The 140666-nt window shown below is 37.6% G+C and overlaps 7 protein-coding genes, 2 long non-coding RNA genes, 1 other non-coding gene and 5 pseudogenes across 20 annotated transcripts; 3 read left to right on the top strand and 12 right to left on the bottom strand.

Annotated features, from left to right (window-relative positions):
• Window positions 1–2909: 2909 nt before the first annotated feature.
• Window positions 2910–3814, bottom strand: LOC148736892 (uncharacterized; annotated as a pseudogene).
• Window positions 3815–3870: 56 nt separating this feature from the next.
• LOC148736891 (uncharacterized) lies at window positions 3871–15303 on the bottom strand (annotated as a pseudogene). Its single transcript, XR_015996767.1, has 18 exons — window positions 15005–15303; window positions 12854–13771; window positions 11664–12378; window positions 10723–10930; window positions 10112–10219; window positions 9469–9556; window positions 8406–8496; window positions 8266–8315; window positions 7823–7952; window positions 7614–7717; window positions 6934–7036; window positions 6692–6842; window positions 6531–6612; window positions 6355–6421; window positions 6117–6205; window positions 5702–5822; window positions 4803–4844; window positions 3871–4681 (listed from the first exon to the last, which is right to left on the bottom strand). The product of XR_015996767.1 is annotated as an uncharacterized LOC148736891 (transcript).
• A 4350-nt stretch (window positions 15304–19653) lies between these two features.
• LOC148736890 (uncharacterized) lies at window positions 19654–21352 on the bottom strand (annotated as a pseudogene).
• A 132-nt stretch (window positions 21353–21484) lies between these two features.
• Window positions 21485–22727, bottom strand: LOC148736889 (uncharacterized). Its single transcript, XR_015996314.1, has 2 exons — window positions 22684–22727; window positions 21485–22580 (listed from the first exon to the last, which is right to left on the bottom strand). It is a non-coding gene; the product is annotated as an uncharacterized LOC148736889 (long non-coding RNA).
• A 421-nt stretch (window positions 22728–23148) lies between these two features.
• On the bottom strand, window positions 23149–29650 carry LOC148736888 (adhesion G protein-coupled receptor L4-like; the record flags this gene model as incomplete). The annotated part of the gene is made up of 15 exons (XM_088749201.1): window positions 23149–23332; window positions 23489–23571; window positions 23698–23764; window positions 24207–24288; window positions 24399–24549; window positions 24654–24756; window positions 25013–25116; window positions 25206–25332; window positions 26464–26513; window positions 26608–26698; window positions 26996–27083; window positions 27438–27542; window positions 28301–28508; window positions 29039–29098; window positions 29195–29650. Coding segments are annotated over 15 exons (1959 nt in total), but the record flags the coding sequence as incomplete, so codon positions are not given.
• A 199-nt stretch (window positions 29651–29849) lies between these two features.
• Window positions 29850–29922, bottom strand: Trnai-aau (transfer RNA isoleucine (anticodon AAU)). The gene has a single exon. It is a non-coding gene; the product is annotated as a tRNA-Ile (tRNA).
• A 2985-nt stretch (window positions 29923–32907) lies between these two features.
• Window positions 32908–34695, top strand: LOC148736886 (uncharacterized). The gene is made up of 2 exons (XR_015996313.1): window positions 32908–34113; window positions 34593–34695. It is a non-coding gene; the product is annotated as an uncharacterized LOC148736886 (long non-coding RNA).
• Window positions 34696–45201: 10506 nt separating this feature from the next.
• On the bottom strand, window positions 45202–57273 carry LOC148736885 (adhesion G protein-coupled receptor L4-like). The gene is made up of 19 exons (XM_088747820.1): window positions 56987–57273; window positions 54851–55768; window positions 53808–53956; window positions 53659–53718; window positions 52715–52922; window positions 52101–52208; window positions 51458–51545; window positions 50400–50490; window positions 50258–50307; window positions 49808–49937; window positions 49599–49702; window positions 48894–48996; window positions 48654–48804; window positions 48493–48574; window positions 48317–48383; window positions 48078–48166; window positions 47661–47781; window positions 46766–46807; window positions 45202–46646 (listed from the first exon to the last, which is right to left on the bottom strand). Exons 1-19 carry the CDS (start codon window positions 57042–57044, stop codon window positions 46494–46496), a joined length of 2772 nt encoding a protein of 923 aa, XP_088603946.1. The 5' UTR covers window positions 57045–57273; the 3' UTR covers window positions 45202–46493.
• A 4445-nt stretch (window positions 57274–61718) lies between these two features.
• Window positions 61719–63639, bottom strand: LOC148736884 (uncharacterized; annotated as a pseudogene).
• LOC111335124 (adhesion G protein-coupled receptor L3-like) lies at window positions 63565–76488 on the bottom strand. Its single transcript, XM_088747816.1, has 20 exons — window positions 76367–76488; window positions 74949–75044; window positions 71762–72661; window positions 71193–71407; window positions 71037–71096; window positions 70328–70535; window positions 69486–69590; window positions 69043–69130; window positions 68654–68744; window positions 68510–68559; window positions 67216–67342; window positions 67023–67126; window positions 66666–66768; window positions 66411–66561; window positions 66219–66300; window positions 65710–65776; window positions 65501–65583; window positions 65224–65344; window positions 64696–64737; window positions 63565–64592 (listed from the first exon to the last, which is right to left on the bottom strand). The coding sequence occupies exons 2-20, from the start codon at window positions 75019–75021 to the stop codon at window positions 64425–64427; spliced, it is 2838 nt and encodes a 945-aa protein (XP_088603942.1). The 5' UTR covers window positions 75022–75044; window positions 76367–76488; the 3' UTR covers window positions 63565–64424.
• A 2425-nt stretch (window positions 76489–78913) lies between these two features.
• Window positions 78914–90221, bottom strand: LOC148736883 (adhesion G protein-coupled receptor D1-like). 3 transcript variants are annotated; one of them, XM_088747817.1, is made up of 20 exons: window positions 89924–90221; window positions 88569–88871; window positions 87400–87503; window positions 87140–87199; window positions 86045–86252; window positions 84910–85017; window positions 84334–84421; window positions 83850–83940; window positions 83711–83760; window positions 83226–83348; window positions 83010–83136; window positions 82817–82920; window positions 82339–82441; window positions 82069–82219; window positions 81247–81328; window positions 80833–80899; window positions 80581–80663; window positions 80227–80347; window positions 79886–79927; window positions 78914–79764 (listed from the first exon to the last, which is right to left on the bottom strand). In XM_088747817.1, exons 1-20 carry the CDS (start codon window positions 89979–89981, stop codon window positions 79627–79629), a joined length of 2211 nt encoding a protein of 736 aa, XP_088603943.1. In that variant the 5' UTR covers window positions 89982–90221; the 3' UTR covers window positions 78914–79626. The 3 variants fall into 3 exon arrangements, with proteins under 3 accessions (XP_088603943.1, XP_088603944.1, XP_088603945.1); XM_088747818.1 differs by having other exon boundaries at window positions 87400–87500; XM_088747819.1 differs by lacking the exon at window positions 89924–90221 and having other exon boundaries at window positions 87400–88333; window positions 88569–88707.
• A 2440-nt stretch (window positions 90222–92661) lies between these two features.
• On the bottom strand, window positions 92662–110575 carry LOC148736882 (adhesion G protein-coupled receptor L4-like). 4 transcript variants are annotated; one of them, XM_088747812.1, is made up of 19 exons: window positions 110175–110564; window positions 102699–103907; window positions 101715–101860; window positions 101563–101622; window positions 100768–100975; window positions 100052–100159; window positions 99780–99867; window positions 99553–99643; window positions 99420–99469; window positions 97589–97715; window positions 97392–97495; window positions 96527–96629; window positions 96269–96419; window positions 96091–96172; window positions 95723–95789; window positions 95527–95609; window positions 95211–95331; window positions 94784–94825; window positions 92662–94676 (listed from the first exon to the last, which is right to left on the bottom strand). In XM_088747812.1, the coding sequence occupies exons 1-19, from the start codon at window positions 110239–110241 to the stop codon at window positions 94527–94529; spliced, it is 3057 nt and encodes a 1018-aa protein (XP_088603938.1). In that variant the 5' UTR covers window positions 110242–110564; the 3' UTR covers window positions 92662–94526. The 4 variants fall into 4 exon arrangements, 3 of the variants coding, with proteins under 3 accessions (XP_088603938.1, XP_088603939.1, XP_088603941.1); XM_088747813.1 differs by lacking the exon at window positions 110175–110564 and adding an exon at window positions 104754–105766; XM_088747815.1 differs by lacking the exon at window positions 102699–103907 and having other exon boundaries at window positions 110175–110566.
• Window positions 110576–112490: 1915 nt separating this feature from the next.
• Window positions 112491–126189, bottom strand: LOC111345299 (adhesion G protein-coupled receptor L4). 4 transcript variants are annotated; one of them, XR_015996097.1, is made up of 20 exons: window positions 125757–126109; window positions 123535–124626; window positions 122555–122700; window positions 122403–122462; window positions 121607–121814; window positions 120892–120999; window positions 120618–120705; window positions 120391–120481; window positions 120258–120307; window positions 118372–118498; window positions 118173–118276; window positions 117307–117409; window positions 117049–117199; window positions 116871–116952; window positions 116502–116568; window positions 116306–116388; window positions 115963–116083; window positions 115537–115578; window positions 114549–115428; window positions 112491–114470 (listed from the first exon to the last, which is right to left on the bottom strand). XR_015996097.1 is itself a non-coding variant. In XM_088747208.1 (19 exons), exons 1-19 carry the CDS (start codon window positions 125812–125814, stop codon window positions 115279–115281), a joined length of 2931 nt encoding a protein of 976 aa, XP_088603334.1. In that variant the 5' UTR covers window positions 125815–126109; the 3' UTR covers window positions 112491–115278. The 4 variants fall into 4 exon arrangements, 2 of the variants coding, with proteins under 2 accessions (XP_088603334.1, XP_088603335.1); XM_088747208.1 differs by having other exon boundaries at window positions 112491–115428; XR_015996098.1 differs by lacking the exons at window positions 112491–114470; window positions 114549–115428; window positions 115537–115578; window positions 116871–116952 and having other exon boundaries at window positions 116031–116083; window positions 125757–126188.
• Window positions 126190–128507: 2318 nt separating this feature from the next.
• LOC111345298 (uncharacterized) lies at window positions 128508–129797 on the top strand. The gene has a single exon (XM_022952574.2). It carries the CDS (start codon window positions 128578–128580, stop codon window positions 129532–129534), a length of 957 nt encoding a protein of 318 aa, XP_022808309.1. The 5' UTR covers window positions 128508–128577; the 3' UTR covers window positions 129535–129797.
• Window positions 129798–130475: 678 nt separating this feature from the next.
• Window positions 130476–135074, top strand: LOC148736881 (uncharacterized; annotated as a pseudogene). Its single transcript, XR_015996100.1, has 8 exons — window positions 130476–130908; window positions 131012–131280; window positions 131479–131542; window positions 131726–131848; window positions 132227–132653; window positions 132905–133065; window positions 133274–133593; window positions 133962–135074. The product of XR_015996100.1 is annotated as an uncharacterized LOC148736881 (transcript).
• The last annotated feature ends 5592 nt before the right edge of the window (window positions 135075–140666 follow it).

Here is a 140666-nt window from a genome sequence, read left to right as displayed (position 1 = left end):
ATGTCATAGGTCAAATTAATTAAGACGATGATGAAGGGGAGGAAAAAAACAAATAAAACGAAGCAATAGTCAATACTTGAACAAGTAGACCTAAAAAAAAATCAGTAATATTGAGTACTACTGTAGAACCAAAATACCCCAGGACATGACGTGATAGACATGCAACTTTGTGTTGATGTTGGAAACTTTCACAACAAACAGGTAAAGATAAATTCCCTCCACCAGCATCCAACAGAAAGCAGCCATCAGGAAATACTACATAAGAGCTGCCACTCTGACACAGACAGCCTGTAATAGCAAAGGGGTAAAGACCAAAAATAAATTTGTCTTTTTCAAGTTTCTTTCAAGGATGATGTATTTGAATGAATTCCACGAATAGGGGAGAGCCTCTAACTGTATTTTCTGTAGCGTTTTTTTTAGCCAGAAAGATCATTTGTCCAGCTCCAAGGGAAAGAGAAAGACTAAGTAGTATTTGAGATAGAGGTTGTCGTTGTCGGACATCTCTATTGAAAATGAAATAAAATATTAAAGTTAATATGAATTCAGACGCTAAGCAAAGCAAGAGAAAAAGCTCCACGGGAACCAATAAAAACGCAAAGGAAGGGCGATGCCAAAGAAATCTAATAATAATCATTAAAAGAATGAGCAACAAACCAACGCATGAACACCGTAAATCAAACGCACTATGAATAATGACTCATGAATTTTGCAACATACGGAGTGTACAAAGTTCCAAGAAAATCATAAAGAACATCGTCCACAATTTATTGCTGTTTTTATCTCTAAAAATGTTTTAAAGCGACTGAAAGTGAAGTACGGTGGAAAGTCTCTTCATATGCTTCAAACCTTTGAATGATCTGATCTCTCTTTGCGTGTACAGACCTGATTTATCTAGCATCGTCAAATGGATCAAATAATATAGATCGCAGAGTGTTTAGAAACAGTACTTACGTAAAGAAAAAATTCAACGCTATCGTCAAAAGCATTCCGATGACAGTCCTTGCAGTAAATGGCTTGAACCCGGCGGTAACATGTGAAGGTGTAGTCTGATCGTCTGGGTGAGCAGAAATTGTGATGCAGAACATCGAGGAACGCGCCCTTTCGACTTGCCGACAAACGATACCGCTTTGGTTACGTTACGTTGACGACACATTCACCGCCGTTCGACACGACGAAATTGACGCATTCCACAACCACCTTAACGAACAAAACACTGACATACAGTTTACCAGAGAAGTCGAAGAAAATGGCAAACTTCCTTTTCTAGACTGCCTGGTAAGCCACAACGACAACTCATTACAAACGACAGTTTGCAGGAAACCGACACACACCGACAGATTACTAGACGAGTCATCCTACAACTCCACATCACACAAAGCCACAACTATCAGAACTCTAACACGACGCGCACAACTAGTATGTGACTCGACAGACAGCTTATCCGACGTGAACAAATACCTTCACCGTGTTTTTACGAAGAACAACTACTACAACGACTTCATCCGACGAAACACTCACCGACCCACTACCACTATCGAAACAAACGACACCGCAACCCCTACGACTACAGCAACCATACCGTACATAAAAGGCATGTCTGAAAACATCTCGCGCATCTTACTACCCTTCAATATCCGCGTCGCCCACAAACCCATCACCACACTACGCCAGTTACTAACCAACGTTAAAGACAAAGACGAACCGAGGAACAGACAGGGAACGATTTATAAGATCAATTGTTCCGACTGCCAAGCCTCCTACATCGGTGAGACTGGCAGAAACCTCACAACAAGACTGACTGAACACAGACGGGCGACGAGGAAAGGTGATGTCAGCAATCACATTGCTGAACACCATCGACTTACCAACCACAACATTGACTGGGACTCTGCGCAATGCCTAACCTACAGCACTGACTATTTTCAACGACTGACTCTGGAAAGCCGGTTTACTAACTTAGAACAGACTCCCCTAAACAGATATCAACAACTACCCACCCCATACGAACGACTCATTCACGACATAAACATCACAAACGAACGAAAAAGGACGACCTAACTTTACCGTCAGATCGAAACAGACTAATCACGACCGACTTACGTCACTTGAGTCTTACAGCCAATAACATCACGGCAAAACCTACCGATCATTTCACACGAACTGAAATAAGAACATTCTACTGACAACAATCATTCACTTGACTCTGATGGTGACTTCCGCACAGGTTGTCGAAACGTCAGTCACTACCACCGACAACAGTCCTTCTCAGGACTACACTCACCCGGACGATCAGACTACACCTTCACAGTTAAGTCCTTAGTGGAGAGCTGTGGCAAAATTTGAAATAAACAACAGATCAATTGACACAATACACTTATTACTACTCAGGATGCAAAATACAACAAAAAGAAAAAAAAAATACTTCTGGGCCACCGCTAAAATCGACTAAGACAGCAAAATGAGTCAAATGACTGCTTCTACAAACTGCGTCTTCTGCGTTTCTCATCGATGAATCTGTATGACAACCGTTCCCTGAGAACTCATCTAGACTGAAATTTTTAAAAAAAATTCGGAGTTTCAAACTTCAATTAGAGTGTCAACTCCCTTGGAATTGATATTTAACGACTAAAGTTAGCAGTTAAGCGATTTCTGTCTTGAAAAATACTATAGTTGTAGTCGGGCATGATAACAAATAAAAATTTTCGTTGCCACTGACTAAAGAACTTTGTGTGAGGACGTTTCGGTTAAAATACTATAACCTTCTTCAGCAATGAAATGGCTACGAAAGCAAACGAATGCTTTAAAAAGAGTCGCAGAAATGTCACGGGATTGCCAAGGGCCTTGTAAATGTCAGGAATGTAAATGTGTTCATTAATGGCATTCGGTTCACAAATTGAATGCCACGCTTCTCAAAATAATCTTTTCGACCATTGGGAACAGCGCTCAATGATCTTGACGTCCTCAAGGTCAAAATCATGATTGTATTTCATACAGTGTTGGGTTAATAAAGAATTTCTATCTCCCGTGAAAATCGCTCTCTTGTGTTCCCTAATCCTGGATCTTAAGGCTCTTAATGTTTGACCAACATAAACTTTGTCACAATCTTTACAACTGATTTTATAGATCATTCCTTTCAATAAGTCTTTACTAAATTTGTCTCTAGGTTTTTTTAAAAAAGGAGCCAACGGTCGTTACGGGTTTGTGAGCAGCATTGATATTGGATTGATTTAAAGTTATTGCAATTTTTTTCTGAAATTCCTTGAAGATATGGCAGGGTGACAAAGCCTCTGTTGGTTTCAGACTGATTTGTAGACCCAGTGGTGCTTTGGCAGCTTCTAATAAATTGCTCGGTGTAACCATTGATCTTCAGAGTGTCGACCACGTGTTGTATTTCGGATAATCTGTCTGCGTCGGTAGAAGGGATGTTCTTTGCTCTGTCTAGAAGGGTTCTAGCTACTGAGTGTTTGTGTTGAGAAGGGTGGTGAGAGTTGAATTGAAGGTATTTATCAGTGTGTGTGGTTTTCCTGTAGACGCTAGTTTTTATAGTTCCATCGGGATTCCTGGTTGTCATGGTGTCCAGATATGCGATGGATCCGTCTTTTTCTTCTCCCACTGTAAATTTGACGTGTTCATTAATTGAGTTAAGGTGGGAGCGGAACTCTGTAAGATGTTCACGAACGATGCAGACATGGCTATCGTCAACATATCTATACCACCACTTAGGAGGGTGGGGTGTGGCGACTAAAGCTCTCTCTTCGCTGTGTTCCATAACCAAATTTGCCAAAATTGCGCTCATAGGTGAGCCCATTGGGCAGCCAGATACTTGTTTTTAGAAAGTGCCATCATTAAGTACCATTAAGTACATTATTCAGTACTTAATGGGTGAAATACTGAGCCATCGCGTGTAAGAAGAGCAAATATTTAGCAATCAAGATTTCAAAAGAAAGAACTAAAAAATTAAAGTTAATAGTACTAATGATTTAAAAATCAAAGACTGCTAGAGATAAACAAAATAATGTTTAAGGACAAGCAAGTCCCAAAATGCACGAGACGAGGGCACACCACATTTAGAGTAGCCTTGAGCCCTTTGGAAATAAGTCATTAAAATAACAATTAAGCCCTTACCGCTAAGAGAAGGGATGACAACTGGCCTCTGATTAGATATTAACAATGAATGAACCATTTCTTTCGATTGGTTTGGATATTAACAATGAATGAAGCGTTTCCTTGGATTGGTTTAGTGAGAGTCTCCATGTTACTTTATATCAATGATTAAAGATAGAACGAAGCGTTTCTGCGTTTGATCAAATTTTGAAAAACCTCAAGGATTACTGACTTTGAAAAGCTGGCTTACATTGGTATAGACTGTTCATAAGTAGTGCCAACCATGACTGTCACACTGCAAAGGAATTACTCCGACAGCCAAAGAACCGAGCAAAACGACCTGACTTTGCCGACAGATTAAACTGACGATCGCATTAAACATTCGACGGCTAGTCTCAGCGTGTTAAGCTCGGTTATTTGAATATTATTTCAGTTCAAATTCGGGACAAGACTGTAACTCAGCTGCCCCCACATCGCCAACAAAACTCGGATTGATTTGTGAGCCCTTCGTTGTGGAGTTTCCAGTATATACAGATGGAAAAACAGTGTTCAGCTTTCTTTTAAATCGCTCTTGAATCTGTTGATGACAAGCGAAAAAAAATGTCAATTGTGTAGTATTGATATCTTCAATGTAGTAACTTTTATTTATTTAACTCTATTTATCCGAAAAATCTATATCTTTTGAAATTTCATCTCACCTGGCTGTTTCGCACGCAGTGTAGAGCAAAAATCAGGAACCCCTGAAACAGAAAAATGCTCTAAAAAATCATGGAGGTTTTTCTTTACAATTTATGAAGAGTCGAGAGTGATGTTAATTTAAAGCTTAAACACAACTTAAAATTATACTGCATTTACAACGGCAAAACATTTTTACTAAAACTAGGTTAAGCTTAAAAAGAATTAGCAAAGGAGAATTGAAAAACTGGGTTTTTTTTAACAGTTTTCATAGTAATTACAATTGGTTAATCTGAACGTTGACAAATGTTATGTCAAGCCACCTCGAGAAAAAGGAAAACAAAACAAAAAATCCAAACTGGTCTAATAATTTAAGAACCACTCACCCTAAATATCATGAATCCGCCGAGAGTTGCACAATATCAATTTAGTAATTCATTTTCTTTTTTCCTAAAGGACCTTTTTGATAAACCTTTTCCCAAATATTATATAAAAAAAGACCTATTGCACTTTTTTTAGTAATATCGAGAAGTTTAAAATACGCCTAGACAACCGTTGTTCTCCCCCCTCCCTCCCCCCCCACCGTAAAGTGATGGATGATTGTGCATATTTGCTAGCCTCTTGCGGATTCTCGATATTGACGGTCAGTGGCCCCCAAGCTTTGGTGTAGATGTGGTAGTAGTATTAAAACGTTTATCAATTACAACAAATGACATAGAAATGGCAGAAGATTCTGTATCATAAATGATTATACAGAGTAATTACTGAATTCTTATTTCTTAGTTATGTTATTTTTCCTTTTTTAGGACCGATTCGATCTTGCCATAATTAAAATGTCAGACCATGACAACTGAGGGATTTGTAAATCTGTTCTTTCTAGCCTGATTAATTCAATTTCATAAATCACAAAGTTAGCGCTAACCTGTATCGAGTTGAGGATGGTAAAAATGTAAGTGAAAACTTTGTGCAATGGTGACAGAAAGCCAAACAGCCACGTGACACCCAGCAGGGGAATCATCACCATGCCCGCTTTAACGCCAAGTCTAAAAGATGAGAACAATTCTATCACGGTATGAGAGTAAGCCTTTTCTTTATCTTCTTCACATTTATTTATCAATTTTAGATAAGCCACAGATTCCGTATAATAAGGAAGTAAGCGAGTATCATGGAGGAAGGTAATACCAAGTAATTAAGGCTGGCTCCGTGGAAAACAGTGGATTTTGCTTCTCCACGATCCCCAATGATCCCAGAGGAGGAGCTGGAAAACTCAATGGGAAGTCTCAGTTAAGTTTGGTTAACTTTTTTTTTTTTTTTTGGTGTGATATTTCAAAACATACCTTATTTGCTTCCCGTAGTTGTCTTCCGCTAATGGTTCTACAAGTGTAGTAATCTCCCTTATGACTCGCACAAGTATCAAAATGTTGAGCTGAAAAAAAAATGCCTTAAAACTTTGTATTGGAAAATGGACGTCGATCAAAATAAACATGATAGTCAATTTTTCACGAGTGCGAGACAAAGATTTCCGAAAATGGGAATCAAAAACATTCATACGACATGAATTTTTCATAAACTTACTGATTCGATAAACGCCACAAATGTCACAAAAATCCAGATCAGCTTATTAGTCGAAGACAACCAGCAACTTGAGAAAAAGAAAGAAAAAAAGGAATCAAAGAAAATTTCCAGTTGATAAAACGGTACCTCAGTTCAAGCCATCTACAATCCCTAACAGTAGCTAATGATTTTCTTACTATTTGTCACTGGTGTAGCTTTGGAGTCCATCTTTGCCAGTTGCAGTGCCCAGTGAAATGCCCACCATGACGATAGGAAGGCCTTTAATTAGAGAGAAAGAATAATGCAGTGTATGTTGGAGAATCATAAACCGAACAAGGCGGTAAATATTCATAAATACCCCATGACATGACGTGATACATGTGCATCTTGGTGTTGATATTGTACACCTTTACAACAAACAGGTAGAGATAAATTCCCTCGACAAACATCCAACAGAAAGCGGCCATCAGGAAATACTGCATAAGAACTGCTGCTGTGATACAGGCAGCCTACAAGAAAGAGAGAAAAAACACAGAAGTACATTCTCCGGCTGTGGAAAAAAACCAATTTCGTCAGTGAATGTGGGAACATGCAACTTACCATATTTTCTGTGGCGTTTATCCCGGCGAGAAAGATCATTTGTCCAGCTCCGAGGGACGCAGAAAGACATAAACGTATTTGTGACAGAGGTTGACGAACATCCCTGACAAAGGAACAAAAATAAAGAAAAAAAAACCAAAGAGGAGAACAAGACAAATCAGTGATACTAATCAAAGCAAACTTGAAGTCAAGGGGAAAAAAACAAATATACAATAAACACAAAATCTACGAACAAATGAATTACATATTCAACATTCCCAATGTACGTAATTGGTTGCAAAGAAGCTGGAAGGAACGCTATTTTAAATGTCCGTTATAAATTAAAGGAATTGAAAGTAGATGAGCTATATTGTCACTGATAATGTGTGGTACTCGTCCCTCATCAATTTTTTTATAGATCGGCTACCCGAGCTTAGATCCCTTGTTCTTTTTTGCATCCATAAAAACGTAAAAAAAAAAAAAGAACTCGGCCAATATCCTGCCATCTTAGGCTCTTGCTTGGCCAGTAACGCACAAATATTTTACGGAATTAAGTCACTTATTAACCAGTCCAATAAGCACCAAGTTTTTCCAAATCCCAGTTGCCAATAGTGATTTTTTAAATCATTTTTTGCGCGTTTTGGCCTGCCTTATTGAATCAGCTTCAAAGTCATAACTGATTGTCTGGTACCAGTGCTTACGTGAGGAAAGAATACAGGATGATTGTCAAAAGCATCCCGATGATGGAAAGGCTTAATCCGACGTAAGTGATTGTCTCCAGAATAGTTTCGTCCTTCTTGGTGAGCTGTATTAGAAATTAGAAATAAAAAATAAAGAGTTAAACAATTGAACAAACGGATGAACTACTTGTAAGTACACTCGAAAATACAGACATAATTTTAAAAAATACCTTTGTGTCACCACTGTCAAAGTCAACTAAGACAGCAAAGTAAGTGAAATGATTGCATCTACAAACAGTTTCCGCTGAGTTGCTCTTCGATGAGTCTACTTGACAACCCTCGCCACTGAAACCGTCTGGACTTAAAAAAAAGTTAATGAATATGACAAATGAAAAAAAAATATGTTAAGTAAGGGATTGGAGTCTCCAACAAGCAGAGTGTTTAAAGGCCTATTTAAAGGAGAGCTTGGTTTTTTTAGGTACATTTGGACCGTCAAGATACTCCCACCTTATTCTTCATAGGTGAAATATATGATAAACATTAATTTCAGGTACAAAATATCTCTGGCAGTGACAGACAAACAGAAAAAAAAATCCATGGTATTAATTTAATTTTGGACGTTGAAGAAGGACTTTAATTTAAATTTAAATTACTCAATGTATATGCATTTTACCTCTTGCTATAGCCGCTCCAAAACACGCAACGCTTTTCTGCCTCCACGACCTGAAAATAGATTTTATTTCATTTGAATCAAGTCAACACAACAAAAAAAAGGACTGAAGTTATCTCTCAGTGCTCTAAAATACTAATTACCTCCAGGCTTCTGAACCTCAAGATGACATCTTGTTGTAATTTTTCCGGTTTAGGATCCATATCTGCGGTCATTATCCTGGTGTTCACAAACCTGTAACGAAAATTTTACTAAAAATAATCAATGCTAAGCTTATTAAGTATAAAATCTAAAAATAAAAAAAAAATTGAGTTTTTTTTTTTTTTTTAATAGGATTGTGCAGGCCTTTACAGACAACTAACGGTCTTTGATTAACTGAGTTTCAAGCCTTCGAGTTACCGTGGACATCCAAAAGTATTGGACTGTATCATTCAGCAGATAATAGGCTAAAAAAGAGTGTGAGGCTTTTTTAGATATTTCTCTTGGTTCCTAAGAAAATCTATTTTGAAGTTGTACAAAAGGTAATATCTCGCTGAGAAGTCACAGGAAAATGTTTGTAAAGGCCTCACACCCTTTTCCGCAATAACATCTGACAAATATTCAATCCAAGTTTCATCAAAAACATAACCTATTTAACAATCCGTGACTGTACTCTGTTCTGCTATAAGGCACGCGGAAGCGGCTAGAGCACGAAAGAAGTGTAGGGAGAAACACAAGACGTAGTCGAGTGCAAATTGAGATCCTGAACAAAAGTCACCCCTGCTAACGACCCTATCCCGGATCCGGCATTACACCTTTCAATATTTGGTACCAGCTATCCTAAACTGGCACTCCTTACGCCGTAGGTCGCTTTCTTTTTTTAAGACTCAGTATATTTTCCTGCTACAAATGTAACAAAGATGATTTCTCTAACCAAAGAGCAAAAAAAAAAGGAAATTTTGCCCATTTTGACGAGATATTGCTAAAAGTAACCTTAAATCAAACATCCCATATTCGTTATTAAAGGGAAGTCCCTTTATAACATGTTTGTCTCCACTGTGAAAAGTTAATAGTAAGAAAAATAATTTATTTCTAGTGCAATTGTCCTAAAATTTAGGAAACAAAGCTTTATTCGGATCGGCTGAATTCCCTACATCATGGAACATAACTCAAAGCAGACATGCTAAACTTGCACCAGTTTTCAAAAATTTCACGCATCAAGCTGACCTTGTTTTGTCAGTTTCATTCCCAACAGATTGATGTGTCAGCAGTAGTTCGTGAAGATCCTTGTACACACACCCTACGATCACTGACCCTGAAAAGGAAACAGAAAACAAAAAGATATGTGAAAATGAAATGCATCGGTATATGCCACAAAGCGAGCTCTTAATCTTGAGAGGTAATTTATGTTTAATGAAATTCGAGTTCGTTCGGGAATCTTGACCAAGATATTTTCGAAAATTAAAACAGACTGTAAATGTTCGACTCTCCTACATTAATGCTTAACTAACCAAACAGACCAATTGTTACTTTTACACTGGATATTGCATCATATGTCATATAATTAATTGACCCCAACACTTTGCTAGCAATTATTATCTTAGCTACCCATTTTGCTATTGTTATTTTTCTGCTTGATTTGGACATCATAAAAATACCAGAGCAGTTTGCGCGTTTCTTGTTCTTTCGTCCTAAATATTTATCCAAATGCAAACTAATACCAGAAGAATATCAATTTTCACCATTACTACCAAAAACAATTTTACCACCTAATGAGGAAAAACGTAAAACTACTATATCAATAAATCAGAAATCGAGAGCAAAATGATACTCCATGAGACAGACCGATAAACAGATGGTTAATACAAACCATTCTGGGCAAAATTTGCAGAAGATATATTGATGCTTGCTTGCCATTCTTCTTCCTTGAGAAAGAAGTCACTTGTATTTTGGCGGTAGCCTAATTGAATACCCACAGCTGCCGAAAGGAGCAGAAGATAAGTGACACAGTGATAACGTATGTGTAGGTGCGCGTTTTGTAAGAATTTAATAAAGATTTAAAGGTATATATTTAGACAGAATCGAATTAAGATTACCCATATGTAATTGGGTTTCATAAGATGCAGCAGAATATAACTGTTCTACAGATATCCTTAATTACTATACACCACTCAAGTGAAAAGTGGTTTTAACGCCCGCCAACTGGCTTTTTCGGAAGTGAATAGCAAGTGCTATTCACCCTTGAGCAAAAGAAGAGACCAAACTGCGCGTGCAGAGTTTGATTTCCGACCATTTTTTCGTCATCTGCGTGGAATATACGAGAAGATTGATTCCCCTTAGAGTCGATGAATAGTGATAGATATTGACCGCCACTTTGGAGAATAATTGTTAAGAATAAAAACAGCGAAAAATCATTAAGATGTAAAATATCCAAGTAACAAAAAAGCACAAATGTGAAATCGATCTCGGGTTCTAACTCACCCATTTTTTGGTCAGACATCTTTTTGGAAGGTCTTGCCTCACTCAAGTGGTACTTGCTGTACTTAAGAACAAATTTCTCGAAGGCGACTGCCACCCGAAAGATGGCTTCCGTTCTTTTCTTTATTTCTTCCTTACAAAGTTGGTCTATGATAGGTTTTGTTATATTCTGACACAGATCGGTGAAGTCCTCAAACAAAATCATTGCCTCCTGTAATTAGATAAATATTTCTCATTTATCATACATTAACTTCAAGTTTTTCAAAATCTGATAATGTTGTAAACTCAATGAAAATTGAATTTCTGCAGGAGGGTCGAATAAGGTAAACAGCCCTTAATAAGGAGCATTTCACGTTGGACTTGTTTTGTATAAACAGTGATGCAATTTTCAGTTCAGATTTCAGATCTCTCGCGAAAAAAAGCAAAAACAATAACAACAACAAAGAAAAACAAAACAACAAAGACCAAAAAAGCTACAAAGACAAATTCACGAGCAAGGACAAAAAAAAGAAAAAGCCGACAAAAACAACACGGGCAAAAAAAATAACAAACAAGAAAAATAAATAAAAGAAAGACAGAGCCTGGCAGACGTTAACTTCTATGTTTCTGTTTGTTTGTTTCCTTTTTTTTCCTTCCTTTTCTCGTTTTAGTATGCTATTTAACGTGGAAGAAGAAACATCGATGTCTTGTGCCTGCTTAGGACGCAGCATTCCTAGCTACTTAATAAAATGTATCTTGAGAAAAAAAATCGTTGTTTTGTCGAAAGAAACTCGAAAACTGTTTAAGTTTCAGATATCCTGACATTTCGGAGAGTAAGACGTCTTCACCAGATTCTTATAATTCTCTCAAACTCCTACGCGTTCACATTAAGATGGTCACTTTCACGATAATGTGGACGCTACCTAGTTAAATGATTAATATATTAAATGTATGGTGATAGATACCTTGAGGGAACTTTCTTTGCTAATGTCTATTCCGTACAGTTTAGAAACATATTCATTTCCCTTAGGTAAAAAAGACAACAACGTTAACTAACGCCATAGATTATGGAAATAATCAAAGCAAAAAAGATAAATTAAATTACGATACCTACCAGACTCTCGATTGTTACCAGCGGCAATGATGGACTTGTGCAAGTCAGAGATGACGATGACAATGACGATGAAGACGACGAGGACGAAAACGACGATGATGACAGGGATAGTGATGGTGATGATGATAATGACGAAGATGACGATAAAGCTGGTAACGACGATGAAATCGAAGGTAAGGATGATGACAAAGAGAAGGATGATGATACTGACAAGGACGATGGAGACGATGATAACGACGATGACAGTGGTGTTGACGATATTAACGACAATAACGATGATGGTAATGATGACGATGACGATGACGACAATGTCCAAAATGTTAATGGAAATAAATGAGATGATGATAATGACGTTGATGTTGGATTTTTTGGTGACAATGATGATAATGATGATGATGATGACGATGATGACGGTGACCGTGGTGAGAATGATGACGATAATGAGGAGGACGACGAAGACGATGATGATGATAACGATAATGAGAAAGTCGATGACAATGATAATAACGATGATGGTAAGAGAAATGAGAATGGTGATGGCGACCCATACGATGATTGCAAGTGAGCTGTATGTTAAAGCAAATTCTCATTATCGAAATGAAATCTAAAATAATATCAGAAAGCTCTCATGAAATGGAAGAAACTTGGGAATTTACTACCAATGGTAGCGCTGGGCTTCACGTTCGCCCTCTGGGTCCCCTGCGGAGGCGCTTGACTTTCGGATGTGCGCGTGAGTGGCCTGCGAGAAAAGACCACGGGGGCTATCGAGTTTTTAACTGAATTCAAGCTGAATTCGATCTGAATTCGATAGTTTAGTGCTGAATTTTGAGTTCACCTCACTATGCCTCGTGTAAGAGTAAACGGTTAACTTTATGGTTCGTCTTCACTCGTATTTTCTAAACGGTAAACTTTACGGTTAGACTTAACTCGCATTTACAATCAAGATATCTTATTTTCTTATAGGGGGCACTTAAAAACACTTACTCAAGGTCTGTTTATTGTTGAAATGGTACTCATTAAAAGTCTGGTAAGTTACTTTACCTTCTGTAGACAATGGTTGAGTTTTAATGACTTCAGTTGTTGTAGCTGAAGCAGTTACAATAACCTTTGGCGTAGATAAAGTCCTGTAATTGAAAATTGAGATGCACTTCTGCTCAGCCAGTGAATTGACTGGCTGGATTTCTGTCCTGTTACAGGAGCCAGTGTTGCACTTTTGTTTACACTCATTTGTGGTGCAAAACATATTGCATCCATCTACTCCCCGGCTGCACTTCTGATCACACTCTTTCCCGCAGCATTCCAGATTACATATTTTAGCATCGCAATGTTGCAAACATTTACCGCTACTCACGTAGCATTGTGCATCGCATATATCTATTCTTCCGTTGCATTTCTGTTCGGGTATATCCTGTATTGCACTTCCTGTAATGTGACATTCCTTAGCGTCACACGTCTGTTTACATTTAGTAGCAATACAATGCATGTTGCATTCTTTCACTGCACCATTGCATTTCTGATCACACTCTTTCCCGCTGCATTCTAGAATGCATCTTTTAGCGTCGCAATGCTGCTTACAATTACCGCTGCCCACGTAGCATTGTGCATGGCATCTTGCTACAACTCCGTTGCATTTCTGTTCTAGTGTATCATCGATTGATGCACTTACTGTCATGAGGCATACTTCAGCATCGCATGTCTGTTTACATTTACTCCCGTTGGAATACATAATGCATTCTTTTACGTTGTTCTTACACTTTTGATCACACTCTTTACTGTTGCACTCTAGGTTACAGCTCTCAGCGTCGCAGTCTTGGTTGCAATTCTTTCCGTTACAGTCAAGAGAACAGTTATAGTTGCCTTTATGGCACAGTTGGTCACACTTTTCTTCCTCCTTAAAACATTCCCGTGAACATGGGATTTCGCTGGAGTTGCAGATATCTTGGTCGAGTCTGGCATATCCTGGAAAAATAATATTTGAAAAAAAAATAACAAACAAACAACAACGATGATAAAGATAATCAGTGTCGCCGTCCTTTGTAAGTTTTTTTTCTCTTTCTTTTAAAGAGATACGACATTAAATCACCGTGGCTATGCTGTTTAAATTTAAAGGAATGTGTTGGCTGAAAGTCATTAATCATTAATTGACACCAGAGCCCTAAAATGGGATTCACAGGTATGCTTCAAAAGTGATGCTGCTGGGGTCGTTACAAATTTACCAGAAGAAATGAAAATCAGAAAGAGCAGCATAAAGATTTCAATTAACAGTTTTCATTTATTTCGACTTATTTGCCATGTATTAACAGCATCGAAAATTAACGATGGAAACATCAGCGTCTGATGGTACACGATGTTTTAATAAAGTCTGTAGACCTAAAGCTCAGAATGAATAATTTTTAACTCCACATTTGTACATTTACATAGCGCTTATATCCTTTTGCTGAAGGCGATTGTTTGTGACATCAATAGCAACGAAATCTTTACGAACCCCACGATAAAACATTGTCTTTTAAATACTGTTCCCATTGATACCAATGGCAGAAAGAAAGTATCTTCAATGTTCATGAAGCACTCCCTGGTCTGACTACAGTGTATCCTTCTCTGATTTACTGGAGAGGCACACTTTTTTTCTGTTTAACAGTGTCAATTGTTCAACTGTTATTTGCACAACGACAGGAGTTTGATAAGTCAACAAAGAAATAAAATCTGAGAAATCATTTAGAAGAAAAAAAGAACATTCCGTCTTTTCGCAGAGTCCTCAATTTATGAGGTTCTTTGAAATGTAGTTTAGATAAGTTTTCCAGTACACATGCGTTTATTTTGATCATTTTACAGAATCCATATCTTTGTTCTAATTCAACATGCTTGAAATAAATCTTTATTTACATGGCTGCGTAAGAGTCTTACCTTGAAAATCTACTTAAGTTGAATTGGGCTTATAGCTAACTTGAGTTATCTATACTGAGCTCAGTAATAATAGTAGACCGGTTTCTCAAATTATATCCTCGTAATACAGGAAGATGAGAACTTCAAAGGTTTTATTTCTCTTCCCGTCCTTATTTTCGTCCAAAGGCCGTCGTGAGGGCAAAATCTTCGAGTCCCGTTAGGGAACTCTGATGAAGTTATTCTTTTCGGAGTATGCTTGTGGTACTAAATGAACTAAATTTATGTTCATAAAAGAACTTTGGTACTCACCCAACAAAGTTATTGATACTAGAGCGGTTCCCCATATCTGACATGCTTTCGTAAACATCTCTCTTCCCGTGTAGCTTACGTTACTGTCAGCATTACGTTCAACCAGTTCTGTTTTTGTTTTCCCCAATTTTTACAAGCTGAACCGTTAGTATAACGCTCCCTCTCACAGTATCAGTTCGGTAGGAATAAATTTTCTTTTTAAATCTTCTACTTGGATCGGTCTCCTGCTGAAAGGATAAGCTTTCCGCATGTGTTGTTTTGAGTCAAAATCAGCCTTCTTTTGCTAACTCATTATGCAGGGAATTAAATATAATGCAAATTTTTAACATCTCATCTTCGGTTAAATTCCATTTTAAGAAGCCCCTGCGCCTGTTTCAAGCAAATATGAAAAATAATCAATCAATATCAAGAGATACTTTTCCATTACGTTCCTCACTAATCTTTCAAAATAATAAAATGAAATAAAAATTTATCATAAAGTCAAGCTCGAGATAGTAAATTTTTGGTATCAATTACAACAGGAACTGCAAATGTCACTCTTGCTGTCAATTATTTACTGTGCTTCTGTTGTTTACTCAGCTGTTTAAGCAACAATGTCGGTCTCTTTAGAGCATTAGCATAACACGAACTGACACGGAAAAATATGATTTTACTTAAATCAAATTTCTAATTTTCAAATGATCCCCACAGCTCAAATAACTGCACTGGCAAATCTTTCTCTGCCATTTTTACCCTGGTCTTCTCTAGAAGTATTTGGATGTCACTTCCATCATTTTCTCTTGATGCATCACTCTGGAATTCCAAGGTATGCCGAGCAGAACCCTTGAGCAATGCCACTATGACCTTTAACTCAAGGTCATTTCACTCTAAAACCCACCCATGCGTTTTTGCGAAATTTATACAAGCTAGTTTCCTCATGTAATGGAAAATGAAAATGGCGGTTTTCACGCAGTAACCTCCGTCGACGTCGGTAATTGTCTTCAGATTAGTCTCTCGGAAAGTAAATAGACCAGCGGAAAAGAGCAGACCCTAAGAGTTTCACCTTTCTACATGGAAGAAAAAATAGTGGTTTCTCAGTACTCAGCGATAGTAACCTTAAAAAGTTGGTTTCAAACGCTGTTCAGAACCATAAAGAAGGTCACAAAACTATTTCATCGATGCGAAATATGAAAATTATTAGGATGCATGTTAATGTCCACATTTGCTCTCTAAGCTTTGCTTTTTGGCCAATTGTTTCTTTTTCGGACGATCTCTTAGCAGCGGAAATCATCAGCTGACATGCCAGGCGCCTGACGTTGTTTATTTACTGGGATGACTAGATATACTAAGTATTAAAACAAAAGAGAAGAAGAAGATAACGGAACAAAATTAATAAAAGAAAAAACAAACAAACAAAGCAAAAAAAGCAGAAAAATTAAAAAAAAGAGATAGCAGTCACAGAGAGGGTCTGATTGGACTGCTAAGCATCATATGACCTACATCCTCGTTCCCTATTTATCGGAAGAATAAAACACGATATTCGTCACTCTTCGTCTACATTACTATTTTTACAGTGCTGCAAATCGGACTTGTTTCGAAGAAGTTATAATTATTTCAATTTCTTCCCTTGAATCCAAAGTGATCGAAGGATTGTGACCCAAACGGTACTGTAATAAGCCGTGAACAGAGACAGCAGACAACGAGAATAAAAGCACGTGTAGTTTAATGGCGAACTGAAAACAGAAGATCAAAACAAGCCTGCCAAGACTGACGGGTAACATGCGTGACGCGTGACGGGCAATACGCCTTTTCCTTTAAAAAACGGAAAGTTATAACTAATAACATTCAGTTTCCACAGCAGTAACAGTGTCAAGAAGCAAAAAAAAAAAAACAAAAAAACAAAGAATGTCCCAATAGTGATCTTATGGTAACTGATCAATTAAACATCTCAACCAAGCAATGTTTCTAATGTGTGGCTCTTCGAAGGCCCATCAAGTCAGATATCATTGTTTCACTTCTCCAGGGTGCACTGGAAGGACTCTACAAATTAGGGTAAAGATTACCTGCTAAGTAAACAAAAACAATGTTTAGGGAGGCTTTCTAGTCAGAGTAACGAGCAGGAGGGCGGATTACTCTACTGCTTCGAGTAACAGTTCTTTGTGGGGAGCTTGGAGGGTCATGGACTGGAAAGGAGAGAGGAGACCGAGGAGTGAACATGCAAGGCGGAGGGGGTGTCCTGGATAGTACACATGACTGAAAAACAGGTAAGGGATGTGATGCCTTTGATGGAGTCTCTGGTGTTGAAAGGGGTGATGATTGGTGTGATTTGCTTGGTGTGTTCTCCAGTGCTGAGGAAGTGGTGTCGCTGTCACCCGGGTATAAGAGCAATAGAGATGGAGGTTCCACTTGTTTTGAATGAGGAGAAGGTTGTATTTCCACTCAATTGCGCCTGAGTTGTTTGGTGCCAGTCTGGATGTAGTGGGAGCGTGGACCAGCAGAGCCGGTTATCCGACCAGGAATCCATGCTTTGGATGACGAGGAGGTGGGAGGCTTGGCGTAAACATGGCTACCAGGAGGGAGTTCAGTTAGTAAAGGCCCGGCATGCTTGTCATATGCTTGTTTTTGGTTTAGTTTACGATGGATGTGCTCTGCCACCACATTGTGGCCGGGAGGGGGAAGGGGTTCGAAAGTGGTTATGATTTGTGGGAGATCAAATCGAAGAGTGCGTCCAAACAATCGTTGAGCCGGTGAAAACGTGTGTCCTGCCGGCGAAGTGTTGCGAACTGAAAGGAGGGCCAGATCCACATCAGCAGCGGTTAATAAAATATGTGTAGCTGATTTCACTGCTGCTTCCGCGCGACCATTGGATTGGGACCAATAAGGGGAGGAGGTGATATGATTAAAACCATAGTTTATTGCAAATGCCTTGAATAAATCGGAGGTGAATTGGGGTCCATTGTCAGTGATAAGAGTGCGGGGAACTCTATGACGTCCAAAATGCTGCTTGGTTGCTTGAATAACAGCTGAAGACTGAATGCTGGGAAGCTGATCAAGTTCATAGTATTCACTATAGTGGTCCACTGTAACTAAATATGCTGAGCCATTGAGCTCAAAAAGATCTTGTAAGACCTGCTGCCAAGGTAAGTTGGGAACAGAGTAGGGTTTTAATGGCTCCCGAGCATGCTGATGAGGGTACCGAGCACAAATAACGCAGGTTTTGCACATTTCCGTGATCTGATCATTTATACGAGGCCAATACACACAACTACGCGCATGACGAAGAGTGAACTCTGTTCCTCGATGAGCAGCATGAAGCTTGTGAAAAATCTTCTGGCGAGGAGCTAGAGGTATGATGACACGATCCTGTTTGAAAAACAACTTCTCGTGCTTAGTTAATTCATGACGAGTGGACCAGTACGGTTGCGCAAGGGCAGGGACAGCAGCCTTGTCATTTGGCCAACATGACTCAATGAAGGGGCGAGGAGCCGTGAGCTCTGGATCTGTGCTTGATGCAGCTCTGATCTCCTGTAGGGTAGCATCCTGAAAGCCAGACAGGTCGGGAGAGTTGAATCTTATCTCAGTACGGTACACGAACTCTTCATGCATCTGTTTGTGAGATGTCATAGGCAGAGGTGCTCGCGAGCGTGTGTCAGCTATGTGTAATGGCACACCACTGTGGTACTCTACACGAAACGAGTAGCGTTGTAGAGAAAGCATCATACTTTGTAGACGACGTGGTGCAAATGCCAGAGGTTTCTTAAAAATGGTTTCAAGAGGCTTATGATCACTCTGGACAGTTATATCAGCCTTGCCAAAAAGAATTTGATCAAACTTGTGGAATCCATGGACAATAGCTAGTGCCTCTTTCTCAATCTAAGCATAACGTTGTTCGGTGGGAGTGAGGGAGCTGGAGCTAAAAGCAACTGGTTGCCATTGGATGTCATTTGAGTTTGAAGACGAAGAGGTTGGCTGGAGTAAGGCAGCTCACAGGCCATAGTCGGAAGCATCAACCTGAAGTACTACGGGAGAGTGTACATCAAAATAACGAAGACATGGAGCTTTAGTAACTGAATCTTTTGCTTTAGTGAAAGCCTCTGTGTGCTGGTCAGCCCATAGGAAGGCCTGATTGAGGCGAGTAAGTTCACGTAGTGGACCAACTATTTCGCTGAGGTGAGGACAGAACTTGAAGAGGTAATTGATTGTCCCTATGAAGCGGCGGGTAACAGCTTTGTCTTCAGGACAAGGCATGTCAAGGATGACAGAGACAATCTACGCACTAGGCTTGAGACCCTCAGAAGTGAGGACATGACCCATGAACGGGAAAGCATCTGTTTTAAATTTAACTTTCTCTGGATTGAGTCTCAGGTTGTGTTCTGAAAGACGCTCTAAGAGTTCCAAAACAGTAGGGTCATGATCAACCAGAGCCGAGGCTAATGACGCGCCGCGACCAACTACACAAATATCATTTGCAATGTTAATTATTCACTCAATCCCACACAGAACATTCGTGAAGTCTCCGCTGGAACTCCTCAGGCGCGGAACTGATTCCGAAGGGGAGACGAATCCAACGGTAGTGGCCCCAGGGAGTATGCATTGTGGTCAGCCGAGAAGATTGGTCTGCTAATCTAATAGTTTGGAAAGCGTCCTTTAGGTCAAACGGGGAGAGGACTTTAGCCTGATGTAGACGATGAATGTTTTCCTTTAAGGTGGGAATGGGGCCTGATAATGGATTTTTTGATGGTTTGTGAAGGGTCTAGGAAAATACGGACTTTAGCAGGTTTTGTGGTTGAGGCTGGACGCTCACGAACCACCATATTGGAGATCCAAGGGGTTGGGTCATTCACACGCTTCAATTGGCCTGAGTCTACCAGTTTGTCTAATGCTTCCTTGATGATTGCAATCTTGGGAGTAGCATAACGGTGAGGTGCGGCTTGAGTGGGTCTTACGGTAGGGTCAAGAGTTAATGAATAGGGCTCTCCCAGTTCTCCTAGACCCTCAAAAAGGTAAGGATGGACTAATTTTATAGAACTAAATTTCAACTCACCAAGAGGTGGTAAAGTAAAACTTGGGGTCGCCTCGAGTTTCTAAATAGTGTCGACGTCCTACTTAAGAATTCCCATCCGTGTGCTGTCAGAGAGACCTAGTAGGGGAGCGTAGAAGGTCTGAGCTGTGATGACTTGAACCACTATGTCATAAGATTTGCTACGATGAGTGCAGTGTAAAGCAGTTTGCCCCTGTGTGGGGATGACATTCTTGGAATAATCAAGGAGACGGACTGTGGAAGGCTCGATCTTAGCTTCTGGCAGCTGCTGAAGATAACTGGTATGGATGGTGTTGTAGGAGCATCCGGTGTCAACTTGGAAGCGAAGTGGGTGGGGGCTGGAGGATGCTAAGTCTAGGTCTAGGTTAACAAATATACCTTTAGGTGTGGAGTGCACATGAAGGACCTCTTGAGTGATGACGTATGCAGATTGTGAGTTAACAGGATGGGCTTCCAGTGATTCTGATACGGTATTCGTTAAAGAGGAGGAGCGACAAACTTGCTGCCAGTGGCCCCTTTTGCCACAACTACGGCAAGTAGCATTTGCTGCAGGGTAGTCTCGCCTGGCTCAGTGCGTAGCCTTTCCACACCATTGAAAAGATGAGGAGGAAATCACGCCAGGCTGAACATGGGGTTGACGTCGGGGTAAGCGATGTGGTGTCTTATTGCCAGCAGAGGCGACTTTATGGACCGTTTCTTCCAGCTGGTGTTTGGTGATAGCGGATTCCGTGTTGAGTCCAGCCTCAAAATCACGAGCCTTAGAGATTACTTGAGTGAAAGTGAGTGTTGACATGTCTTCTCGAGAAATGACATCACTGCGAATTTTAATTAAAGTTTCGTTTAGACCAATGATGAAAATATCTCTTTGATGGCGATCATCTACTTGTGTGGAGAAACTGCATTTCTGATACTCGAGGTGAACGAGCGTGTGCCAGGCTTGAACGCTCATACCCAGTTCCTGTTTGAGTAAACGAAGAAAGTTATGAGTACTTTGAATAATAGGTTCTTCGCCGAGGTAGTGTTCTGAAAGCTGGGTCAACCATCACGCAGGATGCCGTTTGTCCCCATCTGCAATTCGAGCATCGATGGTAACGGTCAGGACGTCTCGTTCTGCTGGGGGAAACGCTAGTCTAAGAGCAGCCATAACTTTTGGCTGCCTCGCAGCAATCCAATACTCATTGCTGTCAACAAGTTTATTAGGATCCACGTAGTCTTCCATAATACGAAAGTCGCGAAAGTTCGGTATAAAAAAACTTGAACGCACGTCGACGATCATCAGACGTCGCATCAAAGACCGGTCTGTCCTTTCCGATGATGATGAGAGGTGAACGAATCGGACACCAACGCGAAGAAAAAAACACGTAAAACAAGTGAGGTCGAGATAGTCGAACGAAGGCGAGAGTTACGCCTTTCCTAACACCATGTAATAACCCGTGAACAGAGACAGCAGACAACGAAAATAAAAGCACGTGTAGTTTAATGGCGAACTGAAAACAGAAGATCAAAACAAGCCTGCCAAGACTGACGGGTAACATGCGTGACGTGTGACGGGCAACAGTACTACGTTTGTGCGATGGAACTGATCATTCAGAGAACTGTCCCTTTTTTGTGTTTTTTTTTTGGCAATTATTTCATTCGTTTATTTATTCAATCATTTATTCGTGAATAAATTTACTAGTCAGCTGTAACTACTATTGTTACAAAAGCAAATAGTTTTTGGTATTTTACAGGGAGTTTAACTCCTCAAAAATTAACAAAAGGTGACACCATCGTGCAAAATTAGTTAAAAAAAATTGCATAATAGAATTCAAAGACGAGACAATAAAATACGTATCATAATCAAAGTTAAACAGAGCACTGTTTGAAGACGTAATCAGCCTCGACATGATACGTCATGTGAATTTCCGCCACATTCCAACTAAAAAGTCTGGGGCAATCATAAGAGGAACAGATACACTAATATGTGAAGGACAGACCGTGAAGAATTCTAACCTTGATCAACAGCCAGCCTCTAAACCAGTTACTCACGAACAATTTAGCTCGGAACTAAGGCGAAGTTTCCCACATCATTACGATAGTAAAGAAATTACATACTTTTAATTGAAAAAAATTACCTTTCTTGCACTTAGCTTAAAAAAAAACCGTTAAAGGCTACCGACTTTGGCAAGTTACCTTATCATCGAATTAGATTCCTTGATCCAGATATCAGAAGTGACTAACATCTTATTAACAATTTATTTACCCAGCTAATGGTGCAGTCGCAACTACCGACATTTTATTAACAGATCGAAAATAAATAATGGCTATAGATTAACTACCATGCTCAGAATGATTGTATTAAACAGTGAGACAGTTGACTTTTGTACTCGCTCTGTCGAATCTATTCTTTCAAGTTGAGGGTTTTTCACTGAGCTCAAAATCATTGCAAGACTGCAATTCAGCTACCCACATATCACCAACATCGCCTGGATTAATCTGTGAGCTCTTCTTTGTGGAGTTTCCACTGTTTGTAGATGGAAAAATGGTGTTCACCTTTCTTTTGAATCGCTCTCGAATCTGCAGATAGACATGTAAAGTAAGAAAAAGAAATTCCAATGCATATTCAAGTTTGAAAACCACATTCTCTACACCATATGTGTGATTTTTCAAGTTAACTTACCTGGCTGTTTCGCAAACAGTGAAGAACGAAAATGAGGAGACCCTTGGACAAAAAAAATTGTTTTTCAGATAAATTGTGATTTGTGATATGACCGGAGATAACTGCATTAAAGTTTTATATCCATAGGTCTCAAAAAAAACAAAGAAATTAAATTACTTATGGAGTCGTGAGAATCTCATAAACAGGGGAATCGCTTTCTTTTTTTAACTTTAATTTAATTCTGTTCTGTCTGGTTCAAAATTACAAGTTTCATATTATCACAGTAAAATGTTTAGTTATAGCTAAGCGATAGAACGCATTTCCCGGGCCCTAATAAACGTGAAAAGAGCCGTACGGGATGTTGTCACAACACGAGGAAAGCTCATAAATCCCAAGCCAAACTCTATAACTTCATTAACCATCCGCTTGCAAACGGAATTGACCAATCAGACGATGCGTACTATGTTCACTATAGTATAAAGTGATCTAGACACTGAAAATGGATAGGTTCATGTATAAAATTATGAAATGATAATATTTAATACTCACCTGTGTAGAGTTGAGGATGTTAAAAATGTAGGAAAAAGCTATGTGTAATGGCGACAAAAGACCAAATAGCCACGTGACACCCAGAAGGGGAATCATCACCACGCATACTCTAATGCCAATTCTGAGGGACGAAAACATGCGGGTTAATAGAATGCATATCACCGCTAGAAACATTTGTGGTAACCTGATCAATTTCAACAAAACCTTGAGGCAGCCAGACGTAAACTATCAAAATTACATCAAAACAGTTCTGTTCAATATAAAAGCTCCATCTCACCGTATTTGTTGACTTTGCTTGTCTCCTGTTGGCTGCATACTGCTCATCTCCTTAATGACTCGTACGAGTATCACCAAGTTGATCTTGAAGCGAGAAAATTATTGAAAATTTTTGCATTAGGGTATGGGTGTTGCACATTTCAAGTCATATACTAAAATCACCGACGATGATATGAAGAGAAAAATTAATAACCCGTATCAGAAACTTACCACTTCAATTGTAATGACGAATGTGACAAATATCCAAATCAGGTTATTCTCTGAAGACATCCAACAACTAAAATGAAGAAAGGAAAATTGAAATAAAATTAAGGTAAAATTAAAAATGTGAACATACGAACTGCAGTTCTTAAGAATGTACAAAATGATATTGCATTTTTATGATTATGTGATGATAAGAATAGGGTAACGATCGGAAGGGAAGATTATGGAGAAAAAAGGGAATGTGGCAAAAAATAAATATATGGACTAAATAATAATTTGATTAAAAGTGTTTGGAAGATTGGTCATTTTAATTTCTCTTCCTCTTCTCTGCCCACCCTTGGTCAGAGTATCTGGAAAAATTGACAGTACTGACATCCTTTTGAGAAGGGGTTTGAGAATAGTTAGTAAGGATACCAAAGCAAATTAATAAAAAGAGCCAAAACTTCAGGAAACAAAATTAACAATGTAAGAGAAGAAATACAAGGTAAAAAGAGAAAGAAAGGTGCGCCTCTTACAATTTGTCACTGGTATAGCTTTGTATCCCTTCTTTCCCAGCAGCGATACACAGTGAAATGGCCACCGTAACCAGGGGCAAACCTATTGCACAATTTTACAGCAAAAAAGTGATTTAAAATGATTCATATTTTTAAAAACATAATTTACAACAGTGAATGTATCAGGTAGGTTTAGCCGCAAAAAGAAAGTACCCCATGACATGACGTGATACATGTGCATCTTGGTGTTGATGTTATAAACTTTTACAACAAACAGGTAGAGATAAATTCCCTCGACCAGCATCCAACAGAAAGCAGCCATCAGGAAATACTGCATAAGAGCTGCTACTGTGACACACACACCCTACACAAAGAGGAAACGAAAACAGCAACATATGTCGTTATTTTCATGTTTTGTTCGATGATATTATCTTTGAATATATTCTACAAAACAGAAAAGCTGCCCACCTTGTTTTCTGTGGCATTTATTCCGGTAAGAAATATTATTTGTCCAGCTCCTAAAGTCACGGCAAGGCTTAAGCGTATTTGAGACAGAGGTTGACGGACATCTCTGATAAAATAAAAAGTAATATACAGTACCAAAAAACAAAAACAAAGAAAAAAAAAACAAAACCACTTGGAAGGAAGCAAGAGAGATTAGTTACAGTACGCAAGTGAGCTTGAACAGTCAATGATAACGAGAGACGCCCACAACCTGCTGTGCAGATCTAGTTTCTAATTAACACCTAGGCCTTTCCAATCGTAGTCGGCGTGAAAAAGATGTATCTATTAATGTATTTTCCCGATCTTTTGATTACAATACTTACGTGAGGAAAAAATACAGAGTTATTGTCCATAGCATTCCGATAATAGAAAGGCTCAATCCTACGTACGTGATGATCTCCAGAATAGTTATGTCCTTGGTGGAGAGCTGTGGCGCAAATAAACATAAAAAAGAGGACGATACATTAATTGACCACACGGACCTATTACTTGAGAATAACTTAAGAAAAAGATTACCTTTGAACCACCGCTGAAGTCCACTAAGACAGCAAAATGAGTCAAATGACTGCAGCTGCAAACTGTCTCTTCGGAATTGCTATTCGATGGATCCACATAACAGCCCTTCTCTGAAAACCCGTCTGGACTAAGAAATTATGTTACAAATGAGAATGATGATCTTATACAAAAAAATCAAGGTTTCAAACATCAGTTAAGGTTTTCACTGCCTTTGTTTTGGTATTTCAGAGAAAAAAAACCATCAATATCTTTTCGGCGATACTAACTAACAAAAATGTATATCTTGGAGGAAGACAAGAAGAAACGTGTATTCCAAATAAAGATAGCGTTGGTAACAGAAACAAACAAATAACAACGTATAAAGCTTCCGAAAGTGTTCCCCCTGAAACTCGGTGGCAGTAAAAGCGTTAAGCTCAATGACAGCAAGAATATGGTAACCACCTTAACCAGATAAAGAGTTTAAGTCGATTAAAATTCTAGCCCAGGTCAAGAGAATTGATCGCTCAGACTTCACCTCAGATTATCAAAACGTCAAGAATCGTCACCGACAATGCAATCTGACATCATGAATTCGTGAATGAATTCTTTATTTATATTGCGCCTTTTCTACACAATATTGAAAGGCGCAGTACCCCGCATCAATTTGATAGACACTACACAAAGATAGACAACAACACCGGGCACTACGTGCCCTACTCTTTTCGAACAGTGTGTTGATTCTTTAACGTCCTACAAGATTTCTTATCACATACAAGGGCTTGGGAGACGGGACCTCTATTTATCCTCTCCGAGAAGACTAGAAAGTCTAACCATTTGCAGATATCATTACAAAGGCAGCACTTTCTTCTCAGTTATTTAAAGACCCTGAGTGGTCAGGCCGGATTTGAACTTACGACCTCCCGCACAACAGTCCGGCGTTCTACCAATTGAGCTAACCGGGATAAAATTACATTGCGAAAGATTCTTCGAGTGATAATTTCCAATACCTACACTCAACTTTGGACTGAAGAAATATATGATCTTAAAGCATGTTAAGGAAATAAATGTATTCAACAAATAAAGAAGCCTTGGCTGTGCTCTGTCCCATTGTAAAGAGAGCAGGAAGCGGCTAGAGCACGAGAGAAGTGTAGGGGGAAACGCAGTGGTAATTCTCGGTCATCATACAAACTGGTAAATAATGCGAAAACTTTAGCTACGAGCTTTGTATTCTGATGAAATATGCTCTTTCAACCAATCGTAAATCATAGAAATGCCTTACCTTATTTTGAAGCCACTCCAAAACACGCAATGCTTTATTTTGTCAACAACCTATAAAAATATTTTTATATTACGTTATTCTCTTAAAAGCCAACCAACACAACACAGACGATCTGAGATTATCTTTCGATGTTCATACTGCTACCTCCAGGTTTTTAAACCTCAAGATGACATCTTGCCGTAGTTGTTCGGGCTTGGGATTCATAGCTGCTGTCACTATCTTAGTGTTCACGTACCTGTAAATAAAATCAAATCCTTCTAAAAATTACTCATGTTGCTTTTACAGTAACCGTACCTCAGTATGCTGTAAAGCTTCGTGGCAATGCATTGTAGTACCCCTTAACTTTATATTGGAGAACTTCGTTTTCTAAAATATGTGGATAAAAAGTAAGTTCTTTTTGTGTTTTTTGAGAGTTTAAAGAGCAACCTGACAATTGGAAATTGTCTTCAGAAGCACTCAAAAAACGCGGGCCATTCAATATAAACATGTTAGGCGCGAAATAATCTTTGAATATTTTATCTTTTAATGTCACCTTGGACCATCAGTTTCTTTCCGGATGGATTTGTTTCTCAGCAGTAATTCATGGAGATCTTTGTACACACACCCAACAACCACTGACCCTAAAAACAAAAAAATTAGCCTGTGTTAAAATGTCCTCTGTATAACCCCATACCATGATATCAGTCCAGCTTTACACGTATTCCAAATCCGCCACGAGCCAGACGCAAGTGACTTACACATTTTTCGAGTTTTCCTCCAACGTCTCAACTAGGTCATTAACCTCAAACTTTCTGTGGGTTTAACAGTGCAATTAACGATGGGTTTCGACTTATCTGGACGTTAGTATCTTCTTAGCTATGTCATCATTTTCAGTTAAATTTTGCTTGTTGATTAACCGTAAAAGAATAAATATGGAGCAAAATCCAAAACAAGATATTGTATAATTTAGAGTTAAAAATTTGGTTAGCACAAACCATTCTCAGCAAAATCTTTTGCAGAAATATTAATACTAGCTTGCCATTCTTCCTCCTTGAGGAAGAAGTCAGTCCCATGGCGATAACCTTTTTTAATGGCCACAACTGTAAGAAGGAAGAAGGAGAAGCCTAAATGTTAGATGATGATTGGAATTGTGAGATAACATTAGCATATGTGGAAGTTTTATCATTATTATTATCATTATTATTATTATTATTATCATTATTAACATTTTTTAATATTATTTTATTTTGTACGCACATAAATTTAAAGAAAACGACAAAAATTTTTAGTTTAAAAGACATGTTTCGACAGAAACCTCTGTCATCTTCAGTTGATTAACAAAGCGTTACAAGTTGAATTTATAAGTACATGCTAATTAAGCTAGTAAGAACAGAAAACGTGACAATGTGAAAATTATAAGGATAGCCTTAGATTTACAAGATGTAATTGTTGATTCAAAGAAGGGTGTTCTCTTTGAATGTGAATAGCTATTTTTATCTTGAGTTGGAAACACGTAGAGGCGTGATCTAAGATCTGGAAAGCATTACAACACTACAAAAACTTAAACGCGATCCTGTTTATTTCACCCAAATTTAATATATACTGTTGTTCTGATATGTTAAGAATAGAGAAACAAACAGCACGAACCAAACCAAATAGTTAATAGGGCACTTTCTTCGATGCACCTACTCAAACTAACTTTTGAGATGAGAAACAGGCTAACTTACTGTGTTCTTACGGCTTCTATTTGTATGTATTTCTTTTGGCCAGGCAGTAGACAGAGCACTCAATTAGTCGATAGGTCAGTTAGTCAGTCACTAGTTAATCAATCAGAAAATCTCTGAATATCTCAACTCACCCATGTTTTGACTAGTGATCTTTGCAGATGGATTCGTTCCACTCAGATGGTATTTACCATAATTAAGAGCAAATTCCTCGAAGGCGACTGCCACCTCAAATATGGATCCTATTTTTGTTTCATCTTCTTTATTACTCAGTTGGCCTGCATGGGGTTTCGTGATGTTCAGAAGGTTATCGGTGAAGTGTTGAAATACACGCACAGCCTCCTGTGAGGACAAAAATACCGTTATTTATGTTACTATGAATTGAGGTACTTGGCAATATATTTACCTCAACAAAATCAGCTTGAAGTTACAGATCAAAACTTTGACGAAAGTAATAATGTTGGTAATGAGGACTACTCCCGGCTTGTATTGATAGTGTAATTGTTGGCGAGTAATGAGTGGCTTTTAGTGGAGACTCGCAGTCCCGTTGGCTCTCTTTTAAGAAATAAAAAGGCTTTTTGACAGATCAAGATCGAAATTAATCACCATCATCATTGTATTGAAGTGAAAGAGCTGCTCTTCTTCAGAAGACGTATCCCTGTCTACATTTTATTTCAATTTTCATTTAAAAAAAAACCATGTAGACAGGGATGCATTGAAATAAAATGTATGCTTCGGTCCATGTTTAAAAGACCTTTGAAGCATACGAATTGCTGCGTTCAGTTGGAGACGTCATTTTTGAAGCTATTGCATATTTAAAATCTAAATATTATATCAATCATGTGATAGATGAGCATTACGTGCAATCATACCTTCAAAGAATTGTTTCTCTTGATATCTATTTCAGTGAGTTTAGAAATAGAGTCATTTGCCTGTGGTGAAGAAACACGAGAAGGTTGGCGATTGGCAGAGGCTATGATAATTATAATTACAAAGAGAAAGAGGAATTACAATACTCATGTACCTACCAAATCTCTCAGTGCTTCCAATGTCAATGACGGAATATTCCAAGTTGATGATGGCGGAGATGACGATGGTGACGGAAATAACGATGCTGCTGCTGGCGATGATGATGTTGATGACAAAGAAACTGATAATCTTTTTGATACTGATTCTAATGATGGGTTAAATTTTAATTCTGCAGTTTCTGATGCTTCTACACCTAATGACGATACTGGTGCTGCTATCAATAAAGATGGTGATGATAAAGATACTGATGGTTTTGTTGATACTAATTCTGATGATTGGGCTGATTCTGATGATAGGGTTGATTCTGATTTTGCCGTTTCTGATGCTTCCACACTTAATGACAATGCTGAAGACGATGATAATGGTGATGGGAAAAGTAAAGGTAACAGTGACGCCGACGATAATTGCAAAAGAGCTGAATGTTGAGGAAAAAGCAAATTGTCAAAATGAAATGAAAGCGATAATTAGAAAGTTATCGTTAAGCACAAGGCATTTGGAGTAAGAACCATTAAAAATGCACTATCTTATATGAAGAATCGCGGACACTTCGTCGTAAAAAAATATTACGGTATATTCAGTATTCATATATGTGCACGATCCTTCGCAGTAAAGCACTATTTAAGCAATAGTGAAAATCAGACCTGAAAAAAATTCAGGCCTGTACGGGATTCGAACCACTGACCTCTGCGATATTAGTGCAGCGCTCTACCAATTGAGCTAACAAGCCAACTGGGAGCAGGTCATCAAATTAATTCGACATAAACCCGTAAGATGATAAATCAAACAACAAACATATGAAATACATATATATGAACTGCGGTTATGAAACGTATATGTGCACGATCCTTCGCAGTAAAGCACTATTTAAGCAATAGTATACCTGATTGATATACCTGATTGAATGCAGCAAATGTAACGATCAGTACGTAGGCGAGACAGGTCACCCAATTCACCACCGTGGCAATCAGCACTGTAGCGACATCAAGGGTGGACATAAAAACATACCCTCTGTACATACATACATACATACTTTATTGCATAGCTCCCCCCTGGGGGCTCTTCCGCCATACATGAATATAAGATATTAAGTCGTAAAAACGTCATAATAAGATAACATGATATTAAAAGAAAAAAAAAAAAAATATGCTTATATTTCAATACTAAAGTCACATGTTACGAATTAAGAATATTCTTAAAAATTTTCTTTTTAAAACCACTTAGGCTATCTGTGTCTCTGATAAATTTGGGTAAAAAATTATAACTTTTAGCCCCACGGAAGGCAAAAGCCCTTTGCCCAGCCGCGATCCTGCACTTGGGCAACGTAAGCTCGCTCTTCTGTCTGGTATCTCTTTGGTGAATTTCGGAACGTTGTTTAAATCGTTCACAGAGATAGTTAGGAGTCAAGTTGTTGATGCATTTATAAACCATGACTAAGTCATTAAAAAGTAGTTTTTTCTTTACGTTAAGCCATTTAAGAGACTTCAGTGCCTCTGTGATGTGATCGTACTTTTTCAAGCCAGTCACGATCCTGCAAGCGTAGTTCTGGACTAACTGAAGTTTTTTGATATTCTTATCACTTGTGTTGCTCCAAACCGTCGAACAATAAAAAAGTTTGCAAAAGACGAAAGCGTTTATGAGGTATATCAGAGTGCTTCGATCCAGTAAATGTTTTATCCTATTGACTCTCGTTAATTTAAACATACAGTCAGATACCGTTTTTGTGATGTGCTCATTAAAATTAAGATGGCAATCAATGTGCACTCCCAGGTCCTGTCAGACATTTTAAGAACTGTGGCGTCGACCATCTTAAACTTACGGTTATTGAAAAAGTTAGAAGTCAAAATCAAGAAATCAGAAAAGCAAGAGAAAATTATTGGATATTAAGACTCAATCCTACTATCAATAAGCTTACTACATGAATTATAACTACTTTAATTTAACTATTTTAGACACCATGACACGTTTCGCTGTTATCTATTCTATTTTTTGATATTATTACGTCATGACATGTTTACTGTTGACACGAATTTTAAATTTGAATATTGTTCATGTAATTAGTATGCTCCTGAGGAAGACCGAGACGGTCGAAACGTCGAGCTATTAAACCAACAAAGCTACATTGGAGCTGGCCTCTTGACCATTACATTTCTGCTCTTATTTACCTTACTTCAAGAGCCCACGATCGCTTCAGTGATCCTCCAGGTAGCGCGCTTGAGACTGATCAGCATTGTTTGTGGGACCCCTTACAACCTTCTACTTCTATATATATATATATATATATATATATAAGAAAAATATTGTAGTACACGAGGACGGACAACTTCGAGCTAAGAAAGACATATACTCAAATAACAAGTCTAAGAAAGTTTAATAAAATACGTTTCGGTCCGAGACTTTCATCAGTTGTAATACAATGACTTACAAATTCCTTAAATAGATTCATATAGGGCGTGATGACACATATAAACAAACACAGTTATTACTACGTGAAAAATTATCACAATAAAAAGAAATGGAAAAATTGTCGAATCCACTGAAAATGTTAAGGAACCAGCGTTGACTTGAAGGCTTGAATAAGCGCCAGGAATTTCACTCCAAAAAAAGAATAAACTATAATTAATGCGGATAATTTTTTCAAATTGGGCGGGCATCAAAGGTCCCAGTCTCAGCATTGATTAAGAATTTTAGTACAATTCTCGCCTTTCTAACTTCATCTGCTTCGGCATAGAAGAATTCTACTCATACATCAACCTTAATCTCCTAAACAAAGCACTAAACCTCGCATCTGAATTTGACAACATCACCGCCGACGAAAGGAACATTATTATTCATGCCAAAAGCTCAATTTTAATCCACAAGTCTTGAACCAGTTTGTTATAATCATATATATATATATATATATATATGCAGTTATATATATATATATATATATATATATATATATATATATATGTTCATCTATTTACTTTTTGCAAGGATAGGCCACTCCTTTCCAGGGGTCTAGTACGATGAATTATGCATCATCACTATGCCCAGAAATATATCCTCTTTTTGTGCCATTTTGCAGGTGTCTCTAGGCTAGAGTAAAGAATGACGCCGTGCTCCCATAATTGAGCTGTGTAACATAAATGTCTAGAAATATGCTTTCTCTAAATACCAAGTATATTTCTGCATATTGCCTATTTTATCCCTGAGTATCAAAAATATTTTTGACAAACAGCTTGAATTGACCACTGTTGTTTATTCGACTGAATTCATAAGAAAAATAAATCAGTGTAGCTACTTAGGACCAAAATAAAAGTTGAAAATGCAATAGAAAAACTACATTGAACCATTTTAAAAGAAGACTAGAGATATAGTTGTTTAGCTACTAGAATCGTTGAATTATGAGAGGTTTTGAAAAGCTGACTCCTCGTTGGTAAAGTACTACACCGGTTTCGTAGTAGAGGTCATGGTTTCGAATCCCGCACAGGCCTGGTAATTTTTTTTTTTTTCAGGCCCTACTGCCTAAGTAGTGTTTATAACTGCGAAGATCGTTCTCGTAGTAATTTCTTTAACCGCCGTTCACATATATGATTTTCATATGTTCACAAACGCTAACTACTATTCACTGGTTATCCCAGAGTTCGCATGTCATTTCAAGTGAAAAATTGGGCTTAAATTATACCATCACCATTTGCGTATTTGCGCAAAAACTTTACATATTTTAATAATAATAATAATAATAATAATTTTATTTATATAGCGCTAAAATCCAATAATTGTCCAAAGCGCTACCTAATAACAATATAAAATATAAAAATATGTAATATAAAATATCTACAATATACAATATAATTCAAATATAGCCTAAGTTATCTACTATATAAATCAAAAACATCTCAAAACAAAACGAATCTCATAACCTATATGCTAACTTAAATAAAAAAGTTTTAAGGGATTGCTTAAAAGTTGCCACTGAAGCACATTTCCTAATCTCTAGAGGTAAATCGTTCCACAATTTAGGTCCTGCAATAGAGAAAGCTCTGTCTCCATATGTTTTCAATCTACTTCTTGGAACCACTAAATATTCTTTACATGAAGAACGCAATGACCTAGAGTATGTTTTAAAATTCAAGAGGTCAGAAATATAGGAAGGTGCAAGGCCATGAAGGGCCTTGTATACCAATAAAAGGACTTTAAAAGTTATTCTAAACTCAACTGGTAACCAATGAAGATTAATTAAAATAGGAGATATATGAACATGCCTCGGTGTCAATGTGACAACACGAGCTGCAGCATTCTGAACTGCCTGTAGTCTAGCTAACAGATACTTAGGAAGGCCATGTAATAAGGAATTACAGTGATCAATTTTCGAACTAATAAATGCATGGACTAAGATTTTACATGTATCTTGGCTTAAGTACTTGCGGATTTTAGCAATATTTCTCAAATGATAGAATGATGATTTACAAATGTTCTTAATGTGCTCCTCAAAACTAAATATGCTATCAAACTGAACCCCTAAATTACGAACAGAGTCACGAGGTGCAATGCACTCAGAACCAACAGTAATGTGACCGATGTCAGGCATAGGATGGTATCTGGAACTGATGACTACAAGGTCCGTTTTGTCCTGGTTTAGTTTAAGATAGTTTCTTATCATCCATTCATCAATGTCCCTCACACAGCATTCCACTCTCAACTTCACTTGTTGGATGTCATTCAAGCTGGTAGATTTAAAGGTAATATATAATTGGGTGTCGTCAGCATATAGATGGTATGATAGTCCATGATCATTTATTATGTCCGCAATAGGTGATGTGTATAACAAATACAACAAAGGGCCCAGAACTGATCCCTGAGGGACACCACACTTCAATGCACGTTGTGAAGAATGACTATTCCCAACTTTAACAAACAGCTTACGTGAAGACAGGTATGATTTCAGCCACTTAAGGACAGTTCCTTGAAAACCAAAACAAGTAGACAGCCTTGTCACTAGAAGAGTATGGTCCACCGAATCAAACGCCGCCAACAGATCCAAAAGTACCAGTATGACCGACTCATTACGATCTAAAGCACAAAGAATGTCATTTTGAACCCTCAGTAGAGCCGTTTCAGTGGAGTGAAATGACTTGTATGCGGATTGAAACGTTTCCGAAAGACCATTAGATGTAATATAGTCTGTAAGCTGGACACATACCGCTTTTTCCACAAGCTTAGACACAAACTTCAAATTAGAAATAGGTCGAAAACTTTCATATTTAGTGAAATCAGCATTATGTTTCTTTAAAGTCGGTGTCATAGCTGCAATCTTCAAGACATCAGGCATAACTCCAGTAGATAAAGATGTATTCACTATGTTAGTCAACACAGGAGTTAGTAAATTGAAACATTCCTTCATTACCACTGCAGGCAGAGGATCAAGTACACAGGATTTATTAATAGATCTCAATGCAAGTCCCTTGATGTCTTCATAACTGACATTAATAAAGTCTGAAAACACAGAGTTACATTCCACGTAGTTACCTTATGAAAGACTCCTGAGTTAAATAAGACTAAAAGGTTGGAGCTTAGGAATACATTGCTAAATTAGCTCCTTGAAGCATATCCCTTAAAATCATTTGTATTGGCTTCGTAATGGAAGTCGCCTTTGTCAACTGTGATGAAGGGCAAACTTGTTTAATTAACACCATTCTAGTTCTAGCGCTCTCAGATGGTTTCAATCAATTTTTCTTTATCTGTTTTGCTTTTTTGTTATTTGCGAACACTATTTGGAGAGCCATAGGCTCGGCTCATCCGGGTATACTTATGATATATATTAAAGAATATAAATCTTTTGAAAAAAAATTTCGCACTCACTCAGGAGAGTTGTTGATAACACGAGAATTCCCCATAAATGGAAGCTTCTGGTCATCATCATTTTTTTTTTCCATTGTATGCGTTGAGCAACTGTCAACTGAAGCAAAGAAAAACTTTAGTCAAATTTGCTGTCGCTGAAGATCTTTCGAAATGTTCTTTCTCGGTATGAAAGGCTTGTGAGAATTATCTTTTCACAACTTTTCGAAAGATTAGTTGGAACCAGCTGCTTTGAGTGTAGACATATGCGGCAATTTGACCATTATGCAAATCGTTAACATCAGATTCTTCCAGTTAAAATGTACTCGCATTTCTCCTTTTAACACTCGTTTGACGTTTAGGGAAAACAAACATGATCAAAATGAAATTATCTTTCCGAGAAAGCGTTTCAGCATAACTTTTAGAACTCTCTCCATAGGGTTGCAAGCGACGTGTAATGACAGAGCAGAAAGTTGTTTTAATCGTTTTTTTTTTCTAAATGATGTAGCCTCAGGGTAGAGATATTAAGTTTCGTTAGTAGTCATGCTAGCAAAAATTCATCAATGATTATTGCCACTCTTTGTTTATTTAGCCAGTTTACAAAGATTTAAGTCCTTTCAGAGCGTAAGCATAACAGAAGTCACTTCGCGATAATAATAACTCCAATGAAAACGGGTGTATCAATGAAGATTTTTTCTCTTTACTAATATTAGCACATATACCGGCTTAGTGGTGCAAAGCCACAGACTGTGCCTGTTTTTTTTTTTCATACTCCACAAATTTTTCTAAATGATACACATTAATTTTTTCGTCAATATAAAATTGGGCATAGTAAGTCAAAAAACTTTGTTTGATTTGATCGTCTAAAACTAACGAGCTAATGCTTTCCTTTACTAGTAATGAGCGGGTTTCTTATCTTCACTTGAACACGCACATGATAGTTCACATGACATATGTTGATATATGTTTTCGTAATTGACCACTTGTTTCATTACCGTTGGTGTTTATAAAACTTTCCGGGAAAATTCCGAAAACAAGGCGTAAACATAAACTTCAAATAATAACGGTGCAGTTGGAGCATTTTTGTGAAAAAATGGTTGCCATCGTGAAAACAAAGAGCTCTATTGATGTTCCTATCGCTGTTTCGCACGAAAGTGTATTTTTGCTTTCTTAAAATAGACATTTACTTCACAAAAACCTTCGAAACACCGATATATTTTTGGTTCTTTTTTTCCATTCACTTCTTACTCATAATTGAATACGGTTTTGCGTAAACGCTGCAATTCAGACTACGTCTTCTACTGTAGCGAATATTAACGCATAATATCGAAATACTCATAGGAAAATAAAAACACTATCTGTTGCCAAGTTGAATCTAGTTGAACCAAACGCAACCTCTTAGCAAAATTGCTATAGCATTTGATTCGCCACAAATTTACCTTGCCAGTATCCCTGAAGAAGGCTTCGTTGATTGTTATCTTTTGGAAATCTTTCACAGGTCACACAGAAAGTGTTGTTTTGAGCTAGAAAGAGCTGTTTATTGCAATTGCAAGCATTTTATGCGGGAAATTGATTGTCATGCGAACTACTGAAGTCAGTTGTCTCCGCGAAAATAAGACGCAGTATGCCTTTTGTAGCCGTTTAAGATCTAAATAAAACAAATAAAACTGGTACGAAACTGTTCCAGAACAGATTTTCCAACTCTTTTAACATAATAACGTGGGATGCGTGATGACAAAGCGAAAACTATATTTTCTTCTTGATGATGTAGCCCGGGGCTAAAAGTAAAGATCTAAGTATTAATTACTGACTAGCATTCTTTGTTTATTTAGCCAGTTAACAGTGAATTCATTTTTAGGGCCCAAATGCGTTGCCTCGAGAGAATTACGCCATTAGACTAAAATGCTTGTAACAGATCTATCTGAGATCATCTTTTCCCTTTCATGAATTGACACACTTTAGGTGGTGTAGAGAAACATAACGCGACTGATTGTTTCACGCACAAGGGCTTTCGATTATACACATAGCTTTATGTCGTTGTCGTGAATAGTGGGGATAAGAGTTTAAGATATGTTATTTGATCAGCGGTTTTTTTTTTATAAAAACTACTCGAAATTTTATTCTCCTTCAGTTGTTATTTTCATAGCAATAATTTATCGCTACATTCACAATGACGAGGCACCATTGCTATACTTTGTGGATATGAATCATGCATATTATGGTGACAGTGGTAATCTGTTATGCTAAAACACGCACATGGTAGTTCAAAATAGTTTTCTGATTGGCTGTTTCGTTCAAAATTACAGGTTAATAACTATTAGCTAATAGAAAATGTTTCCGCATTAAGAAAACCTGTTTCAGACCCCAAGGTTTTTTGAAAATTTTAAAGTCAATATTCTGAAAAAAAGAGAGAAAGATGATCTTAGAATAATGACGGTGCAGTTAGCACATCTTGACTGAATAAAAGTTCCCATCGGGAATTCTAAGAGCTTCATCAATGTTTCCTGTCAAGCAAACTCAAATAAGTTCAAATGATTTCGGGAAAAAATATCGGAAATGCTTCAAAGCCTTGCTCACCTTGCATTTGTATAATGGTTAGGCGCACTGCTTCAACTGGCCAGAGGGTGTGTTATCTCGAAACTTTGCTATTTTGAGAAATAGAAGTATTTTTTCCGTGTTTTCATAGCCTTATCGAAATGCAATGACGGCAGACGAACCCGTGTTGCAGTTCTCACAGACTTTGAGAAGTCTCCCTGGCAACCCTCCCCTCAGTTGAAATTATTCCTGACAAATACACGCGAGTCTACAACAATACAAACATGTTTACATACTCACACTTAACCAGACCTATCGATCTTGAATGAAAAACAAAATGGGTTTTGGACAGCCATTAACAGCCAAGCTGAATGGCATGGACTAAAACTCGAAAGAGCAAAACGAAAAGAAACAAGCGAAACCACCGAAGCGACCAAACGGGAGCATCGAAATAAGCGAACCAAACGACAAAAACAAACTATGGGGACGACCAAACAATATACAAAACACAGTCAATAATAAAATGAATACGCAAGGGTGTTAGGCGTCAACCGTCATATTCGTCTCCTTTCGTTTATGGTCAACTCTTGATCTACGTCGCAAGGCAATTAAATTATCTCTTGACTGCCATCGGATTGGCGTGTGGGGTAGTGGGAACCCTAAAAATATTATTTGAATATATCAAAAAAGTTGAAATGGTAAATTGCCCACCGTTACGATTATAAAAGCTGAAGTTTCGAGCGTTAGCCCTTCGTCATTCGCTTCGTCATTACCCCCACCGACGCAGCCCCAAACAGTTTCTTTAGAAACTATCAGCCTTTACCTAAAAAAAATTAGTTCATTAAAAATCACGAATGTGGATCGATGCTGTCAATGAACACTTTTATCTGTTTCTTCCTCTCCTTTCCATATATGCTTTGGTATTTGATATGGCTAGCGTTCCGTCCCGGAAACTACATAGAAGTGTCAAATAGTAGTTTCAACTACTCGCATGGTGGAAAAAACAATAAAGTTTCGTCAGACAGCCGTAACGTTTGACGGCCATAAAATGCGAGAGAATATTTGATGTGAAATCTCCATTTTCTGCGACATTTCAACCTCTACGTGTCTCGATCGTTGTAGTGGTTTTGTTTTGGTCATAAAGGTGGTTTCGTTTTGTTTGTTTCGTCTTGGTCTTTAAGGTCCTTTCGTTGTGGTCGTTTCGCTTTCTCCGTTTTGGTCGTTTCGCTTGTTTCGATTCGGTCGCTTACCAGTTAAATTGGTGGAATCGGGGAGCTTTATACCTGTAACCTTTGGGTATGACTTTTACAATAAATACTTCGACTTAATTTATTAAATACCTTTTTGCTTTTCTTTACGATATGATGAACGTTAAAAGCGAAAATGAACCGAAATATTTCAAAGATTACTGTCTCATACCCTAATAAGACAACTGTGATTTTATTCATATTACTGACTGGAGAATATTTAACAATTAGTACATACTAAAACAGTGGATAGCGTTGAAGGCGCGCTCTGATTGGCTAGTCAAACTCCGAATATCCTTTGCTATTTACCTCCGAGCAACTCGGGAAGAAACTGGCGTGGCGGTTTGCGTCCGTGTCAAGCGAAGAAATCACTCAAAATGACGAAGCAGTCCCTGAAAACACAGAGAAAGCGACTAAATTTGGTTTGGCCGTGTTTAAAGATAATGGTAACCGGGATTTTATCGATATAAACCAATGAAAAAGGTTTTGTTTACAAATGCAAATTAATCTTGCTTAACCTCACTTGTTCACTTGAAAACCAAAGTTAAATGGTATTTTTCACAGAATGGTTTCAAATACAGAAAGAGTTTGCAACACCATTTGAAGAAAAGTCGCCACCAGAGCTAAACAAATGTCTTTAGAAATTTTATCTGTCAGCGAAAAAACGAAACGGCAGGTTTTACAACAAAAATTCACTTACCGCGATCCGAGCCGCGTTGGATCGTTACGCGCGGGAAAATGTTGGAATCGTTGCTGGAATGTATGAATTGAAATCAGTTTTTGGTGGAGTATATTATCTCACTGTTTTAGTATATACTAAAACAACTATTCACCTCAGGGTCGGTGGTTAGCGATGAATATTTACCTCGCCGCTTCGCGGCTCGGTAAATATCCACCACTAACCACCTCCACTTCTGTGAATAGCTGTTAATTAGTATATACTAAAACAGTGGATAGCGTTGAGGGCGCGCTCTGATTGGCTAGTTAAACTCCGAATATCCTTTGCTATTTACCTCCGAACAACTCGAGAAAAAGTGGCGTGCCGGTTTGCATCCGTGACAAGCGAAGAAATCACTCAAATAACAACGAAGCAGTCCCTGAAAACACAGAGAAAGCGACTACATTCGGTTTGGCTGTGTTTAAAGATAACGGTAACCGGGACTTTATTGATAAAAACCAATGAAAAAGGTTTTGTCTACAAATGCAAATTAATCTTGCGTAACCTCACTTGTTTACTTGAAAATCAAAGTTGAATGGTATTTTTTACAGAATGGTTTCAAATACAGAAAGAGTTTGCAACACCATTTGAAGAAATGTCGCCACCAGAGCTAAACAAAATGTCTTCAGAAATTTTATCTGTCAGCGAAAAAAGGAGACGGCAGTTTTCACAACAAAAAATCACTTACCGCAATCCGAGCCGCGTTGGATCGTTACGCGCGGGAAAATGTTGAAATGTTGGAATCGTATGAATTAAAATCAATTTTTGGTGGTGTATATTATCTCACTGTTTTAGTATATACTAAAACAACTATTCACCTCAGTGTCGGTGGTTAGCGGTGGATACTTACCTCGCCGCTTCGCGGCTCGGTAAATATCCATCACTAACCACCTCCACTTCGGTGAATAGTTCTTAATTATTCCACGAGCGCGCGTTGGATATGAGATGATAGATAACCAACGAGGTGCGTAGCGCCGAGTTGGCTATAATCATCTCATATCCAACAAGCGCGAGTGGAATAATTGTTTTATTAAAAACGTTGAATTAAATTATTAAATTTTATTAAATTTTTAGTTCCCTTTTAATTTTAAGCTGACACGTACGCTTACGATATTTGTAGATTATGGTATATTGGCTGATATACCACAATGGCTAAGCTTATAAAAAGTCTTGAATTGCATTATCCAATGATTTAGTTTTTAATAATTAATGTTATTTGGAAGCAACTCAGTATAACAAATGCATGATATGAATATTTACTAACATCTTACTATATTGTAGTTTCTCTTGAAGGGCAATCATATCTATCCCACGAATTGAACTAACCATTATGTAGCGGATTGACTACCCTTAAATGTAACAATGAATCATAACAACCGGCCTCCAAAATATTTCATTAGGATAAACTAACCCACTTTCCTGAAGAATTGTGCATGTTGTTGACACAAACGATGGGCTAAAATTAAAGTACTTGTTTTCCATCTAAAGAAGCTGCCTGCATCTATTTTAGTGCTTAGACAACGTTAACGGCTTATGACTCTAGAAAGTAGGTCTAAAATAAGTTAGACACGTTGACACAAATATCAATAATACCCTTTTCTAAAGAGTTTGTATATCGTTAACACCTTTTATAGGCTAGCGGTACTCAATCTCCAACAAGAGAAGCTATTAGCATCTAGTTGAGAACTTAGACAACGCTAAAGGCGGATGACTCTAGAAAGCTGGCTTAATATGGATTAGACTATCTGACGCAATTGTCAGGAACAACTGCCACTCTACAAACATTTACTCCAATTTTCAACCTGTCCTAATCCCGTTTCCTAAGTTGAGTGTTTTTTCCGTTCATATTAATGATAAGGCCCCAGTTCAACTGCCCTCGCATCTCCAACATCACTCAGATTAACCTGTGAGCTCTTCTTTGTAGAGTTTCCTTTGTTAACAGATAGAAAAACAGTGTTGACTTTTCTGTTGAACCGCTCTTTAGTCTGCAGATAGAAACAAATTAAACAAAAGAAAGCATCCCAACACACACGCACAACCGCATATATATTCAAGTTTTAAAATCTCATTACTCACATGTTTTCTTTCCATATCATGACTTACCTGGCTGTTTCGTACACAGTGAAGTGAAAAAATCAGGAAACCCTTAAATGAGGAAAAATTTTCCAGCTTAATCTCTTCTTTTCTTAATATACGATTGAATTTAGGCAAGTGAAAGGTGTTGGTTTTTTTTTTCTGTTTCAAATATCTCAGAGCTAGTGCAATGACGTAAATAGATTCTTTAATTATGAGTTGAAGTTGAAGTTCATTTATTTGTTTAAGCAGGCTGCTTAATTGGCAGCTGTGATAGCTGATGTGGACCTATTGTCCTAACCCACCCATCCCACCCCAGGGGAAGACATCCATCACACAGTAATCTCGTGTGTGGGAAATTAACGTCTCCTGCGCCAAACCCGCAGGAGAAGGGACCTCCATTTATTCGTCCCTATCCGAGAGGACTAGAATATCTAACCATTTATTGATGTTATAGAAAGGTAGCAAATTCTTCTCAATTATTTTAAGACCTTGAGTGTTGGTCCGGTCGGGGCTCGAACCCTCGACCTCCCGCACTACAGTCCAGCTCTCTATCCTTTGAGCTAACCGGGACGCGGTTAGAGTGGAGCAGAAACTATGTTTATGTTCTTTTTAGTTTTATACTCTTCTGTATTACTTACAATTACTGGAGCTACATTATCAACTTACATCATGAAAAGACATTATCCATATATGTAGTCTAGACACTCCATATAGATAAATTTATTCATGAAAGAAGAGGATTAAATACTTAACTGAGTAGAATTGAGGATGTTAAAAATGTAAGCGAAAGCTTTGTGTGATGGCGATAAAAGACCAAATAGCCACGTGACACCCAGCAAGGGAATCATCACAGCGCATGCTCTTATGCCAAGTCTAAAGTATGGCAAAAATTTAAGACATGGTATTTGTTAAAAGTTTATTAACTGCATCTCTTCCTCAAAGTATTTCTGGTCATCAGAAATAATCATACAACAACAAACATATGAAACATATGTATGAACTGCGGTTATGAAACGTATATGTGCACGATCCTTCGCAGTAAAGCACTATTTGAGCAATAGTGAAAATCAGACCTTAAAAAAATTTCAGGCCTGTACGGGATTCGAACCACTGACCTCTGCGATACTAGTGCAGCGCTCTACCAATTGAGCTAACAAGCCAACTGGGAGCAGGCCATCAAATTAATTCGATATAAACCCGTAGATGATAAATCAAACAACAACAATCATATCAAACATATGTATGAACTGCGGTTATGAAACGTATATGTGCACGATCCTTCGCAGTAAAGCACTATTTGAGCAATAGTTCAATTGGTAGAGCGCTGCACTGGTATCGCAGAGGTCAGTGGTTCGAATCCCGTACAGGCCTGAAATTTCTTTCAGGTCTGATGTTCACTATTGCTCAAATAGTGCTTTACTGCGAAGGATCGTGCACATATAAGAAATAATCATGTTTTACTAATATTAACTAACAAATGAGTGAGACAAATATTATTAAAAGGATGATTTAAAAATTTGATAAAATTCTAATAAGAGTCTCAGGCAGAAACTGTCTTTCTTTTTATCATAATTTTGAAGATCTATCTCACCGTATTTGCTGGATTTGCTTATCTCCTCTTGGCTGCATTCTGGTCATCTCCCTTACGACTGGAATGAGTATCAAAATGTTGACCTTAGAGGGGAAGGATATAAATATAATTTTGTATTGAAGTATATCTGTTGGGCACATCAAATGTTAAACTAAAATCCCAAAGAATAATGTCAAAAGAAAGTGATCCAAGCGTTAAACTAAAATCTCAAATAGTAATGTCAAAAGAAAGTGATGCAAATCAGAGACTTACAAATTCAATCGTAATCACAAATGTGACAAATATCCAAAATCAAACTGCTAGCTGAGGACATCCAACAGCTACAAAAACAAATGGGAAAAAGTGTTCTGATCTTGTAAACGTCCATTGATTTCTTGTTAGTAGTCGCTGCTGTCCATCACGACAACCGCACGACCTTTATCTGCTGGTAGGATGGTAACTGATGTATCCTTTGATAATCGTTTTAAGGTTTCGAGTTCATCTTTTGTCATGTTGCGATGACGCGAGTGTTTGCTGTTTTTCAGGATCGAAGTACTCTTGGCTCGAATTAAATTTGCTGACTCAAGTGGTAGATGTTTACAAGGCCCTTGGCAATCCCAAGTGACCTTTCTGCGGCTCTTTTTGAAGTACTCATTTGTTTTCGCAGCCATGTTATTGCTGAAGAAGGTTATAGTATTTTAACCGAAACGTCCTCACTCCAATTTTTTAGTAAGTGACAACAAATTTTTTTTTACTCGAAACATTAATCGTTTTGTTCATTTAGTTCCATATGAGGAGCTCTCTGTGCCTTAGAGAATTTCTTCCGAGCTCAGACTTAGGTCTGGGTGTAAACATCTGATTTATAGCTTGTAGATATTTACCAGAGACTTTTTTTTAAAACAGTTCACCAGGATAAAAAGACAAGGAATCAAAATAAACCTCATGCATGAATACAAGGACATACTTCTTGTAAAAATAAGAAATGGAGGGCAAGTGAGAATTCAAAAGACATTTAACAACAGAAATAAACAGATCAAGGTTGAAAATAATTCTCGCTGCTTTTGGATGTATCGATTCCAAAGAGGAAAAAACATCTCTTGCAAAGTATTTACAGGTAGGTACTTCATTGGTTTTATTGCTTTAACCTTTTGCACGAAAGAAACTCTCACTTGAGAAACATGTTCAGACTATTAAATGCAAGATGGTCCAATAAAAGGAGATTCCTAATTTGCAATGCTTCAGTTTTGATTGGATGTATTGTGAGTTTAATATTTTTGCTCCAATTTAGTAATTGTCAACCATAATGTTAAGTGCGGCAAAAAGAAGGCATCTACACTCTCACCAAAAAAAGATAGGGTAGTGTCATCAGCATAAAAATAGACATCTCCAATATGAATATGAACTTGAGTATTACCGATGAAGCAATGAGAGATTGCATGCATTTTAGAAAGAGAAATGAAACCGTGACGCATTACTCAGAAAAGGCCGTTATCAGTTTTGTTTTCCAATTGAGGGTGGTTCGTGTATTGCTAGTGTAAGTATCGAATCGATTTTGACGTATCTCTGCCTCTGCGACAAATTGCGGAATTCAGATATTACAAATTAACTTGAGTGCTATATTGGTGATGATGTACTGGGCGCTCTTCGATTTATCGTTGTGACGACATAACGCCAGGACGAAATTTACCATTCATTTTCTTTCATTTACCATCGATCTATCGATCATAAAAATGAGGCAGCGCGTTGTAGTTGCCGGAGGGACTTTTCTGGTAATGCATCTAAGCAAATATAGTAATGCAATTCTACCATAGAATTCTACAAATCAGGGATTATCTTCTCAATATTTTTAGATAACGAGTTCTATGTGAAACTTTTAATGGTTTTGACCATCGACCGTTAAAGGGTCAGAAAACTGAAGACGAGATAAACATGAGGAGGGGTTGGGAAGGGAAAGTGTGGGTCAATACGCGTGAGGACAGCTAAATGCAAAACCAGGCGTGCGGAACATATAACTCAGCAATACGTAACGTGGCAATAATGCACGTGATACACGGTTATCATTTAATGATATATCTGAACACAATTGAAAGGGTTTTTAGAGTACAGTCGCATATAATGCTGTCTCTGAGATTAGAGTCGAAGCACTCTTCGTGAGAAGGGAGACAGGAAAGTGAAGTCGAAGATGAAGAATATCGCGGTGCGTTAGGTTTTGATTTCTAAATTGTTGACCACCGATCGAACACTCCATGAGGACGATCTGCGACGTATTCATCAAAATGCTTTTTAGAAGACAGCAATATACGTGGCATCAGCAAGAGCGAAAAACCTACACGGCGAGTGCACCGAGCAACCGTCACACGCATTCAGCCCAGGGTGCATTGTGCACTATTCGCGTGAAACTCGAAGTGGTTTCCAGAACCTTCTTTGGAAAACGATAAGAAGAAGAAAAAAAAAGATCACATTACCTAATAAGACAATTGTTTTGTGCCAAACCTATTGAAAAGTACGTTTGAAACATTTTGATAGTTATCTCCAAAAAGTGTGGAGATTCACTTTAAATGTTCAATTATATTCATTCATTTTCTTTTTTTTTAATTGAAGTCTTTCCTGCAGCTGCTATTACTACAATAACAACAAACTGTCTAACAGGAGGCCCTAAGTTTACTTAGTACTTAATGGATCAAATACTGAGCCATCGCGTGTAAGAAGAGCAAATATTTGGCATTCAAGATTTTAAAAGAAAGAACTAAAAAATTAAAATTAATGATGTTAATGATTTAAAACTCAAAAGACTGCTAGAGATAAACAAAATACTGTTTAAAGACAAGCAAGTCCCAAAATGCACGAGACGAGGGCACACCACGTCTAGAGTAGCCTTGAGCCCTTTGGAAATAAGTCATTGAAATAACAATTAAGCCCTTACCGCTAAGAGAAGGGGTGACAACTGGCCTCTGATTAGATATTAACAATGAATGAACCATTTCTTTCGATTGGTTTGGATATGAACAATGAATGAACCGTTTCCTTGGATTGGTTTAGCGAGAGTCTCCATGTTACTTTATATCAATGATTAAAGATAGAACTAAGTGTTTCTGCGTTTGATCAATTTTTGAAAAACCTCAAGGATTACTGACTTTGAAAAGCTGGCTTACATTGGTATAGACTCTTCATAAGTAGTTAATTGCCAACCATGACTGTCACACTGCAAAGGAATTACTCCGACAACCAAAGAACCGAGCAAAACGACTTGACTTTGCCGACAGATTAAAACTGACGATCGCATTAAACATTCGACGGCTAGTCTCAGCCTGTTAAGCTCGGTTATTTGAATATTATTTCAGTTCAAACTCGGGGCAAGACTGTAACTCAGCTGCCCCCACATCGCCAACAAAACTTGGATTGATTTGTGAGCCCTTCGTTATGGAGTTTCTAGTATAAAAAGATGGAAAAACAGTGTTCAGCTTTCTTTTAAATCGCTCTTGAATCTGTTGATGACAAGCGAAAAAAATGTCAATTGTGTAATATTGATATCTTCAAGGTAGTAACTTTTATTTATTTAACTCTATTTATTCGAAAAATCTATATCTTTGAAACTTCATCTCACCTGGCTGTTTCGCACGCAGTGTAGAGCAAAAATCAGGAGCCCCTGAAACAGAAAAATGGTCTAAAAACTCATGGAGGTTCTTCTTTACAATGTATGAAGAGTTGAGAGTGATGTTAATTTAAAGCTTAAACACAACTTAAAATTATACTGCATTTACAACGGCAAAACATTTGTTAGTAAAACTAGGTTAAGCTTAAAAAGAAATTAGCAAAGGAGAATTAAAAAACTGGGTTTTTTTAACAGTTTTCATAGTAATTACAATTGGTTAATCTGAACGTTGACAAATGTTTTGTCAAGCCTCCTCGAGAAAAAACAAAACACAACAAAAAATCCAACCTGGTCTAATAATTTAAGAACCACTCACCGTAAATATCATGAATCCGCCGAGAGTTGCACAATATCAATTTAGTAATTCATTTTCTTTTTTCCTAAAGGACCTTTTTGATAAACCTTTTCCCAAATGTTATATAAAAAAAGTTCTATTGCACTTTTTTTTTAGTAATATCGTGAAGTTTAAAGTACACCTAGACAACCGTTGTTCTCGCCCCCCCCCCACCGTAAAGTGATGGAAGATTGTGCATATTTGGTAACTTCTTGCGGATTCTCGATATTGACGGTCAGTGGCCCCTAAGCTTTGGTGTAGATGTGGTAGTAGTATTAAAACGTTTATCAATTACAACAAATGGCATAGAAATGGCAGGAGATTCTGTATCATAAATGATTATACAGAGTAATTACTGATTTCTTATTTCTTATTCATGTTATTTTTCCTTTTTTAGGACCGATTCGATCTTGCCATAATTAAAATGTCAGACCATGACAACTGAGGGATTTGTAAATCTGTTCTTTCTAGCCTGATTATTTCAATGTCATACATCACAAAGTTAGCGCTAACCTGTATCGAGTTGAGGATGGTAAAAATGTAGGTGAAAACTTTGTGCAATGGTGACAGAAAGCCAAACAGCCACGTGACACCCAGCAGAGGAATCATCACCACGCCCGCTTTAACCCCAAGTCTAAAAGAGGAGAACAATTCTAACACGGTATGAGAGTTAGCCTTTTCTTTATCTTCTTCACATTTATTTATCAATTTTAGATAAGCCACAGATTCCGTATAATAAGGAAGTAAGCGAGTATCATGGAGGAAGGTAATACAAAGCAATTAAGGCTGGCTCCAGGGAAAACAGTGGATTTTGCTTCTCCACGATCCCCAATGATCCCAGAGGAGGAGCTGGAAAACTCAATGGGAAGTCTCAGTTAAGTTTGGAAAACTTTTTTTTTTTTTTTTGGTGTGTGACATTTCAAAACATACCTTATTTGCTTCCCGTAGTTGTCTTCCGCTAATGGTTCTACAAGTGTAGTGATCTCCCTTATGACTCGCACAAGTATCAAAATGTTGAGCTGAAAAAAAAAATGCGTTAAAACTTTGTATTGGAAAATGGAAGTCGATCAAAATAAACATAATAGTCAATTTTTCACGAGTGTGAGACAAAGATTTCCGAATATGCGAATCAAAAACATTCATACGACATGAATTTTTCATAAACTTACTGATTCGATAAACGCCACAAATGTCACAAAAATCCAGATCAGCTTATTAGTCGAAGACAACCAGCAACTTGAGAAAAGGAAAGAAAAAAAGGAAGCAGAGAAAACTTCCATCTGATGAAACGGTACCTCAGTTCAAACCATCTGCAATCCCTAGCAGAAGCTAATGAATTTCTTACTATTTCTCACTGGTGTAGCTTTCGAGTCCATCTTTTCCAGAAGCGATGCCCAGTGAAATGCCCACCATGAAGATAGGAAGGCCTTTAATTAGAGAGAAAGAATAATGCAGTGTATGTCGGGGAATCATAAACCAAATAAGGCGATAAATATTCATAAATACCCCATGACATGACGTGATACATGTGCATCTTGGTGTTGATGTTGTACACCTTTACAACAAACAGGTAGAGATAAATCCCCTCGACCAGCATCCAGCAGAAAGCGGCCATCAGGAAATACTGCATAAGAGCTGCCGCTGTGATACAGGCAGCCTAAAGAAAGAGAAAAAGAACACAGAAGTACATTCTCCGGCTGTCAAAAAAGACAATTTCGTCAGTGAATGTGGGAACATGCAACTTACCATATTTTCTGTGGCGTTTATCCCGGCCAGAAAGATCATTTGTACAGCTCCGAGGGACGCAGAAAGGCTTAAACGTATTTGTGACAGAGGTTGACGAACATCCCTGACAAAGGAACAAAAATTAAGAAAAAAAACAACAAAGAGGAGAACAAGACAAATCAGTGATACTAATCAAAAGCAAACTTGAAGTCAAGGGGAAAAAACCAACATACAATAAACACAAAATGTACGAACAAATGAATTACATTTTCAACATTCCCAATGTACGTATTTGGTTGCAAAGAAGTTGGAAGGAACGCTATTGCTATTTCCTAGTTACGTTTATTGTTTTAAATGTCCGTTATAAATTAAATGAATTGAAAGTAGATGAGCTATATTGTCACTGATAATGTGTGGTACTCGTCCCTCATCAAATTTTTTATAGATCGGCTACCCGAGCTTAGATCCCTTGTTCTTTTTTGCATCCATAAAAATGTAAAAAAAAAGACCTCGGCCAATATCCTGCCATCTTAGGCTCTTGCTTGGTCAGTAACGCACATATATTTTACGGAACTAAGTCACTTATTAAACCAATCCAATAACCACCAAGTTTTTTTCAAATCACAGCTGCAAATAGTGATTTTTTAAATCATGTTTTGCACGTTTTGGCCTGCCTTATTGAATCAGCTTCAAAGTCATAACTGATTGTCTGGTAACGGTGCTTACGTGAGGAAAGAATACAGGATGATTGTCAAAAGCATCCCGATGATGGAAAGGCTTAATCCTACGTAAGTGATTGTCTCCAGAATAGTTCCGTCCTTCTTGGTGAGCTGTATTAGAAATTAGAAACAAAAAATAAAGAGTTAATCAATTGACCAAACGGATGAACTACTTGTAAGTACACTCGAAAATACAGACATAATTTAAAAAAATACCTTTGTGTCACCATTGTTAAAGTCAACTAAGACAGCAAAGTAAGTCAAATGATTGCATCTACAAACTGTTTGCGCTGAGTTGCTCTTCGCTGAATCTACATGACAACCCTCGCCAGTGAACCCGTCTGGACTTAAAAAAAAAAGTTAATGAATATGACAAATGGAAAAAAAATATGTGAAGAAAGGGATTGGAATTTCAAACAAGCAGAGTGTTTAAAGGCCTATTTGAAGGAGGGCTTGGTTTTTTTTAGGTACACATTTGGACCATCAAGATACTCTCACCTTATTCTTCATAGGTAAAATATATGATAAACATTAATTTCAGGTACAAAATATCTCTGGAAGTGACAGACAAACAGAAAAAAAAAAGTCCATGGTATTAATTTAATTTTGGACGTTGAAGAAGAACTTTAATTTAAAATTAAATCACTCAATGTATATCCATTTTACCTCTTGCTATAGCCGCTCCAAAACACGCAACGCTTCTCTGCCTCCACGACCTGAAAATAGATTTTATTTCATCTGAATCAAGTCAACACAACATAAAAAAAAGGACTGAAGTTATCTCTCAGTGCTCTAAAATACTAATTACCTCCAGGCTTCTGAGCTTCAAGACGACATCCTGTTGTAGTTTTTCCGGCTTAGGATCCATATCTGCGGTCATTATCCTGGTGTTCACAAACCTGTATGGAACATTTTGCTAAAAATAATCAATGCTAAGCTTATTAAGTATAAACTCTAAAAATAAAAAAAATTGAGTTTTTTTTTTTTTAATAGGATTGTGTAGGCCTTTACAGACAACTAACGGTGTTTTATTAACTGAGTTACAAGCCTTCGAGTTACCGTGGATATCCAAAAGTACTGGACTGTATCATACAGCAGATAATAGGCTAAAAAAGAGGCTTTTTTAGATATTTCTCTTGGTTCCTAAGAAAATCTATTTTGAAGTTGTACAATAGGTAATATCTCGCTGAGAAGTCGCAGGAAAATGTTCGTAAAGGCCTCACACCCTTTTCCGCAATAACATCTGACAAATATTCAATCCAAGTTTTATCAAAAACATAACCTATTTAACAATCCGTGACTGTGCTCTGTTCTGCTATAAAGCACGCGGAAGCGGCTAGAGCACAAAAGAAGTGTAGGGAGAAACACAAGACGTAGTCGAGTGCAAATTGAGATCCTGAACAAAAGTCCGCGCAAAACGTAACCCCTGCTAACGACCCTATCCCAGATCCGGCATTTCATCTTTCAATATTTGGTACCAGCTATCCTAAACTGGCACTCCTTACGCCGTAGGTCGCTTTTTTTTTTAAGATGCAGTATATTTTCCTGCTACAAATGTAACAAAGATGATTTCTCTAACCAAAGAGCAAAAAAAAAGTTTTGCCCATTTTGACGAGTTATTGCTAAAAGTAACCTTAAATCAAGCATCCCATATTCGTTATTAAAGGGAAGTGCCTTTATAAAATGTTTGTCTCCACTGTGAAAAGTTAATAGTAAGAAAAATAATTTATTTCTAGCGCAATTGTCCTAAATTTAAGAAAAAAAGCTTTATTATGATCGGCTGAATTCTCTGCATCATGGAACATAACTCAAAGCAGACATGCTAAACTTGCACCAGTTCTCAAAAATCTCACGCATTAAGCTGACCTTGTATTGTCAGTTTCATTCCCAACAGATTGATGTGTCAGCAGTAGTTCGTGAAGATCCTTGTACACACACCCTACGATCACTGACCCTGAAAAGGAAACAGAATACAAAAAGATATGTGAAAATGAAATGCATCGGTATATGCCACAAAGCGAGCTCTTAATCTTGAGAGGTAATTTACGTTTAATGAGACTCGAGTTCGTTCGGGAATCTTGACCAAGATATTTTCGAAAATTAAAACAGACTGTAAATGTTCGACTCTCCTACATTAATGCTTAACTAACCAAGCAAACCAATTGTTACTTTTACACTGGATATTGCATTAAATGTCATATAATTAATTGACCCCAACACTCTGCTAGCAATTATTATCTTAGCTACCTATTTTGCTATTGTTATTTTTCTGCTTGATTTGGACATCATAAAAATACCAGAGCAGTTTGCGCGTTTCCTGTTCTTTCGTCCTAAATATTTATCCAAATGCAAACTAATACCAGAAGAATATCAATTTTCACCATTACTACCAAAAACAATTTTACCACCTATTGAGGGAAAACGTAAATCTACTATATCAATAAATCAGAAATCGAGAGCAAAATGATACTCCATGAGACAGACCGATAAACAGATGGTTAATACAAACCATTCTTGGCAAAATTTGCAGAAGATATATTGATGCTTGCTTCCCATCCTTCCTCCTTGAGAAAGAAGTCACTTGTATTTTGGCGGTAGCCTAATTGAATACCCACAGCTGCCGAAAGGAGCAGAAGATAAGTGACACAGTGATAACTTATGTGTAGGGGCGCGTTTTCTAAGAATTTAATAAAGATTTCAAGGTATATACTTGGACAGAATCGAATTAAGATTACCCATATGTAATTGGGTTTCATAAGATGCAGCAGAATATAACTGTTCTACAGATATCCTTAATTACTATACACCACTCAAGTAAAAAGTGGTTTTAACGGCCGCCAACTGGCTTTTTCGGAAGTGAATAGCAAGTGCTATTCACCCTTGAGCAAAAGAAGAGACCAAACTGCGCGTCCAAAGTTTGATTTCCGACCATTTTTTCGTTATCTGCGCGGAATATACTGGAAGATTAATTCCCCTTAGAGTCGGTGAATAGTGACAGATATTGACCGCCACTTTGGAAAATAAAATTTGTTATGAATAAAAACAGCGAAAAATCATTAAGATGCAAAATATCCAAGTAACAAAAAAGCACAAATGTGAAATGAATCTCGGGCTCTAACTCACCCATTTTTTGGTCAGTCATCTTTTTGGAAGGTCTTGCCTCACTCAAGTGGTACTTGCTGTACTTAAGAACAAATTTCTCGAAGGCGACTGCCACCCGAAAGATGGTTTCCGTTCTTTTCTTTATTTCTTCCTTACAAAGTTGGCCTATGATAGGTTTTGTTATATTCTGACACAGATCGGCGAAGTTTCCAAACAAAATCATTGACTCCTGTAATTAGATAAATATTTATCATTTATCATACATTAACTTCAAGTTTTTCAATATCTGATAATGTTGTAAACTCAATGAAAATTGAATTTCTGCAGGAGGGTCGAATAAGGTAAACAGCCCTTAATAAGCAGCATTTCACGTTGGACTTGTTTTGTATAAACAGTGATGCAAATTTGAGTTCAGATTTCAGATCTCTCGCGAAAAAAAGAAAAAACAATAACAACAACAAAGAAAAACAGAACAACAAAGACCAAAAAAGCTACAAAGACAAATTCACGAGCAAGGACAAAAAAAAAGAAAAAGCCGACAACAACAACACGGGGAAAAACATTAACAAACAAGAAAAATAAGAAAGACAGAGCCTGGCAGACATTAACTTCTATGTTTCTATTTGTTTGTTCGTTTCCTTTTTTTTTTTTCCTTCCTTTTCTCGTTTTAGTATGCTATTTAACGTGGAAGAAGAAACATCGATGTCTTTTGCCTGCTTAGGACGCAGCATTCCTAGCTAATTAATAAAGTGTATCTTGAGAAAAAAAATCGTTGTTTTGTCGAAAGAAACTCGAAAACTGTTTAAGTTTCAGATATCCTGACATTGCGGAGAGTAAGAGGTATTCACCAGATTCTTATAATTCTCTCAAACTCCTACGCGCTCACATTAAGATGGTCACTTTCACGATAATGTGCACGCTATCTAGTTAAATGATTAATATATTAAATGTATGGTGATAGATACCTTGAGGGAACTTTCTCTGCTAATGTCTATTCCGTACAGTTTAGAAACATATTCATTTCCCTTAGGTAAAAAAGACAACAACGTCAACATACGCCATAGATTATGGAAATAATAAAAGCAAAAAAGATAAATTAAATTACGATACCTACCAGACTCTCGATTGTTACCAGCGGCAATGATGGACTTGTGCAAGTTAGAGATGACGATGACAATGACGATGAAGACGACGAGGACGAAAACGACGATGATGACAGGGATAGTGATGTTGATGATGATAATGACGAAGATGACGATAAAGCTGGTAACGACAATGAAATCGAAGGTAAGGATGGTGACAAAGAGGAGGATGATGATACTGACAATGACGATGGAGACGAAGATGACGACGATGACAGTGGTGTTGACGATATTAACGACAAAAACGATGATGGTAATGATGACGATGACGATGACGATGACGACAATGACCAAAATGTTAATGGAAATAAATGAGATCATGATAATGACGTTGATGTTGGATTTTTTGGTGACAATGATGATAATGATGATGATGACGATGATGACGGTGACCGTGGTGATAATGATGACGACAATGGGGAGGACAACGAAGACGATGATGATGATAACGATAATGAGAAAGTCGATGACAATGATAGTAACGATGATGGTAAGAGAAATGAGAATGGTGATGGCGACCCATATGATGATTGCAAGTGAGCTGTATGTTAAAGCAAATTCTCATTATCGAAATGCAATCTAAAATGATATCAGAAAGCTCTCATGGAATATAAAAAACTTGGGAATTTACTATCAATGTTAGCGCTGGGCTTCACGTTCGCCCTCTGGGTCCCCTGCGGAGGCGCTTGACCTTCGGGTGTGCGCGTGAGTGGCCTTCGAGAAAAGACCACGAGGGCCACCGAGTTTTTAACTGAATTCAAGCTGAATTCGATCTGAATTCGATTGTTTAGTGCTGAATTTTGAGTTCACCTCACGGTGCATCGTGTAAGAGTAAACGGTTAACTTTACGGTTCGTATTCACTCGTATTTCTAAACGGTAAACTTTACGGTTAGACTTAACTCGCATTTACACTCAAGATATCTCATTTTCATATAGGGGGCACTTACAAACACTTACTCAAGGTCTGTTTATCGTTGAAATGGCACTCATGAAAAGTCTGGTAAGTTACTTTACCTTGTGTAGATGATGGTTGAGTGTTAATGACTTCAGTTGTTGTAGTTGAAGCCGTTACAATAACCTTTGGCGTAGATAAAGTCCTGTAATTGAAAATTGAGATGCACTTCTGCTCAGCCAGTGAATTGACTGGCTGGATTTCTGTCCTGTTACAGGAGCCAGTGTCGCACTTTTGGTTACACTCATTTGTGGTGCAAAACATATTGCATCCATCCACTCCCCAGTTGCACTTCTGATCACATTCTTTCCCGCAGCATTCCAGATTACATATTTTAGCATCGCAACGTTGCAAACATTTACCGCTACTCACGTAGCATTGTGCATCGCATATATCTATTCTTCCGTTGCATTTCTGTTCGGGTATATCCTGTATTGCACTTCCTGTAATGTGACATTCCTTAGCGTCACACGTCTGTTTACATTTACTGGCAATACAATGCATGTTGCATTCTTTCACTGCACCATTGCATTTCTGATCACACTCTTTCCCGCTGCATTCTAGATTGCATCTTTCAGCGTCGCAGTGCTGCTTACAATTACCGTTGCCCACGTAGCATTGTGCATGGCATCTTGCTACAACTCCGTTGCATTTCTGTTCTAGTGTATCATTCATTGATGCACTTACTGTCATGAGGCATACCTCAGCATCGCATGTCTGTTTACATTTACTCCCGTTGGAATACATAATGCATTCTTTTACGTTGTTCTTACACTTTTGATCACACTCTTTACTGTTGCACTCTAGGTTACAGCTCTCAGCGTCGCAATCTTGGTCGCAATTCTTTCCGTTACAGTCAAGAGAACAGTTATAGTTGCCTTTAGGGCACAGTTGGTCACACTTTTCTTCCTCCTTAAAACATTCCCGTGAACATGGGATTTCGCTGGAGTTGCAGATATCTTGGTCGAGTCTGGCATATCCTGGAAAAATAATATTTGAGAAAAAAAATAACAAACAAAGAAAAATGATGATAAAGATAATCAGTGTCGCCATCCTTTGTAAGTTTTTTTTTTCTTTCTTTTAAAGAGATACGACATTAAATCACCGTGGCTATGCTGTCTAAATTTAAAGAAATGTGTTGGCTGAAAGTCATTAATCATTAATTGACACCAGAGCCCTGAAATGGGATTCACAGGTACGCTTCAAAAGTGATGTTGCTGGGGTCGTTACAAATTTACCAGAAGAAATGAAAATCAGAAAGAACAGCATACAGCTTTTAATTAAAAGTTTTCACTTATTTCGACTTATTTGCCATGTATTAATGGAAACATCAGCGTATGATGGTACACGATTTTTTAATCAAGTCTGTAGACCTAAGGCTCAGAATGAATAATTTTTTCCTCCACATTTGGTCATTTACATAGCACTCATATCCTTTTGCTGAAGGCGATTGTTTGTGACATCAGTAGCAACGAAATCTTTACAAACCCGACGACAAAACATTGTCTTTGAAATACTGTTCTCATTGATACCAATGGCAGAAAGAAAGTATCTACAATGTTCATGAAGCACTCCCTGGTTTGACTACAGTGTATCCTTCTCTGATTTACTGGAGAGGCACATTTTTTTTCTGTTTAACAGTGTCAATTGTTCAACTGTCAATTGCGCAACGACAGGAGTTTGATAAATCAACAAAGTGATAAAAGCTGAGAATTCAGATAAAAGAAAAAAAGAAGAACATTCCGTCTTTTCGCAGAGTCCTCAGTTTATGAGGTTTTTTGAAATGTAGTTTAGATACGTTTTCCAGTACATATGCGTCTATTTTGATCATTCCACAGAATCCATATCTTTGTTCTAATTCAACAGGCTTGAAATAAATTTTTATTTACATGGCTGCGTAAGAGTCTTACCTTGAAAATCTACTTAAGTTGAATTTGGCTTATAGCTAACTTGAGTTATCTATACTGAGCTCAGTAATAATAATAGACCGGTTTCTCAAATTATATCCTCGTAATACAGGAAGATGAGAACTTCAAAGGTTTTATTTCTCTTCCCGTCCTTATTTCCGTCCAAAAGCCGTCGTGAGGGCAAAATCTTCGAGTCCCGTTAGGGAACTCTGATGAAGTTATTCTTTTCGGAGTATGCTTGTGTTACTAAATGAACTAAATTTATGTTCATAAAAGAACTTTGGTACTCACCCAACAAAGTTATTGATACTAGAACAGTTCCCCATATCTTACATGCTTTCGTAAACATCTCTCTTCCCGTGTAGCTTAAGTTTGTGTCAGCATTAAGTTCAACCAATTCTGTTTTTGTTTTTCCCAATTTTTATAAGCTGAACATTAGTATAACGCTCCCTCTCACAGTATCAGTTCGGTAGGAATTAATTTTTTTTTTTAAATCTTCTACTTAGATCGGTCTCCTGCTGAAAGGATAAGCTGTCCGCATGTGTTGTTTTGAGTCAAAATCAGCCTTCTTTTGCTAACTCATTATGCAGGGAATTGAATATAATGCAATTTTTTGACATCTTATCTTCGGTTAAATTCCCTTTTAAGAAGCCCCTGCACCTGTTTCAAGCAAATCTGATAAATAATCAATCAATATCAAGAGATACTTTTTCATTACGTTCCTCACTAATCTTACAAAATAATAAAATGAAATAAAAATTTATCATAAAGTCAAGCTCAAGATAGTAAATTTTTGGTATCAATTACAACAGGAACTGCAAATGTCACTCTTGCTGTCAACTATTCACTGTGAGTCTGTTGTTTACACAGCTATTTAAGCAACAGTGTCGGTCTTTTTAGAGCATTAACATAACACGAGCTGACACGGAAAAATATGAATATACTTAAGTCAAATTTCTAATTTTCAAATGATCCTCACAGCTCAAATAACTGCACTGGCTTATCTTTCTCTGCCATTTTGACCCTGGTCTTCTCTAGAAGTATTTTGATATCATTTCCATCATTTTCTCTGGATGCATCACTCTGGAATTCCAAGGTATGCCGAGCAGAACCCTTGAGCAATGCCACTACGACCTTTAACACAAAATGGGTTTGTCATCAAAACTATCTCAAGGTCATTTCACTCTAAAACCCACCCATTCGTTTTTGCGAAATTTTACTGGCTAGTTTCGTCATGTAATGCAAAATGAAAATGGCGGTTTTCACACAATAACCTCCGTCGACGTCGGTATTTGTCTTCAGATTAGTCTCGCGGAAAGTAAATAGACCAGCGGAAAAGAGCAGACCCTAAGAGTTTTCACCTTTCTATATGGAAGATGAAAGAATGGTTTTTTAGTACTCAGCGATAGTAACCTTAAAAAGCTGGTTTCAAACGCTGTTCAGAACCATAAAGAAGGTCACAGAACTATTTTATCGATGCCAAATATGAAAATTATTAGGATGCATGTTAATGTCCACATTTGCTCTCTAAGCTTTGCTTTTTGGCCAATTGTTTCTTTTTCGGACGATCTCTTAGCAGCGGAAATCATCAGCTGACATGCCAGGCGCCTGACATTGTTTATTTACTGGGATGACTAGATAGACTAGGTATTAAAACAAAAGAAAAGAAGAAGATAACGGAACAAAATTAATAAAAAAACAAAGAAACAAAAAAAGCAAAAAAGCAGAAAAAGCAAAAAAAAAAAAAAACAAATAGCAGTCACAGAGAGGGTCTGATTGGACTGCAAAGCATCTTATGACCTACATCCTCGCTCTCTATTTATCGGAGGAATAAAACACGATATTCGTCACTCTTCGTCTACATTACTATTTCACAGTGCTGCAAATCGGACTTGTTTCAGAGAAGTTATAATTAGTTCAGTTTCTTCCCTTGAATCCAAAGTGATCGAAGGATTGTGACCTAAACGGTACACCATGTAATAAGCCGTGAACAGAGACAGCAGAAAACGAGAATAAAAGTACGTGTAGTTTAATGGCGAACTGAAAACAGAAGATCAAAACAAGCCTGCCAAGACTGGCGGGTAACATGCGTGACGCGTGACGGGCAACACGCCTTTTCCTCTAAACAACGGAAAGTTATAACGAATAACATTCAGTTTCCACAGCAGTAACAGTGTCAAGAAGCAAGAAAAACAAAAAAAAAACAAAGAATGTCTCAATAGTGATCTTATGGTAATTGATCAATTAAACATCTCAACCAAGCAATGTTTCTAATGTGTGGTTCTTCGAAGGCCCATCAAGTCAGATATCATTGTTTCACTTCTCCAGGGTGCACTGGAAGGACTCTACAATTTAGGGTAAAGATCACCTGCAAAGTAAACAAAAACAATGTTTGGAGAGACTTTCTAGTCAGTAACGAGCAGGAGGGCGGAATACTCTACTGCTTCGAGTAACAGTTCTTTGTGGGGAGCTTGGAGGGTCATGGACTGGAAAGGAGAGAGGAGACCGAGGAGTGAACGTGCAAGGCGGAGGGGGTGTCCTGGATAGTACACATGACTGAAAAACAGGTAAGGGATGTGATGCCTTTGATGGAGTCTCTGGTGTTGAAAGGGGTGACGATTGGTTTGATTTGCTTGGTGTGCTCTCCAGTGCTGAGGAAGTGGTGTCGCTGTCATCCGGGTCTAAGAGTAATGGAGATGGAGGTTCCACTTGTTTTGAATGAAGAGAGGGTATCGGTGAAGTGGGAGTTAAGGAGTTCGGACGAAGTTTCTTCGGTAAAGTCAGGCTACGATCAGGAGTAGGGGAAAGGGAGCTTGGGTCCTGAGGTGGGGCAGGTTGAATCTGCACTCGATTGCGCCTAACTTGTTTGGTGCCAGTCTGGATGTAGTAGGAGCGTGGACCAGCAGAACCGGTTATCCGACCAGGAATCCATGCTTTGGATGACGAGGAGGTGGGAGGCTTGGCGTAAACATGGCTACCAGGAGGGAGTTCAGTTAGTAAAGGCCCGGCATGTTTGTCATATGCTTGTTTTTGCTTTAGTTTACGATGGATGTGCTCTGCCACCACATTGTGGCCGGGAGGGGGAAGGGGTTCGAAAGTGGATATGATTTGTGGGAGATAACTTCGAAGAGTGCGTCCAAACAATCGTTGAGCCGGTGAAAACGTGTGTCCTGTCGGCGAAGTGTTGCGAACTGAAAGGAAGGCCAGATCCACGTCAGCAGTGGTTACTAAAATATGTTTAGCTTATTTCACTGTTGCTTCGCGCGACCATTGGATTGGGACCATTAAGGGAAGGAGGTGATATGATTAAAACCATATTTCATTGCAAATGCCTTGAATAAATCGGAGGTGAATTGGGGTCCATTGTCAGTGATAAGAGTGTGGCGAACTCCATGACGTCCAAAATGCTGCTTGGTTGCTTAAATTACAGCTGAAGACTAAATGCTGGGAAGCTGATCAAGTTCATAGTATTCACTATAGTGGTCCACTGTAACTAAATATGCTAAGCCATTGAGCTCAAAAAGATCTTGTAAGACCAGCTGCCAAGGTAAGTTGGGAACAGAGTAGGGTTTTAATGGTTCCCGAGCATGCTGATGAGGGTACCGAGCACAAATAACGCAGGTTTTGCACATTTCCGTGATCTGATCATTTATACGAGGCCAATACACACATCTACGCGCATGACGAAGAGTGAACTCTGTTCCTCGATGAGCAGCATGAAGCTTGTGAGAAATCTTCTGGCGAGGAGCTAGAGGTATGATGACACGATCCTGTTTGAAAAACAAGTTCTCGCGCTTAGTTAATTCATGACGAGTGGACCAGTACGGTTGCGCAAGGGCAGGGACAGCAGCCTTGTCATTTGGCCAACCTGACTCAATGAAAGGGTGAAGAACCGTGAGCTCTGGATCTGTGCTTGATGCAGCTCTGATCTCCTGTAGGGTAGCATCCTGAAAGCCAGACAGGTTGGGAGAGTTGAATCTTATTTCAGTACGGTACACAAACTCTTCATGCATCTGTTTGTGAGATGTCATAGGCAGAGGTGCTCGCGAGAGTGTGTCAGCTATGTGTAATGGCACACCTCTGTGGTACTCTACACGAAACGAGTAGCGTTGGAGAGAAAGCATCATACTTTGTAGACGACGTGGTGCAGATGCCAGAGGTTTCTTAAAAATGGTTTCAAGAGGCTTATGATCACTCTGGACAGTTATATCAGCCTTGCCAAAAAGAAATTGATCAAACTTGTGGAATCCATGGACAATAGCTAGTGCCTCTTTCTCAATCTGAGCATAACGTTGTTCGGTGGGAGTGAGGGAGCTGGAGCTAAAAGCAACTGGTTGCCATTGGATGTCATTTGAGTTTGAAGACAAAGAGGTTGGCTGGAGTAAGGCAGCTCCCAGGCCATAGTCGGAAGCATCAACGAAGACATGGAGCTTTAGCAACTGAATCTTTTGCTTTAGTGAAAGCCTCTGTGTGCTGGTCAGCCCATAAGAAGGCCTGATTGAGGCGAGTAAGTTCACGTAGTGGACCAACTATTTCGCTGAGGTGAGGACAGAACTTGGAGAGGTAATTGATTGTCCCTATGAAGCGGCGGGTAACAGCTTTGTCTTTAGGTCAAGGCATGTCAAAGATGACAGAGACAATCTACGCACTAGGCTTGAGACCCTCAGAAATGAGGACATGACCCATGAACGGGACAGCATCTGTTTTAAATTTAACTTTCTCTGGATTGAGTCTCAGATTGTGTTCTGAAAGACGCTCTAAGAGTTCCAAAACAGTACGGTCATGATCAACCAGAGCCGAGGCTAATGATGCGCCGCGACCAACTACACAAATATCATCTGCAATGTTAATTACTCACTCAATGCCACACAGAAGATCGTGAAGTCTCCGCTGGAACTCCTCGGGCGCGGAACTGATTCCGAAAGGGAGACGAATCCAACGGTAGTGTCCCCAGGGAGTATGCATTGTGGTCAGCCTAGAAGATTGGTCTGCTAATCTAATAGTTTGGAAAGCGTCCTTTAGGTCAAACGGAGAGAAGACTTTTGCTTGATGTAGACGGTGAATGTTTTCCTTTAAGGTGGGAATGGGGCCTGATAATGGATTTTTTGATGGTTTGCGAAGGGTCTAGGCAAATACGGACTTTGGCAGGTTTTGTGGTTGAGGCTGGACGCTCACGAACCACCATATTGGAGATCCAAGGGGTTGGGTCATTCACACGCTTCAATTGGCCTGAGTCTACCAGTTTGTCTAATGCTCCCTTGATGATTGCAAGTTTGGGAGTAGCATAACGGTGAGGTGCGGCTTGAGTGGGTCTTACGGTAGGGTCAAGAGTTAATGAATAGGGCCCTCCCAGTTCTCCTAGACCCTCAAAAAGGTGAGGATGGACTAATTTTATAGAACTAAATTTCAACTCACCAAGAGGTGGTAAAGTAGAACTTGGGGTCGCCTCGAGTTTCTGAATAGTGTCGACGTCATACTTAACAATTCCCCTCCGTGTGCTGTCAGAGAGACCTAGTAGGGGAGCGTAATAGGTCTGAGCTGTGATGACTTGAACCACTATGTCATAAGATTTGCTACGATGAGTGCAGTGTAAAGCAGTTTGCCCCTGCGTGGGGATGACATTCTTGGAATAATCAAGCAGACGGATGTGAGAGGCTCGATCTTAGCTTCTGGCAGTTGCTGAAGATAACTGGTATGGATGGTGTTGTAGGAGCATCCGGTGTCAACTTGGAAGCGAAGTGGGTGGGGGCTGGAGGATGCTAAGTCTAGGTCTAGGTTAACAAATATACCTTTAGGTGTGGAGTGCACATGAAGGACCTCGTGAGTGATGACGCATGCAGATTGTGAGTTAACAGGATGGGCTTCCAGTGATTCTGATACGGTATTCGCTGAAGAGGAGGAGCGACAAACTTGCTGCCAGTGGCCCCTTTTGCCACAACGATGGCAAGTAGCATTTGCTGCAGGGTAGTCTCGCCTGGCTCAGTGCGTAGCCTTTCCACACCATTGACAAGATGAGGAGGAAATCACGCCAGGCTGAACATGGGGTTGACGTCGGGGTAAGCGATGTGGTGTCTTATTGCCAGCAGGGGCGACTTTATGGACCACTTCTTCCAGCTGGTGTTTGGTGATAGCGAATTCCGTGTTGAGTCCAGCCTCAAAATCACGAGCCTTAGAGATTACTTGAGTGAAAGTGAGTGTTGACATGTCTTCTCGAGAAATGACATCACTGCGAATTTTAATAAAAGTTTCGTTTAGACCAATGATGAAAATATCTCTTTGAAGGCGATCATCCACTTGTGTGAGAAATTGCATTTCTGATACTCGAGGTGAACGAGCGTGTGCCAGGCTTGAACGTTCATACCCGGTTCCTGTTTGAGTAAACGAAGAAAGTTATGAGTACTTTGAGTAATAGGTTCTTCGCCGAGGTAGTGTTCTGAAAGCTGGGTCAACCATCTCGCAGGATGCCCTTTGTCCCCATCTGCAATTTGAGCATCGATGGTAACGGTCAGGACGTCTCATTCTGCTGGGGGAAACGCTCGTCTAAGAGCAGCCATAACTTTTGGCCGCCTCGCAGCAATCCAATACTCATTGCTGTCAACAAGTTTAGTAGGATCCACGTAGTCTTCCATAATACAAACGTCGCGAAAGTTCGCTATAAAAAACTTGAACGCACATCGACGATCGTCAGACGTCGCATCAAAGACCGGTCTGTCCTTTCCGATGATGATGAGAGGTGAACGAATTGGACACCAATGCGAAGAAAAAAACACGTAAAACAAGTGAGGTTGAGATAATCGAACGAAGGCGAGAGTTACGCCTTTCCTAACACCATGTAATAAGCCGTGAACAGAGACAGCAGACAACGAGAATAAAAGCACGTGTAGTTTAATGGCGAACTGAAAACAGAAGATCAAAACAAGCCTGCCAAGACTGACGGGTAACATGCGTGACGTGTGACGGGCAACAGTACTACGTTTGAGCGATGGAACTGATCCTTCAGAGAACTGTCCCTTTTTTGTGTTTTTTCTTTTTTTTGCAACTATTTCATTCGTTTATTTATTCATTCATTTCTTCGTGAATAAATTTACTAGTCAGCTGTAACTACTATTGTTACAAAAGCAAATAGTTTTTGGTATTTTACAGGGAGTTTAACTCCTCAAAAATTAACAAAAGGTGACACCATCGTGCAAAATTAGTTAAAAAGAATTGAATAATAGAATTCAAAGACGAGACAATAAAATACGTATCATAATCAAAGTTAAACAGAGCACTGTTTGAAGACGTAATCAGCCTCGACATGATACGTCATGTGAATTTCCGCCACATTCCAACTAAAAAGTCTGGGGCAATCATAAGAGGAACAGATACACTAATATTCTGTTCTAAGGCGAAGTTTACCATATTATTACGATAGTAAAAAAATTACATACTTTTCATTGCAAAAAATTACCTTTCTTGCACTTAGCTTAAAAAAAAAACCGTTAAAGGCTACCGACTTTGGCAAGTTACCTTATCATCGAATTAGATTCCTTGATCCAGATCGATATCAGAAGTGACTAACATCTTATTAACGATTTATTTACCCAGCTAATGGTGCAGTCGCAACTACCGACATTTTATTAACAGATCGAAAATAAATAATCGCTATAGATTAACTACCGTGCTCAGAATGATTGTATTAAACAGTGAGACAGTTGACTTTTGTACTCGCGCTGTCGAATCTATTCTTTCAAGTTGAGGGTTTTTCACTGAGCTCAAAATCATTGCAAGACTGCAATTCAGCTACCCACATATCACCAACATCGCCTGGATTAATCTGTGAGCTCTTCTTTGTGGAGTTTCCACTGTTTATAGATGGAAAAATGGTGTTCACCTTTCTTTTGAATCGCTCTCGAATCTGCAGATAGACATGTAAAGTAAGAAAAAGAAATTCCAATGCATATTCAAGTTTAAAAACCACATTCTCTACACCATATGTGTGATTTTTCAAGTTAACTTACCTGGCTGTTTCGCAAACAGTGAAGAACGAAAATGAGGAAACCCTTGAACAAAAAAAATTGTTTTTCAGATAAATTGTGATTTGTGATATGACCGGAGATAACTGCATTAAAGTTTTATTTCCATAGGTCTAAAAAAAACCAAAGAAATTAAATTACTTCTGGAGTCGTGAGAATCTCATAAACAGGGGAATCGCTTTCTTTTTTTAACTTTAATTTAATTCTGTTCTGTCTGGTTCAAAATTACAAGTTTCATATTATCACAGTAAAATGTTTGGTTATAGCTAAGCGATAGAACGCATTTCCCGGGCCCTAATAAACGTGAAAAGAGCCGTACGGGATGTTGTCACAACGCGAGGAAAGCTCATAAATCCCAAGCCAAACTCTATAACTTCATTAACCATCCGCTTGCAAACGGAATTGACCAATCAGACGATGCGTACTATGTTCACTATAGTATAAAGTGATCTAGACACTGAAAATGGATAGGTTCATATATAAAATTATGAAATGATAATATTTAATACTCACCTGTGTAGAGTTCAGGATGTTAAAAATGTAGGAAAAAGCTATGTGTAATGGCGACAAAAAACCAAATAGCCACGTGACACCCAGAAGGGGAATCATCACCACGCATACTCTAATGCCAATTCTGAGGGACGAAAACATGCGGGTTAATAGAATGCATATCACCGCTAGAAACATTTGTGGTAACCTGATCAATTTCAACAAAACCTTGAGGCAGCTAGACGTAAACTATCAAAATTATATCAAAACAGTTCTGTTCAATATAAAAGCTCCATCTCACCGTATTTGTTGACTTTGCTTGTCTCCTGTTGGCTGCATACTGCTCATCTCCTTAATGACTCGTACGAGTATCACCAAGTTGATCTTGAAGCGAGAAAATTATTGAAAATTTTTGTATTAGGGTATGGGTGTTGCACATTTCAAGTCATATACTAAAATCACCAACGATGATATGAAGAAAAAAATTAATAACCCGTATCAGAAACTTACCACTTCAATTGTAATTACGAATGTGACAAATATCCAAATCAGGTTATTCTCTGAAGACATCCAACAGCTAAAATGAAGAAAGGAAAATTGAAATAAAATTAAGGTAAAATTAAAAATGTGAACATACGAACTCCAGTTCTTAAGAATGTACAAAATGATATTGCATTTTTATGATTATGTGATGATAAGAATAGGGTAACGATCGGAAGGGAAGATTATGGAGAAAAAAGGGAATGTGACAAAAAATAAATATATGGACTAAATAATAATTTGATTAAAAGTGTTTGGAAGATTGTTCATTTTAATTTCTCTTCCTCTTCTCTGCCCACGCTTGGTCAGAGTATCTGGAAAAATTGACAATACTGACATCCTTTTGAGAAGGGGTTTGAGAATAGTTAGTAAGGATACCAAAGCAAATTAATAAAAAGAGCCAAAACTTCAGGAAACAAAATTAACAATGTAAGAGAAGAAATACAAGGTAAAAAGAGAAAGAAAGGTGCGCCTCTTACAATTTGTCACTGGTATAGCTTTGTATCCCTTCTTTCCCAGCAGCGATACACAGTGAAATGGCCACCATAACCAGGGGCAAACCTATTACACAATTTTACAGCAAAAAAGTGATTTAAAATGATTCATATATTTAAAAACATAATTTACAACAGTGAATGTATCAGGTAAGTTTAGCCGTAAAAAGAAAGTACCCCATGACATGACGTGATACATGTGCATCTTGGTGTTGATGTTATAAACTTTTACAACAAACAGGTAGAGATAAATTCCCTCGACCAGCATCCAACAGAAAGCAGCCATCAGGAAATATTGCATAAGAGCTGCTACTGTGACACACACACCCTACACAAAGAGGAAACGAAAACAGCAACATATGTCGTTATTTTCATGTTTTGTTCGATTATATTATCTTTGAATATATTCTACAAAACAGAAAAGCTGCCAACCTTGTTTTCTGTGGCATTTATTCCGGTAAGAAATATTATTTGTCCAGCTCCTAAAGTCACGGCAAGGCTTAAGCGTATTTGAGACAGAGGTTGACGGACATCTCTGATAAAATAAAAAGTAATATACAGCACCAAAAAACAAAAACAAAGAAAAAAAAACAAAACCACGTGGAAGGAAGCAAGAGAGATTAGTTACAGTACGCAGGTGAGCTTTGAAAGTCAATGATAACGAGAGACGCCCACAACCTGCTGTGCAGATTTAGTTTCTAATTAACAACTAGGCCTTTCCAATTGTAGTCGGCGTGAAAAAATGTATCTATTAATGTATTTTCCCGATCTTTTGATTACAATACTTACGTGAGGAAAAAATACAGAGTTATTGTCCATAGCATTCCGATAATAGAAAGGCTCAATCCTACGTACGTGATGATCTCCAGAATAGTTATGTCCTTGGTGGAGAGCTGTGGCGCAAATAAACATAAAAAAGAGGATGATACATTAATTGACCACACGGACCTATTACTTGAAAATAACTTAAGAAAAAGATTACCTTTGTGCCACCCCTGAAGTCCACTAAGACAGCAAAATGAGTCAAATGACTGCAGCTGCAAACTGTCTCTTCGGAGTTGCTATTCGATGGATCCACAAAACAACCCTTCTCTGAAAACCCGTCTGGACTAAAAAATTATGTTACAGATGAGAATAATGATCTTATACAAAAAAATCGGGGTTTCAAACATCAGTTACGGTTTTGACTGCCTTTGTTTTGGTATTTCAGAGAAAAAAACCATCCGTATCTTCTCGGTGATACTAACTAACGAAAAGGTATATCTTGTAGGAAGACAAAAAGAAACGTGTATTCCAAATAAAGATAGCGTTGGTAGCAGAAACAAATAAGAAAAAACAACAACGTATAAAGCTTCCGGAAGTGTTCCCCTGAAAGTCGGTGGCAGTAAAAGCGTTAAGCTCAATGACAGCAAGAATATGGTAACCACCTTAACCAGATAAAGAGTTTTAGGTCGATTACAATTTTAGCCCAGGTCAAGAGAATTGATCGGTCAGACTTCACCTCAGATTATCAAAACGTCAAGAATCGTCACTGACAATGCAATCTGACATCATGAATTCCTGAATGAATTCCTTATTTATATTGCGCCTTTTCTATACGATATTCAAAGGCGCCGTACCCCCCCCCCTCCCCATAAATTTGATAGACACTACACAAAGATAGACAACAACAACAGGCACTACGTGTCCTACTCTTTTCGAACAGTGTGTGGGTTCTTTAACGTTTCCACACATTTTTTTTATCACATACAAGGGCTTGTGAGACGGGACCTCCATTTATCGTCCCTATCCGAGTTGACTAGAAAGTCTAACCATTTGCAGATATTATTATAAAGGCAGCACTTTCTTCTTAATTATTTAAAGACCCTGAGTGTTGGTCAGGCCGGATTTGAACTCACGACCTCCCGCACAACCTCCCGCACAACAGTCCGGCGCTCTACCAATTGAGCTAACCAGGATAACAATTACATTGCGAAAGATTGTTCGAGTGATAATTTCCAACTCTTACACTCAACTTTGGACTGAAGAAATATATGATATTAAAGCATGTTAAGGAAATAAATGTATTCAACAAATAAAGAAGCCTTGGCTGTGCTCTGTCCCTTGGTAAAGCAAGCAGGAAGCGGCTAGAGCACGAGAGAAGTGTAGGGGGAAACGCAGTAGTAATCCTCGGACATCATACAAATTGGTAGATGGTGCGAAAACTTTAGCTACGAGCTTTGTGTTCTGATGAAATATGCTCTTTCAACCAATCGTAAATCATATAAATGCTTTACCTTATTTTGAAGCCACTCCAAAACACGCAATGCTTTATTTTTTCAACAACCTATAAAAATATTTTTATATTACGTTATTCCCTTAAAAGCCAACTAACACAACACATACGATCCGAAATTATCTTTCGATGTTCATACTGCTACCTTTAGGTTTCTAAACCTCAAGATGACATCTTGCCGTAGTTGTTCAGGCTTGGGATCCATAGCTGCTGTCATTATCTTACTGTTCACGTACCTGTAAATAGAATTAAATCCTTCTAAAAATTACTCATGTTGTTTTTACAGTAAACGTACCTCAGTATGGTGTCAAGCTTCGTTGCAATGCATTGTGGTACCCCTTAACTTCATATTGGAGAACTCCGTTTTATAAAATATGTGGATGAAAAGTAAGTTCTTTTTGTGTTTTTTTTCAGAGTTTAAAGAGCAACCTAACCATTGCATATTGTCTTGAGACGCACTAAAAAAGGTGGGCCATTCAATATAAACACGTTAGGCAAGAACTAATTTTTGAATATTTTATCCTTTAACGTCACCTTGAACCATCAGTTTCTTTCCCGATGGATTTATTTCTCAGAAGTAATTCATGGAGATCTTTGTACACACATCCAACAACCACTGACCCTAAAAATAAAAAAATTAGCCAGTATAAAAATGTCCTCTGTATAACCCTATACCATGAGATTAGTCCAGCTTTACACGTATTCCAAATCCGCTACGAGCCAGACGCAAGTGATTTGCACATTTTTCGAGTTTTCCTCCAACGTCTCAACTAGGTCATTAAAGTCGAACTTTCTGCGGGTTTACCAGTGCAATTAACGATGGGTTTCGACTTATCTGGGCGTTTGTATTTTCTAAGCTATGTCACCATTTTCAGTTAAATTTTGCTTGTTGACTAACCGTAAAAGAATAAATAATAGAGCAAAATCCAAAACAAGATATTGTATAATTTAGAGTTAAAAATTTGGTTAGCACAAACCATTCTCAGCAAAATCTTTTGCAGAAATATTAATACTAGCTTGCCATTCTTCCTCCTTGAGGAAGAAGTCAGTCCCATGGCGATAACCTTTTTGAATGGCCACAACTGTAAGAAGGAAGAAGGAGAAGACTAAATGTTAGATGATGATTGGAATTGTGAGATAACATTAGCATATGTGGAAGTTTTATTATTATTATTATCATTATTAACATTTTTTAATATTATTTTATTTTGTACGCACATAAATTTAAAGAAAACGACAAAACTTTTGAGTTTAAAATACATGTTTCGACAGAAACCTCTGTCATCTTCAGTTGATTAACAAAGCGTTACAAGTTGAATTTATAAGTACATGCTAATTAAGCTAGTAACAACAGAAAACGTGACAATGTGAAAATTATAAGGATAGTTTTAGATTTACATGATGTAATTGTTGATTCAAAGAAGGTTGTTCTCTTTGAATATGAATAGCTACTTTTATCTTGAGTTAGAAACTCGTAGAGGCGTGATCTAAGATCTGGAAAGCATTACAACATTACAAAAACTTAAACGTGATCCGGATTTATTTGACCCAAATTTAATATATACTGTTCTTCTGGTATGTTAAGAAATAGAAACAAACAGCACGAACAAAACCAAATAATTAATCGACCACTTTCTTCGATGCACCTACTTCAACTAACCTTTGAGACGAGTAACAGGCTAACTTACTGTGTTCTTACGGCTTCCATTTGTATGTATTTCTTTCGGCCAGGCAGTAGACAGAGCATTCAATTAGTCGATAGGTCAGTTAGTCAGTCACTAGTTAATCAATCATAAAATATCTGAATATTTCAACTCACCCATGTTTTGACTAATGGTCTTTGCAGATGGATTCGTTCCACTCAGATGGTATTTACCATAATTAAGAGCAAATTCCTCGAAGGCGACTGCCACCTCAAAGATGGATCCGATTTTTGTTTCATCTTCTTTATTACTCAGTTGGCCTGCATGGGGTTTCGTGATGTTCAGAAGGTTATCGGTGAAGTGTTGAAATACACGCACAGCCTCCTGTGAGGACAAAAATACTCTTTAGTAATGTTATTATGAATTGAAGTACCTGGCAATACATTTACCCCAACAAAAGCAGCTGGAAGTTACAGATAAAAAATTCCACCAAGGTGATAATATTGGTAATTGATAGGGCTTGGATTGATAGGGTAATTGTTGGCAAGTAAAGAATGGCTCTCAGTTGAGACTCGCAGTCCCGTTGGCTCTCTTTTAAGAAAGAAAAAAAACTTTTTGACAGATCAAGATCGAAATTAATCACCATCATCATTATAGTGAAGTGAAAGAGCTGCCCTTCTTTAGAAGAGGTATCCCTGTCTACATTTTATTTCAATTTTCATTGACGCGCTTAAACTCCTATGTTTCGTTCTATGTTTAAAAGACCTTTGAAGCTTGCGAAATTGCTGCGTTTAGTTGCAGACGTAATTTTTTTAAAACTATTGTATATACAATTTCTAAAGATTATATAATCATGTGATAAATGAGCAATACATGCAATCATACCTTCAACGAATTGTTTCTCTTGATGTCTATTTCAGTGAGTTTAGAAATAGAATGATTTGCCTGTGATGAAGAAACACAAGAACGTTGGCGATTGCCAGAGGCTATGAAAATTATAATTACAAAGAGAAAGAGGAATTACAATACTCATGTACCTACCAAATTCTTCATTGCTTCCGATGTCAATGACGGAATTTTCCAATTTAATGATGGCGGAGATGACGATGGTGACGGAAATAACGATGCTGCTGCTGGCGATGATGATGTTGATGACAAAGAAACTGATAATGTTGTTGATGCTGATTCTGATGATGGATTAAGTTTTAATTCTGCAGTTTCTGATGCTTCTACACCTAATGACGATACTGCTGCTGCTATCAATAAAGAAGGTGATAATAAAGATATTGATGGTTTTGTTGATATTATTTCTGATGATGGGGTTGACTCTGATTTTGCTGTTTCTGATGCTTCTACACCTAATGACCATGCTGAAGACGATGGTAATGGTGATGGTAAAAGGAGAGGTAACCGTGACAACGACTATGATTGCAAAACAACTGGATGTTGAGGAGAAAGCAAGTTATTAAAATGAAATTAAAACCAAAATTGGAAATTTATCGTAAAGCATAAGAGTATGAACCATTAAAAAAAAGTTAATATGAAGAATCGCGAACACTCCAACACAAAAAAGTATTATATTTAAAATTCACTTAGTTAATTTTACTCACAACAGGTATAGGAGTTTCCTGTTCGTTGCACTGTTGGAATTTGAGTTGAGAAAACTTGATCTGTTGTAGAAAAGGCAGGTGTGATGATATTCGAGATGTATAGGTCTGAAGTGCTGCAGGAGCCATTTAGACATTTAGTGCACCTGCAATGTTTACCTATGTCACAGCGGGTATGAAAGACTCCCTTCGTGAAAGGCAATGAGTCGTACTTGGGCATGAGACTTCCACAGCATCCACCACTCCCACAACATGTGATCTCACCCTGAGGATTGTTAGGCCAGCTTCTTACCATGTGGCATGTGGGACTGTCGCACGTTTGTGTACAATCGATAGCGTTACAATGCATGCTGCACACTTCTACTCCATTGCTGCAATGCTGTTTTTTGCACTTTCCCCCGCTGCAGTTAAGTTTACATGTTTTAGCATTGCAAGTCTGTTCACAATCCCCTTCGCCACATTCCAGATCCATTTCACATATTTTTACTTCATCAGAGCATTCCTGTTTTTTGCACTTTCCTCCACTGCAGTTCAGTTTACATGTTTTAGCATTGCAAGTCTGTTCACAATCCCCTTCGCCACATTTCTGATCCATTTCACATATTTTTACTTTATCAGAGCATTCCTGTTTTTTGCACTTTCCTCCACTGCAGTTCAGTTTACATGTTTTAGCATTGCAAATTTGTTCACAGTCACCTTCGCTGCATTCCAGATCCATCTCGCATAATTGAACTGCATTGTTGCAATTCTGTTTGCACCCTGTCGTCTTGCATTTCATAAAACAAGAGTTATTGCCACTGTTGCACTGAAGTGAATTGCAAGGAGCATTATTATTATTATTATTATTATGACAATCCGATGTACATATATTTTGGTTGCATGCATCATCGCCCAACCCAAGGCCTGAAAAAAAAAATAAATACATAAAGTAACACCAATGATGATTACCAGTCATGACAATAACTATGACAAGAAGAGTCAGGCAAGACTTTCGCTGGTACAAAGATTTAGGCAATTGTTGAATATAACAAGCTTATAGTTTTCATGGAATTTACCGCTACAGCAAAGTGAGCACATAAACATGTTGTACTATATCTTATTAGACGTTCTGTTGTGTGGTATCGCTGCCGACCTGAATTATCATCACTCAGTGAGCATAATGAACTCGTGTCCTCATGCCGCCACAGAAACGAATCGATACTGCGCATGCATGCGTAATAACCGAACAACGCATTTAATTCTACCGCCACGCCTCTTATGCAAATTTGTGTAGTATATAAGCGATGGCTACGAATATTCTTATCAAGAAAATCCCCTGATGAGTGAACAATCACGAAACCGGCCCGTGGGGATGAAAGCGTAGTCTTCGATCGTTTTTTTGTAACGCAATATATATATATATATATATAGGCAAACTATTGTAGTACACGAGGACGGACAACTTCGAGCTAAGAAAGACATATACTCAAATAACAAGTCTAAGAAAGTTTAATAAAATACGTTTCGGTCCGAGACCTTCATCAGTTGTAATACAATGACTTACAAATTCCTTAAATAGATTTATAGGGGGCGTGATGACACATACAAATAAACACAGTAATTACTACGCAAAAAATTATCACAATAAAAAGAAATGGAAGAATTGTCGAATCCACTGAAAATGTTAAGGAACCAGCGTTGACTTGAAGGCTTGAATAAGCGCCAGGAATTTCACTCCACAAAAAGAATAAACTATAATTAATGCGGATAATTTTTTCAAATTGGGCGGGCATCAAAGGTCCCAGTCTCATTGTTGATTGGGAATTTTAGTACAATTCTCGCCTTTCTAGCTTCATCTGCTTCGACATAGAAGAATTCTATCTATACATCAACCTAGATCTCCTAAACAAAGCACTCAACTTCGCATCTGATTTTGACAACATCACCGCCGACGAAAGGAACATTATTATTCATGCCAAAAGCTCGATTTTAATCTACAAGTCTTGAACCAGTTTGTTATAATCATATATATATATATATATATATATATATATAGTCACACGTCACAAGTCACACTTTTTATATATATATATATATATATATATATATATATATATATATACATATATATATGTTTATCTATTTACTTTTTGCAAGGATAGGCCGCTCCTTTCCAGGGGTCTAGTACGATGAATTATGCATCATCACTATGCCCAGAAATATATCCTCTTTTTGTGCCATTTTGCAGGTGTCTCTAGGCTAGAGTAAAGAATGACGCCGTGCTCCCATAATTGAGCTGTGTAACATAAATGTTTAGAAATATGCTATCTCTAAATACCAAGTATATTTCTGCATATCGCCTATTTTATCCCTGAGTATCAAAAATATTTTTGACAAACAGCTTGAATTGACCACTGTTGTTTATTCGACTGAATTCATAAGAAAAATAAATCAATGTAGCTACTTAGGACCAAAATAAAAATTGAAAATGGAATAGAAAAAAATACGTTGTACCATTTTAAAATAAGACTAGAGATATAGTTGTTCAGCTACTAGAATCGTTGATTTATGAGAGGTTTTGAAAAGCTGACTCCTCGTTGGTAAAGCACTACACCGGTATCGCAGAGGTCATGGTTTCGAATCCCGCACAGGCCTGGAATTTTTTTTCAGGCCCTACTGCTTAAGTAGTGTTTATAACTGCGAAGATCGTTCTCGTAGTAATTTCTTTAACCGCAGTTCACATATATGATTTTCATATGTTCACAAACGCTAACCACTATTTACTGGTTATCCCAGAGTTCGCATGTCATTTCAAGTGAAAAATTGGGCTTAAATCATACCATCACCATTTGCGTATTTGCGCAAGAACTTTACATATTTTATGAAAGACTCGTGAGTTAAATAAGACTAAAAGGTTGGAGCTTAGGAATACATTGCTAAATTAGCTCCTTGAAGCATATCCCTTAAAATCATTTGTATTGGCTTCCTAATGGAAGTCGCCTTTGTCAACTGTGATGAAGGGCAAACTTGTTTAATTAACACCATTCTAGTTCTAGCGCTCTCAGGTGGTTTCAATCAATTTTTCTTTATCTGTTTTGCTTTTTTGTTATTTGCGAACACTATTCGGAGAGCCATAGGCTCGGCTCATCCGGGTATACTTATGATATATATTAAAGAATATAAATCTTTCGAAAACAACTTTCGTACTCACTCAGGAGAGTTGTTGATAACACGAGAATTCCCCATAAATGGCAGCTTCTGGTCATCATCATTTTTTTTTCCATTGTATGCGTTGAGCAACTGTCAACTGAACCAAAGAAAAACTTTAGTCAAATTTGCTGTCGCTGAAGATCTTTCAAAATGTTCTTTCTCGGTATGAAAGGCTTGTGAGAATTATCTTTTCACAACTTTTCGAAAGATTAGTTGGAGCCAGCTGCTTTGAGTGTAGGCATATGCGGCAATTTGACCATTATGCAAATCGTCAACATCAGATCTTTCCGGTTAAAATGTACTCGCATTTCTCCTTTTAACACCCGTTTGAAGTTTAGGGAAAACAAACATGATCAAAATGAAATTATCATTCCGAGAAAGTGTTCCAGCATAACTTTTAGAACTCTCTCCATAGGGTTGCACGCGACGTGTAATGACAGAGCAGAAAGTTGTTTTAATCTTTTTTTTTTTTTTTCTAAATGATGTAGCCTCAGGGTAAAGATATTAAGTTTCGTTAGTAGTCATGCTAACAAAAATTCATCAATGATCATTGCTACCCTTTGTTTATTTAGCCAGTTTACAAAGATTTAAGTCTTTTCAGAGCGTAAGCATAACAGAAGTCACTTCGCGATAATAATAACTCCATTGAAAACGGGTCTATCAATGAAGATTTTTTCTCTTTATTAATATTAGCACCTATATCGGCTTAGTGGTGCAAAGCCACAGACTGTGCCTGTTTTTTTTTCATACTCCACAAATTTTTCTAAATGATACACATTAATTTTTTCGTCAATAAAAAATTGGGCATAGTAAGTCAAAAAACTCTGTTTGATTTAATCGTCTAAAACTAACGGGCTAATGCTTTCCTTTACTAGTAATGAGCGGGTTTCTTATCTTCACTTGAACACGTACATGATAGTTCACATGACATATGTTGATATATGTTTTCGTAATTGACCACTTGTTTCATTACCGTTGGTGTTTCTAAAACTTTCCGGGAAAATTCTGAAAACAAGGAAAAAACATAAACTTCAAATAATAACGGTGAAGTTGGAGCATTTTTGTGAAAAAATGGTTGCCATCGTGAAAACAAAGAGCTCTATTGATGTTCCTATCGCTGTTTTGCACGAAAGTGTATTTTTTGCTTTCGTAAAAGAGACATTTACTTCGCAAAAACCTTCGAAACACCGATATATTTTTGGTTCTTCTTTTTCCGTTCACTTCTTGCTCATAATTGAATACGGTTTTGCGTAAACGCTGCAATTCAGACTACGTCTTCTACTGTAGCGAATATTAACGCATAATATCGAAATACTCATAGGAAAATAAAAACACTATCTGTTGCCAAGTTGAATCTAGTTGAACCAAACGCAACCTCTTAACAAAATTGCTATAGCATTTGATTCGCCACAAATTTACCTTGCCAGTATCCTTGAAGAAGGCTTCGTTGATTGTTATCTTTTGGAAATCTTTGACAGGTCACACAGCAAGTGTTGTTTTGAGCTAGAAACAGCTGTTTATTGCAATTGCAAGCATTTTATGCGGGAAATTGATTGTCATAGAAACGACTGACGTCAGTTGTCTCCGCGAAAATAAGACGCAGTATGCCTTTTGTAGCCGTTTAAAATTTAAGTAAAACAAATAAAACTGGTACGAAACTGTTCCAGAACAGATTTTCCAACTCTTTTAACATAATAACGTGGGATGCGTGATGACAAAGCGAAAACTATATTTTCTTCTTGATGATGTAGCCCGGGGCTAAAAGTAAAGATCTAAGTATTACTGACTAGCATTCTTTGTTTATTTAGCCAGTTAACAGTGAATTCATTTTTAGGGCCCAAATGCGTTGCCTCGAGAGAATTACGCCATTAGACTAAAATGCTTGTAACAGATCTATCTGAGATTACTTTTTCCCTTTCATGAATTGACACACTTTAGGGTGGTGTAGAGAAACATAACGCGACTGATTGTTTCACGCACAAGGGTTTTCGATTATGCACATAGCTTTATGTCGTTGTCATGAATAGTGGGGATAAGAGTTTAAGATATGTTGTTTGATTAGCGCTTTTTTTTATAAAAACTACTCGAAATTTTATTCTCCTTCAGTTGTTATTTTGATAACAATAATTTACCGCTACATTCACAATGACGAGGCACCATTACTATACTTTGTGGATAAGAATTATCCATATTATGGTGACAGTGGTAATCTGTTATGCTAAAACATGCACATGGTAGTTTAAAATAGTTTTCTGATTGGCTGTTTCCTTCAAAATGACGGGTTGATAACTATTAGCTAATAGAAAATGTTTTCGTATTAAAAAAACCTGTTTCAGACCCCAAGGTTTTTTTGAAAATTTTAAAGTCAATATTCTGGAAAAAAAGAGATAAAGATGATCTTAGAATAATGACCGTGCAGTAAGCACATCTTGACTGAATAAAAGTTCGGTTCTGTCCTCGTGTACCGGTTCACAAGAACCGATACAAAAGACCAAACAATACACAATAGCTAACCAACGACTCCTAAACAAAGAAAGAACAATGGTAATTCCCTTGTGAACCGGTACACCAGGACAGAACCAAAAGTTCCCATGGGGAATTCTTAGAGCTTCATCAATGTTTCCTGTCGAGCAAACTCAAACAAGTTCAAATGATTTCGGGGCAAAAATATCGGAAATGCTTCAAAGCCATGTTCACCTTGCATTTGTATAATGGTTAGGCGCACTGCTTCAACTGGCCAGAGGGTGTGTTATTTCGAAACCTTGCTATTTTGAGAAATAGACGTATTTTTCCGTGTTTTCCTCGGTTGAAATTATTCCTGACAAATACACGCGAATCTACAACAATACAAACATGTTTACATACTCACACTTAACCAGACCTATCGACCTCGAATAAAAAAAAAAAATAGGTTTTGGACAACCATTAACAGCCAAGCTGAATCGCATGGACTAAAACTCGAAACAGGAAAACGAAAAGAAACAAGCGAAACCACCGAAGCGACCAAACGGGAGGATCGAAATAAGCGAACGAAACGACAAAAAAAAAAAACTATCAGGACGACCGAAAAATATACAAAACACAGTCATTAATTAAATGAATACGCAAGGGTGTCAGGCGTCAATCGTCATATTCGTCTCCTTTCGTTTATGGTCAACTCTTGATCTACCTTGCAAGGCAATTAAATTATCTCTCGACTGCCATCGGCTTGGCGTGAAGGGTTATGGGAACCCTGAAAAATTATTTCAATGTATCAACAAAGTTGAAATGGTACATTGGCCACCGTTACGATTATAAAAGCTGACGTTTCGAGCGTTAGCTCTTCGTCATTCGCTTCGTCATTACCCCCACCGACGCAGCCCCAAACAGTTTCTTTAGAAACTATCAGCCTTTACCTAAGAAAAATTAGTTCATCAAAAATCACGAATGTGGATCGATGTTGTCAATGAATACTTTTATCTGTTTCTTCCTCTCCTTTCCATATATGCTTTGGTATTCGATATGGCTAGCGTTTCGTCCAGAAAACTACATAGAAGTGTCAAATAGTAGTTTCAACTACTCGCATGGGGGAAGAACAAATAAAGTTTCGTGAGATAGCCGTAATGTTTGAAGGCCTTAAAATGCGAGAGAATATTTGATGTGAAATATTTATTTTCCGCGACATTTCAACCTCTACGTTTGTCGATCGTTGTAGTGGTTTTATTTTGGTCAGAACGGTCGTTTCGTTTTGTTTGTTTCGTCTTGGTCCTTACGGTCCTTTCGTTGTGGTCGTTTCGCTTTTTCTGTTTTGGTCGTTTCGCTTGTTTCGATTCGGTCGCTTACCAGTTGAATTGGTGGAATCAGGGCGCCTTATACCTGTAACCTGTGGGTATCACTTTTACAATAAATACTTCGACTTAATTTACTAAATACCCTTTTGCTTTTCTTTACGATATGATGAAAGATAAAAGCGAAAATGAACCGAAATGTTTCAAAGATTAGTGTCTCATACCCTAATAAGACAACTGTGATTTTATTCATACTACTGACAGCAGAATATGTAATCTTATTTAGAGGCAACTGAGTATAACAAATGCATGATATGACATTTACTAACATCTTACTAGATTGTAGTTTCCCTTGAAGGGCAATCATATCTATCGCACGAATTGAACTAACCATTATGTAGCGGACTGACTACCCTTAAATGTAACAATGAATCATAACAACCGGCCTCCAAAATATTTCATTAGGATAAACTAACCCACTTTCCTGAAGAAATGTGCGTGTTGTTGACACATACGATGGGCTAAAATTAAAGTACTTGTTTTCCATCTAAAGAAGCTGCCTGCATCTATTTAAGAGCCTAGACAACGTTAATGGCTGATGACTCTAGAAAACTGGTCTAATTAGGGTTAGACACGTTGACACAAATATCAATAATACCCTTTTCTAAAGAGTTTGTATGTCGTTAACACCTTTGATAAGCTAGAGGTACTCGTTTTCCATCAAGAGAAGCTATTAGCATCTAGTTGAAAACTTAGACAACGCTAAAGGCGGATAACTCTAGAAAGCTGGCTTAATATGGATTAGACTATCTGACGCAATTTTCAGTAACAACTGCCGCTCTACAAACATTTAATCCAATTCTCAACCTCTCCTGATCCCGTTTCTTAAGTTAATTGTTTTTTCAGTTCATATTAATGATAAGGCCCCAGTTCAACTGCCCTCGCATCTCCAACATCACTCAGATTAGCCTGTGAGCTCTTCTTTGTGGAGTTTTCTTTGCTAACAGATGGAAAAACAGTGTTGACTTTTCTGTTGAATCGCTCTTTAATCTGCAGAGAGAGAAACAACTTAAACAAACGAAAACATCCAAACACACACACGTACAAACACATAGAAATTCAAGTTTGAAAGTCTTATTACCCACATGTTTTCTTCTTACATTAAACTTACCTGGCTGTTTCGCAGACAGTGAAGGGAAAAAATCAGGAAACCCTTAAATAAGAAAAAGATTTTTAAGATTAATCTCTTATTTCCTTACTATATGCGATTGTGATTTTTTTTCTTTGTCAAATATCTCAGAGCTAGTGCTATGACGTAAATAAAATCTTTAACTACGAGAATGACGCGGAAAATTTGTTTATTTTCTTTTTAATTTTATGCTCTCCTGTAATATTTACAAATACTGGAGCTACATTATAAACTCAGTTGATGAAAACACGTTATCTCTATACATTATATAGACACTCCATATGGATAATTTTATTAATGAACAAAGAGGATGAAGCACCCACCTGAGTAGAGTTGAGGATAGTAAAAATGTAAGCGAAAGCTTTGTGTAACGGCGATAAAAGACCAAATAGCCACGTGACACCCAGCAGGGGAATCATCACCGCGCATGCTCTTATGCTAAGTCTAAAGGACGGGAAAATTTTAAGACATGGTGTTCTTAAACGTTTATTAACTGCATCTCTTCCTCAAAAGTATTTCTGGTCATCAGAAATCATCATGCTTTACTAATTAATTAACAAATGAGGAGGTTAGGCAAATATAATTAAAAGGATGATTAAAAAATTTGATAAGATTCTGTTGCAATTTCTGGCAGAAAAAGTATTTCTTTTTATCCTAATTTTGAAGATCTTTCTCACCGTATTTGCTGAGTTTGCTTATCTCCTGTTGGCTGCATTTTGGTCATCTCCCTTATGACTCGAATGAGTATCAAAATGTTGACCTTAGAGGGGAAGGATATGAATATAAAATTGTATTGAAGTATGTCTGTTGGGCACATCAAACGTTAAACTAGAATCCCAAAGAATAATGTCAAAAGAAAGTGATCCAAACGTTAAACTAAAATCCCAAATAATAATGTCAAAAGAAAGTGATCCAAATCAGGAACTTACAACTTCAACCGTAATCACAAATGTGACAAATATCCAAATCAAGCTGTTAGCTGAGGACATCCAACAACTACAGAAACAAAGAGAAACAAAAAGAGAGACAGAGAGAAAAAAATAGGTACTACTGGATTTCAATTTCACAATATTCCCGATCACTTTTTTTAACCGAAGGTAACATCCGTACAATGAAAGAGACTCTAAGTTGAAGGCTGGCTTACAGGGACAAAGGTTATAGGTACGATATAGAGGGCACATTAATGCACTTAACGAAAAAAGGGTGAGAAAAGGCGAAATAAAGCGAATTGAGCCTCAAAACTTTAACGACTGAGATGGACAAAAGGAGAAGTGAATAGAAAAGAACTTTAAAAAAGCATTTTCCAAAAAAGAAGAGCAGTGAAAGCAAAATTTCCTTCTTACTATTTATCACTGGTATAGCTCAGCATTCTTTTTTTTCCAGCAGAGATGCTCAATGAAATGGCTACCATAACGACTGGAAAGCCTATAACGACATTATAAACCAAATACAGTGATTCAAAATGATGCACGAGTCAATAAAATGATTCACAACAATGTATGATAAAGGCCCTAGCAAACGGCTTCAACATCCATTCGATTTTGTTAAACGCTGTTGAAAGGTTCTTGAATGATGTTGAACGGTGTGTTGGGCAAACGGTTTGAACATTTCATTCAACAAAACTTAGCGAGTGGCCTGGTAATTAGCTTCAGGCCCCTGCTCTTTGCACGCCTGAGACACATGGAAAGGCGTCGTTTTGAAATGAAACAATAGATCGCTCGTACGGTTTACAACAAAGTTCGCTCGTTATTAGCGGTTTCTGTAGCTTTTGAAATTTTGAATGATGAGGATAGAAAACCCCGAAGGAGAAAGACAAGACAATGGATCGGAACAACATCGTGAAGGAATTAACGATCGAAGACACAGCGGAATATGAAAAGTGCGGGACCAAATGACTTCAACTCCGCGTTAACATTCCGAACATACCAGAGAACAATAGAAATGTTGATCTGATGTTAGAGCAAAGTTTAAAGGCTTTTAAACTCTTTCAACATCGATTCAACATCGTTTCGACACGTTTCAACATGGTGGAAAGAGGTTTCAACATGGTGGAAAGAGGGTGGCTAATGCTTTCAACACTGTCATTCAAAAAGATCGAAAGGATGTTGAAGCAAATGTTGAAGCCATTTCCTAGGGCCTTAAGTTCAATTTTAAAAGCAAAATACCCCATGAGATGACGTGATACATGTGCATCTTGGTGTTGATGTTATAAACTTTTACAACAAACAGGTAGAGATAAATTCCCTCCACCAGCATCCAGCAGAAAGCAGCCATCAAGAAATATTGCATTAGAGCTGCCACTGTGACACAAACAGCCTGCAAAAAAGAAAAAATAAACACAAATAAACAAAGGGAAGACAAGAACTGCAACTGCTATGTTGCTTTCGATAATGAATGATTTGAATTTACTCAACGAATGGTGAGAAACCGCCAACCTTGTTCTCCGTGGCGTTTATTCCAGCGAGGAAGATGATTTGTCCAGCTCCGAGAGACACCGCGAGATTTAAGCGTATTTGAGAAAGAGGTTGACGAACATCTCTGATAAAATTAAAAGATTTGTAAGGTACATTGTAACGAAAGAAAGCCTGAAGGAAAGCAAGAGAGTTTAGTTAAAACACACCAATAGCAAAGCCAAGTAAAACTAATCCGTAATTATTAGACTGATGCCCTTTCTCTTCTCTTTATTGATGTAAATGTAAAGTGCACAAGATAAAACGAACATTAGGGCGACTGAAGGTAGAAGAACTTGGACATTCGCTGATAACGAGTGATGCCCAAAATATACTGTTCGAAGTAAGAAAATCTCATCTATTCTTTGTATGAACACTAAGCATGCGTTGCTCTTGTTGATATGAAACATCTTCAAAGACATTTTATACCTTACTTTCATGATTGTTCTGTAACAGTACTTACGTGAGGAAAGAATACAGAATAACTGTCGAGAGCATTCCGATGATAGAGAGACTGAGTCCTACGTATGTGATGATCTCCAGAATTGCTATGTCCTTCTCGGAGAGCTGCGTCAAGAGAAAAAAAAAGGTGATAAATTGATTGAATTGAGCACACGGACCTACTTCTTGGAAGAAAATTAATAAAAGAAACCTACTTTTATGCCACCGCTGAAGTCAACTAAGACGGCAAAATGAGTCAAATGATTGCAGCCACAAACTGTTTCTTCAGAATTGTTATTCCGAGGCTCCACATGACAACCCTCCTCTGAAAACCCGTCTGGACTAAAAAAAACTAATATTGCATCATTGAAAATACGAATAATGATTTCAAGTAGAAAAACAAATTCTGTGAGGACTCAAACATCACTCACATTGTTTTGGTATTTCTTAGCAAAAAGCCATCAGCTTCCTCCCAGTGATATACAACGATGACAAGGTATACTTTAGAGGCAGATGAAACATTTTGCAAGAAAGATCTAGACTCTCGAAATGCCCTAATATCCCATCAGTTGTGAAAAAAACAACAACAAATCAAAACAAAAGCAAAAAAAAACCAAAGGAACGAAACAAATAACAAGGAAAAACAATAAAAGCTCGCACAGTTTCTACGAGGTATTCCTTTGGAACCCAGCAGTTGGATTATAAGATTTTGGACAGTGCAATATTTTGTCTGGTAAGAGAGAACTGGTGGTTCACACTTCACCTCAGATTAGCTAATCGTCAAGAATCATTACCGATAATGTAATCTGAAATTCAGGACTACCTTCATCGCAAATGGGCGTTTGACGAATAATTTTCTATTTTTATACTCAGTCATGAACTGAAAAAGAATAGAGAGTTCTAAAGTATTTTGTACCTCTTTTTGGAGCCACTCCAAAACATACAATATTTTTCTCCGTCAACGACCTGAAGATAAATGTTATACGTATTACTTGTAAATCGACCCAATAAAACACAGTTTTACGGAGGTTATCTTTTGGTGTCCATGCAGTTACCTTTAGGTTTCTGAACTTCAAGATGGCATTTCGTTGCAATTTTTCAGGTTTGGGATCCATGGCTACCGTTATTATCCTACTGTTAACATACCTGTAGAGAAAAAATGTTGTGAAAATTAACGGGTTTAATAATAGCTCAGAATGCTATCAAGCTATGCAAAACAAAGCACGAATTAACTCCATAATGAAATATTTTTTCTTCATGATTATATAATGAGAATGAAATTTTACTTCTCCTTTTTCGACCTAACCGTTCAAAAACTGTCTTAATGTGTTAAAAAATGGACTTAGGTCACATCCACTTTATGGAAAATAAACTTATTGTAGTCAGATTAAAGAAGTGCGAAACTAGAAATAAGACCGGTACCGTTTATTATGCTTCCCCTAAATTTTATTAGTTTAATTTCCTACGACATAGCCCATCACTCATTCCATTCAAGTTAAGTATGAATCAGTTCTCAAATGATTAATTGTTTACTGTCACCTTGAATGGCCAGTTTCATTCCCGATTGACTTTCCTCCCAGCAATAACTCATGGAGATCCTTGTAGACGCACCCAACAACCACTGACCCTAAACGGTGAAAAATCAGCCAATGTAAAAATGCCCTTGTAGCCCCGTAAGGGTTAGGCCAGTTATATACGTACTCCAAATCACTAGCCGGGCACGAGTGATTTGTAAACTTTTCAAATATTCCTCCAATATGCATCGTAAGTGGTTCAGCACGCTGGTTAACAAATCGAAATCTAGGTCTATTGTTTGTGTAAGAAATATACTTCAGTTTTCTCTGGGTTTCCCGGTGCAAAAAGTAATAGGTTTTTGACCCATCAGAGAGTTCGTAGCTTCTAAGCTGTTCTATTTCATAAATTTACAAAAAATACGCTGTTAATAAAAATAAATCTAAACTCTAAAAAACACAGGAGAGCACCCAGTTTGAATTTGCTATTGATAAACCAAATCTTTAAGCGTATCAAAAGTATTAAGATACATGTAAGATGCAAATAAAATCAAAACAAAATGCTACTTTCTGATTTACAGGTAAATATGAGTTGAACACAAACCATTCTCAGAAAAATCTTCAGATGAAATATTAATACTAGCTTGCCATTCTTCTTCGTTGAGGAAAAAGCCAGTCGCATTTTGGCGGTAGCCTCTTTGAATACCCATAACTATCGGAAGAAGAAGAAGATCAGCTGTAGCATATCTAGATCTTTCTTTTAATAATAATAATAATAATAATAATAATAATAACTATTATTATTATTATTATCATTATTATTCGTATGATGCACGATCCTCGCAGTAGAGAGCGCTATTTATGCAATAGCGAATATCAGACCTGAAAAAAATCAGTGCTGTACGGGACTCGAACCACTGACCTGTGCGATACTAGTGCAGCGCTCTACCTATTGAGCTAACAAGCCAACTAGGAGCAGGCCGTTAAGTTGATTCGTAATAAAGCCGTGATAATAAATCAGATACAATGAATATATGAAGTTCAAATATTTATTACGAATCAACTTAACTGCCTGCTCCTAGTTGGCTTGTTAGCTCAATTGGTAGAGCGCTGCACTAGTATCGCAGAGGTCAGTGGTTCGAATCCCGTGCAGGCCTGATTTTTTTTAGGTCTGATTTTCGCTTTTCCATAAATAGCGCTCTCTACTGCGAGGATCGTGCATCATACGTATCTACAACCACAGTTCAAAATATATGAACTTCATATATTCATTGTATCATTATTATTACTGTTATCATTACTATCAATAACGGTAAAATTTTTAGGTAGATTGGCAGTACTACACTGCGATTCGTTAAAAGAGACTCTGATTTGACCCAATGCAATTAAAATATACTATTGAATCCTATTGATATCATTAAAATATATAAAATATCAAGGGCATGAAATACTCAAACAGCAGAGAATGGGAAATACCTATTAACAGAGAGAATATTACTTTCCTTCAACGGAAATTTCATCCCTCAGTCTTGCAATTACTTGTATCAGCCAGAGAAAACAGAGACCGACAAGTTTAATGCGCTTAATATTACTTCTGTGGGCCTTTCAGAACGTCCCTTGTATTCATTTATTTAGGCTAAACAATAGATTGACCATTGAGCCGGTCAATTTGTCAGATACTCATTTAATAATCATGAAATTATAGAGAACGACAAAGGGAGGACGTGTTTTTAACTCACCCATTTTTTGGCTTATGATCTTCGCGGATGGCTTCGTTCTGCTCAAATGGTGTTTACCATAATTTAGAGCAAACTCCTCGAAGGCGATTGCCACTTCAAAAATGGATTTTCGTCTTTTTTCATCTTCTCTATTAAGTAGTTGACCTCTGTGGGGTTTTATGATGTTCAGAAAACGATCAGTGAAGACTTCAAATACGCGCATAGCTTCCTATAATGCCAAGAGATTGAATATGTTTAATTATATAAAACGAAGGTTTGGATAAGGGATTGCCACCCCTGAGAAAAGCCGCAATGGTAAGGAGTTTAGAGGTATTGCATAGTTTTGTAGGTGTATCTAACATCGCTAATCAGTTTCTGATACTTCACACGCTTTTTACGTTACTCTTTAGCGTTCATGAATTTTCTAGAAGAGGAGGAAAACCAAAACACGAAAAGAAAAACCGAAAATGAGTTGGCCTTGGTCAAGGCATTTCCTGCGGCTGAAAGCAAAAACCTGTCACCTGGAAGATTTATGATGTTTATATAACGGACAAAATGAGACATGGTTGATCTTTTTTACTAACCATTTAGCCAATTAATTCACTGAATTGTGCGTTGATGTGGAAGTTCTCTTCCTGCTTTTAAGTAGCTATCGAGTCCAGCATTCAGGGAGAAATTACATTTCTATCCGTGGCGATTTATCTCTATTCATCTGTGTTACTTTGATTTTTTCTACTTTACCATCCAAAATGTCAACGTAAGGAGATAGAAAAAACACATCTTAAGAATTCTTAAAGGCAAAAGAGCTTGTAATTAGGATTACTTCCAATTTGGACTGAGTGGAACCTATAGGCGAGGTAAGAGTAAATTTCAGCTGAGACTTACAAACTCGATTTAAAAAAAATTAACAGATTATACTTGACTTTTTTCACCGCCGTTCTTACATATAAGGGACTACTATTCCTTAGAAAAGGTATCCATATCTGGCACACTTTATTTCGAAGATTTTCTCCTTGACATGAATACTTATAAAGCTTTCCAACTACTTTAGTCACCTCTCTAAATATCGCGCATGCCATATTACTAAGTATCGATAAGGAATTAGCATGTTCATACCTTCAAAGAACTGTTTCTCTTGACATCTATCGTACTCAATTTAGAAACAGAATCATTTGCCTGTAGCAAAGAAAGAGAGGCGAACTTTGTGATGAGATTCCTCCACGTAAATGAATGTGAAATTTGCCTCGCCTCCAACTCGTGGCTTCGTAGCTAGTACCTGGGAGACACAGGTTCGAATCCTGTCGAAGCCTAAATTGCTAAATGCTAAACAGCATGATAGTGGTAGATACAAGGGTAAGAAAAATTACAATACACACCAGATTCTCAATTTCTTCTGATGTCGATGACGGAGATGTCTTAGTTGGCGATGGTGCTGACGAAGACGACCATGGTGACGGTGAGGATGGCGATAGCGCTGCTGCTGCCGATAATGATGAGGATGACGGTGATGAGGATGATGATGTCGATGAAGACAAAAAAAAAATGATAATAGGGAATTTAAGCAAACCACGACGGCGACGGCAACGAGAATGTGGAAAAACAATAGATCTAATTGGCAGAACAATAACCCGGCACGTGAGTTTTAAAACTTTGTACATTTCTTAGCCGTCCTTTACAAAACAACAACGTGAAATCACCAAAATTTGCATTTTCTGCGAACCGAAACCGCGGTGGCAAATTATTTTAATTTACATTTGGAACTAAACGCTACTTTTGAGCTACAGTTGAGCTAACCGCCTCCCGGTTAGCTCAATTGGTAGAGCGCCGGACTGTTGTGCGGGAGGTCGTGAGCTCAGATCCAGCCGGACCAACACTCAGGGTCTTTAATTAACTGAGAAGAAAGTGCTGCCTTTGTAATAATATTTGAAAATGGTTAGACTTTCTAGTGTTCTCGGATAGGGACGATAAATAGAGGTCCCGTCTCCTGCAGGGTTGGGGTAGGAGACGTTAATTTCCCACACACGAGATTACTGTGTGATGGAGGTCCTCCCCGGGGTGTGATGGGTGGGTAAAAAAGTGGTTAGGTGTCAATTGGAACGAAAGTTCTGTTCCTTTCTCCTACCATTCCTGTGGCGAATTAATTAAACTTCAACTTCAACTTAAACTTTTATGCGTTATGTTGAGTCTGAGGTCTGGCGCCCTATGAGACGGTAAACACATGCAGTCATTTTCTAAATTCTAACTAAAAGTAGAAACTTATTATTTAATCGACGTCTTCCGTGGCGTTGCCGTCGTGACTGCTTAAGTTCCCTATTGGTGAGAGAAAGGAAGGTGACGATGTTTTTAAAGGAGCTACATGTTGAAATAAAATTCTAGTGTTACAATGAAATTTAATTAAACTGAGATTGTAAAGCTACGATAAGGCGCGAGGAATTCGAAAAACAAGATATTGGGATATTGTATTTCATGCATAATATATCAAGTAATCAATCATGGTACAAAAAACAAAAAACCTTTCAGAATTGATTTTGTTAATGGTACTCACGGTAAGCCTGGGAATTTTCTGTTCCCTGCACTGTCGAACTTTGAGTTGTGAAAACTTGAATTGCTGTAGGCGTGGTATATGTAATAACATTTGATGGGTATATATCGGAAGTGGTGCATTGGTGTTTGGGACATTTGGTGCACGTGCGGAGTGTACCTTCGCCACAGCAGATATGAAAGGTTCCCAATGACATGAAACGTTTACAGCATGGACCAGTTCCGTAACAATTTAGCTTATTCTGAATTATTGCCTGAGCTCTAGTCCTGTGACATGTGGTGACGTCGCATGTCTGTGCACAGTGACCTGCGTTACAATACATATCACAAACGTTTGAACCTGCCTTGCAATGCTGTGTACAATTTCCCCCGCTGCATTCCAGACTACTGCGAGGCTGATGGATGTCACCAATTCTTAGTTTTATAAACACCTAATACTTCACAGCACCTTTCTAGAGAGACAAACTTTGTCACCCTGTATTTCATCTGCACGACAATATACCATTAACAAAGATTGTTTGCTTTCTTTTGTTTTGGTTTGGTTTGCTTTAGTTTCAAGAATATGCAGCATTTAGCTCATTAATGCACTTGGGTTCATTACCATGATAAATTATGTTTTTTCGTCAAGCTCAGAGACATCCGATATTCCCTCTTTGCAGATGGCCGTTCAATGGTAAGAGCGACTACAAGTTGTCATAACTACGCCATGTGGGATAGGCATCGAGGAATACTTTATCTTATTCTTGAGTATAAGGAATATTTCCAAACAACGTCGTTGGTTTGTCCCTTAATAATTCAACTGAATGCATGGAAAATACAACAGTGGTAATGTAAATATTTAAGATTAAGATGAAAAGTGGAAAGGACATAAAGGAACCCAACAGACCCTTCTCATAGAAGACTTAAAATGTTGTTAGTTATGCTACTATCTTCTGTAATTTGCCAGAAGTAATAGCTGGGAGAGCTTAGTGTTATCCTCCCATTAGCTTGTCCCAGAATTTGCATATCTTTAAATTTAAAATCTGGCTAAAAATTACAGCATCGTTATTTGCATGTTGGCGCGAGTTAAGTCGGGTTTTTAGTCTGTAGATTAATGTGCTTGCTTAACTCGCTCCTTGAAGTAAATCGCTTGAAATGCTATTTTCATTTTATTCCTGGCTTTCTTATAGAAGCTGATGAGGTCGGCTTTAACAAAAGGCATCCTAATCTAGAGCCATTCTAAGCTCTAGCGGTCTCAGTTTCCGCTTTATTACTTTTTTTCCAAGATTATACTGAGACCCATAGATTCTACTCCTAGGGGTATATTTGTAAGACACAATCTACGAAATTAAATCTTCTAAGAAGAATGTTGGTACTCACTCAACAGAGTTATTGATAACAGGAGTGTTCCCCAAATTTTACAATCAGCCATGATCATTTTTTCATCGATGTGGGGGTCAGGTTTTTTTTCAGCATCACACTCAACCAAAGGCAAACTTTTTACAAATTAGTATTAGCTGTAAATCAGCTCAAAATTCCCTTCCTAGCGTTGTAATTGTGAGGTTGTGGGCGTCCTCTATTTAGAGATAGTCTAAAAATCTGTCTTTCGTCGTGTTGTTTTGTGCCACAGCCAGTAGCTTATTGCTGGCATGTTATGCGGGTAATTGACTGTCATTCAAATTATTGACGTCGGGTCTTTCCCTCCAAATTTAGTCACAATAAGTACTTTACACCTGTTTTGAACTACAGTACAGACATAACACGTATGGAATAAGCAGATCAAGAAACTGTTTCATTGCAATTCTCATAACTCTTTCAATAGGCTAGCATGAGATAAACAATAACAAGGCGTAAAAATATTATTTTTGCAAGTATATAGTTCTAGGCTAAGGATATTAGCTAAGCATCGACGGAAGGCATTTATTTTAATTTCAATACCAGTTACTAATTGGACTCTTAATCATTTAGCGAGTCAACGACGATCAGCTTTGTCTCTTCAGAGTGCTAGCGTCAAACGTGTCGCCTCGAGACAATTACAGCTCAGTTTGAAACGGGTCTGCTATAGAAGCTTTTCTTTTATCAATATTGATACCCACCAGGTGGTGCAGAGATGTAGATGACCCCTGTTTATGCCATGCACCACACGACGCATATAATTCTTTTTTTCTTTCACTAGGTATGAGGGTTCTTTATTTTCACTACATTAACGTTTCGTTTCCGTTTCCTCATTCACAATGACGAATAGTCAATGCTATACTTTGTGAATCAGATTCACGCAGAATATGGTGGACAGCAATAATCAATTTGTTTTGTTTAAGCACGCACATCTTATAATTCACAATACTTTCCTGATTAGCTTTTTCCTCCATTATTGACGGTTTGGTATCTACTAGCATATACGAAATGCTTCGTAATCAACCGCCTGTTTCAGACTACCCTTAGGGTTTCTCAAAATTTTCAGGAAAATACATTCTGGAAAAAAAAGGAAAGAAAAATTAACTTAAAGTAATGACGGAGCAGTTTGAACAATTTTGTGAAACAAAGATTGCCATCGTGAATTCAGAAAGCTCTATCGATCTTCCTATGGTTTTTTACAAGTAAAGAATTGATGAAAGCGATTTCCTTTATAAAAACCTTCGAAACACCGATATTTTTTTTTCGCGCGTGATCACATAATAAAATGCCGTTTTGCATTAAGGATGCAGTACTTGGCCTTCGAGGGTAGTTTCTTTCAATTTCCTTCTCTTTTTTAGCGGGGCTCCCACGCGCGCTTCGCGTGGAATATTGTCAACCTCTTTTCTTTTGGATGTCACGTGACTGACCGAGCGTATCATTAATATTACGAACTTAGGAGCTCCGCTTTTAGGCTTGGCTAAATCTACATATTATCTCAAACCACGCATTAGTATTTTAACTATGGTATCCTTTGAAAAATTTGGTATAATTTTGAAACGCACACTGGTTATTAGCAAAAATGTGTTTTCGTACTGAACTCTTTAGCCCGCCGAAGTGCAAATAGTCGATCATAACATGTCAACATAAATGACTCCTAAAAAGTTTCTAGTGGCAAAAATTTATGGTTCTTGGATTTCTTTAATAACAACTGCATATAAATCAAGGCGGTAAAATTCATAAGATTGAGATTTTTCCTCTATTACTGCGAACGGCAAACGTGAAGTTGTGACGTTTCAATTCGAAGAGAGTTGTTTTGCAGTATGTCATTTACAGCAAATTGTTCGTCTTGCTCTCAAAGCGTAACTAACATACTCTTTTTAAATTAACCTACCGTATATAAAGGGGGAGGGGTGGGGAGGGGGTGAGGGTTGGGAGAGAGGTAAACCTCGTCTCTCCTATTTCTGCTCTAAAACCCCAAGAAATTGCACTCCCTTTTGATGATGTTTTAAGCCAGACTGATGCAAATTTGCAGCTGTTTCAGCCTAAAGTTCTGTTCTTTTATATAGTTATAGTAAACTAACCGCTTTCCTTTACCTTTATTGCGTTTTGAACGATCGCTTCTATTGCATTTTAGTGATGCGCTAATTTTAATTCAAAGCCATCGAAACATTTGCCACGATAAAGAGTGCTACGTACCTCAGGATGAGAAAAGATTAAGTTTGAAAAAAACCTGGCTGAAGGGTAAAAATCTATTTCATTCCTTTGTTTTTAGTTATTTGGTAAACTATTTATCTTCACCAAGTATTGTTTAATTTATTCATTATTAACAAGTTTTTGCTATGGCAATAGGAAGATGAGATGCTGTTTGCTGTTCGACCAGTAGTTTTTTGTTTTGTTGAGGTTTCTTAACACGTACAATCAAAGTGACTTCTTCCGTGTTATACAGTGGAATCCCGATTTCTCGAACCTCCAGGCTAGGGGAAACGCAAATTGGTTCGAGAAATCGGATGTGAAATTAAAAGTGAAGCAAATCCAAGCGAAACAAGGTTTGGTTCGAAATATGGGGAGGTTCGAGAAACCGAGGGTTCGAGAAATCGGGATTCCACTGTATAAGCAAAAACGATGTCGCGCAAGAAAAAAAAATTGAGAATGGAAAACATTAAGACATAGAATGCGTGTTAAAATCAATTCGAATACTAATTATATGCAAAGATGTACAACACTACATGTTACAAGGTTTACTAACATGTCCCGTATATTGTAGGTTAATATAAGTTAAACAGAAAAAATTAACCAATTTAATTAGCTAATGAATAAAATTATGTGAAAGACTCGCTGCTTTCAATATAAGCTTGCTGCTTAAACGTATGATAGGGTAAAATTATTTATTTTTCATCAAAATAAGGTAATTGCATCTTGCCAAGACCTTAAACAGCACTAAAGGCTGATGAATCTGAAGAGCTAGCTTACCATCGATTATATTAGTATCACACAAACGAATACTGTTTTTTGCGAATGATGATTGTCTCGTGAATAGCCGCAAGTACTATTCAACTAACCTTCTATAAATAGCTGTTACCTCCTTGTGGAGGATGTAGACAAATATCTAGCACCTCTTATTCTCAGCCTGCTTGATCCAGTTAATTAAGCTGAGCGTTTTTTCAGTTCAAATTCTATAGGAAAATTTGGGAAAATTCATCACCTGACGAGGAAATTCGGGGTTAAATTGCACGCGAAAACCAATACCGTAGGAATCGGGAAGCGATGAGCGCGATATGGGTTTTCGAGTGCAATTTAACGCGGAATTCACGAGTCAGGTGATGAATTTTCCTTGGATCGCATCATTGAATAAAAATAGGAAAACAAGAAAACAGCAATAATTTTATTTGTTTTTTATCCTGGGCGCGCGCTACAGAAAGCCATTTCGAAGTCAACTGTCAGAACTGTCATTGCGTTAGCGAATAGTAAGCAAGGTCAATGTGCACGTTTGAACCTCTGTAATCTTTTATTTGAACCTGGTTTTTATATTCGTTTTCAAACTTTTTAAACAAGCTTCACACCATCAAAGGATAATGATGGTATTTCGCTGAATTTATAGCCATTTATTTTTAACATCTCTTTTTCAAATTTCCAAATAATTTACTCGAGAAGGAAAATAATTTACACCTTTTACCTCAGGTGGCAAAACTGAAATGAAGTATGCAAGCGAAAGCACTGAGAGTTTAAAATCGCGATTGATCTAGGGTACGTACCTTGAAGAGTAAATACGTGTATTGATTGATATCTTATACCTTTAAAAACAAAGCAGTGTTTCATGAAAAGTCCAAAAACTTCGATCTTTTTATCTGTAAAAATTCAGTACAGACAACTGCCATTAGCAGTTATCGTTGGGATAAACATTTGACTGAAATTTGATGGAAATATTCACTGGAGAGTTGTTGAACGATACATAGGTGAACAGCTAACCTAGAGCTCTCGCTGTTAGACCATCACTGCCGTTATTCATAGCTTTTATGTTATTTATGTTATTTATTTATTTTCTGTTATTTATTTATTTTTTTATGTTATTTATGTTATTGTCATCTACTGATGGAAGTGCAAGGTTGATGACACAATGCAAATTTCTCGCAAAGGTAGTAGGTACGATTGAAAAGCCACCCAACTTGCTTGACATCCTTCGTTGTTTTACGAGAAGATTATGGCTGTAGGTGGGTATTGAACCCGGGTTGACGCGACCTGTTAGCTCGGAGATTGTTTTTTCTGGGCCAAGTTCACAACATTTTCTCGCTTTCGCGTTGTCGCGAGCGAAAGAGGTTTTTCGTGCCCCTTCAAGAGTTTCAAGTTCAGTTCAAAACAGGGAAGAACCTCAGGCTGACTTTGAAAAACGCTTTTTTGTTTTTGGCTCTTTAAAAGGTGACAATGGTTTTGAAAACGCTTTAAACTGACTTAGTAACAAGACTTTGTAACAATTTGACGATATTTGTTATGCTTACGTAGATGCGAAACAATATCACTTAGCATCGTTTTTAACTCGCAATTCCACGCTAAATATCTCGCTTCCTTAACCAATCAGAAAGCGAGATTGTATTCAATGATGCGATTCATTATAAGACTGCAGATTAACCGCCTTTACACCGCCGATATCACTCAGATTAACCTGTGAGCTCTTCCTTGTGGAGTTACCATTTTTTGTAAGTGGAAAAACGGTGCTCACTTTTCTTTTGAACCGCTCTCTAATCTGCAAATAGACGAGGAAAGTAATCAGAAAAAAAGCACTTAAATGTTTATTCAAGCTTTCAATCAAATTATCCATACTACATGTCTTTTTTCCCATATCGAACTTACCTGGCTGTTTCGCGCACAGTGAAGAGCGAAAATCAGGAAACCCTGAAAAAAGGAGGATCGTTATCAAGATCATAATATGCAATTGAACTTTACTACATTAAAATTTTTTCCTCAAATATCTTAGATAATTCCAATTCGATCTGAACAGTGGACAAGAATAGCCACCCAGTGGATGTCCATTGCTAAATCATTTACTTATTTATTTAGATATGTAAATAACTTTAAAGTTATGAGAATGAAAAAACAAAAAAGAAAGAATGTTACCCGTTTATTGACTTTTTTTTTCCTTTTTTGCTTTATCCTCTGAGGCTTATTTTTTCATAATTCTTTGGCTAATGTTATCTGACCATGGCGACAATATTTAAACATGAAGTAATAAAGACAATCGGATGACTCTAAATATGATATAAGAGGATTGAAAACTAACCTGAGAAGAGTTGAGGATGGTGAAAATGTAAACGAAAGCTTTGTGTAACGGTGATAGGAGACCAAATAACCACGTGACACCCAGTAAGGGAATCATCACCACGCATGCCCTAATGCCAATTCTGAAGGCGGATAGAAAGGTAAAATATGGGGTTTTTAAAATTAAATTCCATTTTTCCTCAAAATAATTACTGACATCAACTAACAACTGAGGAAGATGGGTGAATATCATTAAAAATCTAATTCAGAATTTGATTTTGTTAAAATCTCAGACTGAAACTGTCTTTTTTTATCATACTGTTAAAACTCTATCTCACCGAATTTGATGAATTTGCTTGTCTCCTATTGGCTGCATTCTGGTCATCTCCCTTATCACTCGTGCGAGAATCAAAATGTTGATCTGAAGGAGAGGATTTAAATATAGTTTTGTATTTATTGTTGCTGTTGAACACAAATTCTTAAACCAGAATCACAAATACCAATGCCAAAAGAAAATAAATATCCGAAACTTACAAGTTCAATAATAATCACAAATGCAACAAATATCCAGATCAAATTTTTAGTTGAGGATATCCAACAGCTAAAGAAAAAAAGACAAAGGAAAAAGAGAGACAGTACTGCTGGATTGCAGGTTCACAATTTTCCCAACCACTCATGCGTCTGAAAGTGATATTCACACATAGAAACTGTGGGTCGGAGGCTAGCCTAAAGGGACGAAGAAAATATGATAAGGAAATATAGGTCAAATTAGTTAAGACGATAATGAAGAGGGGAAAAATAAACAAATAAAACGAAGCAATAGTCAATACTTGAACAAGTAGACCTAAAAAAAAAAACAGGAATATTGAGGAGAAAGAAACTGAACATTTTATGCCTCTTACTATTCATCACTGGTATAGTTTTGTATCCCATCCTTTTTAGCAGCGATGCTCAATGAAATGGCTACCATAATGACTGGCAAACCTATTATGAAATTTTTACGTTAATAATTATGATACAGTCTGGTGTCAAAATAATCTCCAACAATGTTTGACCAGTACTACTGTAGAACCAAAATACCCCATGACATGATGTGATACATTTGCATCTTTGTGTTGAGGTTGTAAACTTTCACAACAAACAGGTAGAGATAAATTCCCTCGACGAGCATCCAACAGAAAGCAGCCATCAGGAAATACTGCATAAGAGCTGCCACTGTGACACAAACAGCCTGCAATAGCAAAGGGGTAAAGACCAAAGAATTAATTTGTCTTTTTCAAGTTTCCTTCAAGAATGATGTATTTGAATGAATTCCGCTAATGGTGGGGAGCCTCTTACCGTATTTTCTGTAGCGTTTATTCCAGCCAGAAAGATAATTTGTCCAGCTCCAAGGGAAACAGAAAGACTAAGTCGTATTTGAGACAGAGGTTGTCGGACATCTCTTTTGAAAATGAAATAAAATATCAATGTTAATGTGAATTCAGACGCTAAGCAAAGCACGAGAAAAAGCTCGAGGAACCAATAGAAACGCAAAGGAAGGGCAATGCTAAGCAATCTAGTAATCATTAAAAGAATGAGCAACAAACCAACGAATGAACACTGTAAATCAAACGTACTATGAATAATGACTCGTGCTCGGCTGAATAATGTCAATTTCACAGGGTGTCAATGAACGAACTTTATCTATTCATATTTCTATTTACTTTCGGGCTAGTTTATATTTATAAAATTCATGTCTAACATATTATATAATCATGCCTACATATATATATTTATATTTTTTTCTTAAATTTAGATGTTCTTAAGTTTCTCCAATACTTGTATATAGATAATTCTAGTATTTCTTAGCTTATCGAGCGTTTTTAACATGAGCCTCTGGCTCGGAAGATTGCGCAAGCACCTCCCACGTTTTGGACATTAAATAAAGCATTACATTACATTACAATGACTCATGAATTTTGCTACATACAGAGTGTACAAAGTTCCAAGGAAATTGCAAAGAACATCGTCCATAATTTATTGTTGTTTTTATCTCTAAAATTTTTTTCAAGCGACTGAAAGAAAAGTGCGGTTGACAGTCTCTTCATATGCTTCAAACCTTTGTGTGATCTGATCTTTTTTTGCACGTACAGACCTGATTTATCTAACATAGTCAAATTGATCCAATAATATAGATCGCAGGGTGTTTAGAAACAGTACTTACGTAAAGAAAAAATACAAAGCTATCGTCAAAAGCATTCCGATGACAGAAAGGCTTAATCCTGCATAGCTGATGATCTCCAGAATAGTTAAGTCCTTAATGGAGAGCTGTAGCAAAAGTTGAAACGAACAACAGATCAATTGACACAACACACTTATTACTACTCAGGATGCAAAATACAACAAAAAGAAAAAAATTACCTCTGGGCCATCGCTAAAATCGACTAAGACAGCAAAATGAGTCAAATGATTGCATCTGCAAACTGTCTCTTCTGCGTTGCTCATCGATGAATCTATATGACAACCGTTCCCTGAGAACCCATCTAGACTGAAATTTTGAATAAAAACTCGGAGTTTCAAACTTCAATTAGAGTGTCAACTCCCTTGGAATTGATATTTAATGAATAAAGTTAGCAGTTAAGCGATTCTTGTCTTTAAAAATACTATAGTTGTAGTCAGGCATGATAATAAATAAAAATTTTGTTGTCACTGACTAAAAAACTTTGTGTGAAGACGTTTCGCTTAAAATACTATAACCTTCTTCAGCAATGAAATTGCTACGAAAGCAAATGAGTGCTTTAAAAAGAGCCGCAGAAACGTCACTTAGGATTGCCTAGGGCCTTGTAAATGCCAGGAATGTAAATGTGTTCATTAATGGCATTCGGTTCACAAATTGAGTGCACGCTTCTAAAACTAATTTTTGCGACCATTGGGAACAGCGGTCAATGATCTTGACGTCCTCAAGGTCAAAATCATGATTGTACTTTATACAATGTTGGATTAATAGATAATTTCTATCTCCCGTAAAAAATCGCTCTCCTGTGTTCTCTAATCCTGGATCTTAAGACTCTTGATGTTTGACCGATATAAACTTTGTCACAATCTTTACAACTGATTTAATAGATCACTCCTGTCGATACGTCTTTACTAAATTTGTCTTTAGGTTCTTTCAAAAAGGAGCCAACGGTCGTTACGGGTTTCTGAGCAACATTGATATTGAATTGATTTAAAGCTCTTGCAATTTTTTTTTAAAATTCCTTGAAGTTATGGCAGGGTGACAAAACCTCTGTTGGTTTGAGGCTGATTTGTAGACCCAGTAGTGCTTTGGCAGCCTCTAATTAACAAATGGTAAACACCACAGCGTACACTATTGAGTTATGGATGCACTTGGGAGGTTTGCTAAGCACTCAAGAAGCTAGAGTCGCTCTCGGCTATCTCCTCGAGCAACTCTTACGCTTTTTTCGTGCTTAGCAACCTGCCGCGTGCATCCATAACTCAATAGTGTACGCTGTGGGGTTTACCATTTGTTTTATAACATAACATTTATGAATTGTAGCTATAGAGTTCCCTTTTATTTAACAAGTCCTACGTGACCAGAAAAAAACAAGCGCGCGCGGAAAAATAGTCTTTGAATTTGCTCACGTCAGCAGCGTACACCCATGGGCAAATGGAGGACGCTAAATTGACTAATCAGAGCGCGCGCTTTACTTTGGTTATGTTATAATTATAGTTCTATCGGGATTTCTGGCTGTCATGGTGTCCAGAAATGCGATGGATCCGTCTTTCTCTTCCTCCACTGTAAATCTGATAGGTTGATCAACTGAGTTAAGGTGGGAGTGGAACTCTGTAAGATGTTCACTAACAATGCAGAGATGCCTATCGTCAACATATCTATACCAACAATTAGGAGGGTGGGGTGCGGTTACTAAAGCTATCTCTCCGACGTGTTCCATAGCCAAATGCCCCATTGGGCAGCCATATATGTGTTTGTAGAGAGTGCCATCTACGATAAAGTAGTTGTTAGCGATTTTTGTCTCTTTATTATTTTCTCCAGTTCTTGAGAACTTAATGATCAGACTCCACCTTTAGTTGTCCAAAACATTAGTTATTGTCACTGAAAATGTCCTGAGAAATTCAGGCTTACTCACACTCTGAATAACCGTTCAACTGATAATTTTCAAATTGTCTACTTAAATTTAACCCTAGATAGCAAATAATTCAGAAAAAAAATGGATTATGGCTATGTTTTTACCTGTTGCTGAGGCCACTCCAAAACATGCAATGCTTCTCTCCGTCATCGACCTAAAAATATATTTTATTTCTTTTGAATCAACCCATCAAAACAAGGACGGACTGAACTAAACATTCAGCGTTCTTGCTGTTACCTCCAGGTTTTTGAATTTCAAGATGACATCCTGTTGTAATTTTTCAGGTTTAGGATCCATAGCTGCTGTCATTATCCTGGTGTTCACATACCTGTAAAGAAAATTGTGTTCCAAGAATCACTCAGATTATTTATTAGCTATATGCGCTCATCGGATTTTGAATGAACTTTGGAAAATGACGCACTGACTATGAAACGTTTTGAGATTATCCTAACCGTAAATATCACCTTAAATTGTCATTTTCATTCCCGATGAGTTGATTTGTCTGGAGTAATTCATGAAGTTCTTTGTAGACGCACCCTATTACCACTGATCCTGATGAGTAAAGGAAGAAAAAAAACAAACAAGCAGACAAACTTCTCAGATTAGATAGAGTTATTCAAATTGTGAAACATTGAACCCCCCAAAAAGAAAGGTTACGCTGGTCAATAAACCATTTTTAGAAGTTATGAAAGGCAAATTAAAGGCAAAGAAGGATAACTTTAAAGGTAAAACAAACCATTTTCCGCGAGATTTGCAGAGGAAATATTAATGCTGGCTTGCCATTCTTTCCCCTCGAGAGCGAAGTCGGTCGAATTTTGGCGGTAACCTTTCTGAATACTCAAAACTGTCGGAAGAAGGAGAAAAATAGTTGGCGATTACTTGGATTTAGAAAATTAAAGGAACATAATGCAAGCAGTTGCGTTTCTCAATAAACTTGAATGTGTACATTATCATTGTGTTTTAAGAACTAGTAATTAATACCCCACAATACACCAGCAAAACATGTTTTAGTTAAACTAAATGAAAATCAGAAACTGAGAACTGAAAACCTAAATTTTCCATGGGATTCGAGTAATCGCTAACTTATGACCGTGTTTAAGAAAACAACTTTATAAAAAAAAAACACATCCGATTAGGCTTTGGTGTAAACGAGGCATGAAAACAAAAGAAACTGTGCCACAGAAACTAATCAAATATAGGAAAGATCATTTATTTAAATTTCTCTAAATATTCAACTTGCGGAAATAAAACCGATATGTTAACACTTTTTAAAATTAGGTTTCTAACGCTATTCGTAGATCAAAGAACGATGATAGATTTCTACCCCCTTACGCTCCTTAAAAGTGATATGTACTAGTAAGACTCAGGTAGCAGTGAAACCATTCGTTCAGTGAATATATTGGTGATTGGCAAATTGTAATGAACCTTAATGAAGGTCGTATTTTAACCTACCCATATTCTGGCGTATGATCTTTTTTGAAGGCTCCGTTCCACTCAGATGGTATTTACCGTAATTAAGAGCAAATTCCTCGAAGGCAACGGCCACTCTAAAGACGGATTCTCTTATTGTTTTAATCTCTCCTATACCGAGTTCGTCTTTACTGGATTCCGAAATGTTCATATACTTATCAGTGAAGTCTTCAAACAAAGTTATCGCCTCCTGCAAAAGAATACTCTTCATCAACATTACATAGAATTCAAGTGTATTAGCTTCCAAAAGAGTAAAAAAAAAGGGGAAAAATTGTGTAAAAGATTACATTCCCTCAAGTTCTCTCTCTAGAAAAAAAATATATATTATCACCACAAGAAGCTGAGGCCGGCTTCACGGTCAGTGGACTCGGGCGAAAACAGCCTAGTATTATGAGGATCGTTTCGTCGCTCAGCTTAGTCACCTTCCGGTTTTTTTTTTTTTTTCTAAGCTACTCCCCTATTGAGAGAATGTCATTTAACAGGTCTCTGTGTCCTTTTACCTGGAACAAGCTACTCCTCTATTAAGAGAATGTCGTTTAACAGGTCTCTGTGTCTTTTTACCTGGAACAAGCTACTCCTCTATTAAGAGAATGTCATTTAACAGGTTTCTGTGTCTTTTTCATTTAGAAGTAACTCCCCCTGTATTTTCAAGCCTAATTCTCTAGCTCTAGGGCCTGATTTGTTTCTTCGTGTTAGCGATTAATCTTAATAGCAATAGTCCCATAGCAACAGAATGTCCTAATTAGAAGGTGCAAAAGTCATTAATTAATTCAATACCTGCATGGAGCTGTTTCTGCGGATTTCAATTCGACTAAATTTAGAAACAGATTCTTTTACCTAGGATGAAAAAAGTTATTAAAGTTGTCGAACTAATAATAAAGGCTTCGATAAAAGCATCTAAAACGACATCTACAACTAACAATACATACCAGGTTCTCAATGCTTTCCAACGGCGATAACGGCGTTGGTGGTGATGATGATGACAGTAATAACGGTGACGACGACGACGATGGTGTTGATGATGGTGATGGCAGCAATAACGATAACGATTTCGGTAATGGTGAATGGAAAGGGACTACGTGAAAGTGATAGCCATGGTTAAAATAGATTCAAGTAAATCGTAATGCTACGATAAAGCTCGAGGAGAAAATGCGAGAAATCTATATAGTAAAATTTTATTCAGTGGTCTTGATTATATCTCGTAGAAAAAATTTTGACACTGTTTTTATATTCTCTTGATGGAAGAGGAAATAAACAGTTTATATGCTTTTGTGTCGGAATTATTATTATTATCATATTTACTAATATTATTATTATCACTTTCACCATTAGTTGCTTGTATATCTGCTACGATGATAAGAGGTGTGTGCGCTCTGATTGGTCAAGTATTGCGTCATATCCAGCTATAATCGCCTCGTGCGACTCACGCAAGATGATTGTGGTATTTAACGAGGGCGAAAGTGATAAAATGGAATTTATAGGGGGGTTGAAAAGATCAATATATTAACAATTTTGTCGCCGATTCTAGATACAGTACGAGTAATCAAAGCAATTGCAACGGAAGGTTTTACACATCAAAACGAATGTGTACAACAAAATTTGAAAGTATCTTAGTCATTACACGTTAAAACAATTATTCAGCTGAGGCTCAATGAATATTATTGAAGAATCTCCTCTCTTACGTCTCGGGGATTATTCAACAAATTGATTACTATAATCCTCCTAATCATCATCGTCATCATCATTATTGTTATCATTGCTATTATTATTATAATTGTTATTATTATCATTATCATCATCATCATTATTATTACTATTTGTATTATTACTATTATCATAATCGTTATCATTATTATATTTGTCATCATCTTTTGTTCGGTGGCACTCATTGCGAACATGGAAGTTTTATTTACCTTGTAATGTTGGAATTTGAGTTGTGATAGCTTGGGTTGCTGTGACCGTGGCAGTTTTAACGACATTAGAAGCGTATAAAGCTGATGTGATACAGTCAGTACTGAACCATTTGGAGGCCTTGCATTGATCACCTCTGTCACACTTGAAATGAAAGTTTCTCATGCTGCATTGCATCCTAACGTGTTGATAACATGAACCATTCCCACCTTGGCAGATCTGCTTGGTTAATCTATTCCTGAACCCATTCCTTGTCATGCTACATGTCTGAGCACGACATGTCTGTTCACAAGTATTCCCGTTGCATTGCATATTGCATTTATCTAACTGCCCGTTGCAACGCTGGATACAGTTTTCACCGCTGCATTGTATATTGCAATCCTCCTTCTCATTGCTATCCTGATCACACTCTTCCCTGCTGACTGTCATATTGCTACTTTTTACCTGCCCTTTGCAACGCTGAACACCGTTTATCCCGCTACATGTTAGATTGCATTCTTTAGCATGCCCTTTGCAACGCTGATCACACCTTGTCCCGCTGCAACGCAAAATGCAATAATCTTCTCCGTTACAATGCTGTTTACACTTTTCTCTCCCACTGCAACTCATATTGCATCCTTTCAGTTGCCCTTTGCAACGCTGAGTACAGTTTTTCCCACTGCAATGCATATTGCAGTCTTCTTTCTTGTTGCAATACTGATCACACTCTTCCCCACTGCATGTCATATTGCATCCTCTTCCTTGAACGTTGCAACGCTGAGTACAGTTTTTCCCACTGCAATGCATATTGCAGTCTTCTTTCTTGTTGCAATACTGATCACACTCTTCCCCACTGCATGTCATATTGCATCCTCTTCCTTGAACGTTGCAACGCTGAGTACACTTTTTCCCGGAACACTGCATATTGCAATATTCTTTCCCGCTGCATTTCTGATCACATTCTTCCTCACTGCATGTCATATTGCATCCTCGTCCTTGCCCGTTGCACCGCTGAGTACACTTTTTCCCGGAACACTCCATATTGCAATATTCTTTCCCGCTGCATTGCTGATCAAACTCTCCCCCATTGCATACGACTTTACGTACCAGGCTGCAATTATAATTACCACGTTTGCAAATATGCATATGCTTGTTTGAATCGTCATTCGTTGCGCAGTCTATTGTACACGTGTCGTTACTTTCGCTGCATTCATGATGACTCAACCCAAAGCCTGACAAATATTTATGATAGTGAAAGTGAGAAAAGTGACATACTGATTTCCCTGAGCCAATCCCTAGCGATCACAGCTGTTAGATAAATTCTACTTCGAATACGCCCTAACACTTCCAGCACATAACAATGCAGAAATATCTAGTTCATGCCATACTTCATCCTTTTTAAACGACAAACATCTAGGCATGTGATCAATGAATTTACAGCTTACATCAATCCGGTTTCTTCATCATCTAACGTTGCGTAATTGACTTTCAACAAAGATGGGATTATTTCATCCCTTTTTGTCTAAGCTTTCCTTAGACAAGTGGCTCTTATTCGTAACTATGTTATGGGTCAAACATGTTGCTTTGTTTCGTGTATTATCGTCATGCATTAAGGTATACGCCCCTTATAGAGCTTATACACATATAAGTGCCCCGATCAGTTCAGTCAGTGAGGTTTACCTAAAGCCTTTTTCAGCGTAGTTTTTGAGAAAATGAACTAAGCATGACTCTTTTGAGTTAAAACCTGGCTTTGGAGAACGGTGTCGACCTCTCGATTGTCGTTTAATAAACTTATGAACGTGTATATGTTAACACTTCGATCGAAAGTGGACGGGAAAGAAAGCGAATCCGTATTTTTTATTTTAAAGTTGGCTCCAGAACGTTTTTCTAAACAGCTATTGGTTCGGCAATATTTCCGTTTACGTGGCGAGCGGAGAGCTAATAATTCGTATCAGCCTTCCATTTACCCTTTCCAGAATTATCCTCACTTTGAATTCAAACATCGGGTTAGAATTACATACTACTCTTTACTACTTATATTACACAGATTCATGTCTTTAAAGAGCATTGATACTCACTCGGTAAAGATAATAATAGCAGTGTGGAAACCCATATCTGAGAAGTTTTTGTCATCATCTTCTTTGTCAGTTACGTCTTTGTCAGTATCACGTTCGTAGAAGAAAGAATATTTTTTCCAATTTGTACATGCTGTTGATCAGAGCAATACTTTCTTCTCAGAAATATTTCAGGGACTGATCTTCTGTAAAAACGATACAGCTTGCGTTTTTCAGTGCCAGAGCGAGCTGTTAATTGAAAGTATATTATGCAAATTATTGACGTCGATCCGCTCTTTCTGCTGAAATTTAGTCGCGGTTCGGTTTCGAACCTGTTTCACACTCTAGTGAAACAAATTTGACAGGTACAAAATTACCATTTTTTAGAAACTGTTTCATTCAAATTATCACAACTCTTTCAATAGGCTAGCATGACATTAACAATAACAGGGCGAAAAACATTGTATTTATGTTAATAACATAGCCTTAGGTTAGGACTTTAACTTGGTGGCAATGGTAAGTATTCGTTTTAATCTTGATATCGATTATTGACCGTTGAGAGTCCTTGTTGATTAAAACCTGTCAACAGCCTTTAGAGTCTTCCTGAAGCGCTGGCACCACAAAGTTTTTCTCCAACCAAACACGCCACCCTTGAGATTACTCTCCTTGCTAACTGGTGCAGAACGGTATAATACATAGTTACAAAGCTCCCCCGGTCGTATCGGGGGGCGCTGTTATAGAAGAGGTCTCGTCGTTCAAGCTCTTAGGCGTCAACTTGTCCAATGACAACAGACGGTTGTTTGCTTTAAGTTAGCTCAGGAGAAGTTTTGTCCCAGCGGAAGATATCGTCTACATCTATTGCTGCCTAATACGTTCCATACTTGAGTACGCCTCTACTGCATTTGCCAATTTACCGTCCTACTTATCTGAGACCTTAGAGTCAGTGCAGAGGCGTGCTCTCGCCATTATTTGGCCAGGTCATTCGTACTCAGATACCCTAATGCTAGCCGGTATTGAAACTCTTGATGCACGCCGTAGTGCTGCCTGCGAATCCCTTATAAGTCGTATTCATAATGACAACCCCCTTTATACTGCAATGTATGCCGACGTTCGTAAATCTTCAGACCGCTATAATTTAAGATCAAATCGTACTCACTATCACTCAAAAAAGTCCACCGATCGTTTTAAGAGCTTTATGACAGTCAAATACTTGCCAGTTTAATCATACTGGTTTTTTTTTTCATAATAAACATTGCTATCATTTTAGTATTATCATTTTTACTGTACATGTTGTTTTTACTTGTATGTAGTTTAAAGCATTTTATACAGTTCTCCCCCGTTTTTCTCCTATAATTCTTGTTAATATTATAAACCAGCATTTTTTGCAAGAGGTTTCAATAAACGATATTATTATATTATTATTATTATTATTATTATTATTATTAGGTATGAGCGGGTTTCTTATCTTCACTGCATAAGTGTTTTATTGACTTGTTAATGATACTTCGTGGTTCAGAGTCCCACATAATATGGTACACGGCACTAATTTGTTATATCTGAACACGCACATGATATTTTACATGATATATGTTGATATATGTTTTCGTAATTAACCACCTGTTTTATTAACCGTTAGGGTTTCTAAAAGTTTCAGGGAAAATTCTGAAAACGAGGAAAAAATATAAGATTAAAATAATGACGTTGCAGTTGGAGCATTTTTGTGAAAAAAATGGCTGCCATCGTGAAAACAAAGAGCTTTATCAATGTTCCTATCGCTGTTTCGCACGAAAGCGTAATTTTGATTTTGTAAAAGATACATTTATTTGATCAAATCCTTCGAAACACCGATATTTTTTTTCTTTCACTTCTTGCTAATAATTGAATACGGTTCTGCGTAGACGCTGCAATTCAGACTACATTTTCTACTGTAGCGAATATTAACGCACGATATCTAAAGACTCATAAGAAAATAAAAACACTCTCCATTGCCAAGTTGAACCTATCTGCTTCTTAGCAAATTTGCTGTACCATTTGAATCGCCACAAATTTACCTTGTCAGTATCACTGAAGAAGGCTTCGTTGATTGTTATCTTTTGGAAATCTTTCCCAGGCCTCACACCAAGTGTTGTTTTGAGCTAGAAACAGCTGTTTATTGCAATTGCAAGCATTTATGCGGGAAAGTGATTGTCATGCAAACGATTGAGGTCATTTGTTTCTGCGAAAATAAGACGCAGTATGCCTTTTACAGCCGTTTAAAATTGAAATTAAAACAAATAAAACTGGGAAGAAACTATTCCGTAACAGATTTTCCAAATCTTTTAATATAATAACGTGGAATACGGGGGATGCATGATGATAAAGCAAAAACTAGATTTTTTTTCTCAATGATGTCGCCCGAGGCCAGAGGCCAGAGGTATCAACTGCGGAAGACAGACAGAGAGTATTCACGCTGATCTAAGTATTAATTACTGACTTGTATTTTATGTCTATTTAGCAAGTTAACGGTTAATTTGTTTTTTAGGGACCAAATGTTTTGGCTCGAGATCATTACGCCATTAGACTAAAATGCTTGTAAGAGATCTATCTGAGATAATTTTTTCCCTTTTATGAATTCAATGATACCCGTTAAGTGTGTAGAGAAACATAGCACCCCTGATTGTTCCCTGCAGAAGTGCTTTCGATGATACACATAGCTTTATTTCGTTTTCGTGACTAGCGGGGATAAGAATTTAAGAAATGTTGTTTGATCAGCCGTTTTTCTTTTTTTTTTATATATATAAAAGCTACTCGAAATTTTGGCGTCTTTCATTTGTTATTTTCATAACAATATTTTATTCCTACATTCACAACGACGAATCATGCATATTATGGTGACAGTGGTAATTTTTGATTCTAAAACACACGCCTGGTAGTTTAAAATAGTTTTCTGATTGGCTGTTCCCTTCAAAATTATGGGTTATTAACTAATAGCTGATAGAAAATGTTTTAAACAACAAACATATGAAATACATATATATGAACTGCGGTTATGAAACGTATATGTGCACGATCCTTCGCAGTAAAGCACTATTTAAGCAATAGTGAAAATCAGACCGAAAAAAATTCAGGCCTGTACGGGATTCGAACCACTGACCTCTGCGATACTAGTGCAGCGCTCTACCAATTGAGCTAACAAGCCAACTGGGAGCAGGCCATCAAATTAATTCGACATAAACCCGTAGATGATAAATCAAACAACAAACATATGAAATACATATATATGAACTGCGGTTATGAAACGTTTTTTCAGGAATTTTTTCAAGAATTTTTTTTCAGGTATGATTTTCACTATTGCTTAAATAGTGCTTTACTGCGAAGGATCGTGCACATATACGTTTCATAACCGCAGTTCATATATATGTATTTCATATGTTTGTTGTTTGATTTGTTATCTACGGGTTTATGTCGAGTTAATTTGATGGCCTGCTCCCAGTTGGCTTGTTAGCTCAATTGGTAGAGCGCTGCACTAGTATCGCAGAGGTCAGTGGTTCGAATCCCGTACAGGCCTGAATTTTTTTCAGGTCTGATTTTCACTATTGCTTAAATAGTGCTTTACTACGAAGGATCGTGCACATATACATAAGAAAATGTTTTCGCATTAAAAAAACATCTTTCAGACCCTAAGGGTTTCTAAACTTTTCAAGTCAATGTTCTGAAAAAAAGGAAAAAAGATCGATGATCTTTGAATAATGACACTCCAGCAACAACATCTTGACGGAATAAAAGTTGCCATTGGGAATTCTTAGAGCTTCATTAATGTTTCCTGACGAGCAAATTCAGATAAGTTCAAATAATCTTGGGGCCAAAAAAATTGGAAATGCTTCTAAGCCTTGCTCACCTTGCATTTGTATAAAGGCTAGGCGCGCTGCTTCAACCGGCCAGAGGATGCGTTATTTCGCAACTTTGCTATTTTGAGAAAAAGAAGTATTTTTCCGTGTTCTCAAAGCCTTATCTAAATGCAATGACGGCAGACAAACCCGAGTCGCAGTTTTGACGGATTTTGAAAAGTCTCCCTGGCAACCCTCCCCTCGGTTGAAATTATTCCTGACAAATACACGCGAGTCAAACGTGTTTACACACTCACACTTAACTAGACCTTTCGACCTAGAATAAAAAATGGGTTTTGGACAAACATTAACAGCCAAGTTGAATGAAATGTACTAAAACTCGCAAAAGCAAAGTGAAAAGAGACAAGCGAAACCACCGATACGACCAAACGAGACGATCGAAATAAGCGAACCAAACGACAAAAACAAACTATCAGGACGACCAAAAACTATACAAAACACAGTCAATAATGAGAAAATAAATGTCCAGGGATGTCCGGCGTCAACCGTGATATTCGTCTCGTTTCGATAATGGTCAACTTTGACCTACCTCGCTAGTAATTTATATTTCAGTGGGTAAGATCTTGGCGAAGCCACTATATGGCTTTATATAACTGTTAAAGAAGAATCTTTATAGATTATTAATGAAGCAATGTGTGAGCATAAGTTAAAAATAAGTGTGATATTAAACCATTTACCCCCAACAAGTATTCAACTAGCGTGAAGCTAATGGATGTCACTGATTGTTAGTTTTAGACACACCTAAAACTTCAAAGCATCTTTATGGCTTTCTAGATAGGAAAAATTTGTTATCCCGTTTTTGCTCTGTATGGTAATGTATCATTAGCACCGATGTTTTATTTTGTTTTGTTTTATTTTGGTTTTTTTGTTTTCAAGGATATGCAGCTGTTAGTTCATTAATGCACTTCTTTGTTTATAAAGATAAATTATACTTTGTCAGTATGCCCAGTATTTCCGATAACGGCGTTGGTTTGTCCCCTATTATTAACTCAACAGAAGGCATGGAATAAAACAATGATAATGTAAATATACAAGATTCAAATAAAAAGTGGAAAGGAGATAAAGGAAGCCGACAGACCCTTCTCGAAAAAAGACTTAAAATTTTGTTGTTAGCTAGGCCAATAAGTTCTCTTATTTGCGAGAGGCAAGAGCTGGGAGAGTTTAGTGTCATCCATCTATTAACTTGTTTTATAATTTGCATATCTCTAACTTCAAAATCAAGCTAAAATTAAACCATCGTCATTGACATGTTGGCGCGAGTTAAATCGGGTTTCTAGCTTAGAGATCATTATGCGTTGCTTAACTCGCTTCTTTAAGTAAATCCCTTGAAATGCTGTTTCTTTTATTTTATTCCTGACTTCCTTATAGAAGCTGATGAGGTCGGCTTTAACAAAAAATACCCTAATCTAGAACCATTCTAAGCTTTAGCGGTCTCAGTTTCCGCTTTATTACTTTTTTTCCAAGATTATACTGAAACCCATACATTCTACTCCTAGGATTATACTTGTAAGACATACTCTACGAAATTATATCTTCTAAGAAGAATGTTGGTACTCACTCAATAGAGTCATTGATAACAGGAGTGTTCCCCACATTTTACAATCAGCCATGATCATTTTTTCCATCGATGTGTAGGTCAGGATTTTTTTCAGTATCACTCTCGACCAAAGCTTTTTATAAATTAGTATTAGCTGTAGATTAGCTCAAAATTCCCTTTCCTAGCGTTATGATTATAAGGTTGTGGGCGTCCTCTATTTAGAGCTATTTAAAAATCTGTCTTTCTTCGTGTTGTTTTGTGCCACAGCCAGTCGCTTATTGCTGGCATGTTATGCGGGTAATTGACTGTCATTCACATTATTGACGTCGGGTCTTTCCCTCCAAATTTAGTCGCAATAAGTACTTTACACCTGTTTTGAACTACAGCACAAATATAGCACGTATGGAATAAGCAGATCAAGAAACTGTTTCATTGCAATTCTCATAACTCTTTCAATAGGCTGGCATGAGATAAACAATAACAAGGCGTAATAATACTATTTTTTGCAAGTATGTAGCTCTAGGCTAAGGATATTAACTAAGCGGCGACGGAAGGTATTTATTTTAATTTTAATATTAATTACTGACCAATTGGACTCTTAATCATTTAGCGAGTCAAGGACGATCAGCTTTGTCTCTTTAGAGTGCTAGCGTCAAACGTGTCGCCTCGAGACAATTATAGCTCAGCTTGAAACAGGTCTGTTATAGAAGCTTTTCTTTCATCAATATTGGTACCCACCAGGTGGTGCAGAGATGTAGATGGCCCCTGTTTATGCCATGCACTACACGACGCACATATTTCTTTTTTTCTTTCACTAGGTATGAGGGTTCTTTATTTTCACTACATTAACGTTTCGTTTCCGTTTCCTCATTCACAATGACGAATAGTCAATGCTCTACTTTGTGGAACAGAGTCACGCAGAATATGGTGGACAGCAATAATTAATTTGTTTTGTTTAAGCACGCACATCTTATGATTCACAATACTTTCCTGATTAGCTTTTTCCTCCAGTATTGACGGTTTCGTAACTAATAGCAAATACAGAATGCTTCGTAATCAACCTCCTTTTTCAGACTATCCCTAGAGTTTCTCAAAATTTTCAGGAAAATACATTCTGGAAAAGAAAGGAACGTAAAATTAACTTAAAGTAATGACGGAGCAGTTTGAACAATTTTGTGAAACAAAGATTGCCATCGTGAATTCAGAAAGCCCTATCGATTTTCCTATCGTTTTTTACCAGTGAAGAATGGATGAAAGCGATTTCCTTTTTAAAAACCTTCGGAACACTGATATATTTTTTTTTCTTGCGTGATTACATAATAAAATGCCGTTTTGCATTAAGGATGCAGTACTTGGCCTTCGAGGGTAGTTTCTTTCAATTTCTTTCTCTTTTTTTAGCGGGGCTCCCACGTGCACTTCGCGTGGAATATTGTCAACCTCTTTTCGTTTGGTTGTCACGTGACTGACCGAGTGTACGTACGTACGTACGTGCCTAAGGGAGGGGTAATTCAGGCGAGTCTTGGCAAATGTACATATATGTTAGCATTAATATTACGAACTTGGGAGCTCCGCTTTTAGGCTTGGCTAAATCTATATATTATCTCAAACTACGCATTACTATTTTAACTATGGTATCCTTGGAAAAAATTGGTATAATGTTGAAACGCAGGCTGGTTATTAACAAAAACGTGTTTTCGAACTGAACTCTTTAGCCCGTTGAAGTGTAAATAGTCGATCATAACACGTCAACATAAATGACTCCTAAAAAGTTACTAGCGGAAAAAATTCCTGGTCCTTGGATTTCTTTAATAACAACTGCATGTAAATCAAGGCGGTAAAATTCATAAGATTGAGATTTTTCCTCTATTACTGCGAACGGCAAACGTGAAGTTGTGAAGTTTCAATTCGAAGAGAGTTGTTTTGCAGTATGTCATTTACAGCAAATTCTTCGTCTTGCTCTCAAAGCGTAACTCACATACTCTTTTTAAATTAACCTGCCGTATATAAAGGGGGAGGGGTGGGGAGGGGGTGAGGGTTGGGAGAGAGTTAAACCTCGTCTCTCCTATTTCTACTCTAAAACCTCAAGAAATTGCACTCTCTTTTAATGATCTTTTAAGCCAGGCTGAAACAAATTTGCAGCTGTCTCAGCTTAAAGCTGTGTCCTTTTATATATTTATAGTAAACTAAACGCTTTCCTTTACCTTTATTGCGTTTTGAATGATCGCTTCCATTGCATTTTAGTGATGCGCTAATTTTAATTCAAAGCCATCGAAACATTTGCGACGATAAAGAGTGCTACGTACCTCAGGATGAGAAAAAATTAAGTTTGAAAAAAACCTGGCTGAAGGGTAAAAATCTATTTCATTCCTTTGTTTTTAGTTATTTGGTAAACTATTTATCTTCACCAAGTATTGATTAATTTATTCATTATTAACAATTTTTTGCTATGGCAATATGAAGATGAGATGCTGTTTGCTGTTCGACCAGTAGTTTTATGTTTTGTTGAGGTTTCTTAACACGTACAATCAAAGTGACTTCATCCGTGTTATACAGTGGAATCCCGATTTCTCGAGCCTCCAGGAGAAAACGCAAATTGGTTCGAGTAATCGGGGGATCGAGAAATCAGGGGTTCGAGAAATCGGGGGTGAAATTACAAGTGAAGCAAATCCATGGGAAACAAGGTTTGGTTCGAAACATCGGGAGGTTCGAGAAACCGAGGGTTCGAGAAATCGGGATTCCACTGTACGAGCAAAAAAGATGTCGCGCAAGAAAAAAAATTGAGAATGGAAAACATTAAAACATTAGAGTGCGTGTTAAAATCAAGTCGAATACTAAGTATATGCAAAGAAGTCCAACACTACATGTTACAAGGTTTACTAACATGTCCCGTATATTGTAGGTTAATATAAGTTAAACAGAACAAATTAACCATTTTTATTAGCTTATGATTAAAATTATGTGAAAGACTCGCTGCTTTCAATATCAGCTTGCTGCTTAAACATACGATTGGGTAAAACTATTTATTTTTCATCAAAATAAGGTAATTGCATCTTGCCAAGAGCTTAAACAGCACTAAAAGCTGATGAATCTGAAGAGCTAGCTTACTATCGATTATATAAGTATCACACAAACGAATACTGTTTTTTGCGGATGATGATTGTCTCGTGAATAGCCGCAAGTACTATTCAACTAACCTTCTATAAATAGCTGTTACCTCCTTGTGGAGGATGTTGACAAATATCTAGCACCTCTTATTCTCAGCCTGCTTGATCCAGTTAATTAAGCTGAGCGTTTTTTCAGTTCAAATTCTATAGGAAAATTTGGGAAAATTCATCACCTGACGAGGAAATTCGGGGTTAAATTGCAGGCGAAAACCAATACCGTACGAATCGGGAAGCGATGAGTACGATATGGGTTTTCGAGTGCAATTTAACGCGGAATTCACGAGTCAGGTGATGAATTTTCCTTGGATCGCATCATTGAATAAAAATAGGAAAACAAGAAAACAGCAATAATTTTATTTGTTTTTTATCCTGAGCGCGCGCTACAGAAAGCCATTTCGAAGTCAACAGTCAGAACTGTCATTGCGTTAGCGAATAGTGAGCAACGTCAATGTGCACGTTTGAACCTCTGTAATCTTTTATTCGAACCTGGTTTTTATATTCGTTTTCAAACTTTTTAAACAAGCTTCACACCATCAAAGGATAATGATGGTATTTCGCTGAGTTTATAAGCCGTTTATTTTTAACATCTCTTTTTCAAATTTCCAAATAAATTACTCGAGAAGGAAAATAATGTACACGTTTTACCTCTGGTGGCAAAACTGAAATGAAGTAGGCAAGCGAAAGCACTGAAAGTTTAAAATCGCGATTGATCTAAGGTAAGTACCTTGAAGTGTAAATACGTGTATTGATTGATATCTTCTACCTTTAAAAACAAAGAAGTGTTTCATGAAAAGTCCCAACACTTCGATCTTTTTATCTGTAAAAATTCACTACAGACAACTGCCATTAGCAGTTAACGTTGGGATAAACATTTGACTGAAATTTGATGGAAATATTCACTGGAGAGTTGTTGAACGATACATTGGTGAACGGCTAACCTAGAGCTCTCGCTGTTAGACCATCACTGCCGTTATTCATAGCTTTTAATGTTATTTATTTATTTTTTTATGTTATTTATTTATTCTTTTATGTTATTTATGTTGGGGATAGCACAAAACTTCGACGCGTTATCCGTAATATTCCTTTAATTTTCGACCATCACAATTGAGAGTATGAACATGTCACGAGAAATCGGTTACCTAACGGTGAAAAACTGGGAAAGAAAACAAACAAAAGGACGAATAAACAAATGAATACCTAAAAACAAGTGTTAAATCGAAATCCTACTCACATTTTGTGCGAACCAAACAAAAAAAGGAAGAGTTTGCAGCCGCAAGAGCTCGTCGATAAGAACACGTGTTAGTAGCTACAGTCCAAAAAAATGTGACTAAACTGTACTTCGTGTATATGTACCAAAACGTAACGCAACAAGAAAAAACAACAAAGGAAAAACGTCACGGACTAAGTTCAACTAAACAATTTCTTTATTTTTTTATGTTATTTATGTTATTGTCATCTACTGATGGAAGTGCAAGGTTGATAACACAATGTAAATTTCTCGCAGAGGTAGTAGGTACGATTGAAAAGCCACCCAACTTGCTTGACATCCATCGTTGTTTTACGAGAAGATTATGGCTGTAGGTGGATATTGAACCCGGGTTGACGCGACCTGTTAGCTCGGAGATTGTTTTTTCTGGGCCAAGTTCACAAAATTTTCTCGCTTTCGCGTTGTCGCGAGCGAAAGAGGTTTTTCGTGCCCCTTCAAGAGTTTAAAGTTCAGTTCAAAACAGGGAAGAACCTCAGGCTCACTTTGAAAAACGCTTTTTTGTTTTTGGCTCTTTAAAAGGTGACAATGGTTTTGAAAACGCTTTAAACTGACTTAGTAACAAGACTTTGTAACAATTTGAAGATAGTTGTTATGCTTACGTAGATGCGAAACAATATCACTTAGCATCGTTTTTAACTCGCAATTCCACGCTAAATATCTCGCTTCCTTAACCAATCAGAATGCGAGATTGTATTCAATGATGCGATTCATTATAAGACTGCAGATTAACCGCCTTGACACCGCCGATATCACTCAGATTAACCTGTGAGCTCTTCCTTGTGGAGTTACCATTTTTTGTAAGTGGAAAAACGGTGCTCACTTTTCTTTTGAACCGCTCTCTAATCTGCAAATAGACGAGGAAAGTAATCAGAAAAAAAAGCACTTAAATGTTTATTCAAGCTTTCAATCAAATTATCCATACTACATGTCTTTTTTCCCATATCGAACTTACCTGGCTGTTTCGCGCACAGTGAAGAGCGAAAATCAGGAAACCCTGAAAAAAGGAGGATCGTTTTCAAGATCATAATATGCAATTGAACTTTACTACATTAAACTTTTTTTCTCAAATATCTTAGATAATTCCAATTCGATCTGAACAGTGGACAAGAATAGCCACCCAGTGGATGTCCATTGCTAAATCATTTACTTATTTATTTAGATATGTAAATAACTTTAAAGTTATGAGAATGAAAAACAAAAAAGAAAGAATGTTACCCGTTTATTGACTTTTTTTTTCCTTTTTTGCTTTATCCTCTGAGGTTTATTTTTTCATAATTCTTTGGCTAATGTTATCTGACCATGGCGACAATATTTAAACATGAAGTAATAAAGACAATCGGATGACTCTAAATATGATATAAGAGGATTGAAAACTAACCTGAGAAGAGTTGAGGATGGTGAAAATGTAAACGAAAGCTTTGTGTAACGGTGATAGGAGACCAAATAACCACGTGACACCCAGTAAGGGAATCATCACCACGCATGCCCTAATGCCAATTCTGAAGGCGGATAGAAAGGTAAAATATGGGGTTTTTAAAATTAAATTCCATTTTTCCTCAAAATAATTTCTGGTTGTCAGAAATCCTTATGCTTTACTGACATCAACTAACAACTGAGGAAGATGGGTGAATATCATTAAAAATCTAATTCAGAATTTGATTTTGTTAAAATCTCAGACTGAAACTGTCTTTTTTTATCATACTGTTAAAACTCTATCTCACCGAATTTGCTGAATTTGTTTGTCTCCTATTGGCTGCATTCTGGTCATCTCCCTTATCACTCGTGCGAGAATCAAAATGTTGATCTAAAGGAGAGGATTTAAATATAGTTTTGTATTTAGTGTTGCTGTTGAACACAAATTCTTAAACCAGAATCACAAATACCAATGCGAAAAGAAAATAAATATCCGAAACTTACAACTTCAATAATAATCACAAATGCAACAAATATCCAGATCAAATTTTTAGTTGAGGATATCCAACAGCTAAAGAAAAAAAGACAAAGGAAAAAGAGAGACAGTACTGCTGGATTGCAGGTTCACAATATTTCCAATCACTCATGCGTCTGAAATTGATATTCACACATAGAAACTGTGGGTCGGAGGCTAGCCTAAATGGACGAAGAAAATATGATAAGGAAATATAGGTCAAATTAATTAAGACGATGATGAAGAGGGGAAAAATAAACAAATAAAGCGAAGCAATAGTCAATACTTGAACAAGTAGACCTAAAAAAAAAACACAGGAATATTGAGGAGAATGAAACTGAACATTTTATGCCTCTTACTATTCATCACTGGTATAGTTTTGTATCCCATCCTTTTTAGCAGCGATGCTCAATGAAATGGCTACCATAATGACTGGCAAACCTATTATGAAATTTTTACGTTAATAATTATGATACAGTCTGGTGGCAAAATAATCCCCAACAATGTATGATGAGTACTACTGTAGAACCAAAATACCCCATGACATGATGTGATACATTTGCATCTTTGTGTTGATGTTGTAAACTTTCACAACAAACAGGTAGAGATAAATTCCCTCGACGAGCATCCAACAGAAAGCAGCCATCAGGAAATACTGCATAAGAGCTGCCACTGTGACACAAACAGCCTGCAATAGCAAAGGGGTAAAGACCAAAGAATTAATTTGTCTTTTTCAAGTTTCCTTCAAGAATGATGTATTTGAATGAATTCCGCGAATGGTGGAGAGCCTCTTACCGTATTTTCTGTAGCGTTTATTCCAGCCAGAAAGATAATTTGTCCAGCTCCAAGGGAAACAGAAAGACTAAGTCGTATTTGAGACAGAGGTTGTCGGACATCTCTTTTGAAAATGAAATAAGATATTAATGTTAATGTGAATTCAGACGCTAAGCAAAGCACGAGAAAAAGCTCGAGGAACCAATAGAAACGCAAAGGAAGGGCAATGCTAAGCAAATCTAGTAATCATTAAAAGAATGAGCAACAAACCAACGAATGAACACTGTAAATCGAACGTACTATGAATAATGACTCGTGCTCGGCTGAATAATGTCAATATCGCAGGGTGTCAATGTATGAACTTTATGTGTTCATATTTCTATTTACTTTCGGGCTAGTTTATATTTATAAAATTCATATCTAATTTATGATATAATCATGCCTACATATATATATTTATATCTTTTTCTTAAATTTAGATGTTCTTAAGTTTCTCCAATACTTGTATATAGATAATTCTAGTATTTCTTAGCTTATCGAGCGTTTTTAACATGAGCCTCTGGCTCGGAAGATTGCGCAAGCACCTCCCACGTTTTGGACATTAAATAAAGCATTACATTACATTACAATGACTCATGAATTTTGCAACATACAGAGAGTACAAAGTTCCAAGGAAATTGTAAAGAACATCGTCCATAATTTATTGTTGTTTTTATCTCTAAAATTGTTTTCCAGCGACTGAAAGAAAAATACGGTTGACAGTCTCTTCATATGCTTCAAACCTTTGAGGGATCTGATGTTTTTTTGCACGTACAGACCTGATTTATCTAACGTAGTCAAATTGATCCAATAATATAGATCGCAGGGTGTTTAGAAACAGTACTTACGTAAAGAAAAAATACAAGGCTATCGTCAAAAGCATTCCGATGACAGAAAGACTTAATCCTGCATAGGTGATGATCTCCAGAATAGTTAGGTCCTTAGTGGAGAGCTGTAGCAAAAGTTGAAACGAACAACAGATCAATTGACACAACACCCTTATTACTACTCAGGATACAAAATACAACAAAAAGAAGAAAAAATTACCTCTGGACCATCGCTAAAATCGACTAAGACAGCAAAATGAGTCAAATGATTGCATCTGCAAACTGTTTCTTCTGCGTTGCTCATCGATGAATCTATATGACAACCGTTCCCTGAGAACCCATCTAGACTGAAATTTTGAATAAAAATTCGGAGTTTCAAACTTCAATTAGAGTGTCAACTCCCTTGGAATTGATATTTAATGACTAAAGTTAGCAGTTAAGCGATTCTTGTCTTTAAAAATACTATAGTTGTAGTCAGGCATGATAATAAATAAAAATTTTGTTGTCACTGACTAAAAAACTTTGTGTGAGGAAGTTTCGCTTAAAATACTATAACCTTCTTCAGCAATAAAATGGCTACGAAAGCAAATGAGTGCTTTAAAAAGAGCCGCAGAAACGTCACTTAGGATTGCCAAGGGCCTTGTAAATGTCAGGAAAGTAAATGTGTTCATTAATGGCATTCGGTTCACAAATTGAGTGCCACGCTTCTAAAACCATAGTTAGTAGAGGGGACTAACTATGCTAAAACTAATCTTTGCGACCATTAGGAACAGCGGTCAATGATCTTGACGTCCTCAAGGTCATAATCATGATTGTACTTTATACAATGTTGGATTAATAGATAATTTCTATCTCCCGTAAAAAAATCGCTCTCTTGTGTTCTCTAATTCTGGATCTTAAGGCTCTTGATGTTTGACCGATATAAACTTTGTCACAATCTTTACAACTGATTTTATAGATCACTCCTGTTAATAAGTCTTTACTAAATTTGTCTTCAGGTTCTTTCAAAAAGGAGCCAACGGTCGTTACGGGTTTCTGAGCAACATTGATATTGAATTGATTTAAAGCTCTTGCAATTTTTTGGCAAATTCCTTGAAGTTATGGCAGGGTGACAAAACCTCTTTTGGTTTGAGGCTGATTTGTAGACCCAGTAATGCTTTGGCAGCTTCTAATTAACAAATGGTAAACACCACAGTGTACACTATTGAGTTATGGATGCACTTGGGAGGTTTGCTAAGCACGAAAGAAGCTAGAGTCGCTCTCGGCTATCGCCTCGAGCGACTTCTACGCTTCTTTCGTGCTTAGCAACCTCCCGCGAGTATCCATAACTCAATAGTGTACGCTGTGGGGTTTACCATTTGTTATATTACATAACATTGATGAATTGTAGCTAAAGAGTTCCCTTTTATTTAACAAATCTTTCGTGACCAGAAAAAACAAGCGCGCACGGAAAAATAGTCTGCATTTGCTCACGTCAGCAGCGTACACCCATGGGCAAATGGAGGACGCTAAATTTACCAATCAGAGCGCGCGCTTTACTTTGGTTATGTTATAATTATAGTTCCATCGGGATTTCTCGCTGTCACGGTGTCCAGAAATGCGATGGATCCGTCTTTTTCTTCCTCCACTGTAAATCTGATGTGTTGATTAACTGACTTAAGGTGGGAGTGGAACTCTGTAAGATGTTCACTAATAATGCAGAGATGCCTATCGTCAACATATCTATACTACCACTTAGGAGGGTGGGGTGCGGTTACTAAAGCTCTCTCTCCGACGTGTTCCAGAGCCAAATTTGCCAAAATTGCGCTCACAAGTGAGCCCATTGGGCAGCCATATATGTGTTTGTAGAAAGTGCCATCAAAGATGAAGTAGTTGTTAGCGATTTTTGTCTCTTGATTATTTTTTCCAGTTCTTGAGAACTTAATGATCAGACTCCACCTTTAGTTGTCCAAAACATTAGTTATTGTCGCTGAAAATGTTCTTAGAAATTCAGGCTTACTCACACTCTGAATAACCGTTCAATTGATAATTTTCAAATTGTCTACTTAAATTTAACTCTAGATAGCAAATAATTCAGAAAAAAATGGATTATGGCTATGTTTTTACCTGTTGCTGAAGCCACTCCAAAACATGCAATGCTTCTCTCCGTCATCGACCTAAAAATATATTTTATTTCTTTTGAATCAACCCAGCAAAACAAGGACGGACTGAACTAAACATTCAGCGTTCTTGCTGTTACCTCCAGGTTTTTGAATTTCAAGATGACATCCTGTTGTAATTTTTCAGGTTTAGGATCCATAGCTGCCGTCATTATCCTGGTGTTCACATACCTGTAAAGAAAATTGTGTTCTAGAATCCCTCAAATTATTTATTAACTATATGCGCTCATCGGATTTTGAATGAACTTTGGAAAATGACACACTGACTATGAAACAGTTTTGAGATTATCCTAACCGTAAATATTACCTTGAATTGTCATTTTCATTCCCGAGGAGTTGATTTGTCTTGAGTAATTCATGAAGTTCTTTGTAGACGCACCCTATTACCACTGATCCTGATGAGTAAAGGAAGAAAAAAAACAAACAAGGAGAAAAACTTCTCAGATTAGATAGCGTTATTCAAATTGTGAAACATTGAACCCCCCAAAAAAGGAAAGGTTACGCTGGTCAATAAACCACTCTTAGAAGTTATGAAAGGCAAATTAAAGGCAAAGAAGGATAACTTTAAAGGTAAAACAAACCATTTTCCGCGAAATTTACAGAGGAAATATTAATGCTGGCTTGCCATTCTTTCTCCTCGAGAGCGAAGTCGGTCGAATTTTGGCGGTAACCTTTCTGAATACTCAAAACTGTCGGAAGAAGGAGAAAAATAGTTAGCGATTACTTGGATTTAGAAAATTAAAGGAACATAATGCAAACAGTTGCGTTTCTCAATAAACTTGAATGTGTACATTATCATTGTGTTTTAATAACTAGTAATTAATACCCCACAATACACCAGCAAAACATGTTTTAGTTAAACTAAATGAAAATTAGAAACTGAGAACTGAAAACCTAAATTTTCCATAGGATTCGAGTAATCGCTAACTTGCGACCGTGTTTAACAAAACAACTTTATAAAAAAAAACACATCCGATTAGGCTTTGGTGTAAACGAGGCATGAAAACAAAACAAACTGTGCCACAGAAACTAATCAAATATAGGAAAGATCATTTATTTAAATTTCTCTAAATATCCAACTTGCGGAAACAGAACCGATATGTTAACACCTTTTAAAATTAGGTTTCTAACGCTATTCGTAGATCAAAGACCGATGATAGATTTATACCCCCCTACGCTCCTTAAAAGTCATATTCACTAGTATGACTCAGGTAGCAGTGAAACCATTCGTTCAGTGAATATATTGGTGATTGACAAATTGTAATGAACCTTAATAAAGGTCATACTTCAACCTACCCATATTCTGCCCTATGATCTTTTTTGAAGGCTCCTTTCCACTCAGATGGTATTTACCGTAATTAAGAGCAAATTCCTCGAAGGCAACTGCCACTCTAAAGACGGATTCTCTTATTGTTTTAATCTTTCCTATACCGAGTTCGTCTTTACTGGATTCCGAAATGTTCATATACTTATCACTGAAGTCTTCAAACAAAGTTATCGCCTCCTGCAAAAGAATACTCTTCATCAACATTACATAGAATTCAAGTGTATTAGCTTCCAAAAGAGTAAAAAAAAAGGGGAAAAATTGTGTAAAAGATTACATTCCCTCAAGTTCTCTCTCTAGAAAAATAATATATATTATCACCACAAGAAGCTGAGGCCGGCGTCACGGTCAGTGGACTCGGGCGAAAACAGGCTAGTATTATGAGGATCGTTTCGTCGCTCAGCTTAGTCACCTTCCGGTTTTTTTTTTTTTTTTCTAAGCTACTCCCCTATTGAGAGAATGTCATTTAACAGGTCTCTGTGTCCTTTTACCTGGAACAAGCTACTCCTCTATTAAGAGAATGTCGTTTAACAGGTCTCTGTGTCTTTTTACCTGGAACAAGCTACTCCTCTATTAAGAGAATGTCATTTAACAGGTTTCTGTGTCTTTTTCATTTAGAAGTAACTCCCCCTGTATTTTCAAGCCTAATTCTCTAGCTCTAGGGCCTGATTTGTTTCTTCGTGTTAGCGATTAATCTTAATAGCAATAGTCCCATAGCAACAGAATGTCCTAATTAGAAGGTGCAAAAGTCATTAATTAATTCAATACCTGCATGGAGCTGTTTCTGCGGATTTCAATTCGACTAAATTTAGAAACAGATTCTTTTACCTAGGATGAAAAAAGTTATTAAAGTTGTCGAACTAATAATAAAGGCTTCGATAAAAGCATCTAAAACGACATCTACAACTAACAATACATACCAGGTTCTCAATGCTTTCCAACGGCGATAACGGCGTTGGTGGTGATGATGATGACAGTAATAACGGTGACGACGACGACGATGGTGTTGATGATGGTGATGGCAGCAATAACGATAACGATTTCGGTAATGGTGAATGGAAAGGGACTACGTGAAAGTGATAGCCATGGTTAAAATAGATTCAAGTAAATCGTAATGCTACGATAAAGCTCGAGGAGAAAATGCGAGAAATCTATATAGTAAAATTTTATTCAGTGGTCTTGATTATATCTCGTAGAAAAAATTTTGACACTGTTTTTATATTCTCTTGATGGAAGAGGAAATAAACAGTTTATATGCTTTTGAGTCGGAATTATTATTATTATCATATTTACTAATATTATTATCACTTTCACCATTAGTTGCTTGTATATCTGCTACGATGATAAGAGGTGTGTGCGCTCTGATTGGTCAAGTATTGCGTCATATCCAGCTATAATCGCCTCGTGCGACTCACGCAAGATGATTGTGGTATTTAACGAGGGCGAAAGTGATAAAATGGAATTTATAGGAGGTTGAAAAGATCAATATATTTACAATTTTGTCGCCGATTCTAGATACAGTACGAGTAATCAAAACAATTGCAACGGAAGGTTTTACACATCAAAACGAATTTGTACAACAAAATTTGAAAGTATCTTAGTCATTACACGTTAAAACAATTATTCAGCTAAGGCTCAATGAATATTATTGAAGAATCTCCTCTCTTACGTCTCGGGGATTATTCAACAAATTGATTACTATAATCCTCCTAATCATCATCGTCATCATCATTATTGTTATCATTGCTATTATTATTATAATTGTTATTATTATCATTATCATCATCATCATTATTATTACTATTTATATTATTACTATTATTATAATCGTTATCATTATTATATTTGTCATCATCTTTTGTTCGGTGGCACTCACTACGAACATGGAAGTTTTATTTACCTTGTAAAGTTGGAATTTGAGTTGTGATAGCTTGGACTCTTGTGACCGTGGCAGTTTTAACGACATTAGAAGTGTATAAAGCTGATGTGATACAGTCAGTACTGAACCATTTGGAGGCCTTGCATTGGTCACCTCTGTCACACTTGAAATGAAAGTTTCCCATGCTGCATTGCATCCTAACGTGTTGATAACATGAACCATTCCCACCTTGGCAGATCTGCTTGGTTAATCTATTCCTGAACCCATTCCTTGTCATGCTACATGTCTGAGCACGACACGTCTGTTCACAAGTATTCCCGTTGCATTGCATATTGCATTTATCTAACTGCCCGTTGCAACGCTGGATACAGTTTTCACCGCTGCATTGTATATTGCAATCCTCCTTCTCATTGCTATCCTGATCACACTCTTCCCTGCTGACTGTCATATTGCTACTTTTTACCTGCCCTTTGCAACGCTGAACACCGTTTATCCCGCTACATGTAAGATTGCATTCTTTAGCATGCCCTTTGCAACGCTGATCACACCTTGTCCCGCTGCAACGCAAAATGCAATAATCTGCTCCGTTACAATGCTGTTTACACTTTTCTCTCCCACTGCAACTCATATTGCATCCTTTCACTTGCCCTGTGCAGCGCTGAGTACAATTTTTCCCACTGCAATGCATATTGCAGCCTTCTTTCTTGTTGCAATACTGATCACACTCTTCCCCACTGCATGTCATATTGCATCCTCTTCCTTGAACGTTGCAACGCTGAGTACACTTTTTCCCGGAACACTGCATATTGCAATATTCTTTCCCGCTGCATTTCTGATCACATTCTTCCTCGCTGCATGTCATATTGCATCCTCGTCCTTGCCCGTTGCAACGCTGAGTACACTTTTTCCCGGAACACTCCATATTGCTATATTCTTTCCCGCTGCATTGCTGATCACACTCTCCCCCATTGCATACGACTTTACGTACCAGGCTGCAATTATAATTACCACGTTTGCAAATATGCATATGCTTGTTTGAATCGTCATTCGTTGCGCAGTCTATTGTACACGTGTCGTTACTTTCGCTGCATTCATGATGACTCAACCCAAAGCCTGACAAATATTTATGATAGTGAAAGTGAGAAAAGTGACATACTGATTTCCCTGAGCCAATCCCTAGCGATCACAGCTGTTAGATAAATTCTACATCGAATACGCCCTAACACTTCCACCACATAACAATGCAGAAATATCTAGTTCATGCCATACCTCATCCTTTTTAAACGACAAACATCTAGGCATGTGATCAATGAATTTACAGCTTACATCAATCCGGTTTCTTCATCATCTAACGTTGCGTAATTGACTTTCTACAAAGATGGGAATTTTTCATCCCTTTTTGTCTAAGCCTTCCTTAGACAAGTGGCTCTTATTCGTAACTATGTTATGGGTCAAACATGTTGCTTTGTTTCGTGTATTATCGTCATGCATTAAGGTATACGCCCCTATAGAGCTTATACACATATAAGTGCCCCGATCAGTTCAGTCAGTGAGGTTTACCTAAAGCCTTTTTCAGCATAGTTTTTGAGAAAATGAACTAAGCATGACTGTTTTGAGTTAAAACCTGGCTTTGGAGAACGGTGTCGACCTCTCGATTGTCGTTTAATAAACTTATGATTGTGTATATGTTAACACTTCGATCGAAAGTGGACGGGAAAGGAAGCGAATCCGTATTTTTTAATTTAAAGTTGGCTCCAGAACGTTTTTCTAAACAGCTACTGGTTCGGCAATATTTCCGTTTACGTGGCGAGCGGAGAGCTAATAATTCGTATCAACCTTCCATTTACCCTTTCCAGAATTATCCTCACTTTGAATTCAAACATCGGGTTAGAATTACACCTTCTCAATTATATCCTTTGCGGGAGAGCTTCACATCAACACGATATATCTTAATTTAACTAGGCTTTAAGTCTATGGCTCAGGAATGGTTTGAGGCTCTTGTTTCCCAAGGAACCCCCCACGAAATGGTTGTCTTGTTTTGCGGAAGGACACTGGTCTGTCTAGCTGTAAAACATAACAAACTAGTCTAAAAACTCTTTAGCCTCTATCAGTTTCCGATTCTTCTTTCCTTCCGCATCATTGCTATTTGGAGGACCACAGGTTCGAGTCGTGTCTCGAAATATACTACTCTTTGCTACTTATATTACACAGAATCGCGTCTTTAAAAGAGCATTGATACTCACTCGGTAAAGATAATAATAGCAGTGTGGAAGCCCATATCTGAGAACTTTTTGTCATCATCTTCTTTGTCAGTTACGTCTTTGTCAGTATCACGTTCGTAGAAAAAAGAATATTTTTTCCAATTTGTACATGCTGTTGATCAGAGCAATATTTTCTTCTCAGAAATATTTCAGCTTGCGTTTTTCTGTGCCAGAGAGAGCCGTTAATTGAAAGTATATTATGCAAATTATTGACGTCGATCCGCTCTTTCTGCTGAAATTTAGTCGCGGTTCGGTTTCGAACCTGTTTCACACTCTAGTGAAACAAATTTGACAGGTATAAAATTACCATTTTTAGAAACTGTTTCATTCAAATTATCACAACTCTTTCAATAGGCTAGCATGACATTAACAATAACAGGGCGAAAAACATTGTATTTATGTTAATAACATAGCCTTAGGCTAGGACTTTAACTTGGCGGCAATGGTAAGTATTCGTTTTAATCTTACTATCGATTATTGTCCGTTGAGAGTCCTTGTTGATTAAACCTGTCAACAGCCTTTAGAGTCTTTCTGAAGCGCTGGCACCACAAGGTTTTTCTCGAACCAAACACGCCACCCTTGAGATTAGTCTCCTTGCTAACTGGTGCAGAACGGTATAATACACTGCAGCTGTTTTTGCCACGCACCACAAAGTGTGACTGATAATACCCTCTTTCATGTGATAGCAAGCATTATAGTTTTATTAGGTGTCCACGTTTACAATTGACGGATTCATGTTTTGCATCCCTAGATACGAAAGCTCCCTGTCTTCGTTGAATGGACGCTAATCATTTAGTTAACAACGAAGTATTGTTAATTTTAGACTGCGTGGATATGATCTCGAGTCACCCAGAATACAGCAAACTGTATTGATTTTTGTGTGAGGCCAGATTGTGTCTAAACAATTCATCTATTAATGAATTGATAACATGCTCACGACGATAAAAACGAACAAACAAAATGAAAAAAAACAAGTGCAAATAAACAGCTTAAGCCGCTCTCTGTCGAAGTTATAATTATCGCCCAAAGAAGACTGCAGCACACAGACCAAAATATCACAATTTACATGGAAAGTGACTACATCATAAAACAAAACAAAAAAAAACCAACAAAAAAACAATTTTCGTCATTAATATTTGGAAGTGTATTCTTACGATAACTACCTGTAAGCTAATTGTAATAGTTTTCCCATTTGTTGTTTCCTCCAAAATTGACGGGTTAATAACTACATGTAGTAGCTGAAAGGCACTTTTTCATTTTCATTCCCCTATTTCACACGTACTACGTGCTCGCAAGGTTTCTCTAAGTGTTGGAGAAAATATTTTAGAAAAAAAGGGAATTAAATTAATTAAGACAATATTGGTGCAGTTTGACTATTTTTGCGAAAAGAAAACTCTTCGACACGAATACAAAAAGTTTCATTGATGTTTCTACTCCTGGTTTGACTGGTGTTAGGAGATTCTCTTGCTGGTATAGCGTAAATTTTCCTTCACAATGAATGTGACTGACATCTGTTCTTGGGCATTGAAAAGATTGATAAATCTTTGTTGGTAAAACTAAACCTCGTGCTGTAGGCATAGTTGTTCCAGACAGGTAGCTCATTCTCTTGGCGATTTTCAAAGGCGCACAAATCGAAACTTTGATTCTAAGATAAATTTGAAGAAAGGATTGTAAATTATACTCGCATTTTCTCACCACAAATCTGTACTTTGAAAAGGCAGCTCATTTCATTTATACATAATCAGAGCGCGTTTGACATCGAGACTTTGATATCATCGAGCTATACACTGAATGCAAACATAGCGTCCAATTTGAATTGCCATTGTTCTGGACTGACTAGCCTCGTCCTCACGTGGAAATACAAAAGGATTATTACAGGTGTGAGAGGCTAGTCAGTCCAGAACAATAGCAATTCAAATAGGACGCCATATTTCCATTCGGTGTATGGAGTTCTTTTTCCATGTTAGTAGTGTTACTGAATTCGAAATAACCAGATACCCACGACGTAGTTCGCATGAATTTCGAGAAGTCTTTTACCCCCATCCCTCGCACACAGTTGAATTAATTCTCAGAGAAACGCGCGAATCTAAATGTTTTGTCTGTTGCTATATACTCCAAATGGAACCGTCGACCACCGACCATCGATAATTACACAGAACTTTCCAGAGATCCATTAACCACCACGCTGGATAAAGAAGTCCATTACGTCTTCTTATCGTAATTTAAGCGTATCACTTTTAAACCCTAAATCTAATTCACTAAAAACCTTTTTTGTTTTGCTCCACGTCGTAATAACAAATGAACCCACGTCCCTATTGACAATTTGTAAAATAAAAATTAAGGAAAAAGACATTTTATTTAGTTTACTATTATTATTATTATTATTATTATTATTATTATTATTTTTATTATTATTATTATTATTATTATCACCATCATTGATACTCTGTTCTTATTCATTTTTTCATACATCTGTTTTTGGTTTGCTTAGAATCTCCTCTGTGGATTTACCCTCGCCAGCGTTTTCCATTACACAATTTCTCAGTCCTTGCCCCAGGGGGCATTAATTTCACTTTCAGACCCCTTAATCCAATCGGCTTCCTTTGACAGCTTAGAATCTTATTCAAATTCAGGCAGCGCATTAGTGGCGCAATTAGGTAATCGTTATTCACGATCGATTTGAAAGTTCCGCTTAACGAGAGTTGTTATTTCTTTTTGTGATTCATTTGCCACCCTGAGGACTTCGCGCATTTAAAAGACAATATTCTGCCCCTGGTCACAGAGCTCTTGCGCGTTTGCCGTAATGGGGCCACATTTTGAGAAATCCGTTTGTCTCGCGAGTGGAATATCTTTTTCCCTACTTGCGCTACTTATAACAGTTTTTAATGGTGTGACTGTGATTGCGTTGTATAGAGATCCCCTTCGTCGCTTCAGAAAAACGTTTTCCGTGTTTTTGATATTCATTGCTGCGATGGATCTGTTCGTTGGCATTGTTGTTAGCCCAGCAGAGGCTGTGATAAGGCTTCTCTGTGCATTTGGAGACAATTCTTCCCCCAAGGAAGGAGATGTTCCCAGAATATTGGGATACATTGGAGTTAACAGCTCAATTTTGCTTGCTACAGCCATGTCGGTCGATCGTTTATTTTCTGTTGTTTGTCCCCACTTCTATCTTCGTAAAGTCAGACCAAAAACCATCGCCTTCTGTAATGCAACCATTGTTGTTTTATCTTCCATTTTCGCCTCTCTTCAGCTTGCTGATGTGTCACTGGATGTTTACGTTTTAGTCGACATTCACCTACATACGACGTTTCCTCTTGTCACAACTATATTGGCCTACACTGGGATTTTTATAGCTTTGAAAAAGAGCCGCTCTCGTATTGATTTCCAAAGACATTCATCGGTCCCTGACAACCCAACACTTCGCGACCTACGAAGAGTAAAAAACACCCAAAAACAGCAGCGATATGCCACGACTTCGTTTTTCATCCTATTTTTTCTTATTATTTGTCTGGTTCCCTATTTCGTGGTCATTCTTATTGAAGCAGACTGTGACGGCTGCCACGAGCAGAAATGGTGGTTAATTTTAAAAGTAACTTCCGAGATATTTCTGTTCGTTAATTCAACAGTGAATCCTATTTTGACTACATTTAGACTTAATGAACTGAAGCAGTCAATTTTAGTCCTTTTTTTCAGAAGAGATAACATCAGTAATGTGGCAGATTTGGGAGATCAACATTTCCAAATATCGTCAGCAAATTAATTTAATGTCACACGGACAATTACAATACATGATTGCATTGAATTGGCGACTTTAAATTTAACTTGTACCTACAGCATCACAAAGCGGCAAAAAGTAAATCGTTGAGAGTGTTATAACTCAGAATATAGCATGCATTTATACTTGATATTCATATATTTAATGCTTATTGACTGTTGACGATATTGCACTCTTTTTTTCACTTATAAAATACATCTATAAGATTTCCAAATAAACAGCAAATGCATTTTTGCTATACGAATTTCCTATGTAGTTTCAATTTTTCTTTGCTTTGGTTGGCCTTATCGCTCCGTGCAGCTATTTCACAACCCTACAGCATAAGGTATATTGTTCTCAGATGCCGAGTAAAATGACAAAAAAATAGTGGTCATTGCTCGCATGCGGTCGACTAGACTCATTAGTATCAGGTGCTTATTGCCTAAAAAGGCCACTTTTCCTGAATTGTAACGAATCTTCCTGAAATTAATTCAATTCACGTACTTAAGTTCTAGCTCTGGTTCTAGCTAATGAAAACAAATCCGACAAGCTTTACTTTCAAAACGAGCCTTTTGAAATAAGGTGGCCGCGAACGTGCGTCAATATATTATGACAAAAAATGTACTACTTTCAGTAATACCGTCGGCCTTGCTGGCGGCCTAAAACCTTAAACAATTGAAAATCTTGGTGTCGTAAATAGTTTAGATGAGGGTTTAACTATTTTTCTATAAAAATCCTTTCTGTGTGTTGCATCAATCAATAAATGTGGCCGCTATTAACAGTGTCGATGACCCCATATGTACCTTAAATGAGTTACATTTATCACTTTCGCAAGCATCTCAGCGGTCTGGAATCCTAAATCCTCGAATCTGATTGGCTTAAGGTGATTCTCTTGTTTTGTACTGCGCAATGCGCACTTTTCTGCGCATAACATTGCGAAATCCAAGATGGCGGCCGTTCTTCCCGCTAGCGCGAGAAGAACAAACAATGGCCGCTTTTGCAGAGCGAAAGCTTTTATTCGCAATGATAATGCCGCAAATCGGCTGAAAGCTTCTTGTTCTACTCTGGTAAAACAAGAAAATGAAAAGAATGTGCGTGATCCGGAAGTCTGCAATGGATTTCCACTTCGCGGCCGTCGAGTTGTAGAATTAAATGTCCTCGCTAAGGCTTTGGATGGGGGCTGTGAAGCCTGTGGGGCAGCTCTACGGCTCTCTGACTGCATAAAAGAAACAGTGTCTGGAATAAGATCACTACTCTATATAAGCTGGTCAAACTCTGAGTGTGGAGACACAAATGTCTATCGAACAAACAAGACCCACCGTAGCACCGGAACAACACGAGGGAGACCAATCTTTGATGTAAATACGAAGCTCGCTGCAGGTTTGTTTACATTTAACGTTGCTAAAAATATTGTTTTCCACCATTAAAGCATCCATTTAACATCTAGTCAATTTTTTAATAAGTTGAATCGACATATTTATAGGGATGCTACACGCAGGCATAGGTCCTACCCAAGTAAACGAGTTGTTGTCATCCCATCAACATACCATCACTTGGAGAGTCCACGCTGAAGGCTCGTGAGAGGGAAGTAGGGCCCCAAATTGAAAAGTTGGCGAAGGAATCGTGTCTGGTAAGTTTAGAAAGCGAAAGAAACCTGTGGAAAGACGATAGTGAACAGGAAAATGTGGAGATTGGAGCGTCATTATAACACGGGATGGCAAAAAAGGGGAAAAGCCCACAACAGCCTGACAGGTACACTGTAAATTCTACATCTGAAAGAATTGAAAAGGGCGCATTTGGATATGCATTTTCATAGAAAGCTGATATTTTTTTCGCTGGATTGTTCTTTCACTTACTGACAGTTCTGGTGTCAGCCAATAGTCAAAGTTAAATAAATAATAAATAAATAATAAATAAATAAATAAAATATATCCTTACTTTCACTACTAGGGGTTGGCTCCATGGTTGGCCTAAAAACTGGCAAGGTGATTTGCTATGGTTCAAGGTCAAAAAGGTAATGTATATACATATATTTTGTCTATTAGCACCTTGTTGAAAACAACAAGAGCAATAAATTATATATATTTTTTCAATTTGACCAAAAAAGTACAGAATCATTCAACACATGGCAGCACCCATACTTGCCTCCTCTTGAAAGTGTTACCCAGGACCTTTACTCATAATGTCTTTTGTAAAGGTGGGCAACATATGAAACTGCCAGCAGACAGTTGAAAAAGCCTCGCATACACAACTGCAGGTTCAACTGGGAAGGCTCAACAAAAGCTATGGAAGCTGATGTTTGTGTTAATCTAGTCAAAATGTAATTACTAACCAGGTATGTAACAATAAAAATAAAAAATAAAATAACAATTATAATAATAGTTGTTCACATAGTAAATTCACAGTTTTATTGCTACAAAGAGAGACTTGTGGAATCTGTTCTTGTGATATCAGTGCTACAGTAATGGCAATTGAACCATGAACAGTGGAAAGTCTTACGTCATTACCTTACACCCTTGATAATAATTTTGACAAGAAAGCAAACATAAAAATGCACCTTTATTTTTGAATATGAGTATGTTGAAAATGCAGAAAAAAAAACACTTTAAGATAATGCCTAGGTGAAGTTTGAATGTCCTCACTTTTTATGGCATACAAATTTATTTTTGTGGTTTTACTCTGCTTAACAATTGTGGAGAAAAAATGCAGTTGTACCGGTTCTTGTTGGGGGTGATGATTCGTCTACCATAAGAAAAGTGAGGAAAAATGTTGAGCACAAGGTTGAAAAAAATTAATGGTCAGACGTAGTCCATGCTAAAAGACCCTTGGGTAGCTCATTATACAGCATCAAGACCCAAAACAAAAGCCTGACAGACATGATGATACAGTACTTCCAGCGATGCTTTGGTTACGCACTAAAGCAGAATAAGGATGGTGAAGAAGGTGTGCAAAATGGTCTGAAGTCTATTGTGCCCCATGCTTATGGTGACCATTCTTCCTGTGGCAACTGGTGTGGCTTCTTAAAAAATCCTGCATCCTACAAACACAGAGGCCTTCCCCGTGGCAAGGATCTGACGGACAAAAGCTTGAGGCAGTCCCTGGAAAAGATCGTAGAAGTAAGTAGAGTGTTAATGTATGGTGGCACAGCTCGCTCCCAACAAATTCCCAATTCCCACCATTTTACAGGTAGTAGAGGAACACAACTCTTAGAAAATAGTGTTAGTGCTTATGATTGTATTCTAATTAATAACTGGAAGGAATAAAGTATAAGTGTTCGGGGACTATCAAACTCTTTCTCAGTTTCACAAGCTTTATGAGATACCAAATTTTAGCAAATAACAACCATTTGCTTCTTCAATTTAGGTTTATGCTTAAGAAGCTAGCTCCCCTTGGGTCAAGCCAGGCAAATGAAGCACTCAACAACACTATAGGAAGCAAAGCTCCAAGATCAGACACTACGGTTCTTTCAAAAGCAATGACTTCTGTGTTGCATGTGCTGTTGGCTAAAAGATCTTAGGCCATTCTTATGTTTCTCAGGTGAGCACATATAATATCATGAGCATTTTGTACACTTCCCAATTTGTGAGATCCATTGAACATTACACATTATCCAATGTGTCCAGTGTTGTACTAACAGTACCTATTGCATGTCATAAGTCACAAAAAAAACAAAACAAATAAAACATCACTGTATTATATTTAACTTAGAATATGGTTTTCACTAAGACTGGTGAATTTCTCTTAGGCTTTAATGAAGACACAACTATCTCCAGGTTCTAACTCTTTAAAGCTTGCGAAAAACTGGAAAAGAGATTCTAAGTTTGAAAGAGAAACAGAAAACAAGAGAGTACAAGAAGAAAAGAATTGAGAAGAAAGAGAAGCGGTTGAAAAAGACAACACAGCTTGAGAACAGAGAAGGACAACAGTATAGTTCTGGAATGGGCTTTGAGGGACATGATGACGCTCAGAAAATTCCAGCACCACCTGCAGCCTCAAAGATTGAGAGAGTTTCGTTAACCAAAGACTATAATCAAATCATATTTGAGTTGGAAACATCTGGAAGGGGTAGTTAGCTTTGCAGGGTGGAGTTTAGCAAAAAAGTAACAAACTAAATATAACCATGTTTGTCTTAGCAGGGTATTTCTGAATTGCACATTAGAGAATCAAATTTAATCACCGAATTGTTTTTCTATTTTGCTAGATTGCTGAATACTCATCGTGCTAATTTGCATCACATAGATTCCTTTGTCTTATCATGCCTTGTTCTTAAAGAAAATATGTGAGATGCAAATTAGCAGGACAGTTATTCACAAACTACAACCTTCTATTTTTACTTTAGGTATTCCCCGCATAGATGCACTCAGCTTTTTTAATTACATTTTTTTTGTAATATCTTTGTAAAGTAACAATTGGATTACAATATCTTAAAACAGGTAATGATGCTGAAATCCTACAAATTGCAGCAACAGATGGTAAAGATGAGTTCTCTATTTATATCAAGCCTTGTAATGTAATATCACCAGAAGCATCTGCTGTGAACAAACTCACCTTCCAAAGAGGAATACTGTTTAATGATGGGAAGCCAATCACTGATGCTGTTGCAATTAATGTGGCCCTGAAGACCTTCATTGAGTGGCTCAAATCAAGAACTTGCATTTTAGTCGCACACAATTGCGAATCCTTTGATGCCAGGTTCTTGGTGCAAGCAGCAGAGAAAAATGGAGTCATGGAGGACTTAGTTGAAACAGTTTCTGGCTTTACAGACTCTCTTTCAGCATTCATGGAATTGCTTCTTGTAAGGAAATCCCATAGGCAAGTAAACCTAGTACAAGATCTTCTGTATAAATCCTATGAAGTTCACAATGCTCTTGCAGATGTGCAAACACTCTTCCAGCTGGTGAACAAATTTGTAAATGTCAAACTGCTACAATGTAGTAGTCAGAATGAGCTTCAAAGTTTCATGGGTGGCATCCTATCAGAAGCTCCTAAAGGAAAAGAAACTTCTGGTTCATACCCTGCAGCCATTAGTTAGAGAGAAGTACATTTCAGCCTCAATGGACATCAAGTGTGCAAGCTCAGGTTTGGGTCTCCCTCAGTTTGGGTCTCCCTCACCTACAAGTGGTATACCAAAGAGGCGAGGAAGAAGGGGTGAAGCAAGTTCTAATGGAGAGGTTTGTCAACAAGCCCAGAGTCTCCTTAAAAAAGCTGGTGCTGGCGCAAATATGCCACTTACTTTAAAGATAATGCAGATTTGTGCAATTAGTGTTTTGAAATAATTTTTACATTTACCAGATGTGACCTGCCCCATCAGAGATTTGATTTCTTTCCACCATTTCTTGGTGTTAGTTTCAGCCAGACCTTTCACTTTGTTGTTGTAATAGGAGCACTTTGCTGTTTTAATAGCACCTTGGACTCTTCCGCCAGAGTCTATAAATTGGTGAATCTTTCCCAAATTTAATAAATGCTGCTTGTCGCTTCCCAATCATAGATTTCAGTTTCACAGTGATCCAAGGCTTATCGTATACATGGATTTTCACTGTTTTCCATGGAAAAAAAGGTTTCAAATAATAAACTAACTGAAAATATTAACCAAAAGTAAACTCAAACAGACAGAGATAATTGAAAGTCCATATATGATGCCCTAAAACAGACCGTGATGCATTATAGAGCGATTTCATAGGTAAACTTACCCAGGACATACCATGACTACTACATTTACAGAAAATGTAGTAGTCAGAACCAGGACCAGTGAGACATCAAAGTGTGGTTCTGAAGTATAAAAAGCATATTTTAATGCACAGTTTGCATTTTTCAGAGTATACTTAGTCTACATAATTTGTACTGTATATATCACTCCAGTGAGAGTGATGGGTGAAGAATTCACATTTTGCTGTGAAAATAAACCAAACAAGAAAACATACAAAGAACAGGAATCAACAGTGTTTTCTTCAAGTTTCTTTGTCAAGCCTTTGTTGCCCCAAAGCAAAAGAAAATCGGGTAAAAGTGAAGAACAGCTCCCCTAAAAGTATGTCGGCCGACTGTCGGCCAGCAGTATACCAACAGTTGACCGACAGTTGACCAACAGCAAATTGACACTTAAAAAGTTGACAATTGTAAAGACATCCCAGTTAATCGACCCTTACCGTTCTAGTAGAATCAGTCGCATGATGTACCACAAATTGAGCTAAAATTGCATCATGGTATGTCCTGGGTAAGTTTACCTATGAAATCGCTCTATAATGCATCGCGGTTTGTTTTAGGGCGTCATATGTGGACTTTCAATTATCTCTGTCTGTTTGAGTTTACTTTTGGTTATTTTTTTAATTTAGTTTAATTTTTTTTTTACGTAGTCATCTTGTCAGAGAAAATAAAAGCTGCTTACATTTAGTAAAGCAACAAAAATAAGCTGCAAGAAGCCGCTGTAAAACAATTTTTTTGCTTCTTGACTGCTAGGATGATGCGATGGGATTGTGAGGGGTTCGGTACCTAAAAAACCTAAACATAGGAGATTGCGACGATATTGGTCCCAAAAAAAACTAAACAAAATCACGGACTCAAGGGAGAAAGTTTCATTTCGCGTCGATATGCAATGTTCTTCCATGCGAGCTGAGGCTTTTCTGGTATTCAACAGGGGTTCTCAACCGACACTTGGCCAACAAATTACCGACATGCTGCCAACAGTCAGCCGACTGTTGGCAGAAGATTTTCGTAAAAGGCGGTAAACGACAGTCAGCCAACTGTTGGCTGACAGTCGGCCGACAGTCGGCCAACTGTTGGCCGACTATCGGTCAACAGTTGGCCAACAGTCAGCCGACAGTTTTTGGGGGAGGTGTTCTTCACTTTGTCCGAAAATCGAACCCTAGCTCACTGGAATTAACAAAACGCCAGCGCTACAAAATAGTTCCAACTTAAGGCTTATAACTTCAAAATCTCATCAAATCTTGACTTACCTCATTCTTTGTTATTTTTTCACGTTTTCCAAGTATGAATTTCTTTGTTGGCGATATCAAACACATAAAAACAACCGAAAACAAGCTTAAATATCTAGTGCATGCTTCGAAGACGATGGGTACCGTTTTGTGTTTCGTCCCAGTCCCTGCCGGGCAAATACGCCATCCCGACTACGGTCTGAACACCATGTAAACCTTTCACGGCAGTTTGTGAGGAAACAAGGACGGTGACACTCGATTTTTTTTTTTTTTTTTTTTTTTCTTTTCTTCAGGTATTTGCCATGATCAGTAAAATAAAGAACATATTTGAAGAAGAAAAAGAGTTTGGTAGTAGAGCATGATTTTGTTTTGGAAAATAGTTCCGTACTTGGTGTATTTTGGCCAAGACGATGACTTCAAGATGACCACGGAACTGTCCGAAAAATTGCAAAATCCCCACAACCAAGCAATCAAAAATAGCTAAAATGAAGCAATAATGCTTACTTTGATAAAAGAAGCTTTAATTTAAATTATAATCTTGTGTCTTTCAAGTTGCCAAGACTAAATTCTGTATGAAGGTGATTCGAATATACGCACAATCAGTAAAAATACCCCATTTTAAGAGCCTGCTGAAGCGTAAGCAAACACAGTGACCCCACTTTTTTATTGCATTTTTTAATTTTTATATCATGAATGTTAATTGTTCCAAGTTTCAAAAAAAGTTTGATGGTAGAACAATTTCAAGGGAATTACCTTAATTCCGCGCGCTCCAGCGATCCGTAATGTCCCATTTGGACCTCACGTACTGACCAATCCGAGTTTTTCAATTACACTTATTAATCGTTTCACGAGAGAGGCTGTTAGAGCAAAGACTTTGGTCACTACCTCAAAGAGGGGCCATAAAGGGGAGTCCTTCGCACGATTCACGGCTATTAAAAATAACAAATAACGAATCACTTCGAAGGAACGAATTAAAGTGCGAATCAACACCCGAGTTCCCTTTACGACGACGTCGCGGTATCGTGGCAGGAATCGCTCTTACATTAGGAGAGTCCCGTACGTAAAGGCCTACGAGGTCCCTTCTATTTTAATTACAAACATTCGCAATCTATCGAACAAGGTTGACGAATTGAATCAAGTCGCCATTCACAACAAAACTGATGTCATTTGTATAACTGAGACTTGGCTTTCACAATTGCTACCAGATTCAGCCGTCTCGCTACCAGGTTTTCTGTTATTGAGAAATGTCAGAAAAAACAGTCCTGTGGCGGCGTTTGCGTATACATCAAGGAGAATATTCCGTGTAAACGATTAGTGTAAATGGAACAGAAGGAAGTGGAATCTATCTGGGTTCAACTGAGACCGCACTCACTCCCACGAAATGTTTCCATCATTTTCCTAGGTGTTGTTTACCATTCAACTGCTAACGGTGAAGCGAGAATACAACCCTTCGTGACCATATACAAAGGAATATGGATACGTATCTCTCGAAGCATCCAAACGCGATGTTTATTTTAACTGGCGATTTCAATCCGACCTCAACCGGCCTGCGCCCCGACTCAATTTCTGAACCTAATCACTTGAAACAACTAGTCAAATTCGACGCAAGAGACTCTGGGATACTTGACTGGTTTTTTACTAATAGACGTCATACCTTCGATCTTCAGAAGCTACCTAAGCTTGGTTCATCTGACCGCTATACCATCCAAGCGCGCTCAACTGTCAAACATCTATCTCAACACGACTCTATAACAAAAGTTTATAGAAGAGAGAACCGCGCGAGCAACTGGAGACAGTTTGGATCCTGGATTACGACTAAGAATCGGGCTGAAATTTACAATGCCGCCTCATGTACTTCAAAGTTCGAGTTATTCTCTAAAGAGCTTAGTTCAGCTATTGAAACCTTTTTTCCATGGAAAACAAAGAAAATCCATGTATACGATAAGCCTTGGATCACAGTGAAACTGAAATCTATGATTGGGAAGCGACAACCAGCATTTATTCAATTTGGGAAAGATTAACCAATTTATAGACTCTGGCGGAATAGAGTCCAAGGTGCTATTAAAACAGCGAAGTGCTCCTATTACAACAACAAAGTGAAAGGTCTGGCTGAAACTGACCCCAAGAAATGGTGGAAAGACATCAAATCTCTGACGGGGCAGGTCACATCTGGTAAACATGAATGGTATCATCAATTCCTAAATGACGTTATCACCAGTCCTGCAGAACTAGCTACTCAAGTAAATGATATCTTCACTAGTATAACCCAAGAGTTCGAACCTTTGACGCCAATCCAAACTCCGCCCAACGTAACTCCACCAGAGTTGCTTGTTTCCTTAGAGGAAGTTTCATCTGACTTGCGCAAATTGTCCATACATAAAGCGGTGGGACCAGATGGAATATCGAACAAATTGTTGAAGCAATTTGCACACGAATTAGCACCATTGATTCAAGATATTTACAATCAATCACTGAGAGAAGGTCTCGTACCTGACACTTTAAAATTAACAGTCAATTATCTCACCAGTCCCTAAAGTTTGCCCTCCTCAAAACATTCAATCAGACTTGAGACCAATTGCACTTACAAGCTGTTTAGCAAAAGTACTAAACGGTTTTACAAACAGAAGACTGTTAGATCAGGTATTTGATTCTATCGACGCACATCAATATGCACGTCATGGACACTCTACAGTGCACGCACTAATTTATTTAATGCAAGCTACACACGAAGCTATTGATTCAGGTAACTGCTCTGTTCGGATATTTTTTGCTGATTTTACAAAAGGTTTCGATATCATAGACCACTCAAAATTATTAGATGAGCTCAGATCCTTCAACATCGATCAAACTCTCTTGTTTTGGATTCGTTCCTCTCTTACCAACCGGACACAGGCTGTAGGTGTTGGCTCCTCCCTGTCACCATGGAAGCAAGTCAATGGTGGCGTCCCACATGGAACAAAACTCGGATTAACGCTCTTTACTGTTATGATAAACAAGCTACTCAGTAATTGGCATATGCGTACGAAGTATGTTGATGACACTACTGCATTTGAGATCATTCCACGCAAGGAACTCCGTTAGTATGCTAGATGTAGTTGTCAGAGAAATCCATAATTATTGCATAGTACATAGGATGAAATTAAATCCCAAAAAATGTAAAGATATGTACTTAAATTTCATGAAGAATTCGATTCTGCAATGCGACCAATAACTGTTGGAAATCAAGAAGTGGAGCGGGTAGGAACTTAAAAGCTTTTAGGAGTTATAACTAGAGATGACCTTAAATGGAACACTCACGTTGAATATGTGACTGTCAAGGCAGCTAAGAAATTATACACTGTAAGGTTGTTGAAACGCGCAGGAGTTATGCCAGAAGACATGCTTAAGGTATACACTTGTAATATCAGATCGGTCCTTGAGTATGCTGCGGAAGTGTGGCAAGACATTCCCGCATACCTCTCTGATGCTATTGAATCCATACCAAAAAGAGCCTTAAAAATTATATTCCCAAATTTTAGTTATCAACAAGCCCTAGACCAGGCAAAATTGTAATTGTTGGTAGATCGTAGGATATTCGTTTGTAAAAAGTTGATGGCGGAAATGGGGAATGAAGACCATTCCATATCTTTCTTAGCTCCACAAGCTATAATAAGTTCTATACCTTATCAGTTAACATCAGGAAATACCAAAGCCACAACAACAATGAAAAGAACAAAAAGAACAAATGACTTTTTTACTTTTAGGTATTCGTAGACTTAACTATTATTGTAATACTTACTACAATTATTCTAATTCGTAAGACTTATTATTGTAAATAGACTTTATTATTGGTATCTAGTAAGATTCTTTTTAATATCCTTGTAAAATTACACTGTTTATTCAGTTTTTTAACTGCCAGAAGTGTTAATAAACTATCATCATCACGGTGATCAATATATATAATACACTATCGTCATCACGGTAATCAATATTCTCATTTCACGCTTCACGATAAATAGCATGATGATAATAATAATAATAATAATAATAATAATAATAAATCTTACGTTTTTGAAAACCTTAACATCGTGAATTTCTTCTTTATTTCATGCCAAGCGTCACTTCCAATGTTTTTCTTCACGCGAGAATACCCGGAGAGTTTTGCGTTGCTCTGTAGACTTAAGTATGGCGAGTAATTTTTCATGGAAAAAACTGCGTTTTCTTTTCAGT

This window comes from Stylophora pistillata, chromosome 2 (assembly GCF_964205215.1).
Source record: "Stylophora pistillata chromosome 2, jaStyPist1.2, whole genome shotgun sequence".
NCBI lineage: Eukaryota > Metazoa > Cnidaria > Anthozoa > Scleractinia > Pocilloporidae > Stylophora > Stylophora pistillata.
Note: the sequence above shows the minus strand (reverse complement) of the source record. Positions and strands in the feature narration are given on the sequence as shown.

Coding starts and splice junctions, on each gene's coding strand:
- LOC148736885 (XM_088747820.1), bottom strand. CDS start 57,044: ATGTTTACGAAAGCATGTAAGATATGGGGAACTGTTCTAGTATCAATA. Junction 48,805..48,893: donor TAAACGCCACAGAAAATATG/GTAAGTTGCATG, acceptor CTCTTTCTTTAG/GCTGCCTGTATCACAGCGGC. Junction 46,647..46,765: donor ACTGCGTGCGAAACAGCCAG/GTGAGATGAAGT, acceptor TGTCATCAACAG/ATTCAAGAGCGATTTAAAAG.
- LOC111335124 (XM_088747816.1), bottom strand. CDS start 75,021: ATGGAAAAAAAAATGATGATGACCAGAAGCTGCCATTTATGGGGAATT. Junction 70,536..71,036: donor AGAGAAACAATTCGTTGAAG/GTATGATTGCAT, acceptor TTGTCCTCACAG/GAGGCTGTGCGTGTATTTCA. Junction 68,745..69,042: donor AAAGAAACTGATGGTTCAAG/GTGACGTTAAAG, acceptor TTCTATTTACAG/GTACGTGAACAGTAAGATAA.
- LOC148736883 (XM_088747817.1), bottom strand. CDS start 89,981: ATGATCATGGCTGATTGTAAAATTTGGGGAACACTCCTGTTATCAATA. Junction 86,253..87,139: donor AGAGAAACAGTTCTTTGAAG/GTATGAACATGC, acceptor TTGGCATTATAG/GAAGCTATGCGCGTATTTGA. Junction 83,941..84,333: donor AATGAAACTGGCCATTCAAG/GTGACAGTAAAC, acceptor TTTTCTCTACAG/GTATGTTAACAGTAGGATAA.
- LOC148736882 (XM_088747812.1), bottom strand. CDS start 110,241: ATGGAAAAAATGATCATGGCTGATTGTAAAATGTGGGGAACACTCCTG. Junction 96,630..97,391: donor GCTTTGTATTTTTTCTTTAC/GTAAGTACTGTT, acceptor CATTTTCAAAAG/AGATGTCCGACAACCTCTGT. Junction 96,420..96,526: donor TAAACGCTACAGAAAATACG/GTAAGAGGCTCC, acceptor TTGCTATTGCAG/GCTGTTTGTGTCACAGTGGC.
- LOC111345299 (XM_088747208.1), bottom strand. CDS start 125,814: ATGATGACAAAAAGTTCTCAGATATGGGCTTCCACACTGCTATTATTA. Junction 118,277..118,371: donor ATTTTAGCGATGGTCCAGAG/GTAATTTTTTCT, acceptor CTTTTGCTACAG/CTCTCCACTAAGGACCTAAC. Junction 117,200..117,306: donor TAAACGCTACAGAAAATACG/GTAAGAGGCTCT, acceptor TTGCTATTGCAG/GCTGTTTGTGTCACAGTGGC.
- LOC111345298 (XM_022952574.2), top strand. CDS start 128,578: ATGGGGCCACATTTTGAGAAATCCGTTTGTCTCGCGAGTGGAATATCT.